The following is a 122,741-nucleotide window of genomic DNA, read 5'->3' on the forward strand; positions in this document are numbered from 1 at the left end:
AAAAAAAAAAAGGCAAGCTGACTGTACTAGCTATCTGAGAGCTAACCTGAATACATTTTCGAAATATCCAAGTGGATAGTCTAGAGTACTTTTGCAAATAAGCATGTGACTTATAATTGTATAAAAGTACTTCATGGACCCAAACTCTGTGTGTGTGTCTGTGAAAACACACATTTGTGCAAGAGAGACAGAGATAGGAGAAAGAGGCAAGGAAGCATTACCCTGTAATTACCCTGTAATTACACTGTTTATCCCTGACATTCTGCTTTGTGTTCTTAACTGGACAAGAGAAGAGTTATTGCTGTGAAGTGCGCATGAGTCTGGGTTCCAGGCTCATGAAGATGTGTGTATTCTGAGCAGACACCTTCACCTTGCTGGGCTGGGAAGCTCAGCGTGGATCACAGGTCCAGTGGCGTTTCCAGGCATGTGGCTTAATTTCTTTGTCTGCCCGGTCTCTCCTGTTTCTGTGGTGGTCCTTCTGCCCTTCTCAAGCACAGCTGTGGGCATGTCCTCTGAACCAGAAGATGTTTTGCAGTTTCCTGTATTTTAAAGCAGGCACTTTCAATGGGCATTGGCCTTGGAGAAGCAGCAGTCATTTGACTGAGGCAGCAAGGAGCAGCTACTGCCCAGCAAACTGTGGCAGACACAAAACCAAAGGCAGCCCCTGAGCTGATGTCCACACTTCATGAGAGAAATAAGTGAGGGAGGACCTCTCTGCTGGCACAGGGATGAGGACTGAGCTGACCCACATGGCGCAGCAGACTTCTTCTGTCTCACCTGCTGCTCCCCTCGGCAGTGGATTTCAGTATATCCACCTGATTTGCTCCCCCCTCTGTCATTAATGAATCCTCTCACCTCCTGCACCTCTGGCCTACACCCCAGTTCTTCTGTGCAAGAATAAATGCAAAATACAAAAAATGCACTTGCTTTATGATATATCTTCTAGATATAATAAATGGATTTCCTATAAAAATTCATAATCTTCTCTGGATCAGTCTGTGAATTTCAGTAGTCTTTGATTTTAAGTGAGTGCATATCTGTGTCCTCCAGAACAGAAACTGTCTCAAGTTTTCTTCACTCCACACCCAAGTACGAATCTCATAGAAGAGTAATGTTTGTGCACTGTTGATGTTCAGGGAGCTGTCCCCATGTTCATGTTCAACATCAGACTCCCACTGTGCTTCCGAGGGTCAAACTCTGATAACCGTGTGGATTACCTGCTCTTTTTTTTTTTTTTTTAAGATTTGTTTATTCAGACAGAACTGGGGTACAAGCCAGAAGTGCAGGGGCGGTGAGAGGCTTCACCAGAGACAGAGTCGGGAGCAGATCAGGCAGATTGACAAAGTACACTGCTAAGGGGAGCAGCGGGCAGGTCAGGAGAGGTCTGACGGACCATGTGGATCACCTCCAGGGTTGGGGATCAAACTCACACGGAAGTGGCTGCGGCCACCTTGCAGTGCTGCATCCTAACGCGCTGCACCACCAGGGAGGGCCGATTACCTACACTCTTACGTGACTGGGCGATATCTGTCTCTTCTGCCAACTGTTAGTCTAGTTACCCTCTCCACTTGATTTTCAGATCTATTCAAGATTAAGCACAAGTAAATGAACTTCTGTCCTGAAAGGTCCTTGAGGGACAGATTCATCTATCATTTTTGTACTCCACAGAGTTGTTTAACACAGAGCTTTTAGCAAAATAGATAGTCAGTGTGTGGGGAACTAAATTGTTAAGTCAGGAATACCTATAAAACTCTGATGGAGTCTCTTGACTGCTGAGCTTGCATTTCTTATGTATATTTCTCATAGAAAGTTAATGTACCAGGAAGACTTCATTAAGTTTTCATTATGCTTTAACTCTAAAAAGGTATTGACATGGTTTAGAAGTCATTGATCATTAGTCACAAGATGCTGCTAATCTCTCTACCTGAGTAAAATAAATGAAGCTATCTAGGTAAAAAATTGGCCATTACGTAGTCATTCCTTCAGGAGAATTCCTAGGCTGTTCTAAGAGCATGGTTCCAGGGTGACCCTATCAGGACTCCATTATCTTTCCAGGACAACCTGTGAGAAAAACGCAGAGATAGTCAGTGTCCAGATTTTTCAAATCAAGTAAAAAATACAGGAATTTTAGGGTGTGGGGGGAGGGGAAGTTGCAACAGAGAGGGTGAGCACAAAAATTGATGCATACAGTTATAAATCAATAATTCTGTCATTCTTCTTCAGAAAATGGTTTTGAAATAAGAAATACCAGAATTACAATAACAAGAGCAATTCACTGGGTTCAAAAGGACTTGAGGCCTGTCCATGCCAGGCTGTGACCCTCCTACATGACCGTGAACAAAATGGGCTGTGTCCCTTAGGTCACTTCTTGCTCTCATAAGCACAGTCCATGCTTCCTTGTCAGTTACATATTCTTAATGAACAGTTTAAAAATCTTCAGTAGCACTCAATTCTCTATAAAAATACAAAATCAACTGTGATTTTCAAGAGTTTTAAGATTTCAGTACCATGACCAAACCTTCCTCTCTTATGCCATCTTCTCCAATTTTCCCAAACACACACATGCCCAACTGACTTCCAGTTTGACTTTGTACTTTGCCCTTCCCACGCTGTCCACTGGGGACACTTTTTCACCTAGGGTTGCCTCCCAGTCATGAAGCTTTTTCTGAGTTCTTAACCATACTTCTTCAAAGTCCACACATTCCTGGTTTCTATGTCTTAGAGTGAAATTCTTTACTCTCTGATTTGTATTAAAGTTTAGAGATCTGTGGGCTTCTGTAGCAGAATGGATAGCATATTAGTCTTCTACCTGATTCTGGTGTGGACAGTTAAAGGTTGTTGATATGTGTGTGGGTCCTCCTTCATTTATAATACTCTTGGAAGAAGGATCCCTGTTTAGATACATCTTTCTTCCAGTGCAATGCCTTTCATTTGGATGTCAGCATGTGGCATCCAAGGGGCTCATAGCAACCAGGCGTGAAGCTGAAGGGATGGCTGGGAAGGCGAGGGGTCAAGGTGGGTCCATAGGCCTGGCAGGGCCTAGGGGTGTGGGGCCTGGTTCCCGCCCACCCAGCAACCACCAAGTTATAATAGGTGTTGGCAGCTGCTTCCGCTGCCTTGGCTTCAGCTGCTGGAGTGGACGGGACATCAAGGCCACTGGCTGGAGGCTCCATGGGCCCAGGATAGGGCGGTGGGGGGGGCTGCACATATCCCATTGCCCCATCCATCATGGGGGGGGGGTCCCGGTTTTATTTTTTACTTTTTGAAAGATTTGTTTTACTTATTTATACATACAAGAACTGGAGTGTAGGCCAGAAGTGCTGGGGCTGAGGGGTCACCAGAAATAAGGTGGGGAGCAAAACAATCAGGTCTCCCTGAAACCACTGGTCCAGACAGGAGAGGTCAGCTGCACCTTGAGTGTCGGCTCCCTTGCTGGGGATGGAACTCAGGCTACAGAGGCTGTTGATAGTTTGATATCACTGAAACTAAACCCCTTCCTTTGCCATAAAGGAACCCCTATATGATTTTTAAATAAACAGATGAGACCCCACATCACTTTGGGGGCTCAATATCCACAACAAATATATACAACTATTGAATTAAACATCCCATGGTGATCAACATTTCTATCTTGCCTGTCACTCCTTTGATAAATCAGATAGTAGAGCATGTGTGATATATTTAGATTTAGAAATTGTAGGTTATTCAGACACACTTGCATGAAAGAAATTATTTTGTTTCTCATTCCTTTCAAATTGATCATCAGAAAGCCCCTAGACTTACACACAGCCTGAGATAAGATGGAAGAGAGTGAGCTTTCCCTCTTGTAAAGATCTTGTGTCAGTAAGATATATATTAGCCATTTCTATCAGCAGGCTGTAATCTAGCCAAATATCTGGAGGATTCCGGGAGCTCAGCTAACCCAGAGAAGTCACCACGGCTCTGGGGCACATAGGATAAGGAGGGCTCTCATGGCTTCTCCAGCGAATCTGTTATGAAGACTGGATTTGCATCTCCAAAGACAGGAATAGAATTCAATCACTTCCAGGAGTGGTTATTTTGTCCACCACACTTCATAGCACCAGCCATGTTCTACTAGAATAGGCAAGCAGTCATATGCCAACATCATCTTGAATGATGAACACAGGAGTAAAACTCGCTGGATGGATGAGACAACTGGCTCTTTTTAGAAACCCAGAGAATGCCAAGACAATTAGCCCAGTTTTTGGCTTCCACTGCACTAGCTTTCAGAAAAAAATAGAGTGTGAATCTCCTATTTGGTCAGTTTTATGAAAAGACAAGAACTCAAGTGCAGTGAGGATGGTCACCTGGGCCTCTTTCCCATTTCCATTATAATACCATGCAAATTCACCCAACAGTGTCCAGAGAAGTGCCTCTGTCCACACAGGGTCAGGATTCTTAGAAAATGGTCAACACAATTAATATGCATTCTAAATTTATAGTTGTCATGATATCTTTCATGACTTTTCAAAATATACATTGTTACTTTTTCTCTTCTGACTTAAATGCATATTTTTCTGTCCAGTTTGCATAGAAATGTTATAAATAAAAACCGCCAAGTACTAACATATTTCCCCTTGAACCATTTATCTCATTTGTGGATTCACTCACTAAGAAAAATTGAAGTCAGTTTGTGACAATGGATATTTGACAATCGGGACCTGTTTAACGCCATTTGGCTTGAATTTTATTGAGTGAATGAATGTAAATGATGTCTCTTACTTCTTGGTCACTAAGGTTGTGAATGTGGATGAAAAACTGTCACCCATCAAACCCTCAAACTATGCTTATTTTAGAGGCATGACAATGACCTATAAACTAGGAAGGTCTACTTACATGGCTTATGGGGGGAGGGGAGCCTTCTTGGTCACTGAAGAAAGACAGATATGCTTAAATTATGCTTGTAGATCAATAAACAACAGATTTCATGTGTAGTTTACTGCTATCTAATAGCTCAAGTTATTTTCTTTTCTTTAAATGATTTTTTCCCTAAACCAAGAAGAAAGAAAATGTACGTTTCTGAAAATTTGACCGACTAGAGACAAGCCATGAAAATATATTAAGCTAGTAAAATTAGAAATTAAAAATTTGGGCCTCCCTGATGCCTAAGGATTAGTCTGTCTCAGTGCTTTCACTGCTCTGGCCTGAGTTCAATCCCCAGCCAGGGAGCTGACCCATGTGGTGCAGCAGACCTCTCCTGTCTCATTCCCATTCCTTTCAGTTGTGGATTTCAGTTGATCTTCCTGTTTTGCCCCCCACTTTGTCTCTGGTGAGTCTTCTTACCCACTGCACCTCTGGTCCATTGCCCAAATCTTCCACACAAAAAAAATTTAAAAATTAAAAAATAAAAACATAAGATACTGTTTGCTTTAAAAGAAATGGATAACATCTGTGTTGAGAAGATAGCAAATGGGCCCTCCCTGGTGGCACAATGGGTTAAAGAGCAGCACTACGAAGCAAACCACAGCCACTTCAGCAAGAGTTAGATCTCCCGCCAAGGGAGTGACCCGCATGGCACAGCAGACTGCTCCTGTCTGCTCTCAGCTCCCCTCAGCAATGTACTTCGCTGATCTGCCTGTTCTGCTCCCCATCCTGTCTCTGGTGAACCCTCTCACTGCCCCTGCACCTCTGGCCTATACCCTAGTTCTGTATGCATAATAAATAAATCCTTAAAAAAATAGCAAATATGCTAATTAGCTTACAGTTATGTTAATGGGGTAGCAGCATCTTTAGGCTCTTTACGTCCTGGTTGTCCTTCTGCCTTAACAGTGTCCTTCCTCCTCATTCTTCATCCCATCCTATGTTGCCTCTGCACAATTTTACCACTTACAGGTCTCTTCCCAGTCTCCAGTTCCTGTGGCCTTGGGATGAACAAGAAAAGGATGTGAGATATGTTTTCTTAAGACTGTTCCATTGACCTGCCAACTGTTAATTTATTGAATCTCACCCAGCCACACTTCAATATAGCTCAAGCTATAATACTGTTGTGTTTTCACAAAATAGACACATGACTGTTTTTAGGGTTCATTTAAAAATCACCTTGGTTTCAATGTCATTATCAGTTCTTTATCAATTGTTTCGTTGTCCAACACAACACGCTAATAAAATCCTTAATTATTAACTATCGGATAATACTAACCAAACTGCTTTAATTACAGCACATTTTGTGCCTTGTTTTATTACATTTCATGCCAGAATGAACCTGGTCAGGATCTTTAATAAGGCCATATTAAACCCAGGGTAGAGGTTAAAACTCATGAGGCTGCCTTGATTCTCTGCCTATTGTGTAGAGAATCTCATCAGAAAAGCCCCAAACTTCATTAAAGACCGCTAGATGGGGGCTCTCCTATATTGCCATTTACTTTAAGGGCTATCACTCAGGGGCAATTATTGGTGTGCTCCTCATGATCCCTGTTATATTAAGGCAATTTCTACACCTAGGTTAGGCATTAATACCACCATTATCTCCAACACAAATCCCCTGACGGTTAGAGAAGCAGGAGAAATTACAGACGGATTAATCTCTAGTGCCCGTCCAAAAAAGAAAAGCTTCCCCCAGAGGAGAAAGAAGGCTGTGTTGAACTCAGTTAAGCTGTGTTAGATGTAATGAAAAAGAGACCCCTGTGCCTGCCTCAGTCCGAGACATTAGATGATGCTTTTTCAACTTGTCAATATCCCCTCTGGGCTTTCCCTCTCTCCCTTCCTACTAAGCTTCTCTGAGTATTAACGGCATCTTTAAATAATTATGTTTGTGCTTAAAAAGAGAGAGGAGAAAACAACTAAGCGTCTCCATGTGGGGTGGCTGGACTAAGTCATCCGTTTCACACAAAAAGAAGAAAAAAAGAGCCCAGTGTTTTCACAAATCCTTTATATATCCAGTGTGTTTTTCCAGATGTGCAGCGGGTCACGCTTCATAAACCATGCAGAGAGAAGCAGATCATAGAACAAGGACAAAGGCTCCACTAGGCACAAAGGAGAAAGAAGACAGAGGCTGCAGTGACTTGGCAGGTCATTTCCAGCCGCCCTGCTCCTCCTGATAAGCGCACCCCTGACAGTGGCTGACGCTGCCTGGGACGCACCTCTGTGCCTGCCTAGGGGTGGCTGGGGCTTGGGAAAGGAATGATAAGGAACGCAATGAATAACTAACAAAGCTCATTTGATGAATGCAGTCATTTGCATTGCAGCTCAAAGAAGCACTCTCTTGACAGGAGAGGACCACACCTACCCACAAATATTATTTCAGTGACAAGTAAGGGTATCAGTAGACAGTGGAGGGTTTTCTGGGTGGGACGTTTTAACTCATTATATTATAATGGCATCAAAAACATCGACCAAGGATTTTTTTTTTTTTATGTTATTGGATTTAAAAAAAATGAAGGTTTTTTGGTTTTTCTTTTTTTGGTTTTGAGGGAAAATACTTGTCACAGTAGTACATTCTTTCAAAAAAAAAAAAAAAAAAGACGAGTTAAAATTAGTAGCCCAGGTATCCCTTGTAGAAGAAGGGGTAAAGATGATTCTAAGTTGAATTAAGCGCTGTCGAAGCGCTCTTACAGCCCACTGTTTTCCTTTCCCACTTGATAGGATAAAATGCAAGGATATTTTGAGTTGTCTGATGTTGAATGTGAGGGAATTTCTGGGTTCTAAAGTTTTTTGAGAGAAAGCGATTGGATAATTGGGTATATTTGTCACTCTGATGTGGCTTTAGCCACTTGTCCAGGACACCACAATGATTTGCAGGTTGAACTTACCCACTTTTATCCGGCCACAAAGCAGAAATATAAAACTGTGACCCAGAGTCAGCCAGGAGCTGCAGTTTTACTTCTCGTTTTGATCTACTGCCTGGTGACAACCAGGGGCTTCCAACTCATAATGCAGAGAGCCCCAGGGGACCCAGCACTTCTGACCAAGGAAAAGGTCATATCAAGCAAGAACTCATTCATTCCACAAATCATTCCTAATTCATCCTTTGTTCTCTCTTTTATGTTGTTAATAAATTAGTGGCTATTCTCACTGAAAGTTGTTTTTGCCCCTTTAAATTAGTCAACTAGGATAGAACTTTCTGAAATCTTTCATATTAAAACATTGACTCAATATGCATGTATCGAATGCTTACTAAAAGCCAGGCATTGCATAGCACTGACTGAAAAGTAGAAATGAAGTCCTGCTCTAGTGGAAAAGGAAAGAGCCTGAAAATATTTTCAATCTAAGATGAGGGATGCTGGAATCAGTGTGGTCAAAGTTGAAAGGCACATAGAAGAGAGAGATAATGTCAGAGAACCCCCACAATGGGGAAACCAAAATAAGTCGGAATATTTAGAAACTTCCACAGTTAACTACATTTGTCTAGAGTGGCTGTATTGTAGAAATAATAAGGAAAATATTCCACAAATTCATGTAGCCATTAGAAGAGAATTATTTTTCACTCCTAAAAATGAGGGGCTGTTTTCCAGTAAGACGAACCTCTAGAGTATTTCTTTTCTCTGCCTAGCAACCCCTGGAAAATTAAACTGATTATGAACTAAACATCAGTGGCATCCTTCTTGGCTGAACTTCAACTAAAAGGGATGCCACCAGAAAGACTAATACCAGTTTGCTTTCTAAAAATGGGCCTTGGGCCTCCCTGGTGGCCTAGGGGTTACCCCTACAGGCCTGTCACCCCTAAAGCTTGAGTTGGGTCCCTGGCCAGGGAACTGACCCACATGGTGTAGCAGGTAACTCCTACTCACTGCTCCCCTCAGTAGTAGATTTCAGTCAATCTGCCTGTTCTATGCCCCACTCTGTCTCTGGAGAATCCTCTCACTCCTCCACCGCTGCCTACACCCCAGGTCTTCTACACAAACACACACAATATATACATATATACAACATATTTTATTTATATATATATATATATAGAGAGAGAGAGAGAGAGAGAGAGAGACAGAGAGACAGAGAGAGAGAGAGACAGAGAGAGTGAGAGACAGAGAGAGTGAGAGAGAGAGAGAGAAATGAACAAATAAATAAAAATATACCTTGTTTGTTCACTCCCATTTAACCTCATTAAATATATATTCTTAAATAATATTTGCATTTTGCCAACTAAATTCTCTTCTTATATCTTTCTTTCTTTTGAGGCATAAGAATTATGATTAATACCTTTAAAACTTTCTTGAGCTTCCCACCCATACATGGAACGAACATACTCTTATTAGGCAGTAACTTGGCATAAATACGTACCGCACACACAAATGTCTTCCATAATCTTTTCCCCTGTCTACAGTGACTGATTAGAAAGAACCACAATTCATTCTCTCACAATCTAGTAAACCTCCATTTGCCTTGGTTTTGGTTTTATTGTTACTTGCTCTCCTCCCCATGTTCCTCTCCCTCCCTCCTCCCTCTCCCCCCTCCCTTCCCCCGTGGTCTCCTCCCCTACTGCATCCCCTCTTCCTCCTATTCCTCCTCCTCCTCCTGCTCCCCTTCTTCCTCCTCCTTTCTTCTTCTTACTCAAATCCTTGACCTGGTCATTCCATCTTCCGTGACTTTGTGCTGCTAGTTGCCCTGAATGTCACAGCAGTGGGGGACCAGGGAGAGAAGTCTTCTCTTCAGAACTGGGTGCAACATTTAGAGAACTAACTTTTCTTTCAAGGATTTTAGTCACATCATTTTGCCTGAATAAAGAGCAATGGTTTATGAAAAGACGTGCTAAGAATTTTTCAGAAATTGCAAAGGAATACAATAATTAGTGAAATAACTCGGTAGCCTAATATTGACTAAATGAATAAAATCAAAGAATACCCACTTACCTTGTGGCTGGTGGTTGATTCTGTGAGCATCTTACGCTGTAGATGCAGATTATTAACTAAATTGCAATTTGGCACTAAATGAAAATAAAAATGGAGTTAAGATAAACATTTTGATGTTGTTTCTTCTAAGTAATCAATGTTTTTTTAAATGTCTATTTTTTTCTTTTTCTGCATATTAGTCCAGTTATGTTTCCTGCTTCTATTATTGTGTCTGCAACATAGTGTGTGCAACAGACTGGGCATTTGTTAAAAAGTTTGCTGAGTTGGTCTGTAAAATAAGAGTGGATAGATTCAGAGTTAGTTATAGATTCTCCTTTCACAGAGTGCACTGTCTTATGACATTAAGAGTTTATGATATTCATTTACTCCACTACTTGAAGAACTACAAACTGAATTATGGGTCTCTCTCTTCTTGTAGAGACAAATTTATCAAACAATATCCAAATGGAATTTGGATATTGGCTACAATTGAAACTTTTACCTACAACCTTTTGCTATGTGACACAATTAAATAAATCATTCTCATTCTTAATAAATCATGGTAACAAGAAAAGTGAAAAATATTTTGATGTTTTGAGAACCCTCTATACCATGGCGGTTGGACTGGTCCATATTCCCACCAAAGTGTTCTAGGGATGCTTTTTCTCAAAATATTAAAAATAGATCTATTATATGATCTGGCAGTTCCATCCATAGGTTATCTACACAAAGAATACAAATCACTGATTTGCAGAGGTATATACACAGCTGTTTTTACTGCAGTGCCGTTTGCAATAGCCAAGGTGTGGGAACAGCCTAAGGGTCCAAAGAGAGAAGAGTGGATTAAGATGTAGGACAGCGACACAATGCCTATAGTGGAAGAAAACATGAAACTAACTTGTCACTTGCTACAACATCGATGGAACTGGAGGAAAGTATTCGAAGCAAAATTAGTCAGAAGGAGAAAGACAACACTGGGTGAGTTCATGCACGTAAAATATAAGAAAACAAAGCAGACAACAGACAAACAAAATTAAATCTCTACCCTTGGTTTATTATGATCTTATTAAATCTCTTGACCAGGCTCATTCTGGCATGAAATATGATAGAACAAGGCACATATTATGCTGTGATTACAAACCCTAGAAATCTGCGTGCAGAATTGAGGGTGAGAGAAAGTGGGAGGGGCCTAAAGTGGGGAGGGGCCTATGTACTGTGCTTTGAGGTGGTGACATACATCTAAAGGGGTGTGAACCCCTTTAATTAGATACGGTGTTATAAGCCAATATTACCATAAATTAAAAAATACAATATTTTGAAAATATTAATAAAGATTTTCTGCAAGAAGAGAATTGATTTGGGTTGGGGACTAGTCTTCACTGAAGGGAAACTTGTCTGCTTATGATTGAAGGACCCAAGTTCCTTGCCTCTTTTGTCCTTGCGGCTTCAGAACTCTTTACTTCCAGTCAGAAGAGGGAAATAACTGGGGAGGCAGGAGGAGGTGGAAAAACCCCCCTCACAACTTAGAAGTTTTGACCAGAAATGATACTTAGGTATTTACCTTCTGTTGGCAAGAATAAGCTGCATGACCACACCTGGACCCAGGGAGAGTCAGGAAATAGAGTCCTGGTTCAGCTGTACCCACCCCCCCAGCCACAACCCAATCTTAGGGCAACATGATTTGTGGTGAATAATATCCATTTCAGGCACAGGTAAGAAGCAACCTAGAGGTCAAGAAAATAAGATAAATTGCCCAAGTAGGTAAGAATAGACATGCAGATACAACCATCTAGCTCCATCACATGCAACTCATCTACATAGCATGACTGATTATGTTATTTGAATACTTTAGATATTGTTGTCAGTAATGTCAGTGGTTTGAAATGATCCCGTTCCCAGTAGAAAGGTGTAGTTGAGAGCTGTGGTGACAGAGGATTTTTTTAGTGACAAAGTGTACCCCATATGGCAACTTACACTGAATAATTCAAATGCTATTAAAATTACAAGCTGTCAAATAATAAGAGTAATTTTTAACCTTTTTAGCCAATGTTATTGCATGTGTTTGTGTGTGTGTGTGAGCGTAGAAGAACTGGGGTGTAGGCCAGAGCTACAGGGTGTGAGAGAACTCATCAGAGACAGTGTAGGGAGAAGAACAGGTAGATCAACTGAAATCCACTGCTGAGGGGAGCAGCGGGCAAAAAGGCAACAAGCAGAGGGCAAAAAGAGCCCGCTGCACCATGTGGGCAGCTCCCTGGCCTGGGCTGGAACTCAGGCCACAGTGGTGACAGCCTGAGACTTAACCCCTAGGCCACTAGGGAGGGCCTCAGTGTTATAGCATCACTGGTGTTGAAGGTTTTTATATATAGCATTGGTTGTGTATTTTATTGTCACATCTAGCAGGTAACAATAGATAGCAATATGAAACAGTCAAATTCTGGAGAAATGATTTTTGTTACCACATTTGAAAACAGTTGGGTGCTGGACTGAGTTTTTTTTTTAAGGATTTGTTCTTTACTTTGGCAGAGAAAAGGATTCTATTGGTTTGCCTTTTGCATTATTGCCTTGCAGATGTGTGTATTTAATATATATATGATGAATTAAATAGGTCTTTTGATGATGTTGATGATGATGACTGTGCTGATTTTTATAAAGAGACTCAGAGATAGCTGTATGCACTCATGAATGCAGGTGAAATTGTTTTAGCTCTTATGATGAGCTGGATTACTTTAACAGTCACTATTATGGTTAATATAAAGAGGTTACTATAAACATAAATAATTGAGAAAATTATGCTAAAATATACTTTACTTTAATAAAATATTCTGTTTATATAAAAAATGTACAGACATCAATTTGCTTTTACCGAAAAAATATTTTAATGTATTGGATCCCATTGAACAGAATTAATTTTATTTCTAGTAACACTCAATATAATTGATACATCACAAAATATGTCATCAATAAGTTAAAGTAATAAAAAGCACAAACACTTAATGCCTGATACTTGGTAATTCTTATTTAAAAAAAATCCAATTCTTATTTGAAGTATTCATATCACACAGTGGTATTTGTAGATTGATTGTGGCAAAAGATACATTTTAAAAGGTATGTTTATTGTGTAGATAGCTTTACCTACTCAAGAATATTAAACTAGTTCAGTGAAAAATAGATTTGAACTTCATAAACATCATCCTTCATTTTTGTACAATGTTTGCCTTCTCCTCTCAGGGTATTTCCTGTAAAATTCCCACCACCAGTTCACCCGTGTACCATCACCATAGACTCTTATTTTCTTCCCTATCTTGTTTTGATCCTTCTTCCTCCCCTGCAGAGTTGCTCTAATTTATAGTTGCCTATTAATTTTGTTTATTCTTATTGCTATATTTCTTAATTCTTTGCTTTTCCTATACTCCTTCTATCAGTGAAACCATCAGATATTTTTCCTTTCTCCTTTATTATTTCACTGAGCTCCATCCATGTTGTCGCAAATGACATGAGTTTATCTTTTTGATAGCTGAGTAGTATTCCATTATGTATATGTACCAATCTTTTTGATCCAATCATCTGTCACTAGGTATTTGGGTTGGTTCTACAACTTACCTATTGTAAATAGTGCTGTAAATAAACATAGGGGTTCAGGTGTCCTTTTGAATTGTTTTGTGTCCTTTGGGTAGATTCCTAGGGGTAGAATCGCTGGGTTATAAGGTATTTCCATTTTTGTAAACTTTTCATGTTGAACTTCTTGCAGTATATGTATATATTTTTTCTCAGCAATGATCACTTGAAACTCATGTAATGTTATAATGAAATGTTACTTCAATAAAAGAAGAAAACATAAAAGTAATCAACCTTCTTAAAATACTTTAAAGATAAATATACTGGGCTCATTTCCCTTGCCCATGATTACACATTACAAAAACATTAGCTAATGTTGACTTTTTAGTGAATACCAGCTGTTACTCTGGGAGATCTAGAGAACGTAACTCATTCACCTTCCTAACAGACAGTGATATTATTTCCACTTTGACAGTGAATGATCCATAATGTCTCATAGTTAAATACCTACAGTCATTTGGTATTACTAACACATTGCTGCTAGATATAGAGTAAAACTTGAACCCAGAAAGCTACACTCTACCCAGGAGCAACACTCTAGCTCCTCCCTACCAAGAACAAAAAAAAAAAAATGTTGATTTTAGTTTATTTTTTACTTAACAGTCTCTCAATGTATCTAAATAACATGTTACTACTAACAAACCACCTATTAACTGCAATACATATGTCCTTTTGATGACCTTCATAGGGCACAGCAGACCACTCCTGTCTTGCCCACTCCTCCCCTCAACAATGTTTCAGTCAGTCTGCCTGCTGTATTGAATCCTCGCATCCCTGGTCTACACCCTAGTTCTTCTACTCAAAAAATAAATTAGAAAAAAGAGAACAAAAGGATGAAATATGATTCTGAGAATATACACCTGACTAACTATAATTATGATTCAGCTATCTAAAACAAGAGCAAATTACAAGAAATAGTTTTAGGTAGATTGTTGAATCCAGACTGGAAAATTGCAAATGGAAATCCCCTCTCATCTAACTACTGGAGACAGGTACCTGTCTCATATTGTTTTGAATAGTGTGTTTCTATACTGTTTGTCCAACTTCATTGTGATTTCTAGGCTCTTGTCCCTTTGTACTCTCAATGCCTAGCATTTATTGATTCTCAATAAATATGATTTAATGAATAAGTTAGTAATGACAATTGTGGTCTTGACGCTCAAAAGAAAATAGTGGAGAGGGTCTCCCAGGTGGTACAGGTGTTAAGTCTCAGTACTATCAAGTGATAGCCAGCCACTGCTGCCTGAGTTCAATCCCCAGCTAGGGAGCTGACTCACAGGGCACAGCAGACCTTTCCTGTCTCACCTGCTGCTCCCCTCAGTAATGGATTTCAGTATACCTTCCTGTTCTGCTCTTCATTCTGTCTTATGTCCCTCACCTCTGGCATATACCCCAGTTCTTGTATATAGAAATAAGTTTAAATAAATCTTGGTTCAAAAAAAGAAAAAACAAAAAACTAGTGGAAAAATGAGAACCAAGTTCTTAGCTTTCTCTCTTTCTTCTGGAGTTATGGTCTGGGCTCCTTTTTTCCTAATAGGATCCAAAACTTGCAACCTATGATGTTGTAGTCTAAAATAAATCACCAGATGCATAACAAAATATTACTTTAGAATTATTTTAATGGTTTAGGAGTTAGAATCAATACATGTCTATTACTGATGTGTATTTAATTATATTTATCTAGAGTACTTGATTCCTAGGCTGTAAGTGTTACATACTACATGAATAAGTCTTTGAAGTTCTAAATCACCTTATAGAAAACTCTCATATGAACATTCATATATGGAAAATAACTTATTTATTCCATATAAATAGCATTGCATTTTGACCCCATAACCTCCTCAATCCAAACCATCATGAAAAACAGATTGATTGATGGGATAGATGGTTCAGATTTTATTTATTTCCTCTATAATAGCATGAAAAGTATGATTCCTCTCCTGCACTTTAATGTTTGAGGGATGTTAGAGCGATGGAATTCCTTTAGGGTGTGTTGAACAGAATACTTATAGAGCCCTTTCTGCTTATTCCTTTGGCTCTCTTCCTCCTGTTTTCTTTCAGCTTTAAGGAGTGTTGTCTGCACCATTCATTTGATACATGCTACTTGGTCTTTTAAACTATACTTTCACACAAAGAGATTTTGAACTCCTTAAGAATATATCTGGAGCTTCTTTGGGCTCCCTTAGCACCTGCACGCTTCCCCTCCCCCCCACCCCCAGCCTGCACACAAAGCACAAGTCTAAACACCATTCATGGCTAACAGCCTTTCAGGATCCCAAAGTGCCTTGAAATCAGTCTTTTAGTATCCTGCATAAGCTGATATGATTGTGAAAACACTGTACATGAAGAAACAAGATGTTGTAATGAAAATTACCTGTAGAAATGTGTTTTAAAAATGAAGTCAGTCTTTTCAGTAGTGTTCCAATACAATTTCTATACCCAATTTGTTTCTATTTATTAGGTCGACTTGAAACTTGTAATAGCTCATGTTCTTCGAAAATAGACTGAAGTCATTCATTTTCAGAGTATAGCAACCCAGGAGTAAGATCACAATTAGAAATTAAATTTTGGAAATGGCATCTTATTTTTTTTAAGATTTATTTATTGAGGCATACAGAACTGGGGTACAGGCCAGAGGTGCAGGTGTGGCAAGAGGATTCACAAGAGACAGAGTGGGGAACAGAACAGACTGACTGATGAAATACACTAATGAGGGGAGCAGGGGGCAGGTCAGGAGAGGTCTGCCGCGCCATGTGGGTCACCTCCAGGGCAGGGATCGAACTCATGCTGAAGTGGCTGTAGCTTCTTAGTGCTGTGCTTTAACCCACTGTGACACCAGGGAGGGCCCACATCTTATTTTATAAACTAAATTTAGATCAGACACAAATTGCACTGATAGGGTCCTCTCTGGTGGGCTAGGAGTTAAGACTTAGCACTGTCATTGCTGTGGCCTGAGTCCAATCCCCAGCAGAGGAGCTGACCCACATGGCACAGCAGACCTCTCTTGGCTCATCCACTGCTCCTCTCAGCAGTGGATTTCAGTGGACCGCCAGTTCAGCTCCCCATTCTGTCTCTGGTGAGTCCTTTCACAACCACCCCACACCCCTGGCCTACACCTAGTTCTTATATGCATAAATAAGTAAATTAATAAATATTTGAAAAATAAAAATAATAAAACATTTGAAGTTTAACTGCCATCCATTATAAAACCGAATAAGTGTACCACTCCACTGTGACACAGATGGCCTTTCTACAGAACTATAGCTTACCCCATTTGGTCTCCTTGTTTGTTTGTTTTCACCAGGCAGATAACCTATGCCGTCTCCCTCCAGTCCCCTCCACTCCCAAGAACACACTGCATCCCTGTTCTGCCCTGTGAACTTCCTTTGCTTTACTTCTAAAAAGCTCTCCGTACCCAGGTGTCTCACTCTTGCAGCGAGGTGGCACAGAGTTGACAGCTTTGATAGTAAAGAGAAGTTGACAAGTCTGAGCACCTAATTCCTCAAACTACCTATTAATGGTTGTGGTGCCCATGCCTGCCTGGCAGCCTCCATCTCCAATTAAGCAGCTGTGGAAACTGGAGAGCAGGGCTCTTAATTGGAAAGCTGAAGAAGCAAGGCAGGTTGCAATTTCTGCCGAGGCAAATATCGTCAAGCCAAGCTTCCTCCCCTCATCCTCATACTTGCGTTTCTATTCAGTTAGTCTGCAGTTCTCTTGCTTCTTCCCCACACTGCCAATTGTTTGGAAAACATCTGAATATACAAAAGTAATTTTGCATGAGGAACTTTTCGCTCTGTAAATAACCTCCTACTGAACCAGGATCTGTGATGAAATTAGTCCTAATTGCGCCTTACTCTCGCCCTTCCCCCACAGCTCCCACCAAGATGTACAGTGTAGGACACATGCAAGAGATCTGTTTGTAGCTATCTTTTACATAGAACTGATTGTTTAATTGCAGATTAAAGATTAATGCAAGTGTAATGATTCCATGAGGACACTTCAGACAAAAGCATCCTGCATCAGGCTGCCTGCTTCCATTTTTCAATTTGACCATAAATTTGGCTGGGAATTAAATAGTAAGTAGCTGTGATTGCAACTCTGGTCTCTGAAGGCACTCACGGGAATGAAAATAAATGAACAGGCTCTCACACAAAGCATGTTTCATTATGGCCATTAGTGGGCAGATTCTCAGCAGTATTGAAGGTGAAATTGTCTAGAAGAGATGTTGGCACATATATGTTAAGAATCGCTCAAAAGTATGGAGAAAAGCATGGAAGTGGTCTTGGCTGGGGAATATGGGGGCAAACTTTTGGAATTCTAATTCCTTTTGATTTTCACTGTTGTGTAAAAGGCATCAGGTGTCAGCAATGAGTTATTTGTACTACAGAACCATATAAATGTAAACTTACTTAGTGTAGGTTTAGAATTGGTGCCATATAGAATATGAATACAAATATAAGCAATTGCTGAGAAATATAGTGGCTCTGTATAACAAAGTCAAATAAAATATTAGAGATAAATGTGACATCATGAAAATCCCACAGGGGTCTTTGCCATCTATGTGGAAATGATTTTGATTTGAAACACTTGTCTTGGAATTTCTCTTATGTTGTTCAAGTAAGAGATGATATTTTCTTAAATCTTTGGCTTCATGTCATGTTACCCATCCATTGTGAATATGAGTTGAAATTTATTTCCTCATTTTATTATTTTATCAGTAAGCAATTAACCTACATGACTATAAATAAAAGGGCAAGTCTGAGTGCACTGGTTTTATTTCTTGATCACAGGTTTTGTACCCAAATAACATATTTCACCCCCTTTAATGGTGATTGTTTACCATTAAGTTGATTAACTTAAACATCTTTTCACACACAGGTTATTTGAATTATACTGTTATTTGAGAAACTCATTTTTTAGACCAAGACTGTTTTGATTATAGCAAATTCCTAACTTTTAAAAGTTTTACCTATGGGTGATTTACATGAAGTAGCACACAAACTGAAGTCTGCAATCCCAAACTTTCTCTCGTATGATGCAGTTTTGTAAAAGTCCTCCTGCATGAAGGAACAAACACCACTGTAATAATAATGACCTCAAAAAATGAGTGGTCCAATCCAAGATCTAATATGTTGTGCAAGCTTAGTGAGTTTGGTCACTAAACAAGAAACACACACACACTCTCCTTAGTGTTCACAATAGCCACAGAACTCACATAGGCAAAACTGAAGGAGTTACTCTAAAGCTTGATCAACTTTTTGTTAAATCCATATTGGCACAGAAACATAGACCCAATGCCAATTCTTAACCAGTTTTCAAGATGTTACAAGTCAAAATTCCAAAGGAAAGTAATAGTTTTTACTATCTAATGGGTTAAGAAGATAACTAAAAACAAATCTACCACTCTTCCCAAAATTAAAACAAGCACTGCAGGAGTGCTTTTTTGTTTGTTTTTGTTTTTGTTATGAAATTCATTCAAATATTCGATGTTGCAACTGAAATAAAGATTTCACAATAAGAAATAGTGACAAGCAGGGCCTCCCTGGTGGTCTAGGGGTTAAGTCTCAGAGCTATCACTACTGAGTTCCATCCCTGGCCAGGGGTCTGGCCCAACTGACCTCTGGTGTCTCACCCACTGCTTCTCTCAGCAATGAATTTCAGTCTACATTTTTATGCTCCCTACTCTATCTCTGGTAAATCCTCTCATCTCCTGCACCTCTGGCCTATACACTAGTTCTTCTCTGTGAAAAAGTAATTAGAAGAAAAAAGAAGAAATAGTGACTGTTACCAATGGTGTATTGAGATACAGTTGGGAACATTGACAGATAAAAAGAATGTGCTCATAGTTGACTTAGTTGTTTATATATGGTCTTGACTGATACACACAGAAGAAAAGATCACCTCTTCCCGGTATTGAATAATATTGACTGCTACAGAACTAAAGTAAATTATACAGGACCATTTATTTTCAGTCTTCCATAATCTAGTAGATCAGTGAATATAGTGATGTGGCTATTATGAAACTAAGTTTCCATCCATTTTTCTTGATTCTATTATTCTAAATTATTTGATGGCTGAGAAAGTGATTGAGTAACTTCTCATGTACATGGGATTACTTTATAAAAGAGGTTAACCAGCTGCTGATCACTGTCACTAGAATGAACAAGAGAATATATTTTAAATTCAAGTAACGTGTTTATCAGTTGTAGAGAAATCATGATTATTGACATTGTCCAAACACATGGATTCCTGCTATGCACAGAGAAAAATCATATCTTTCTGGAAAGGTGGTTAGTTGCAAGAGAGGTTGGACAAGAGAAATGCCAAAACACCTATGTATATAGATCTATTTATAGCAAGAAATATATAAACATACCCCTTTGATGAAATTCAATGAGTTCACAACAAAGTAAAAGAGAACTCAGAAAGTATAAGAACTGCGAAAATTAATCAATCTATGCACATGTTTTTGAACCTTTAAAACATTTGATCCATGTCTTTTATCCTTTGAATAATTTTTCTGCTCAACCTGGTCCATAACTTTGTAAAACTAGATCAAATGACATATTTTAATTTCCATGACCAAGATAGTTCCTCTCTTGTAACCATGTCATCCATTTCATGCTTTAAATGTGTATGTTTCATGCTCATGATACATTGATACAGAATTTTTCTTCCCTAACTTAATTACTATGATTAGATTTTGGATGTCAGTAAGTCCTGCTTGCAATTACAGCCACCTGTTAAGAAAGCAGCTGGCCTCTGATGCTCGGCAATGTTGGTGTCCTTCTGGTGAGAGGCTACTCTGACAGTTGCATTTTAGTTTTGATCCTGTTCAAAACGTCTACAACTGGCATTATTCCACTGCTAAGTCATTAGATGACTGGGATCTTTTAGACATCAAGTTAAGTTGGAATTGAGATTTGGAATTCTTGGCTATAGCTTACTCATGCCCCTTTCTTTATGTCTATTTTTTTTTATATACTCCAATATGGATTTTTCCCTTTGTATTTTTTTAAAGATTTATTTATTTGTGCATACAGAACTGGAGTACAGGTCAGAGATGCAGGGGCTGTGAGAGGGTTCACCAGAGACAGAGTGGGGAGTGGAACAGGCAGATCAATGAAGTACACTGCTGAGGGGAGCAGCAAACGGGCCAGGAGAGGTCTTCCGCGCCATGTGGGTCACCTCAGGGGCCGGCGGGGATTGAACTCACATGGAAGTGGCTTTAGCTTCTTAGTGCTATGCTTTAACCCACTGCACCACCAGGGAGGGCTACCTTTGTATTCTTTAAAAAAAAAAAATTAAATCAATTTTTCCTGATATTGTTGTAGTCCTGTGGTTCTCCAAAGTCCCTTATGTCCCTCCCCTGTTTTTTCTGTTTTTCCTCCCTTCTACCCCTTCTTTTGCTGTAGGCCTTAACACAATACGTAGACATAGTAAGAAGAGGAAACATATGTCTACCAGCTTTATTAAGAGTATAGATTTTCAGTGATACAGAAGAGCTACCAAGATACTGGTCTTTTTGAAACTAATTTCAGATTAAGAGTTAGAGCATAACATACTCAAAAGATATAAAGTTGTTAGTAATAGGTTTTATTTCATATTCCAGCTATTCTGTGGGATGGTTTCTGCCTTATTTATGTCTCTGTGCAATGTAGTAATAAACAAAAATAAGAAGGAAATAAACAACAATATCACTATGTAGTTTTTTCCCTTGGCGGCTCATATACCAAATCAAAACTTTTATATAAATATTTTTCACTTTCTCAATGCCTCTCCTAAAAATTACTTTTTGAAGGTAGTGAACATAGTGATAATCAAATAGAGAGCAAGACAAAGGAGAATAAATTGACAGAGATTCTCAACTCAAATAAGAGCTCTAGAAGGTAATGCTAAAGTTCTATGAAATAAGGAACAGATAACATTTCAACAGGGATAGAATGGAGAAGCCAAGCAAATTTTTGTCTTGCTATCCTGAAACACCTCATGTTGTCATGCATTAAATTATGAAATCCTAAATTATATATACATAATTCTTTTCTAATAAGCTATACTTTAAAATCATCTTCATTTTGCCCCCTTCTGTATAAGTGGCGGTGAGCTATCAGTGGAGACATACATAGTAGTGAAAAATGCCCCCAAGCACATATACCCTAAAATTATGTATTCCACAGCTTGGAATTTATCTATCCCACATTTCCTCCCTAGCTGTTGCTCTCCTGTAAAATCATGATGTGTCAGTTGTTAGCAAAGTTGCCCTGAAGGACAAGATCACCTTTTAATCCCATTCCCTTTCCTCTTCCACATTGCCTGCCCATATTTAGAGACTCAACTCAGCATCTAGTTTCTGTGACCCGTAGATTCTCTTCCTTCTAACCCCAGCCTATAAAGTACTTCTAAATTACTCTATCTCAAGCACGAAACAACTTATGTAGCTTTGCCTGAAACCATATTGCCTGTATAATCAAATCCAAATCATTACGCTGGCATTTAAAACCTCACTATCTGCTATTTCTGTTTCTGTTCTTCTGCATGAAAAATTAAGTTGGGCAAATTGGTCTTGTCACATCAAAAGTCTTCCTTCCTGTGTGCCATTGATCCAGCCACCCTCTCCTTGGCTTTTCCTTTATTTTCCATTTGAAAGGATGTTTTTTAAATCCTCCTTCAAAACAAGCTTGAAGTCAAGGATTTCATAAAAAGAAACATCAGAAATCCTGTGAGTTCTCTAAAATCCTAGAGCACTGATTACTTGTGCTACTAATTTAGTATGTAGAACATACTACATTATATTACTGTTTATCTTTCTTTATGTTTCTTCCTTATATCTCCAATTAAATTGAGAGTCTTTCCAGTACAGAAACCATATTTTACACCCATTTACTTTCCTATATTGCATGGCCTTAAGTATATTATCACTACAAGTTGTTCGTAGATGATAAAGATCAATTCTCCAGGTTAAGAAGAATGAGTTGATTATAAAAGTGCCGTAGATCTACAGAGAAGACTTCAGTGTTATTTGATTTTATGGCTTTCAACTGCAAGTAACAAAATACTCCATCAAAATACTAAATTGAGGAATTCAGCACCATTTTGCTCACATCAAAACTTTCGAGAAATAATTGTTTCCTGACCGGATCGCTGACTTAATGACATCTAAGTATCCGGTTAACTTACCTGTCTTTATCTTAGTCTTGTCTTTATTGTCACAAATGGCTACCATTAGCACCAGTATCAAATCTCCCAACCGCCTATTCTAAGGTAGGAAGACAGAAAAAACGTTTTTTTCTTTGCCATCTCTCTCTTTTTTTAAGGTGAATAATACAAAAAATACCTGAGCGAGTTTCTCCAGAAGTAATTTAGAGTTTAGACCATTGTGGGATTAAATGCCAGTCTCTTAACCACGAATGAACCTAGAAAAGGAATGTCTGAAATATTTAGCCTCTATCAAGGGGCTGAGGGATGATGTGGTGGGAAGGGGGGGTGACTGCAGAATGGTCAAGCAATCTGACCTGTCAGCAGGTGAGACTGAGTCAATTGTAATCACCAAGCCTCTGGAGCGTCAAATCCTGCTGAGTGCTTTCACGTGTGTACAGATACTTATTTCTCATAGCAATCTGGTAGATTGTTATTATTTTCTGTTTGGTCAGATTAGAGAGTTAGCAAGGTTTTTAAATGCTTTATCTATTTACTTTCTGATATCGCTGTAACTTTTGGACAATATCTGAATCCTCCCCTTACATGTCATCTCTCTAGTTTCCCCACAGTACCCAAGACCCATCTCCACAGTCCCTGTGCTCTTCCCTCCCTGCATACCAGCCTCCCTCCCTGACCTCTGCTGGTTACCTCACATCTAGCCTCAGCTCACAGCTTGAAACTTCATCTCCTTTTCCTTTTCCTGACCCTTCGCTTGGGTTCTCTATATTCTGCGAAGAAGTGAAGCCTGCCTGATTCTTGCATTTTTTTCTCCTGAATTGTTTCCCTTATCAAAATTAAGCAAGCTAAAGGGATGAGACTTAAGTCCCTGTTCGAAGAGCAAGGCTTAGGAATTTCTAGTCCTCAGCTGAATATCAGAGCAGAAATTTTGATGAGCTCTATAGAAGAAAAACCCAACCAAAATTAGAGTGGGAAATATTGTTTGTATATCGTAAGAGGTGAGAGAGGAATGACACGACTTAATCTTAGAGTGGGGCTGGCCACAGGGGTGTGGGATGTATTGATGTCCACCAGCTTAGCTGAAGATCAGTTTTGTTTTGTTTTTAAGTTACATACTTTATTTTTTAAATTTATGACTAAATTTACTTTCTCACATCATTGTTGAATATCATCTCTTTTAAGGGTTTTAAGAATGTTCCAAAATTATACTATTATTTCTATTTGTATAAACAGAAAAATGTTTAATTTTATGAGGAAATTCATTCTGACATTTGAAGTTACTTATATAATACACTTAAAAACAGTCATGAAATGGAATTTTGGGTAGATATATGTTCTGAAGAATTTAAAGAATAGCTTACATGTTGATCTAACTTTTAAATATTCTAAACTTATCAATTAAAAATAATTAATTTGAAAATGTAATATTTTGAAGATTCCAAATATAAAAGTATTCTAAGTTTGATATTTTGCCTTTGTAGGTAAAAGGACATATGAACCAAAGTTTCTGATTTTTCTCGATTTTTGAATCTTCTTCTTAAGGTTTCCCAAAAAGTAGCAATTTATTTTCATTCTTACTGAGCTTATACAAGACTTCAAAGAGAAGACCCTTAAGAAAAGTGAAAAATAATGCATGTTTCTTTTGAAATTTCTTTGGATTCTTAAAGTGCTTTAGGACTTCTAGAAAGCAGCATCTCATGCATGTTTTTTGAGGCATTACAGAGGAGACAGCAAGTGACTAGGAACCTCCCAGCCCCCATCTAGAGAGCTTCAGAGCTGTGTGAAGATTTGATGTATGACATGCTATTCTTTTGTAAAAAGTATCAAGAATATTAAAATGATTCTATTATCTCTGCTTAGCCTCAAGCTTTCTTTAATGATCCTCCAGATTTCCAAGAACTCAGACTAAATCCACTATGTAAGTTCAAATGATACAACACTGTGACAGTTATGGCTCTTGTAGGGGTCTCTGAATTATAGCATCTAACTCTTTGTCTTCTTTCTCCCTATCAAAGTTTCTTGGGCAGCTTATTAAAGCCTATATAACCTTTTCTTTGATGTGCCCTCACCAAAAAAAAAAAAAAAAATCACAAGAGTCAGGTGAAAGTTCTTTGAGGCTTCAGTCAGAGTCCAGTAGGAAATACACTGCAGTGATGTGAAGGGAGCCTGCTTCATCAGTCACTTGAACTTATATTCTTTTCATCTATTTTTAAATATTGCAGAACAATTTTATTTTATTTATTATTTCTTTTATTTTTGTCTATAACTGAGGTGCAGAGACAGAATGCAGAGAAGAATGGGTGAATTGACTGAAATCCACTGCTAAGGCTGGCAGCCAGTGAGTCAGGAGAGGTCTGCTGCTATGTGGGCCAGGGATTGAACTCAGGCTGTCATGGTGACAATGCTGAGACTCAAGGCCACCAGGAGGTCCTCGTCTAAATTTTTGTGGCAATTTTTTAAATTTCATTAAATTTCATTTTGCAGCCTACTCTGAACAACAACAACAACAAAAAAATGTAGGGGTACATATAAAAAACTTAAGAGTTTATATGTAAGCTTACTCTTCCTATTAGAGCCATCAAAAAACGTTCAGTGATTTATTTTTAAAAGAAAGACCGTAATGATCTGAATCGAGGGAGTCATTCCTCCCAACTGTGTTTGCTTGTCTCACCATAATGTTAAATAGAAGCGAAATATTTGAAAAGACTCACATGATCAATCCTAAGTAGAAAATCCATGTGAGTCTTTTAGCTTGAACCTGCTTAAGATCAAATTACAGGATTGAAGAGATCATTATGTGCTGTTTTCTTCCTACTCCAACCAGCCAACTTGATATTATCAACTGCCATGCCTATTTTCATTTTAGTTCAGTAATTAGGATCTTCGTTTCAAATTATGACTCTTCTTGACCTGGTTATGTGAGTTGAGACAAGACCCTTAAAACCACTGAATCTTCTTCTCATCCTCTGAAATCACTGATTACCTGCTGACTATATGCAAGTATAGTGTTTAACTCTGGTGATTAGAAAATCTACTAAGTGTGTTCATTTTTTTGTTGTTAAAGATTTATTAATTTATGCATACAGAACTAGGGTACAGGGCAGAGGTACAGGGTCAATGAGAAGATTCCCCAGAGGACAGGCAGATGTACTGAAATACACTGCTGATGGAAGTAGCTGGCAAGACAGGAGAGATCAGCTACTGGAAGTTGGCCACCCCTGGCCCAGAATCAAACCCGTGATGGTGGAGTGGCTGCAGCCAGCTTTGTAGGGCTGTGCTTTAACCTGTTGTGCCACCAGGAGAGTCCAAGTATGCTCTCTTAGGGTGGTTATTTTCTGTATTTTCATTTCACTGGGTATGACCTGATCAAGGATTCCAAAGACAAAGTGGATCTCTGTTACCCAGGTTGACTACAAACTGCAACGTTGTACTCCTCACTTTTTAAGTTTCTTCTTTAAATGATTTTTTTTTTAACTATAAAGTTTTGGGTCCAAATGCTCCTTAGGTGTGCATTGGCATATTGGCATTTTTCTCTGAAATCATCACAGGATGACAAATATCAGAGAAAAACACAATGGGCCAGTTGTGTGTTTGCGTGACTTTGTGCGCGTGCTTTCAAAATGTAATGCCCCCTGGTAACCCAAGAATGCTCCCCCTGGTCACCAAGAATGCCTCCAATCTGAATACTCAATCATCCTTTCAGTGCCTCAAAAATTACACTTTTGGGGTCTCTCTGGTGGCACAGGGGTTAAGTCTGGATCCAGGTTTCTTAATATCTTATTGCTGACACTAATTGACTGGATAATAAATCTACAATCAAGTTTGGTGAATGTTAGCATTCATTAACATGGAGAAGAGAGAGAAGACAAAGATATGTGCTGCTTATTTAAATTCTGTTTCAAGAGAATATGCACGTTTCCTTTGTTTTGTTTTTCTTAATTGAAGCTAGGGTGGGAATGGTAAAGGAAAAGAAAGGAATTTCAGGCACCTTAGCAAAGTGGGTATTGACAGGAAGAGACCAACCTCTTGGCAAGCAGCACTTGTATCATCTGCAGTGCCAGAAGCCAGATCAGACTGTCTCCACCACTTATCCTGAGATGACTAGATCCTAGAGCTTTTCTGTTCCGGTGTGTTAATTCCGGGACAGAAATGACACATCAGGAAATTCCCAGCATGTCAAGACTCACTGAGGTGTTACTATTCTTACCATCACCTGTTTTCTAAGTTCTATTTGTAGTTTGTTTTAAAATAGAATTAGAGGCAAGGCCATTTAACAATTCCAATATTTGCCTTTGCTAAAACTCATTTTAAAAAACACAATTTAACCAGAGAGATATGAAAGGCTACTATTGAATTTTTAAACAGTTCTAATACTCAATGGCATAAACTAAGATAAAATGCCACCTAAAAGAAGAAAACACTTCAAAGTACCAATAACTTTTTCTTTTAAGATTTTAAAAAAATGTATTTATGCATCCAAGAACTAGGGTGTAGGCTAGAGATATGGGGGTAGGGGGTTAAAGGATTCACCAGAGACAGAGTGGGGAGCTGACAAGGTGGATCTACTGAAATCCACTGCTGAGGGGAGCAGCGGACGAGACAGGAGAGGTCTGCTGCGCCATGTGGGTCAGCTCCCTGGCCGGGGAACGAACTCAGGCCATAGTTGTGATAAGACTGAGGCTTACCCCCCTAGGCCACCAGGGAGGCCACCAATATTTTTTATTACTATGTGAAAAAACCACACCCAGTAGTTTCAATTTAGGTAAGGCAGCACAATAGACTATTGTGGATTTATGCCAGCCTAGATAGTCACTTTGTAGATACTTACAGAAAGTTTTTCTGACTTCCAAAGCCCCTTCTCGTCATTGAAAAAATATATTTAAAAAATCCCCTATTCTGACAAATCCACTATTTGCAATATTTTTATATGTGGTGGGGATAAAAAATAGGAAACAATATAATTTGGTGGATAAAAATCCTTGATTTGGTGACAACTACAGGGGGCCCCAAACCCCATTACATCTCTTTATTATATAACATAAATAGGAAAGTGTAAGTTGAGTCTTTTTTCTTACATTAAAAATAAGCACAATGATAATGTCCAATCTAATAGGCTTACTGAAAAACTGAGTTAATCGAAAGTATATCCTGTGCATGCCACTTGTCACAAGAGAAAAGCTTGATGGATGAAACTTTATTATGTGTAAGGATAATGGACAAGCAATTACAAGAGAATGGCATAGCTGGGAGAATATGGATGACGAAAATGAGGGAATGAGGAGACTGACCAAAGGGAGAAAGCAGAGAATGAAAAGGATGAAAGTCATCAATGCAAGAAGAAAGGGCAAGTTTTCTTGAAAATACAACCAAGTATAGAAGCCCAGTTCATACCGGGGTGAGTGTGTCCAGTTACTGTGAGCCCATTCTCTCCCTTGTTCATTCTCCTCCAGCTCCTTTTCTTCCCTGCTGCCCTCAGTGTACAGTATGCTGCTACCTCTGAGCCTTTGCAATGGCTGTTTCTCTCCTTAGGCTCCATTGATAGACACTTGAGCATTCCTTTTATCTTAAGTAAATCTCCACTCAAGTGTCAAGTACCTTCTTAGTGAGCAGAAGCAGGTTGACCACAGAAATACTGCAACTCCCACCATTACTCTAATGCTCCCCATGCTGCTCTACTTTTTCCATAGTATTTAACAAGTAATTATCTTTATGTAGCACTGACCATATATTGTATTTATTTTTATTGCTATGTAGAAGACTGGGGTGTAAGTCAGAGAAGCAGGAGGTGAGAGGACTCATCAGAGACAGGGTGGGGAACAGAACAGGTGGGTTGACTGGAATCTACTGCTGAGGGGAGCTGGAGGCGAAACAGAAGAGGTCTGCTGCATCCTTTGTGGGTCAACTTCCCGGCTGGGGATTGAACCCAGTTCATGGCAGTGATAGTCCCTAGATTCAACCCTTAGGTCACCAGGGAGGCGCCAGATGAAGTATTTAGTATACATATTGTCTATTTGCCTCACTACAATGTAAGTTCCATGGAGTTAGAGATTTTGTCCACCTTGTTCACTGTATTACCTTAGTCTCTAAAACTACCCGGCACATGACTGGCGCTCAATGAGTTCATATTTTTTCAAAACATAAATGAAAATCGAAGGAAAAGGAATATACTCTCAATTCAGCAAAATCATGTTCTAAATTTTCATTTCAACTAGTACCCCTAGTACTTTGACAGGAGGATGACATTACACACTAGAAAGGTCCCAACATCTAATTATATTTTATGTTATAAATGTTAGCTTTGATTTTAATAGCATCATTTGCTTTTTATTCTACTGTAACTAACTCAAAATAGGCCTGGAACTTGAAATACTTTCAGCAGGGAACCTCAACTGCATGTATTAAAATGTTTAATTTTGTGAACTCTAAAAATGTGCTGCCTTCTAAATATTAGCTAATTATGCAAAATATCTATTTACATGTTTGGTTATAGACCAGAAATCTTCTTTAATTCATAAGGCTTATCTCTTGACATCAAGTGGAAATATCCGAAGCCCTGATATCTAGCAATTAAAATTACAGTGGAGGCAACTGATGGAGGCAAAGCACAGATTTTGACACACTTGATAACCCTCTTCTGTATCATACTGAATCACTCTAATGAGATAGGATGGGAAATGTCCGGCAGCTAAGAGGTGAGTGTGTTCTCAAATTGGAGTTCCAAAGTTGAGAAAGCAATTCCTTGTTGGGTAAACATAGTAATTGGCTTTTATAGCCTTTTAGAAAATACATATGTATGCAGTGTTTTTAAATCTAGAAAGAAATGCATTATATATGAATGAATGAATAAGAAATGAGTCTGCTATGTTTCTTTCCATCAGCATCCAAAGTAACAGAATGTAGTAGTGTCAAGAGCCAAAGAGTTAAGTAAGATTTCCAGAACAAATGTTGCAAAGTATCATTGTTAATCTGGTGGTGTTTCACAGCCTTTTAGGCTGCAAAAGGGTGTTCTGTCATTTCTCCAACACATCCAGCATTTTAAATCCTGTCCCAAGTAAGCAATGCAGTAAAGTGTTCAAATAATCAGAAAGGAACAGGGTATTTCTAGAAAGAACATAAGAAATCTTAAACCATTTTTAAATTGATATTTATAATGTCTAGGCTGTTGTTTATGAGGATACACATTACAACCACATGTGGGACCTCACTCCTTGAAGAACTTGTTTAGAGGAAACTATACATTGAAGAAAAAGAGAAAACAAGATCTAAGAAAAAATGATTGAAACATATTTGCTGGGACAGCTAAGTAGTTGGTTACTGGGAATCTGGATGTGTCTTCTCAGCCCTTGTTCCCTGGATTCCACCAAGAAAGCATGATTTTACTACTGGAATGACAGTTGAAGAAATCTGACATACAGTAACAGATGGGCAAGTGACCACTTTCTCTCAAAAAGCCCATAAGGAAATCCCAATGATCACCCTTAACTTTTCCCACTGGCAAAAAATACAAACACAAGGAAAGTTGTCAGAACAGTAGTGTTTACTCTTTCATTCAGACATATTCGGGGCCATTTTTTTTCCTTGTAAAAAAGGCTGTGTATGATTTTAAAATGAAAAAAAAAATCCATGAAACAGGTTAATTTCTCCTCTTCCATTTCTGTCATGTGCTATTTTGAAGCCTCTAATAATAAACTCAAGATTCTCTGAGACATCCTTTCTCAACTGCAATTGACTAAATTGTCATTGGAATGATGTCACAAACAGTGTTTTTCAACTGGATGTGATTTCACTACAAGGGGCATTTGATAGTGACAAGAAGCACTTTTGATTGTCACAACCAGTGGTATTATATGTGTGGGGGAGGAGGGTGGGTGTGGGCAGGGAGTGCTACTTACTTCTTGCCCACAGAGGCCAGAAATGTTTAAATATTCTCATTGCACAAGACAGTCCCTGGCAACAGGGGATTATCAAGTCTAAATACCAATGTTGGGGCCTCCTTTGTGGCCTAAGGGTTGAATTAAGCACTGATTTGAGTTCCATCCCTGGCCAGAGAGGTGACCCACACGGCGCAGCAGACCTCTCTTGTCTCGCCCGCTACTTCCTTTAGCAGTGGATTTCAGTAGATCCATCTGTTCTGTCCCTGACTCTGTTTAAACCACCATACCTCTGGCCTACACTCCAGTTCTTCTACACAGAAAAAGAAAATAAATAAATGCCACCCATGGCCCTTTAGAGGAAACCCAGCCCACAGGATATTGTTTATTCAGCAGTCCAGTCAATGAGGAAATCATTGTCACCAGCTGCTCCTGTCTGTGCAACATGTATTAGAGTAATTGTGGAGGTAATGGAGCAGTAGATGTGAGTGGAGTGTACTTCTGTGTTTGGGGTTTCAGCAACTTGTATACTGTGTTTAAGCAGTGAAAGGAAGTCAGTTTACCATTCTCTAAACAATGTTTATAGTTTCTTTACTTTTGAGAGACTCTTAAACTTCCTACATTTTGAATACTTTCACTGATGTTTTCAATTTGTTCTCTTTGTCAAAAAACTCTTACTTCGTGAAGCTGCTTCATTTGATAAACTCAGAAAGTTTGTAAAAATTTCCTGTAACACTGATTACCCATAATATTTCACAAGGTCCAAGTTCAGCCAATAGTTCTGTGCTCTGGTTTCTAGTTAACTCAGATATACTTATAAGAACTTGAAAGATTCTTTTTTCTTGTCCTCCCTGTCTTTTTTTATAAGTAGGTTTGCTGAGAACATAATATTCATGAACATGCTATAGCTTGCACAGTGATTGATAAACAAATCTGCACAGTAGGCTCAGAGCAAAGGAGAGATGTCTCTTGATGGTATAACAAGGACACTGAGAGACAGTTGAGATTTTCAATCCCAGCTTTATCACTGGTCTGACCTTGATAAAAATCAATTAAACCAATATTGACTCTTATTTAAGATGTGGCTAAGACACGTGTGAGCAGTGAAATCAATGTTGGTGCGGCAATTAATTTATAAATGGCTAAATAGATTGCAAAAGCCAACCCCTTAACTCACCTAATCTGTGGCAACCTCACAGGTGTGTGTAAGTTGTTTGTAACTGAAGATATATTCTATCAATTTAAGTGACTTTCCAAGTCTAAACTGATAATGAACTGTCTCAAGTGGTGATTCCAGCCCAGTGCCTACCAGCCCAAAGCTCTACTTTGTATAGCAATTTTACCTCTTCCGATTCATTCTGTCCCCAAATCTCACAAGCAAGTAAGCAGGTTAAGGGTAAAAAAAAAAAAAAAAACTCTGTGATTATCCCTCACATTGGCTGGAAAACTCTTCTGAACACCATGTCAGTGCACAGTATTGTGCAATTTCCATATCTTTATCTAACATATTGCCAACTTGTTCCAAGGTATAGGAAAAGATGCCCAATTCAAATAGCTGATCCTGAAGTCACACAGCTGTTCAGGGGGATGAGCTGGAATTGCACACAGGACTACACAATCCTTCTCCCCTCTTTGTCCTGCCTTGGTGCACTATGATGTTTTCACACACTGTTAAGCAAACTAGACCTTCAACATAGTATTTTTTATTTCTATGTCCAACCTTCTTTTGTGTTGCTAAGGACACCGTGAGCTACACTGAGCTTGAGGAGCTAAGTGTGCTTCGGGTGCTCACTCTCACTCTTGGATGCTTCCTTTCTCTTTCCTCCCTTCCTCTCCTCATTCTTCCCTCCTCATGACAAGACTTAAACATAGTAACTTTTGAGAAATACACCTATAATGAAGCAATTCAATAGGATCCCTTGTTTTCACTTGTATATGGAGTATAGAGAAACCTAATAAAAGGTCAATAACAGCAAACTTGCAGGCTGACCATAAATCTGAGGCAGCCAAATTGGGGGGGGGGGAAGAGATAGGGGAGAGGGTCCCAACAGGGGTGGTTGGGAAGAGCACAAGGGACTGTGGTGATGGGTCATGGGTGCTGTGCTGGTGGGAGAATAGTAGGGATGACACCAGAAAGGAGATATCAAATAATGTTCCAAAATGAACAATGCTGTAAAAAAGGATTTTTTAAATAATTTTAAAATAATAACTGAATAAATAAAATAATAAAAAATAAATACGTTACCCTTCAGAGCCCAAGAAGTACCAAGTTAAACTTACATCTCATGGGTCCAGCTGAGTCCCTACACTCCCCCATCTTCGGAATCGTTCTGGATCCAACCGCCTCTGCTTTGAATTTCTCTACAAGTCTCCCATACATTTCAAGAAATTCCCACCATGCAGTTATTGATCACATCTCGTGTTTCAAAATCCATCTTCTCAGCTCAAAAGTGCACACCTCCCAGGTTGGAATTTCTAGATAATCTGCTGAGGATCCCCACAAGACAGAGAGAGCAGAGTAGGCTTTAGGACCATAGCACAGACTGTTGTAGAGTGGACCAGGTTTTGAGTTTTTTTAACAGTGAGTAGTGGATATTTGTGGGTAATTGCTAGCTCACAAAGGCACACACTACAGAGCACATGCCCATTTTAATGATACAAAATCCTCACAAAAAAAGTTATCTAGGTTATTAATTCAGTCATAGGTGAAAATTAGGATAAATAAAGTAATCCTGAACACTGCCTCTCCTAGTTCAGGCCAACCTTCCCCTCTGTCTTCATAGAGACAGGAGAGCTGCATTAGTTACCACTCTAACTAATTCTAAAAAGAAAAGATTTAGCTTTTTCTTTAATCTGAGGGCAAAAGGCATTACTTTTCCTTTTGTTATTATTTTTTTTCTTACATTATTGTTCATTTTTGTTCAGTATTTGATTTCCCCTCTCAGGCGTAGTCCTCATAAATTTCCCACCACCACAGCACCTGTGAACCATCACCATAGTGTCTTGTGCTCTTCCCTCCCCGGTTTTGATCCACAGAAAAAGTTTTTCTTGTGAAATTTTAAACCATTGGTTTCCATACTTCTGGTTCCACTGTGATTATTTTATTAAGTTTATTAATCAGATGATATCATTGGTAGTCAATTGAAAACCTGTACATTTTTGGCTCTCTGTTACATTCTTTTTCTGGATCCTAGACCATTTTTGTGTGCCCAGCATAAGTTGGATAAAAATATTTTCACTTGATATAATTTTAATAACCTAATTCATGTCTGTTTCTTTCATACATATTCATATGAAGACCAAATAACCCCCAGAAAAAAAAATGAAACTTGTGTTGTGAATTGATTAGTGTTCCAAGCAAATGTATCATATGCATGCAAAAATGTGTTCATCAAGATCTTAAAAAGTGTTTTTTAAAATAAAGATGCATTTATTCAACATTCTTAACCCCTATATGCCACTATAAAAATCTTAAAATATAAAATAGTCATGGAAAACAGTTAATTTTCACATATTGAAATGGTTTGAAAGGGTAGAAAAAGCCTATTATTAAAAATTCATATATCATCTCTTTTATATGTGAAACTTTTGGATTTGCATTTGACTTACAAGAAGAAAGAAATTTTAGATCATGCAAAGCAGTTGTCTCCCATTAGAGTTTCAAAAACAAAATTAATGAAAAAGTCATAGGAACAAAATACACTGTGGTTGGCATGGATTCTTGAAGAACAGAAAGGGGGGTGTATGTATGTGGGGTGTGTGTGTGTGTGTGTGTGTGGCATTCAGTGACAGCTGTCACAAGGAAGAGGATGTTTATCTTGGCATGACTGAGCATTTTACCAGGTTGTAGTGGGTAGAAATCTGAGCCCCACTTGCCATTTAGAAGGAAGTGAAGGGGAGGGCCAGCCTTGCCTTCATTCTAGTAAGATGGAACGACCTAAATTTCTCAAAAGCATCAACCTCTGTGGTTGGGGAAAAAAATCAAACTTGATTTAGCATTCTATGGGTCATGCCTTCTGTATTATTCTTTGCACCTTTGAAACATCCAGGTCACTCTGGGATAGCCATTTGAAAGCTGCCACGGCAAGATGACATTTAAAGCAAATGAAAGAGATATAGACAACATCCTCTCTAAATAAACAAAACCAACCTTGGCTCCAAAGCTGGTGTGGAAATGATTATTTTCTGTCCTACTCTTCTGTGCAAATGACATTCCAGAAATTATAAATTCTTTTTCACAGAACTATAATATTTATTACCAGAGGAAAATAGATTATTAATTACAGCCAAAGGCTGCTTTGATTAAATATACAATTAATTAGCTATGCTAAGCTCATCCATCCCAGAGCTCCTAATATTTTCAGCCCGATGATTCTTCTAGTACTTTTAATTAAAATTGTTTTAAAAAGCTACAAGTTAGCTGCATGTGCACTTAAACTGAAGTTATCTCTTCAGTGTTTCACTGGTTTCCGTATGCCATGTAATTAATCTTTAGTGATTAAATGTACATAAAATCATTGGAGATGCAAGGTAATTTGTGCAGACATGGAACAATGGCAAACTTTTACCAGAACTTAGCAGTTTTATCCACTGAAAAATTTTGTTTTATCCACTGAAAAATTTTTTTTTAAAGTGCTAATTATCAGAAGGAACTAAACTTACAAAATCTGCCTCTCTCCCCAAGCAAAGCAACTCTTCCAAACAAAGCAAAATAAAATCAGGAGTATCAGTATAATCTATGCTCAAAGTCCTATTGATAGTTAGAACATAATTAGAATTTGTAGAAAAGTCCTGACTTTTCTCATTCAGTAAGTAGCTGTGTGATTTTGAATTAACCACCTAATCTGTGAAAGGTGTAATTTCTCTATTTAAAGAATGAATGTGATAATTTTCTGAGCCTTTCATAGCAGATAGTACTCAGTAGAGGATGTTACAAAATATTGCCCAACTAATTTTATTATTGGTATCACCTTTAGTATCCTTTTCAAGGTACTTAGAAACAACTGTGTCGATGAAATGACTGAGGCCAATTTCAACAATTTTTTTATAAGATTTATTTACTTATGCATACAGAACTGGGGTACAGGCCAGAGGAGCAGGGACAGCGAGAGGCTTCACCAGAGACAGAGTTGGGAATAGAACAGGCAGATTGACAAAGTCCACTGCTGAGGGGAGCAGTGGGCTGGTCAAGAGAGGTCTGCCGCGCCTTGTGGTTCACCACCAGGGCCAGGGATGGAAATTGCACTGATGCAGTGCTGTGTCCTAACCCCTTGTGCCACCAGGGAGGGCCGATTCCAGCAATTTTATATAGAATGACCACTTGCTATTTTAAATGTGTTTATGTTATCCTCCTCTTTAGGAAGCAATCTATTGTTTTGTTGTTGCTAATAGAGAATGACTTGTTCATTTTCAACTCCACGAATTCGAGGAAATTGAAGCATGGTGTTAGTAGGTGTTAAGCAAGTGTAGATGCTTCTCCTTGTGTGTATGGGAGCTTGTGGATTTCCTTGGGGGGGGTGGCCCTTTTAGTACCTTTGTGTCATCAACTGAGCTCAACAAGACTCAGAATGAATTCAAATGGCAGAATTGATTGTTGAAAATGATTTAAACCTCCTGCTCCTACTAGGATGATGGCTGCTTGTTCAGATTTTGCCCTATCCTTTCAAACCAGTATAAAATACTTTTCATCTATCATGCATTAGTTTAAAGCTGCTGGTCTTGAAAGAAACAGTTGTAAATCATGCAAGTTCTACTTCTCTGTGTGAATCTCCATGTTCTAAAGCTCCTGTATATCCACTTGGGTAAAAATTCTAAGTTTAAACCCCATACAAAACTTTTAATGACTTAGGTGGAAGAGCTTTGAAAGTATAAACAGGGCCTCTTGGAGGCCTCAGAGTTAAGTCTCAGCGTTGTCACCACCACGACCTGAGTTCGATCCCAGCTAGGGAGCTGACCCACATATGTGCAACCTACCTCTCTTGTTTTGCCCACTGCTCCCCTCAGCAGTGGATTTCAGTAGTTCTGCTCTCCACTCTGTTTCTAGTGAATCTTCTCACCCTCATAACTCTGATCTATACCACAGTTCCTATACAAATAAATAAATAAATAAATACAAAAGTATAAACATGTTTGTATAAATGTGTAATTGTGTGTGGTTTGCTGTGTGGGTAGAGCGTATACGGGGGAGAACAAGGGAGAGGATTTACAGTGAGACAAATATCCACTTGGCTAGGTGGATACTATCTAGAAAAACAAAGTTTCTGTACATTGGAAGTAGTTTCTATTTGTAAGATAGCCATTGAAAATTTAAGTCTTCAGGGTTGGGCATCGTCCATTTAAAACACGTTTATGCCTTTATATTAAAAACTCAACTCATACGGCTTGCATGTCTATGCAGTGTGGATTTTATTCAGTAAATTGGAATAGAAACGGAGACAGGGCTGTTATGGAAAATCCATCCATCTGCCATTTCCACATGAGTCTGGGGAATGAGCACACCAGAGCACCATTTTACGACATTTCATCCTTCTCCAGTATAACACCCACGCCCTGTCTTCTTGTTTTGATATTTTAAATAGACTGTATTTATGAGAAGATTTTGAGTTCAAAGCAAAATTGAACAGAAAGCACAGTAATGGCCATATAGCTTCTGCTTCCCCACATTGACAATTTCCTCCACTAGCAATACCCTGCAACAGCGTAGCTAAGAGTGAAGGAGCCACAATGACATGGCATTTAATTATCCCCCCGAAGTCTACAGTTTCTGGTAGGATTCACTCTCGCTTTTCACCTTGTGGGCTTTGACAATGGTGTCATGACATGTGTCCATCACTCTTTAGCATACAGGCGTATGCTAAACTCTTCGCCCTAAAAATCCTCTCTACCAGGCATTCACCCCTCTCCCTGCCACCCCAGTTGGTCTTTTGATCATCTCCACCATTTTATATTGTCCAGAGTGTTAGATAATTAATCATGCAATGTGGCTTTCTTTTTGTGTTCTCAGTTATTCTGGGAGGTCCAGATTAGATGATGTGTTCCATTTTACTAAATGTCACTGTTGTCATTGTTTTGAATCAATGTTGGTTTACAACATTGTATATGATTTGGAATTCTAGATTCATGTTAAGTATGTATTAGGAGTGTTAGTCATGTATAGTTATTTGTTACCACACTATGTCTACCACCAAAACACCAATAATGCTCCACTATATTCCACTGGGGATATATATATCCTCCCCTCTTTGTATCTCACCCTCACCCCCACTGTCTGGCAACCTCAATTCTGTAATCTAATTTTTCAGGAATGTTTTAGTTTAGTTGTATTTGTTCCCTCGTTTGTTTTTTTTTTTAATTTATTTTATTTATTTGTGCATTTTATTTAAATGTGAAGGCCAGAGGTATGGGGATTGAGAGGATTCCCCAGAGACAGAGTTGGGAGAACAGGTAGATCTACTGAAATCTACTGCTGAGGGGAGCAGTAGGTGAGACAGAAGAGGTCTGCTGTGCCATGTGGGTGAACACCCTGGCTGGCAATCAAACTCAGGCCATGATAGTGCTAAGACTTAACCCCTAGGCCACCAGGGAGGCCCCTGTTCCCTTATTCTGTGTCTGTATCTTCCACATGTGAGTGAAATCGTAAATACCCAAATACAGATGGACATAATAAAAAAAAGAAAGAAAGAAATTGTTTGTATCTGTATACAAACACAATGGAATGCTACTCAAGTATGTAAAAAGATGAAACCTTACCATTTGAAACAATGTAGATGAAACTGAAAGGTGTCATATTAAACAAAATAAATGAGGAGAAAGACATTTAACTCCATCCATCTTGATCCAGTCTCTGGATTTTTTTTCACCAGGTAACCCTCAGTGGTTCCTTTACTTTCATTAAGTTATTTCTCACCATCACCACAACCCTCAGAATATTTCCCCAAAGCAGAATGAGACCTTGCCATGTTTCTAATGAAAGGCATTTTAAACAAAAATCTTATCATGGCCCACTGAAGGGAGATCCAGATTGGATGATGCGTACCATTTTACTAGATGTCACTGTTCTCGTTGTTTTGTTTTACTTTGAATCAATGATTGTTTACAACATTGTGTATGATTTGTCAAATCCTCCTTTCCAGCTTCTTCGCTCAAAACTTCCCAAAGCCCTCTATACTCAGCTGCACAAGATCTCAGACTGGTTCTCAGAAGACTGCTCCCTCTCAGTGCTTTTATTTTAACTTAAGATTGCATATGATTTTAGAGACTAAATTCCCTAGTAGAGAGTGAGAACCATAGCCTCTCATTCTCAGTCTATCCACCTGTGCTCCTCCACTTTCATAGCTTTCCACAAGACCATTTTTACCTTACATGACTGTTCTTGGGAGTGATTGAGATAATTAACCGAGGCCAGCTGCTGAGCTCAGCTCCTAGCACTCTGAATGTTCACAGAGTACTGACACTATTGTCATGGCACCTGCCAGGACTGGAAGAACAAGCATTAACCTATGTTGTCTGGGAATCACCTATGAATCACCTAGTTTCTGTCATGCAGGTGTTAGGAAACAAGAGGAAGGGAAGGAAGCATCATGGATCATGGCCTTCCCACTCTGTCTGCTGTCTTGGTTGTGTTTATTTCATACTACCCACAATTCAGTGCGTAGCTGAAACCTCTCGCCTCCTTTTCCAGATGAAAAAACCAAGGCTAAGAGAGTTTACATAACTGCACCAAGTCACGCAGCCAACACCTAAGAATGTGGTATAGAATGAAGGCCACATCCGTGTACTTTCTTTTGAGGACATTGAATGTTGAGTGGGACTTACGAGAGGAGATGTTGCTGTGTTTGCTTCCTCCCCAATCATTACACAGTATAGTTAAGTCAAAGGAACAAAAACTTAACTACAAAATGGAACGGGGCAGTAAAGGAAATGCAGTGTGTTTCAACACAGATAGCTTTAGTGTCAAAATCAATCATACTCATTTCTAACATGGTTCATGAGAGGGAGATAAAAAAATTATGCAACACATTTTTATCTATTTATCATTTTTGTGACAAGCATTTTTTAAAGATTTACTTATGTACGCAGGAACTGGGATACAGGCCAGAAGTGCAGGGAGTGGGAGGATTCACGAGAGACAGCGTGAGGAGCAGAACAGGCAGACTGGCCGACATCCACCGCTGAGGGGAGCAGTGTCATGTGGGTCAGCTCCCTGGCTGAGGATGGAACTCGTGTTGTAGTGGCTGTGGATAGCTTCATAGTGTTGTGCTCAAACCCTTGAGCCACCCCGTGCCAAGCATATTTTTGGGCCCAAACTCTACAGCTCCAAAAGACAGCCCATTTCTTGTCATTTAATTATTACTATTAATAATATTATTTTTACAAAAAGCATTACAAGTGAAACATTAGATTGTTCTAATAAAGAGGGTACAGGGAATATCTGATGAAAATGTCCTTTGCACTTATGATTTTATGATGACATATGCCTTTACAAATAATTCACAATCTCGTAAGACACCCATAACTAGGTGGGATGCATTCATATCATCCATTTGACAGTTAGTTATTCTTTTAAAAGATTTATTTATTTATGCATACAAGAATTGGGGTACAGGCCAGAGGTGTTGGGGGGTGAGAGGGTTCACCAAAGAAAGTGAACAGAACAGGTAGATCTACTGAAACACACTACTGAGGGGAACAGAGTGCGAGACAGGAGACGTCTGTGACACCACGTGGGTCACCTCCCTGGCTGGGGATCAAACTCATGCTGCAGTGGCTGTAATTGCTTCATAGTGCTGCACTTAACCCATTGCGTCACCAGGGAGAGCCCAACAGTTATTTTTTTATTTTTTTAAATATTTATTTATTTATGCATAAAGAACTGTGGTACAGGCCAGAGGTGCAGGGATGGTGAGAGGACTCACCACAGACAGAGTGGGGAGAATAGGCTGACTGACAGTACACTGCTGAGGGGAGCAGCGGGCGGGTCAGGAGAGGTCTGCCACGCCATGTGGATCACCTCCGGGGCAGGTGGGGATCGAACTCATGCTGAAGTGGCTTTAGCTTCTTAATGTTGTGCTTTAACCTGCTGTGCCACCAGGGGGGCCACCAACAGTTATTTTTAACAATTCTTTGGCACCATGCTAGTGTGATTGAGACCCAAGGTTATGTTTTCAATATTCATATCTGTTCTCATAACAAAGATGAGACCAAGAGATCTTGTCCATGGGCTAGTAGTGCATTTCCTCTTGTACAGTGGATACAAAGATTAATAGCTCTGTCCAAATCCTCAGTACAACTGATGCTATTGATATTAGTTCTTTAAAAGACTATCTAGTTGTTTAATTATGACCAATGAAGCAATTTGAGATCATTTTAATAGCTTTTGCCTTTATATCTTTAGACCCTTAGGCCTGTTGTAGAAAATTTTATGTCCCCATCAGAATTTCTCATTAAGTTAAAAATACTTGGATCTGATAAGTCAAACCTCAATGGATAGGTTTATTAATAATCAGCAGCATCAGTTTGGTATTATCTTAGGAAGTAAAAGGTCAGCGAGTAGTTGTTATCCTACCATTTCATCAGTAGACTCAAAGATTTCAAGCCATTACTCACTTCTTATAGAGTTCACTTGAAATATAAAAAGTCTTTTTATAATAATGAAAGAACTCCCACAATTAGCCAGAAGGCAGCCATCTATCTTTTTAAATAGCTCAGCTTGGAGGAGAACAGGATTTCAGGTGATATTCAGTAGATGAATTGTTGTGACAATGACAAAGTTGGTGATACCAATCTGTATTTTGTGCTTCAGGGCTCTGTGTGTGTGTGCCTGTGTGTGTGCGTGCACACACACACAGCATGAGCGCGTATGTGAGAGAGAGAGAGAGGATCACATATACACATACACATCAAGAAAAGAAATCCAGCAGAGTAGGAATTTGTTTCTCTAAAGATATGCAAATATAAAAACAACTCATAGAAAGCTCTGTATCTTCCATGCCTTATGCTTACTGTTAACTCTAAATGCTTGCAAATGAATCTGGTTTGAGCTTATAGCAAATATGTGATATTCTGAAACATTTTATTCTGGCATGTCAGACTTATCAAAAAATTGCAAGAATAGTACAAAGAATTCCCAAATATCCTTTATGGGGGATCCCCCAATTTAACATTAGCATGTTACATTTGTTTTAAATTCATCCTTCATTCTTATTCTCTCTCTTATCAAAAAGGTTCACATCATCAGTGATGATGTGAATTATTTTCTATTACATCTTCCTCAGAGGATAGACTGACAAAGACACAATGCCACTTACAGCTATTCCTGCCAAAAATATAAGCTGAATCTAATCTAGAGATTAGACCAAGGCAAGCTGAGTGCTATTGTACAAAATATCTGTATAATCAAATATATGAATACTTTACATGTGACCTACGAGTTCAATAAATTTATATTTTAGTTTCCCCATTAAAATGGGTGAATTTTACTAAATCCAAATAACAGCAAATTGACTTTTGATACAGCTAAGGTGGATAATAACACTAATTTGCAAAGAAGACACATTTCAGCTTTTACTGTGTTTTTGCTGTTGTTTAAATCAGGGGTGTTTCATATCTAGATGTATTAGTCAGAATAGATATCTCCAAGAAAAGAAACAGCCAATGGGTGTAGGAGAAAGTTAAATAGTGAAACAACTTACTTAGGTGTGAGCAGATTTTAGTGAAAAAACATTGGGAGTGACACTAGACCTGAAGGCGGAAGGTGAGTGAGGGGTGCAGATGGAGTTGGATAAAGACACAACCTCAGAGCTATCACTACTAAGGCCTAAGTTGGGTCCCCCACCAGGGAGGTGACCCACATGGTGCAGTAGACGGCCCTTGTCTCACCTGCTCCTCCCCTTAGCAGTGGATGTCAGTTTACCTCCCCTTAGCAGTTGTTCTGCTCCCTACTCTGTCTCTGGTGAATCCTTTCATCTTCCCTCCACACACTTCTGGCCTGTACCCCAATTCTTATATGCATAAACAAATAAATAAATCTTTAAAAAAATTAAAAATCCTCATCATTGATGTGTCTGTGACAAGGACCTAGAAGCCACATATCCCAGGGTGGTGACCTTGGTGTCTCAATCAATTAAGTATAGGTAATCGTAGACTTTCCAAATACCACTTTCAGTTTCTATAAGTCTTCAATTCATCATTCCTGCATATATAAGCATTTTAATATATTTAGTTGGTTCTGTTGTAAATTATTTCATCCACAAACAACCCCCAGGAAATCACTACAATGGTCAGCAATGGTCAGCAATTGTCTTCATTGAGGAAATGGCCCAATCGAGGACAACAACAGGTAATATCCAAGGTTGAAGCTGGTACATGCAGAGGTGGACCAGCCATGGAGGAAGCCTACCTGCTGATCCTCCTTCTTAGGACGAACACTGTCAATAGGGAAACCCTCTTCCAAAAATCTAGTAACAGCATGGCCAGAAGCAAAATAGTGGACTACGCTTTCCTGGTGATCAAGTAGAGGATTTGATCAGCAGTCACATAGGGACTTTAGTCAAAATAGGAATTTTAGTAAAAATTAATTCCACAGATATTTGTCGGGGAGCTATAGCTTATAAACTGTCTTACCTAGCCAGAATTGCATTGAGAACCCTATGTAAAATCAAGTGATTACAGTTTGTTACACAGTATTTTATCACTGAAATTTGCTTAAAAGAGAACAGTTTGTCACATACAAAAAAGATAAATATGTAAAGTGATGAAAGAGTTAACTGATGAGAAGCCTTTCACAATGCAAATATCACCACCATGTACAATGAACTTCTTACAATTTTTGTCAATGATACTTCAATAAAACTGAAAGTTAATTTATCATTATGATAATACTATTTAAGAAAATGGTATTAAGTGCTTTATACTTATTCTCAGTTTGAAATTGGATTATATCAATTGTACGTATTCCTTGGTATTCTCTATTTCTTATTGAATATTCTTATATGTGTTCTCCCGTGGAAGGCACTAGATGTTTAAAAGGCCCTATTTTTCTTTCTTTCTTTCTTTTTTTTTTGACTACATAGTGTATGTTTATCTATCTATCTATCTACCTGTTTATTTATTTAGATAAAGTTAAGAACAACAGAGCATAGCTGTGATGTTAGCTATCAGAGCAGGGAGTTGCTCCCCTTTTGGAGTAAGATTAGAACAGAGACTTCTGGGATGATAGTCATATCTGGGTGATAATTTCATGGGTATTTGAATTACATTTTTCAAATATTCAGACAGAATCATACAAATACATACACATGTTTAAACTGCAGAAAAACTTCTACATATGTTTCCATGATCAAATATGGCATACAAATAGCATTCTTATTTAATAAAAAACAATCAAATATTACAGTTTGCCTTAATTTGCATTGTGAGATTGAACATCATTAACAATATTTATTGGCCATCTATGTTTTCCCTTCCTGGATGTGCCTCTTCATATACTTCAGATCCTTCTTCCATTAATGCTTGGCCCTGTCTTTTTCTCATAGATTAGAAGAATTCTTTATTATTATTATTATTGTTGTTGTTGTTGTTGTTGTTGTTGTTAAATGTCCCTATTTTTCATGAGGCATAGAGATTTGGAAACCTTCCTTGCTCTCAAGCAGCTGATTCTAGAAATGGCAACTCACCAAGGTCACTTGGTTATTCATGCCCTTGTTTGCACTTCAAAGGAAGGGGGAAAAGGCTGTTTGTTTTCTGATACTCAAGAAAATTTCACATGTGGCTGGATTTGGAGGAATAACCAAAGCAGAACAGTTCATCTGCAAGCTGAGACCCCCAGACACCCCGGGAAGGTTGTTGACTAGTGGCCCAGATTTTGCTGTTCTTCCAAAAGGGTAGATTGTTCACTCAACAGAAGCTTCATCAAATATTGCCTTGGTATGGTTTACATATGAAAAGTTATATTCTTTACTTAACATTCACAAGTTGTTTATGGATTGATTAGCCCATCTGCCACAACAAATGTATTCACACTTTACTTACAGTGACTGTTTAAACCTATTTTTCTCCTATCTACCTATCCCTATCAATACAATAAAACTATACTTAGAAGCCAGACACCTTTTTATATGTATAAAATTGTCTATGTTTATTAGTAGCCATCGCTTGAATACATCTAGTTTTTAAGATTTGTTGAGATGGAACTGAATTGAAAAGTTCTGTAACCAAGTTAGAAATAAGGAGAAGGTGGCAGGAAGAGGTTGCCATAGTCACCAGTGATCTGTTTATTTCTTCATTCACCTGAATGTCTTAGAACCGGTTCAAGTTTGACCTGATGAAGACTCCTCTTTACTTTTGTTTCCAATACCAATTTTTTTTTAAAGATTTATTTATTTGTGCATACAGAACTGGGGTACAGGCCAGAGGCTCAGGGGCTGCAAGAGGCTTCACCAGAGACAGAGTGGGGAGCCGAACAGGCAGATCTACGAAGTACACTGCTGAGGGGAGCAGCGGGAGGGTCAGGAGAGGTCTGCCACACCATGTGGTCACCTCCGGGGCAGGTGGGAATCGAACTCATGTGGAAGTGTCTTTAGCTTCTTAGTGCTGCGCTTTAACCTGTTGTGCCACCAGGGAGGGCCTCCAATACCAATTTTAGTTTTCGAGGAGGACACCCCCATGTCTCTACATATCCTGGAGCGTCCATCACTGAGCATCCCTTCCCTTTGTTATGCTGTCGCCAACTCTGATAATCTCTTTATGCAACATGTGCAAAGGTTTAGAAGTGGACAGACAAGTGTGGAAGGAATAAAGTGAAATCAAAATCAAGGTCAAAGCTACCATTGTCAGCCTCCCCACGGATCTCTCACATCCATCTTTCAAGTGTCTTTTTCCCTGTCCCCCAATGTAAGTTCTCAAATCCGAGGCCTAGAATCAAGTGCTGCTTCTTCACATGTCTCTCTCTCTCCATTTGCCTCCTCCTTGCTCTCCTTCCTTTCCCCCTTTCTCCAGCTTCTCCTCTCAGTTCAGCCCTGCCCTCCCCTTCCCTGGGGATTTTCCTGGGGATTACCCTGTTAACAATTCCGCAGCCAGTGCTATCAAATATCAAGCACATGCAGCTGTTAGCATCTCATCACTCAGTAGCAGTAGAACCAACTCAGGTTTGGTTGCGTTTATCTAAATGCCAAGTATTGCAGTAATGGAAGGGACTTTCTCTTATACATCTTGTGGTTCTGACCACACTTTCACCTCTCATGTCCTCCCTTTAACAACCACATTAGAAAAATTCACTTCCCCTTTACCATGCTTATGTCATATTGCCAATCTTCTTGAAACCCTTCTGCCTGAATGCTCCCAACTCAAGCCCCTTAATGCATGGAGCTTCAAGTAACCTTTGAATCAAATAATCTTTCATTTCTTTTCATCGGTTTTATTTCCAATCATTCTCATTCATTGTTTTTCTCCTGAAAACTAACTTTCCTTTATATACTCTTCCAGCAACAAAGCTTTTCTCCTTTTCAATGTCTATATTAAATAGCCATCTTTAATGGAGGGTGGGGGTACAACTCCATTTATTTCATAAAATAAATAAAAATTATATGCTGTTCATACCCACACAAATTTAAGATTTAGGTGGGGGGGGGGAGGGAAAAGGTGAATGGTTTCAGAGAAGTAAGGAAAGGAGGAAGGGATAGAAATAGAGAATGGGAATGAAATAGAATAATAACAATGTGACACCACAAAATACCAAATATCTTGTTGATTTACATTGTAGCCATTTGGAAATAAAAATGAAGTTTTGCTAATTGCTTTGCAAATTTACTACAAAATTTTCCAATAGGATTAAAACTTTATTCTTCTGGCTTTATACTTGTCCTTAGTTGTAACTGATGATAACTGAGCAAAGCAACTGCCAGAAAATCCCAATTAAGCTATTCTTTTTTATGTTATGAAAGGCATAATTTATAAAATGGTGACCTTTTGGTAGGCTAACAGTATGTTGATGAACTTCAAGTGAAGTGAAAAAAAGAGTGTTTTGTATCATCAGCGCTTACATTTTCGAAGGAATCACACGAGGCAGTAGATTTTAAAGGTCATAGACTTCTTTACTTTAAAAGATATTAAATGGCTTATGAAAATAGAAGTCAACTGCATGATAACTGAAAGAAAAGAGCATTTCCCATAGGGAAGTAAAAGATTTAAAATTACATTGATTGTCCTTTTTAAAGATTGTATTTGATTGTCATTAAAGCAAAACATAAAATTTGCATCTAAATGCCAAGATTATAAATGAATGAAAGTACACATCTTAGATCAATAACTATTGATCTTGCCATATGAACACTAGTACTACCTGCATATGCTGAGACTTATAATAAGAACTAATCATTGATAACCTAAAATACACTTCAATAATCTTTATATTTTGGCAGACATTTTTTTTAAAGATTTATTTATTTTATTCATACAGAATTGGGGGATAGGCCAGAGATGTGGAGGGTGATAGGATTCACCAGAGACAGAGCAGGGAACAGAACAGGCAGATCCACGAAGCACAATAAAGAGGGGAGAAAAGCGCGGGTCAGGAGAGGTCTGCCGCGCCACGTGGTCACCTTAGGGGCAGGCGGGGATCAAACTCATGCCAAAGAGGCTTTAGCTTCTTAGTGCTGTGCTTTAACCCGCTGCGCCACCAGGGAGGGCCTTGGCAGACATTTTTATACTGTTCTGGAGTTTGCAGAAATAATCATACATTGTTTATGGAACAAAAAATAAATAATCATTATCAATAATTTACTCAATTTTTAAAAATTATTCTTGTTTTGAAGATCACTGAAACAAATAAGAAATGAAGGGACACCAAGACAGCCTTAAAACCTTGGGGGGTGGAGAAATAGAATAATGGCACTCATCTGTCTAATATGTATTAACATATCATCTATGAATTAGTGGGATTTAATGTGTGGCTGGAAGAAACCTTGATTGCAAATTACTTTTCCATTTACCCTCAGATTTTGCTTGGAGCCTCTTCAGTGAGGACATTCTTCTTTCATTCTGCTGCCATTAGGGGTGACAGTAGATAGAATGCTTATAGCAACAAGTAACATATTGACATAGTATAGTAAATTTCAAATAGTGGTACCCCAAGTCACCTGTATCCTAGATTGTGCCAATGAAAATTCAGCAACCATTTTTTTTAAGTTTAGTCTTCAGAGAAAAGAATCTGAATACGTGTACAGATTAATGAATGTGTGGGAACCAGTAGGTACCCACTCAAGTCTCCAACTGAACTTTCTAACTAGTGATTCAAGAACTGCACTGAGACATATTTTGCTGATGAGGAAACTAAATTGCTCATTTTTTGAAGGCACATTGACTCTTTCAGGGCCCATTGAGTAAATTAGCTCCTCCAGGCCATTAAGCTTGTCTCTACATGACATGGAGATTCCTACCTGGTATTGTATCATTTACCCCAAATCACCCTGCACTTCCTCTGAGCACACACATATTCTTTGTCTACTCAGGGGGAGAGAATGTGCTCATTTGAATGTCAGCAATTGTTTTATGGCTCTGACTCAGTGACTCCCTTTGCTTCTTTCCAGGCACCCAAAGATAGCTAAAGATTTACTGATGCAAAGTAGTTATCGGAGTCTCTCCCACAGGTTTCGTTTGAGAGAAAAGGCATAATTCCAGGGCTTTTGTACAGAATACTGTTTCCAAGTATCACTTTCTGTTTGCAAAAGCCAACATTATGAATTCATTGGGGGTGAGAGGTATAAGACCATTTATTACATAGTCTTTATTAAAACACAACTTCCACTGAGAAGCCGGACCATTTTAGAGGAGTAAATTGATGACAGTTTGAAAGTAATCTGTATTAGCAATAGATGGGGCAGAGATAAGTATGTGGGTGTTTTAGATGTCCAAAAGGTTCTTTTTCAAAAAGAATACCACCAACCCTTAGTAAGCAGGAATGTGAGAGCCCCACAATAGATCAACAGATTGTGAAGAAATATATAATTTACATTTCCACCTATATGAAGATTTTAGTGAACAATTTTCAAGTCTGTGTTATCTAAATTTTTTAATCTTTACTCATACTTCTCATGGTATACTTCATCAAGACACAGGAAATAATTGTTTTCCTTATCTTCCTCATGTTGGCGAGTTCAGTAAATGTCAATGTCTGATTAAATATTCCTTTACAAAATTCCTATCAGAGCTGATTCAAGGCTCCCCTCCTCACCTGCGATGCACCCAGAATGGCAGCTTCTCTGATCTTTTCCCTGAGAGCAGGTTTGTTCTTTATCTTCGCAGGTCAATGGGAAGGATCTCTCAAGGGCCACCCATGAGGAGGCAGTGGAAGCCTTTCGCAATGCCAAGGAGCCCATTGTGGTCCAGGTGCTAAGGCGAACACCTCTTAGCAAACCAGCCTACTTGACGCCCCCTGAGGTGCAGCTCATGAACGCCAGCACCCAGACAGACATCACCTTCGAGCACATCATGGCGCTGGCCAAGCTCAGACCTCCGACTCCCCCGGTGCCTGACATCTGTCCTTTTCTGCTCTCAGACAGGTATTTCTCTGTCATGTCTCTCCAAGCCTCCAAACCCTACCTGCTTTGTTCATCAGTTAACATAGTTGTTGAACAGATTCAGTCACACCAGCAAGTTACCAGTCCCAGAGACCAGCCAGGTTCACAATCCTGTTCTACAAGTATCTCCATTGTTCGTTCCCAGCAGCCCCTGCCATGGTCACCTCATGTTAGGAATCATATTTGTTAAGGTGCATTGAAAAATTCTGACTTTTGATTAGTTCATCTTCATATTTCTAGTCATCAAAAGACTCCTATTTCAGGGGCCTCCCTGGTGGTGCAATGGTTATACCTCACGCTATCAAGCTATCACCAGCCACTGTGGCCTGAGTTCCATCTCTGTCAGGGAGCTGACCCACATGGTACAGCAGACCTCTCCTGATATGCCTGCTATTCTCCTCAGCGAGTATTTAGTCAACCTGTTCCCCACTCTGTCTCTAGGGAATCTTCTCACCCCTGCAGCTCTGACCTACACTGTAGTTCTTACATGCATACATAAATAAAATAAATCTTTAAAAAAAAAAAAAGGCTCCTGCTTCTCATCAGCACCTGTCAGGAAAATAGTTTTTCTCACCAACACTACCAAGCTTTATTAAGACTGACACATAAATGGCATCAGGCACTAAATTATCCTCTGTAGGTCACCATTCTCTCTCTCCTGTAAGAAAAAGCTGAGAAATTAAAAGTGCAATTTTCCAAACTGAATTTACAGTATAATTCTCCAAAGAACACAATTGTCTAATACATTGAAATGTAAACAAAAGTTCCTGGCTGTCAGGGAGGAACTAAGGAGCCATGAAATACAGAACTGCTAAAGGAATATTTCTTCCAAGTTTTACCTAATTTAAAGGCAGTAAGAGATCTTTTATTCAAATAGCCCTACTTTTGCACTTTGCAAAGTATGTTGTACCCCATTTGTTTTGATCTGTGAGCTTTTTGGTTAATATCCAAGCATTACTGAGAGTGTGATTTATAAAAGCAATAGTCACTTTCCACTGCATTTCTGTGGTCTATTGTGAGCCCTTCTCTTTATAAAGCACAGCTCTGATCCTGCTTCGTCACTAATTAATGGCTCTCTTGTCCATTCTCAGTGGTGCACATGTGTACATTAGAATCGCCTGGAAATTTTGAAAAGCACTATCAATGTGGTGTGGAATCTACCTCAAGTATACTAAGAATTAAATAAAAAATTTAGATGCAATCCGGACATCAGAATTTTTTCAAAAACCTCCCAGTCAGGTTTAATACACATGTTTCAGAGATCACTTTTTTAAAGATTTATTTTTAATTATTTATATAGATAAGAACTGGGGTGCAGGTCAGAGGTGCGAGGGGACACATCCAGCTCCCAGCCCTGCCCAGGCTTCGCAGACTCGGCTAAGTTCAGGCATTGTGTAGAACGTCCATGGAGCCAACCCCACAGATAGTACAGAGAAGAGCTAGGCAGAATAGTTCACTGATTGCTTAAGGGCCCCAGGATGGGTCTGATGATCATCTCATCTGCAAACCCCAGTTTTTCTGTCATTTCCAAACTGCCAGGTCTCAAATCTCTCCCCTTCAACTTGGTAAGTATGGGGAGGCTTTTTCACTTAGAAACGAAAAGGACCTCATGACTTTTGCTCTTAAGCTGAGCTTCATATCTGTGCAGAGTATCTAGATCACAGCCAAGAGGGATGTGAAAGCACGTCCCTACACTATGTAAAGCATTTACCAAAAGCTAAAGTCTGTATAAGACATAGTGCCAGGGCTCTCCTCATTTCCTTTACTTCATCAGTCTCTGTCCCAGGGAATTTTCTAAGGATAGAAAACCCAGTGGTGTATAGGGATGTCCTGAAAGGGGTCCCTGTGGGTGCTTGTGATTATTTTTATTATTTTGCATCAAAGAATGGGGGGTAGTCCAGAGGTGTGGGGTGAGAGGATTCCCTAGAGACATAGTGTGGAGCAGAACAGATGCATTTAGTAAAATCCAGTCTGAGGGGAGTTACTGGCAAGAAAGGAGAGGTCTGCTGCACTCTATGTGGGTCACTTCCTGCCTGGGGAATCGAACTCAGGCCTCAGTGGTGATAGCGCTGAGACTCAACCGCTACGCTGCCTTGGAAGGCCCTGTGCATGCGCTCTTAAAAGGAGGGAAATGTGGGTAAGAAGAAGGATGGGGAAGGAGGTTTGAAGGATGGGGGAGGGGGAGTGAGTATATTTGGAAGATACTTTAAAAGACACTTCTAAAACTAGTTTAGAGCTGGGTAATAGGCAACTGGTAGCACTTTTTGCAAAGTACAAACTGCAATCTCAAACCCAGATCAGGGGCATGTTGCATTTGGTGCAGTGAAACGGTAGGGGCAGCTCTCAAGAACCTTGACCTGTGGAGGATTTTCTGTCAGTTTCTTCATGGGCTGGGGCCTTGATTACAGCCCTTTCTCTTAGTTACTTCTCAGAAAATCAAACTGATGAGCTTCTTTCTCAGAATGAAGTCAAGTGTTCCTCCTTCATTGTAGTCCTTTGAAAAGCTAGATTACCACAGTCTTGTGAAGCAGAGAATATTTAAGTAAAATTCTAAAAATCAGTTGTAATCTTAAAAACAACCCTGTTGATCCTTTCCTATCCTATTGCACATTCCCTATAGCGGCCATTCTCTTCCTCCAATGGAACATGAATTTTATGAGGACCATGAGTATCTTTCCAGTCTACCTGCTGATGCAGACAGAGCTGAGGACTTTGAATATGAGGTAAGATCATTTTCACACCACGTTTCTCCCTAAAGTGATGGTTGAGGGATTTTGCATAACAGAGAAAAAATAATTTATTACTGTGAGAATGATCTTGTCAGCGAATACCTTTTAAATGATATGTGTGTTAGTTATTTGGTCCTAGTACAATTTTCCCACTTTAGTTGCTCTTTTATAAATAATATCATGATAATTACATGTGTTTTTCTGTACATACAAGAATTTCCAAGTAAAGTTTTGTAATGAAATTATATTTAAAACCAAGGTTGAGCTTTCTGTTTTCATTCATTCATTGACTAGTATTTTCATTTTAATATATTTTCACTAATTCACCTTTATTACACCACAAGTGTATATACTAGAGAATTGTTTCACTGACATCTGAGAGAGATAGCCTAGTGTCTTTTGTTGCCACGTTATATTTTGTGGTATATGTGGTTTATTTCAGAGTATCTGCACTGTAACATACAACATTTTCAAGGACTTTCCATTAATTATTTAAAGCCTTTCTCAAAAGTTAGAGAGGATTTGCCCAAATATTGCCTCTGCTTGTGCAGCCTATAAATCTTTGAAAGGTTTCTGACTACTCTGACATTTGGAAATAAAATCGATTGAGAAGGTAAAGAAGCTTTGGTAAACAGGCACAGAGCCTGTGATTTTCTGCCCTTTTAATGCTTTAGATGATGTCATACAAGTTCAGCAAAATGTTCTTTTCCATTTTACAACCAGGAAATCCTGAAATCTCTTCCCTCAGTAGGATCTGAAATCAAATAAGGCCAATTCAGTGAGGCTCGCTTAAAGCAAACAGACATTTATTTGAAATCTTCTCCCCCACAAAAGTCATTGCTGGAGATTACAGAAATCATTATTTCTTTTCAGGCAGAATCGGAAGGATGTGACACCTTGTATCTGTGTAGGTGGTTTTATATTGTTCGCGTTAATTTTTTATCCCCTCCTCCCCATTAAGTTGATTGAAAAGTTGTAGTTTATAAATCCTCTCAAGTCCTAATATGTGCTGAAATATCCAATAAGTATTGCCTGTTCATGCACAATAAATTACAAAATTGAGTCACTTAGCCAAATACTTCAAGATTAAACTAGGTTTTCCTTTCAGTTAATGAATACTGTGGGCTTGGGGAATGGAATTATCTAGATCACTTCAAGTTATATTTTCAGTTTGTGTCTTAAAGATATATTAAAATAAATCCGTGTACTGAGGAAGGAGAGGAGAGAGAAACTGATTTCAGCTGAGCAGGTGAACAGTGAAAAGCCTTTGAATTAATTAGGTTATCACTGGCTATCACAGTACAGGTTTCCTTGCATATAGGGATCACTGCAATAAGCTACTCCTCCCCAAGAGTAATAACCATCCCTAATAGATGCCAGTGGCGCCAGCGGTAAATGCCCAGGCAGGTCGCCATAGCCTGTGATCTCAACTAATCATAGATTCAGAGTCATTAATTTGCTGTCAGCTGTGATTCTCTTGCCAAAGGCACCTTTTGAGTGACTGAAATAAAGAAGATTTTTGTGAAATTTAAATAAGGAAGATGTTACTGAAACAACCTTCCATCAGGAGAAAGGATTCATTTCACAACATCATGCATGCATGGTTGAAGGTGTGGAGAAAGCATGGGGATACCCCAAGGATAACAGACCAAGAGAACACGGGGATACCCCAAGGATAACAGACCAAGAGAACACTGATTCCACCAATATCTCTGTTGCTAGTTATATGGTGGGTTGTACACACCCTTCCTCCTGGTGATAAAAGATTATTAAATAAGAACCATTTGATGATATCCATAGATGCTGAGAAAGTATTTGACAAAGTTCAACAATCGTTTATGTATGAAAGCCCTCGAAATTCTTGGGGTAGAAGGAACATACCTTAGCATAACAAAAGCCATAGATGATAAACCCACAGCCAATATTATTCTCCATGATGGAAAGCTGAAAACCTTTTTTTAGAGATCAGGAACAAGAAAAGGATGACCTTAATCATCACTGTTTTTCACTATAATACTGGAAGGCTTAGCCTGAGCCATAAGACAAGAGAAAGACATCTAAGGAATCTATGTAAGGGTTTGGGAAGTAAAATTATACTCTTTGCAGATAATATGATAATACACATAAAGAACCCTAAAAACTCCACAGAAAAACTAATTAAAATAATAAACTGATTTAATAAATTAACAAGATATAAAGCAACACACAAAAATCAGTAGCCTCCCTATATGCAAACAATCAATCTGAAGAAGAAATGAAGAAAACCATCCCATTTACAATTCCAAAAATATCAAATTCCTGGAAATAAACCTAACAAAGGAGATGAATGACCTAAACCAAGAAAATTATGAAACACTATTAAAATAGAAGACACAAAGAAATGGAAAGCCCTCCCCTGCTTATGGATTGGAAAAAAAGAACATTACTAAAATGTCAAGGCTACCAAAAGCAATTTACGGATGCAAAGAATCCTGAGATTAAACCATAACCTAGTTGGTAATCTCTTATGGCCAGTGCTCAAAACTGACCGTGGACACTAAGTAGAAGAAGATTTAAACGTGCTAGCCTGTTTTAAGAACCAATGTACTTAGGAACAGAGAGGCCACGGGTTTCCATAACCACTTGGCCGAGGGGACCCCAGCCACTTGGAGCCCTGGCATAACCGAGAGCTCTGGGGTACACTAGAGGAGCAGCTCAGGTACAACCAATTTTGTGAATACTACAAAACATAAAGGCCTATCGGTCCAAGAAAGGATTTCATCTCAGAGGTTATCACCTCTCAATCAAAACACAAATGGCACCTCCTGTTTGAGTGGCCTAGAGGTTGACTCTCAGCACTGTCACCACTATGGCCTGAGTTTGGCCCCAGCCAGGGAGCTGACCTACGTGGTGCAGCAGACCTCTCCTGTTTCCCCCGCTGCTCCCCTCAGCAGTGGATTTCAGTAGATCTGCCTGTGCTGCTCCCCACTCTGTCTCTGGGGAATCCTCTCACCCCCAGACCGCTGGCCTGTATCCTAGTTTATATATGCATAAGGTAATAAAATAAATCTAAAAAAAAAAAATCTTCAAAACAACAAACATCATTCAACAACCAGGAAACTAGAAAGAAATCCCTTTTTCATCTGCTTTCATTCATTTACACTATAATTATTTAATGAACATTTAAAATATATCGTTCTTGGCCCTCTCTGGTGGCGCAGCGGGTTAAAGCTCAGCACTGGGAGGCTAGGGCCACTTCCGTATGAGTTCGATTCCCGCCTGCCCTAAAGGTGACCACATGGTGTGGCAGACCTCTCCTGAACTGCCCGCTGCTCCCCAATAATATATTGGGCTGTCGGGATATTCATGTCATATTTTTTCGATGTTTCAAGGCAAAAAGGCATCAGGACTTTTCCAATTACCCAATAGTTTGAACTATAATCATTTCTCTTCTGACTTTTAAAAACGAAAATATCACCATCTAGTGTAAAACACACTTCTGACATCCATCAGGACTAGTATCATAAATCCCAGCTTTACAAAACAGAACCGCATTTCTGAACTTGATAAAATGCAAACTCTGCAACTATTTAGACACCATTTGAAAAGACTCCTTACTACAGATTCAGTGAACCAAAGCTGCTCTGTCTATCTGATGAATACATATTTAGAGATTTTCGTTGCGTGGATTATTGACCCAGTCGACCAAAACAAATCTGACTATCTGGCATGTACATATTTAGGGGCTTGAAACCTGCATTAAAGATTATTGCATTGATAGGGGGTAATAACGCCCTTGGGGGACACCAGAGACAGCAAAATCTTCTTTGGAAATATTGTCTGTGTGTCAATGTTATGGTGACTGGCATGTGAGGAACCTCTGAAATTGTCACGACACCCATAGTTCACTGTGGTCTATCATCACTTCCGAAAGAAAATTGATTGGGTTTTAAATTTCCCCTTGATGTTTTCCAAAAGGCTCCAAGGTCCAGCCTGCAGGAAGAGTCCCACATGCATTCATCCTCTAATTAAAAGCAGTATTAGTTTTCACTTTAATTTGTCGAGAAAAAAATTTCTAAACATCGAGATTTTCACAAGGCTGTCATCAGCACTGTACACACTGAAATGCCACTGAGGATTAAGCATCTCCTCTTCTTTATTTTCAACTTCATTCATTTTTTTTCTAGAGCTAGCTAAAGGTTGAAATAAATCATAAATAGCCCTTAGCAAGTGAGAGGCAGATCTCAAATTCAACCTCGACCAGAAATAATTTAAAGGGAAAGGCTTTGAGAAATATAGAGCTTTTTTGTCAATTCCTAATAAAGAGGTTTTCTCCTGCGTGAGTACAGGGAATTGGTTGATTTTTCTTTTTCTCTGTGTAGAAGAACTGGGGGTACAGGTCAGAGGTGCAGGGGATGATAGACTTCACCAGAGACAGAGTGGGGAGCAGAATAGGAGGATCTACTGAAATCCACTGCTGAGGGGAGCAGCAGGTGAAATAGGAGAGGTCTGTTGCACCCTATGTGGGTCAGCTCCCTGGCCAGGGATCAAACTCAGGTTGTAAGAATGATAGGTCTGAGATTTAACCTTGAGACCTTAGAGGAGGCAACAAGATTTTGCATTTTCTGCAGCATTTGACACTAACTCTCAAAGTTGGTGTTCACCGGTGCTCAGTGGGCTAGTGAGAGCAATCTCGGTAATGTGGAGCATCATGTCCACCAACAAGGCAAATATCTAAATGACATTTCTGAGCCTGTAGATTTTCATCAGTGAGAACTGTTATTCAGGAACAGCAGACCTCTCCTGTCTTGCCCACTCTTCCCCTCAGCAGTGTACATTGTTGATCTGTTTGTTCTGCTCCCTGCTTTATCTCTGGTGAGTGGGGAGCCTCCATCACCCCAGCGCCTCTAGCCTGTACCCCAGTTCTGTATGCGTAAATAAAAAAATCTTTAAAAACAAAACAAAAAAAAGAAGTGTTATTCAAAATAATTTGGGGGGATTCCCTAGTGGACTAGGTTTTAAGTCTCAGCTCTGTCACCACTAAGGCCAGAGTTTGACCCCCCACAAGCGAGCTGACGTACATGGTGCAGCAGACCTCTGCTGTCTCACCTGCTGCTCCCCTCAGCAATGTATTTCAGTGGATCCACCTGTTCTGTTCCTCACTCTGTCTCTGATGAGTCTTCTCACACCCTGTCCCTCTGGCCTCCACCCCAGTTTTTCTACAAAAAAAAAAAAAGATAATAATAATAAATTTAAAAAAATAAGTAAGGAAAATCTTAAAAAAAAAATCAGTTTATTGCCTTCCCCCCAACATGAGACAAGAACACACCAACAGTGTGAATTAAGTACACATAGAATTTAATTTTATTTATAGTTGTCCAAATGAAAAGGAATCTAGCAGTTTGCTTGAAATATTAAAGACTGAAAAGAAAGAAAGTCAAGTGTGTCATGTGTAGGGCTCAAGTCCCTGAAAATCCAACTTGAGCCAGTGTTTAGCAATAGGAACAAGCATTTAGCATATTGCTAGCTGCCAATCTTGGCAATTCTTACGTAAAGATAAGTAATTATAGCTAAAGAGATGGTATTCACAAGTTCCCAAAGATATTCCAAGCATATAGGGCAAGTGTATGGAGAGCCAGCCCCAAGAAATGCATTTTGCAAAATGACACTTCCACAGCAAGACCCAAGGGTTTACTTATCTTTTCTTAAGGATTGCCAAGATCTTGTGAAATAAGCTCTGAGAGAAAACTGCCTACCGAGTTAGTGTGGCGCTCCGGGGCTCCTCTGTAGGCTCTATCTTCCTGGCTGGCATCACACTGTACCACCCTTGCGAGGTGGGTGCTCTGATGAACAAATAATGCCTGCATGAATTTAATTCTAAGGAACACGATCCTTTGCAACTTTCTGTGCAAGGGAATAAGGAACCTGGAGTTACAGCAGATATTCCCTTTTCTAACAGACATTTGTGTTGTTCTTTTTTTCTATGTGCTTTTTATACTCACTTCTCCCTGTTTCACTCTCAGGTACTCGATCCCTGACAACAAGTTTTCTACTGACTTCTAAGGTTGATTTCATTTTTTGATTGATGAATATCATATAGAAGTGACAGCATATGTGTTTGTGTTTTTCTGTTTGACTTTTTTCACTTAGCATGACGTTGTCAGGTTCTACCCATGTTGTTGCGTGTGTCCGAATTTTCTCCTGGCTAAATAATATTTCCTTGTTGATTACACCACATCTTCTTTATCCATTCATTCACTGACAGACATTCAGGAATTGCCATATCTTGGTTATTGTGAATAAAGATATCAGTAGAGATTTGCAATGAACTAGAATCTTAGTGGCCTTCATGAAAATTCATCATTTCTAATCATTTTTTTATATGATTAGAATTTCATGATTGACCCCATTTCTACTCTTTCTCACCATCTTATAACTATTAGGGGGCAGGATGAGGGGCTCCCATGGCCCCCAAACCTACATACTCTAAGTGATTTCTGCCATTTTCCACATAAAGTATGCTCAGTACATAAGACCTTCAATAGAAAAGGACTTTAATGCAATTAGCGTGTAATAGAGAGAAGAGAAAGAATATAATTAAAATAGTTTGCAGTTAACCACCCCAAGTCACCCAACCTATCATGGTAAAGACCCAGCCAACAGGTTTGACCCAAAGCCAGGAAGCTGAGACTCAGAATTTGCTGCCAGTTTAAGATACCTTCTGATGGGGAGCCAAATAAAGGGGCAGGAGAGCCAGGAAAGTCTGGAAGGAAAGGAGCAAAAACAAAATAAAGGCTGCCATGGACAGTCTCCCCACTTCTCTTTCAAGTGTCTCCTGCCAAGCTCCTGGTACAAGTTCAAGGCCAAGAAGCTCTTGGACACTGCTATGTGTCTCCTCCAGGTTTTCTCTTCATCTCTTTCTCCTAACCCCCAAGTTCTCTCCCAGTCTTTTCTTCTACTCTTCCTCCTTACCCAGCTTCACTCTCCCTTGGGTGGGGCAGGGAAGCTGGAGTGTTCTCAGTTCCAGAACTTCTTCACCAAAGGACTACACAGCAATTGATAAAATGCAAAAGATAAGATACCCACAGTCCCTGCAGTCAGCAGGTTCTGACTCTGGCCATCTCTGGGAAATGCATATAGCAAGTTAAAAACCAGTGATGGAATGAATGTGTTTGTGTCTGAAATGAAGCTTATACAGAGACTATTTGTAATCCATATAGGCAGTGTATAGTAAGGAGAAGAGAAAACCATGTGTACAGTGTGATAATGTAGAATCTTCAGAATTTTTTAATTCACTGGTTCCTTTATATTTCAGCAGTTCCTTTTCTTCCACTTGTTAGTCACATTTTTGGAATTATTAATGAAATAACTAAAACAATTTTATACCACTTACCACTGTGGCAATAAAATCACCCATTTAAAAAATCACTGTAATAAGTTTCATTCTTCAGGGAAATTTATTGAATTGAAAAGTGATCTAGATGAAGTGTGAAAATATTTTTATTACTTGAATATTTAGGATAGGATGGTATTCTCTCTCTATTCAGAGTTGGTTCACTGAAGTGCCTATTAATGACACCACCATTTTTTCAATTATATCAGATTAAAATCTTAATCATTTAGGCCAAACCATCCAGGAGTCATATTCTGGGCTTACATTTCCAGACGTCCTACAACATATCCTTCATATCTTCATAGCCCTTGTCCAGAACACTGCTCCATCTCTAGGCTATTTCCTGGCCTCAGAGGGCAGTCCTAAGCCCGCTGTTCATTTTGCTCACCACTATCCATCTCCTAAGCATGTTTCTATAACACACACAAAAATCCTCCTTAAACAGAGACTAGAAAAGTCACAAAGTTGGAAGTAGTTAGCAATGTTATTGTAATTCTTTTATATTTCTTACCGAAAGAAATGAGATCAGTATTGCTGCTAATATTAATTGCATAAAACAAATATGAAGCAAATCTATATTTTGCCTCACTGATTATGACAACAGTAAATCTTATTTCCTAAGAAAACAGTGAAAAGCAAATTTAACTTTCCTACTTAGTTATTAAACAATGTAACCATGGGTACATTTATTTAACTAAGAATCTAGCTATAAATGGAAGAGTTTTTACACTCCATGTGTGAATTATATTAAAATGCTGACATTTAAGTTTTGTTTAAAGATACTCTCCATACACATTCAGATGATTGTCTTGCTTTACTGAAAGGTGTTTGTGATCATGGTATCTCCCCTGCCAGGTAAGTATCTGAAAGGTGTTTGTGAAAGGTTGTGTTTAAGGTGAATATTTGTATATCAAATCATCACTTCTACTCTGCTTTCAAAGAATGGTTTTATTGGCACAACTGAAATGAGAGCCCTTGTTTCCTATAAAATCAAATTACACTAATGTTTTCCTGAATTCCTTTCAGAGGAAGTATAGTTGAGAGTAAGAGTCCAAATGTGGGACTCTGGTCTCCTTTCTAGCTCTATCTCTTGAAAGAGCCACTTTCTCTGGAACCATAGTGTCTTCACATGTGAGCTCCAGGGGGGGACTCCAATGTTGATTATGGAAAGATTTATCATGATCTAGTTCTTCTATGTAACATCCTTAATCAGTGAAACAAAGGCATAATCAAATCTTAAAAGATTTTATTTTTATATTTACATTTTAACATTTTAGACAAAATCTTATGTTTTGTTTTTTTTTAAAGATTTATTCACCTGTGCATACAGAACTGGGGCACAGGCCAGAGGCTCAGGGGTGGTGAGAGGCTTCACCAGAGACAGAGTGGGGAGCAGAACAGGCAGATCTACGAAGTACACTGCTGAGGGGAGCAGCGGGCCGGCCAGGAGAGGTCTGCCACGCCATGTGGTCACCTCCAGGGCAGGCGGGGATCGAACCCATGCGGAAGTGGCTTCAGATTCTCAGTGCTGTGCTTTAACCCGCTGCGCCACCAGGGAGGGCCAAAATCTTATGTATTTTTATGAAAAAATCTTACCCATTCATCTTACCCACACTCTGGTTTGTGCCTAGTACCATAATATGCCAAACTCAGGTAAGAACAAAGTCATTTTTTCCTCATGTTTTCTTTTAGAATTTTCACAGTTTAGTCTTACGTTTAATCTTAACTTGCTTCTAGCTAAATTTTGAAGACTGTGTAAGGATCTAATTTCATTCACCTGCACATGATTAGCCAGTTCTACTGTCACTAATAGAAGAGATCATCCTTACTCATTTGCCAAATAATAACTGACCTTTTTTGCATGGGCTTATTTCTGTTCTCTCAATTCTGTTTTATTGATCTGTTTATTTGTATACAAGTGCCATACTATTTTGACTATTAAGGCTTTGTAGTATACTTTGGAAGCAGGAAGTTTATTCTTTATTCTCAAGATGGTTTGGTCATTTAGGATCTTTTGTGGTTTCATGCTAATTTTAGGACATTTTTTCTGTTTCTGTAAAAATTACATTAGAAATTGTAATAGGAAGGCTTCACAGGCTTTGGATAGAAGGCTTTGAGTCATATAAACATTTTTATAGCATTACTTCTTATAATTCATGAATATAGACACCTTTGCACCTATTTGTGTATTTTTCCATGTATTTCACCTGGTTATTCACCTCCATGGTAAAATATATGCCAGGGTATTTATTCATTTTGATGCTGTTTTATTTAGGCTTATATTATTTTATTTTTCCAATACAGTATTGTTAGTGTATAGAAACAACAGACTTCTGTATTTTGAGTTTATATCCTACAACTTTATTGAAAGTGCTTACTAGTGCTGATAATTTTTGGTGGAGTTTTTAGGATTGTTTATATGTAAGATCATGTCATTTGCAAACAAACAATTTTACAATTTTATTCCCTTTCAATTTGAATATATTTATTTTTTTCTTTTTGCCTAATTGCTCTAAGCATGACTCTGCTACTATGTAAAATATAAATGGTGAGAGTGGTATCGTTCTCAGTGTTAGAGGAAAAGCTTTCAAACTTTCACCACTAAATATGCTAGCTGGGGGCTTGTATAGGTTGTATGTGTAGCATGCATGATACATCCCTGTTATATTCTATTTAGTGGAAGCTTTTATAATATCAGGATGTTGAATTTTGTCAAAATTGTTTTTCATATATTAATATAATCATATAGCTTGTATCTTTTATTCTTTTAAGGCGGTATATCACTTTGGCTTACATATATTGAATTATTCATGCATCCCAGGTGTAGATCTTTCTTGATCATGGCATATAATCTTTTTAATTTGCTACTCAATTCAGTTTGCTTGTATTTTATTAAGATTTTGTTGTATCTTTCTTTATCAAGGTTGTTAGTGTATAGTTTTCTTTTCTACTAGTGTCCTTAGCTGACTTTGGAATCAGGTAATTCCAGCCTATAAAAATGAATTTAGGAGCACTCTCTTCTATTTCTTTTGGAAAAATTTGAGAAGATTGGTATTAGTTCTTCAATGTTTGCTAGAACTTCGCCAGTGAAGTTAGGACTTTTCTTCAATGGGGGGGGGGGTAATATGATTGCTGATTCAATCACCTTACTAATAACCAGAACATTGATTCTCCCTGTCTATATGATTCATTCTTGTGGTCTAGGTTGCCATGTGTCCTCTGTCTTTTCTGCTTTTGAGGGTTTTTTTTTTCCTTTCAGTTCTTTTAGTTTTATCATTTTTAGTCAGTCTGACTAAAGACTTGACAATTTTATATTTCAAAAACTCAGACCTTAGTTTTTATCTTTTCTACTGTCTTTCTTGTCACTTATTTCATTTCTTCTGCTCTGGTCTTTGTTATTTCCTTCCTTTACTCACTTTGGTTAGATTGTTCTATTTTGTGTGTTTTCTCCAAGACCAGCAATGCCAAGCAACCTTTCTGTGTGTTTTCACTAACTTTCTTTAAAACCTTGCTCTCGCCTCCATTGGGATCATGGCAGAGAATTGAACACAGTGTCAGTAAGAAACATGCTAATGCATACCTGGAGAACTAGGGTCCCAGAGGTCCAGCTGGCACCTACAAGAGGGGTCCCCTATCAGATGGTAGCAGACTTTCTGATAAATTGACAAGCTCCACAGTCCCGTTGGTGCTTTGCTCCTGCTCTTGCAGTCACTGCCCTCCCCTAACCATGTGATATGTTCTCAGGACTCTGGATGGGCTAGAAAAAAGTGGGTCCCTTTGGCAGTGTCCCACACAGCTGGGAATGCCAGGTGCTCACTCACATACTCTCACTTTACATTAGGCAAAAAAATCATGTTCAAGAAGTCCTTTCCTGGCATGAAACTGAGCTACTCTGAGAGAAGTGTAGGAATGTGAAATCATTCCTCTTACCTGCTCAATGTGTCTGATTCTGGATTATTTCATTTTCCAACAGTCTAGTGCAATTTCTCTGCTGGATTCCTGGATTTCACATAGACTCTTTTGTCAATGAATGATTTTCTACATTGGTGGCTCTAGGGGGAAAGATGGAAGAAAAGTCTTACTCTTTCATGATAGTGATGTTACTGATTTATCTGTATTTTAGAATTATCTCCATAAGAAAGATTTTCCAGAAGCAAAATTCTCATAGTATTTTACCAAGGCATGTGAATAGTTTTCAGTATTTCAGATAAATGTGTTGCCAATATGCTTTCTGAGAAAGTTTTATCAACTTATATTCTCATAAGCAATGCATGGGAGAAATCTTACTAGCTCAATGGTCCTATTTCCTCTATAATCAACTTCCATTTAATGTAAAATGTTAAAGTACTTCACATATCCAGTTTATGAAAAAATGTAGAGCCACCAACTTAAACAATTTATATGATAATTAATATTTAATATGTACTTCCTCCCACATCAGTTCTATATTCAAATAGATGTATAAGCACAAAGTTGGAAAATTAAAGTCAATTTTAAGAGATCGAAATTTTCCAGTGCATATGCACTTTACATGAGATCAGGGATTATCACCTAAATTAAGCAAACTCTGCTTTCCCAAAGCTGTTCTCTCAGAGCAAAGATAGCAGGCCTTTTTAAGAATCTCACTATTCATACAATTATGTTACTCTATCTCTTGTATTCACTGTGTTACCACAGACTCTTAAGCCAGTGCTTTTGATATTATCTCTAATCTTTAAAATTGAGTTTCAAAGGAAAGTGGCAAAGACCAGAAAAATGAGAGCAGTCCAGTTCCTTCCTGCCCCTCATCTCCAACATACCCTCAACCATTTCTGCATGTCTTGGTGCATAACTTTATGGGCTGCTTCTCACCCTCATGGTTCATAAGCTGGAGCCTCCTCTCTAGTCTTCCTGCAGTTAGATTCTACTACTATCTTCTTTCTAAGAATGAGTAGAGAAATCTTTATAAAACTCAAAGTTGCCACATTACTCTTCTGATGAAAATGTTTCAAGGATTCTCCATTGCTCTAGGTAGCAGAACTGAAGCATTTTCATAAAGGAATAATATGGAATGTGAGATTGGGTCCACCGAGCCTGGTGTCAAAGCTAAAGCACAATTTTACGTGGTGCTTACATTATTTTAAATGATTTTAAATGCGAAATTTGCATTTTACCTCTTAGTAGATGTGCTTGCATTATTTTAAATGATTTTAAATGCGAAATTTGCATTTTACCTCTTAGTAGATGTATTATGGTTTAATATAAAAGAAAATTTGAAATATTTCAGCAATAACTCAACTGTTAACACTTTAACTCCACAAGTTGGTACTCGAAGGTGTATTATGGTTAAACTTTGGTTTGTGGGTCCCCTAACATTCTGATGAATATTCCAGTTTGAGAAACTCAAGTCTGTACAATGAATATGTAGAGAACCCTGCCAGGCAAAGCTCTTCCATGTCCAGTTCTATGTGTACCTCCTGTTAATCCAAGGTGCTCAGGATGCTTTGCTTCTACCACACAAACTTAACAATTGTCCAAGCAAGTCTTTTGTCTTCATTCCTGTCTTGTTTTGTCTTCTTCTCCCTGGAATGTCCCTTCTCTTCTGCCCCATCATCCCCACCCCCATCTCTAGAGTGCACCTCTCATTCTGGCAATAGTTATAAATAATGAGACAAAGATGTTTCTTAAACTGTTAAATACTTAACAAGCATCAGGTGCTGTTAGTCAATTAAATAAGATCTGGGTCTTAGTTTCTGGCTGCACAACCTTCTCAACTTGCCTTACTATTTCCTTTTCTCATCTGGGGTGTTCCCATTAGTCTCTGGGCTTCTGCATTGTGGAGGACCTTGTCTTACAAGATTTTATCTTCCAAGTACCAAACACAGGAGTGAAGGATGACTGAATATTAAATGTACATGCAGCCAAGTAAATCTAAGATTTGTGGTTTTAAGGGGGTTTAGAGCTAAAGCATTTTAATACACTGCTCAATTTTCAAGCAGTTGCTTAAGTTAAATATTAGGGGAAAAGAATCATATTTTAGTTGAAATTTGAAGTTATTGTTTGCTATTCTAGTAAACATACCTAAAAACATAACACACACACTCACAAAGTCTTTGACTCTGCCTCTTTATTGCTTAGTAGGGAGTTTAGAATGTGGTAACAAAGCAAATAAGTCTTTTCGCTCATTTAAAGCCACGATAACCATGTCAACAGTAATACTGATGTTTACAGATGAAGCAGGTGATTATGGTTACAGATGAAGTTCTACAGAATAATCTATATCTGTGTTAATGGGATAGAGTATAAAGACAAAAGTCACAAAGTTGGTAATCACTTTGAACTGAGATGACACATACCTACCTGCTGGCTATTAAATGACCTGATTTAATCACCTAGGATAGAACATTTAAGACAATGTGTGTTTGTATTTGGTATTGATGCAAGTTATTATAAAAGCCACATTTTGTAACCCAAACATAAATGTGTGTTGGAGTTCTACAATAGAAATACTCACCAGCAAAAGATAAAATTTCACAAGTTTAACAAATGCTCCTTTGCCTGTGCTTCCATTTCAATGTTCTTGTCCCTCTTAGAGATATTCCTTTTTCATATTTCTACTTTTTTTTTTAATAACAAAATGTTGGAACTTAAATCTGAAACTTTTTCCTTTGTTCTCTGAAATATATTAAAAACATTTGCCCTTTCACACCCTTGAGAAGATCAGGTTTTTAAATCACAAAATCTGCTCTGTAGGAAGTGAAGAATTCTTTGGGAAGCAGTAACAAAAGGTGGATTTGCTGTAGAAAGCTTGTGTATGTGTGTGTTTTTTAAAGGAGGGTTATATACTTTATAAAAAGAACTGTAAGAGCTCTCCTTTCAAATATAAAAGGATTATATGTTATCAAGGCATAATAAGAGATATTAGAGGGAGAACTTTAAAGTGAAAATAGATAAAAACACATTTGGATAAAGAATAATAATTAAGTGGTATTTGGACAGAAGGAAATTAATGCTAAGAGGGCTTTGACATAGTGGAATTGGACCTGTAAGCACATCTGATTTACTTGACAGAAGGAACTGAAAACCATGAAGGTGACAGATTCATTTGACATAGCTAGTAAATATCAGATGCTGGATAAAAATTGCTTCTTTCTCTTCAAATTGTTGTGTGATTATAAAAACAATTGGTAATATTGATTAAAAACATTATTGATATTTTGTTATTCAAATTCTCCTTAGTCATGTAATTGGTGTATGCAATCTTCTCCAGTTATTGTCAAGAGTGTATAATATTTCACCTTCCTTTAATAAACAAAGTAAAACTAAAACGTCCTGCAAAGTGTGATTACTTGTGATTTATGAGTGAGATCTAACATTCCTACATAACCAGTGGGAGGATAGTGTACTTCCAAGGGGATGTTTATGAGTATCTAGAGGATTCTCCAACAGCTGTGGAACCTTTTTATAGCCAGGAAGTTCGTAATCCTTAAAGAATTTTTCCTTCCTTTGACTTATATACAGATACCCACCAAATCAATTAGCAAATCCTCTTAAACAAAGGTTTTAAATGTGCTCTAAGATCATGAGGGTCAATTAATTGGGAGATTCAAAAGAAAACTGTGTTTCCCTGAGTGAAGGCATCACCAAGTGTTTCTCTTCCTGTCTGATTTGCATGAAAATTAATGCAGTCCTCCTCCAAATTGAAAGTGAAGTGACATCAGACTTTCATTTCTCTCCTTTAGATAACCCAGATCACCATGAGATTTCACACTTTATACTTTGTTCTCTGTTAACATGAACATCTAAATTTTTCAAATGATATATTTTGGGACTTAGCACCTTAAATATTTTTAGTAGTGCAATCTCATGAAATAAAACCTAATGTAGGATGGGTAACAAGTTCAGGGGCCTGTAGTAATTCATATAGATGGCAACCCATGAATATTCAATTAGTTTCACTATCTGATTCTCAGAGGAAGAAATGCATTAACGTTATCCCCATTTCAATTCCAGACTGGCCATTCGATATACAGGTTCTATTCTTTATGGGTTTCAGAAGCAGAGTAAGCCATATTTTCTTCTGCAGGCTTCCCTCGGGTGTAGGGTGATTGTTTTTAGGATCATATCCTGTCGCTTTCCTTAATAGCCTTGAATACAAGCATTACTATAAAGTAACCAAATAGCAAATAGCGTGGACTTGTGTAACAGGTTCAAGGTGATCAGTATCGGATTCATACCAGATCAATCAATTAAAATTGACTGTAGAAGATGTGACATTCAATTATTTTACTTTACAAATATGTAAAATAATCCTCACTAAATCTTAATGTATTGTGCATGGTAAATAACAATGCAATGATTTGCTCCTAAGTTCCTGAAATTACTCCCAACAATTAAAAGCTACTATAACATCCTGAAAGAGGAATAATGACATTTAGGTATAGTGGAATCAGCTTGAAGTGGGTGAAGTCAAACTCCACTGCTTAGGACCCAAATGGCCTTTCTGACCTTTAGGATTCTCATCCATAGAGAGAAGATAATATTTAAAAAAAAAAATCTTAGTATTAAATAAGATGCTATAGTGGGTTGTGGAAAAAGTCATGATGCATTTTTGCATAGAAAACAAAAAATATATGCCATGACTTTTCTGACAAACCAATATAAGAACACATATTACTATGAGTATACATGCGTTAAGTCTCCAATTCATCACCATGAGTGACTATTTGAGGAGAAAGGGGGGGGGGAATGAATGATAGGGTTGTAATTGCAATCAATTAAAATTAATTGAGAGATGCCCACAAGAACACCCTGAGGGTTACAGTAGCCCAAATATATACTCATACCTCAATTAAAAAACAATCCCAGGTCCTCCCTGATGGCACAGCGGGTTAAAGCACAGCACAAAGAAGCTAAAGCCACTTCTGCATGAGTTCGATCCCCACCCTGGAGGTGACCCACATGGTGCAACAGACACCTCTCCTGACCCTGCAGCTGCCCCCCTCATCAGTGTACTTCCTTGATCTGCCTGTTCTGCTCCCCACTGTATCTCTGGTGAATTTTCTGCACCTCTGGCCTGCACCCCAGTTCTGTATGCATAAATAAGTAAATCTTTTAAAAAAAGCAATCCCCAGATGAAACCTGTTTGTAACTCTGACTGCCATCTTCTCTAGTCTTCTTTTTCTTGAACATCTTCAAAGACTAATTTGTTTCTCTGCCATTTTTCTAAAGCCTATTCATTTCTCAAGCCCTTGACATGATTAGAGGAGCACAAAAATCACCTGAGTGGTCAACACCACTTCTATGGTCTGTGTCCTTTTCCTTTCAGCAGTGTTTCATCCTGTTGACCTCTGGCATCTTCCTGAAATACTCTTCATCCTTTTGTTCCATAATAAGTGGAAGGAAAATGAGTAAGTCAGGCTGTTTTCACCTTCTGCACAGCAGACAGCCCATCCCTTGATAGGTCGTTTTTCACTATTCAGACAGCTAGAATACAACAGTTGGGCCTTGTATTTGCAACCACACAATGGCTGTGTAGCAATGGGCACTTACAGTGTACAGGGGCTAGGTTGTGGTGTCGTGTTCTGCCCCTCTCAGTGTGGCACTCTCCCCTGCCCTGTCTCCTGCCTTTGTATCTGGTCCCCTGTGCAGCCTACAGAACCCACCGAAGGCTCCAAATTCTCTTTTCATCTGCAGAACTGACAATGAACCCGCTAGGCCCAGGATGGTCACACAACAATATCATACTACCTTGTCTTCTAATCTGATGACCACTCTAGGTGGACCTCACTCAGATTCCTGTCTTTCAATTTACTACAACTTTAGATTTGGGACTATTAGGAAGAACAAATGACCTGTGTGTCATGGTGTCTTGAGCAAGTGGCAAGAACTGGGTAGAGGACTCGTGAGTGTACCAGCTGCTCAGATCCCCGTGTGCTGGAGGCTCTGACATCAGAGTCTCTCCGCTTTAGAGTCACCCCTGGGGCTTCTCTCTCACTTGAGCTTCAGGCTTTAATGCAATCTGTTCTGCTCTTTATCTTTCATAGATTTCTGTTTTCAAGCTACCAGGGGTTTCATTTTTTATTTGATTTTATTTGATTTCTATTATTTTCTTTAAAGATTTATGTATTTCTGCATATAACGTGGGTACAGGTCAGAGGTGATATGGTGGAGAGGATTCACCAGAGACAGAGTGGGGAGCAGAACAGGTGGATTGAATGAAATACACTGCTGAGAGGAGTAGTGGGAGGGTCAGGAGAGGTCTGCCAGGACTGTGGGTCACCTCCCTGGCTGGGGGTCAAACTCAGCGGCAGTGGCTTCGGATAGTTTCATAGCGCTGTGCTTTAACCTGTTGCACCACCGGCGGGGAGGAGGAGGGGGAGGGCTTCATTTTTTATTCTTAAACTATGATTATAGGACCTCCCTGGTGGCACAGGGGTTAAGTCTTATCACTATCACCACTGAGGCCTGGGTTCGATGCCAGGCCAGGGAGCTGATCCACATGGCACAGCAGACCTTTCCTGTCTCGCCCACTGCTCCCCTCAGCCGTGTTCTGTCTCGCCCATGGCTCCCCTCAGCCGTGTTTTTCAGTGGATCTGCCTATTTTGTTCTTTTACACACAAGAAAATTTTTTTTAAAGTATGAGTTTAATTTTTTAAATTATATATTCTTCTTATATGTCCTGGGTTTAGGAGCAGGAGGGGAATAATGGGCTGTGCTAGCATTGGTGTATGTTAGTTCCTCCCACTTGAATTTTGATATTTTGGTTTCTCTGTTCCATCTCTAAGTCTGTGTGTGGTTGTGTGTGTATAAATATAATTGAGGTAACATCGGTTTACACTGTGTTTGTACTTAGAGCTATAAGATCTCCCCTTCAGGTGTTGTTACTACCCCACACCCACCACCAACACACCCACAGTCCACCATGCTCCCTCATCTCTTGCTCTCTCCCTTTCCAATCCCCACCCTCTTGCCACAGTTCTCTGTCAGATTTCCAGGGTTTCTAATTGGTAAATTGGTACATGTCTTTTTTTTTTTTTTAAGATTTATTTATTTATTCATACAGAACTGGGGTACAGGCCAGAGGCTCAGGGGCGGTGAGAGGCTTCACCAGAGACAGAGTGGGGAGCAGAACAGGCAGATTGACGAAGTACACTGCTGAGAGGAGCAGCGGGCGGGCCAGGAGAGGTCTGGCTCGCCATGTGGTCTCCTCTGGGGCAGGCGGCAGGCGGGAATCGAACTCATGCGGAAGTGGCTTCAGATTCTCAGTGCTGTGCTTTAACCCGCTGCGCCACCAGGGAGGGCCATGTCTTTTTTTTTTTTTAAGATAGATTTATTTATGCATTCAGAACTGGGGTACAAGCCAGAGGTGAAGGGGCAGTGAGAGGCTTCCCCCAAGACAGTGGGAAGTAGAACAGGCAAATGGACGAAGTACACTGCTGAGGGGAGCAGCGGGCAGGTCAGGACAGGTCTGCTGTACCATGTGTGTCAGCTCCCTGGCCAGGGATTGAACTCATACTGCAGTGGTGTCTGAGAGCTTCATAGCGCGGTGCTTCAACCCATTGTGCCACCAGGGAGAGCTCCCAATCATTACATTTTTGTGTGATATAACGGGTGGTTAGGCCCAGAGGTTTGGGGAGCAAGAGGACTCACCAAAGACAGAGTGGGGAGCAGAAGAGGCAGATCCACGGAAATACACTGCTGAGGGGAGTAGTGGGTGTGACAGGAGAGGTCACTATGTAGGTCAGCTCCCTGGCCGGGGATCAAACTCATGCTGCAGAGGCTGGCAATAGCTTGCTAGCGCTGAAACATTAATCCCTGTGCCAATAGGGAGGCCAGACATGTTGTCTGTTTAGTATAGAGTCAGGACTAGAAGCAGTAAAACTCAAAGACAGTGATGTGTGAGAGACATGTATTTCAGAGCCAAAATGGAAGACTGATTAGTGTGGGTGAGTAGAAAGGCCTGGTAGAATATTAGATGGTTCTGTTAAACATAAATTATTGCAAATTTAATAAATCTACCAATAAATATACTAAAATACTTAAGTGTTTCATTGCTTTTTAAGTTTTGTATACACACATCAGAAATTTGTCTCAGTCTTTAATTTTACAACTTTATGCATGTTGTACTTAACAATTTTAAAATTACATCCTAATAACTGTTAGTAGGAATATAAATTGGTGCAGTTTCTGTGGAGCACAATGTAGAATTTTCTCAAAAAAATAAAAATAGGACCACCAGATATACTAGTACTCCCACTTCTGAGGATAAATGCAAAGGAAATGAAATCATTTTCTCCCATCTAAAGAGATTATCTGCTCATTGTAGCACTGTAGCTATGGAAACAACCTACATGTTTATCAAAGGTTATAAGTTATGCACCACCAGTGGAATATTGGTCAACCATAAAGAAGGGAAATCCCATCATTAGCAATGACGTGGATCCACTGGAGGACATGTGCTAGGTGAGATGAGATAGAGAAAGAGAACTACTGCCTGTGCTTCCTTCTCGATGTAAATCCCTTCTATGTAAAACCTAAAAATGGCAATAGAATGATGATGTAATAGGTTAGGGAGATGCAGGTTAAAGGGTGGAAACTCTCAGCCATGATGGAGAAGTTCTGCTCGACTGGTGATTATAGTTAGCAGCACTATCTTCCATACTTGAACTTTTATTTTAAAAAAGACTTATTTATTTCTGCATACAGAACTGGAGTACAGGCCAGAGGTGCAAGGACTGTGAGAGGATTCACCAGAGAGAGAGTGGGGTACAGAACAGGCAGATCGACGAAGTACACTGCTGAGGGGAGCAGCGGGCAGGTCTGGAGAGGTCTGCCGCGCCATGTGGATCACCTCTGGGGTGGGGATCGAACTCGTGCTGCAGTGGCTTTAGCTTCTCAGTGCACCACCAGGGAGGCCATTCTTGAATTTTTTTAAGAGAATAGATATAAATATCTTCACCACACACACAAACAAAAGACAATTTTGTGAGGATAGGAAGTGTTAGCTAGTCATTTATATACATATACTAAGTCATCACACCTTAAACTTACATATATTACTATTTTAAAGGTGTATTTATTTATGTATACAAGAACTGGGTGTAGGCCAAAGATGCAAGGGTTGGGGGGTGAGAGGACTCACCAGACAGGTTGGGGAACAGAATAGGTGGGTCTGCTGAAATTCACTGCTGAGAGGAGCAGTGAGACAGGAGAGGTCTGCTGTGCCATGTTGGTCAGCTCCCCAGCCAGGGATGAAATTCAGCGATGATAGCACTGAGACCCAACCCTTAGGCCACCAGGAAGGCCCTCTGTGCCAATAATAGCTCAATAAAGTGGAAAATAAGAAAATTCTACTCTACTGCCTCAATCCTTTTGCCAACAAATCATGGTAGTTCCATAGTATGTAATTAAACAAGTAGACTTTTCAAATTACATTTTGTCATATAAAATTTTGCTTTTAGACCCAAAGAGTTGGAAATTATTTTCACTGCTAATATGATATAAAAACATGTCTTTTCAAGCTATCTGATGGTCCTCATGACTCAGTTAAGTTCAGAAATAAATATTTTTGAGTGATATGATATTTCAGATTCTATGTTCAGCTAAATAAAGAACACACTGCTTTCCATTAAGGAACTCACAGTCTAGAGGTAGAAACAGGGAGGCATATATAAATTACAGCTCTGTAAGACATACACAAAAATAAATACTGAAATGGCACAAAGAAGCCAGTGACTCTTTGGGGTAATAGTCAGAAAGATGGCCTCTGAGAATTGTGGCCCCTGAGAATTTTGACTCTGATGGCAAGAGTAGGTGGGAGAATGTGAAGGTATTGATGATCACAGTAAGGTCAAGGAATTGCAAACAGTTCAGTCTAACCAGACAGTAAGTTGTAAGACAAAATCCTAGAGGTTAAGGCTGAACAAGAATGCAGGGGCCAGAAAGGTAAACAGAAAGGTAAATAATGAAAGCATTATTATTCTCATCACCATTGTTGTGATTATTATTATTATTATTATTATTATTATTATTATTATTATTATTATTGTTATTCATAGAAGATCAGGGTATAGGATAGAGGTATAGGAGGGATTTAGATTGGGGACCAGAACAGGCAGATTGACTGAAATCTACTGCTGAGGGGAGCAGTGGTTGAGACAGGGAGGTATATCGCATCCTGTGTGGGTCAGCTCCCTGGCTGGGGATCAAACTCAGGCCGCAGATGTGGTAGTGCTATGACTTAAACCCTAGGCCATCTGGGGGGCCCAAGGAAACATCTTTTATAGTACAATAAGAAATCCAAGCTTTCTTCAGCAGGCATAGGGAAGACAACTACCGGAAGTGGTATCCTGCAGTCACACTGAATTCCAGATAGTCCTATTTGCAGAGGAGAGTGAAGGATACATTTGGAGGAGTAACCCCCCACCCCCAGAGAGAGAAATTAGGAACTAATTTTAAGAGTCAGAATGTGACATGAAAAGGACTTGAGCTAAGATGCCAGCAAGGGCTTGGATACAAATGAATAGTTAAATTTCTTAAATAAGCAAAACTTATGTTAAGTGCCGTTAGCTTCCACCCTACAAGACAAGTGTTTATGAGCCCAATTTTTTTACGCTCCACTTCTTACCAAAGTCAATTTGGCAAACTTGACATTCATTGCCAGTTGGGCTCTTTGATAAATGTTCCAGGGAGTCAAGACAGTCACCTGTCAAAATTGCTAAGTGAGGGCACAGTGGGGCTGTAGTTCTATTTGTAAAGGCGCCACTGTCTGCTCCTGCAGCCTGCTTACCTCTAGTCTCATTCTGCCTTGCTCTGAGACATTTCTGTTTCCACCCAAATAGGCCCAAAACACATTGAGGTCATGCCTACCTACTGTAGTTAGTCCTTCTATAGTATTCTGCAAGCACAGCAGAAAGATAGAGACAACTTTCATTAGGCTGTTTTCACAACAGAAGAGTTTCAGTAGCTTTAAAAAGGAAAAGCATGAACTTTGCCAATTTGCTGTAGACATTTAACAAAATAGGTAGTAAATTCTGGGGAAAAGAAAAGCCCAAGGGATTACTGTGAAGCGCACTCCTAAAATCCTAAAATGCTCATTAGCTCATGCATGGAAGGTGTCAGAGAAATTGGAGCCTTTTTTTTTTTTTTAAAGGGCTTAGTTTGAAACAATTGAGAGGCTGGTGTTTTTCAATGAAATACACAGGAAGCCACTTAAATTTCACCTTCTGCTTTTGTGCAGGACAGAAAATCTCAGAGGACCACCCCAGAGTTCACGAGAGGCATACAGGGCACTTCTTTACAATCAACTTTTTTATTTCTTTCCTCTTTACAAATGAGATCGTGTGCAACTCTGCACATGAGCTCATTGCTTGCAAATCCAGGAACAAAAGAAGTGAAGTCTAAATAAAGCATAGCAGGACTTCAGTCCACACATGGTGTGGTCATTACCCAAAGTTCCGTTCACATTAGAAACTCAAAACCACTTCAAGTGAAGCTTTTCTTTAAATGAGATACCTGCAGCAGTTAAGAAAACCCTCATGACAGCAGACACACAGCTGCCAAGACATGACACTTCACTTCATTTACTCATGAAACCGTATTTTTGAAGGTTAATGCAATGATTTTTTTCCCCTAGAAAACAAATAAACGGCAATTCCTTTGATTCCAGCATCCAGCAATGAGTTGTAAGATTTTCTTTTTTACATAGAAGTTTTCAGCTCTTGTGATCATTCTGCCACTGTCCTAAGATTTTCTGCCCTTTCTGCTGCAAAGGTTCCCCTGACTAGACAGGCCTTTGAAATCAAACTCTTCATTGAGGTATTTTTTAAGTCTTTCCTATGATACATTTAGGTCTTTCTTATTTTATGTTCTCCTGCAGAGATTATTCCAAGACCTAATAGACTCTATCATTAGAAAACATTTTACAGTACTCAAATTGGCTTTTCTTATGTTAGATTTCACCAGTTTTTCCTCTCCATTGCTTTTCATCGGAGTCATTTGCACAATTTCTGCATTTTAGCTAGGAGCATGCAAAGAGAATGACTTCCCTAAATGCCAGATAGCAGGGCACTGCCAAATTGGAAGGAACAGAGTTTTTGAAAGCTGGTGTGTATTCAAGAGCAGGGTGTATGGTGTGTGTGTGTGTGTGTGTGTGTGTGTGTGTTTCTGGACTGTTGTGCATATTACCATATTACCATGGTGATATATTGTGGGTATTATGAAAGGGTTTCCCTTTTATAATAAAAACTCAGGGAAACATATACTTGCACAGATCCTTTCCAAAATACTTGTTCTAGATTAGCAACTGAGTTACATTTGGATACCCTTAACATACTAGGAGACAAAGAGAACGGCATGGCTTAATTGTTTTAAGAAATTGCCACTCCTTTCCAGGGGTTGCACCAGTTAGATTCCCAACAAGGCGCGAGAGTTCCCATTTCTCTACGTCCTCTTCCACATTTGTTTCTTTTCTTTTTGATGATAGGCATTAAAAATGACAAGATGTGACAATTTTTGTGATTTTAATTTGCTTCTCTTCTCTGGGTATTTATCTACCCTAAATCAAAAAGATCTGCAGTCCTCTGTACCAAACTACAAAACAGTGGATAAAAAAAGATGTGGCGGCCCTCCCTGGTGGCGCAGCGGGTTAAAGCACAGCACTGAGAATCTAAAGCCGCTTCCGCGTGAGTTCGATTCCCGCCTGCCCCAGAGGTGACCACATGGCGTGGCAGACCTCTCCTGACCCGCCCGCTGCTCCCCTCAGCAGTGTACTTCGTCAATCTGCTTGTTCTGTTCCCCACTCTGTCTCTGGTGAAGCCTCTCGCCGCCCCTGAGCCTCTGGCCTGTACCCCAGTTCTGTATGCACAAATAAAATATTTAAAAAAAAAAAAAAAGATGTGGCAACTATATGCAATGAAATACTACCTGGCTATAAAAAAGAAGATGAAATCTCACCATTTTCAACAACATGGATAAAACTGGAGGGGATTATGCAAAGTGAAATAAACCAGAAGGAGATACTGGATGATTTCATTCATAGGTGGAATATAAAGAAACAAAACAAAGCGACAGGCAAAACAAGTCCTAGAAAGCTGACTGAAGAATTGAGACTACAGATGGGGAGAGTGGGGAGCAAAGTGAAGCGTGGTCTCAGTAGCCTGTCAACAGGATTATCCTTGCCTTGAGTTATTCATATAGGTAGGAATCTATACCCGTAAGTCATCTGTAGGGTGATAAGCCAATGCCTCCCCAGTACAAAATAGAACAATTTTTTTAAATTATATCCCTAGTACCTAGCATCAGACACACTTAAAAGTTGTTTATAGAAGTTTGTTGTATTTTTACATTCCTTTATGAAATGCTTATTATTTTGCATCTTGCAAGGTCATTTTAGGAGTAGAAGCATGTGCAGTCCCTGCCTTTAGCAAATTAATTACTACTGTTCACTTTAAGCACACAGAAGCAGTCACCGAGTTTCCCTGCAAAATGCTCTATTTAGATGAAGCACAGATTTTGGACCTCGTTGCACAACGGTAGAGCTTCTGACTCCAGATAAAGCACAGATTTTGAAACTGTGTGTCAACTTAAAGAATTTAATTCTTACGTTATTGATTCTTTCAATTCATGAATGTGAACTTTCCTTTTTCTAGGTCTCCAAAGTCTCTCTATAGAATTGGAATGTTCTCTATAAAGTGCTTACATGTCTTCTTACCTTTATTCCTAAGTCCTGAATCTTTTTTTCTGCAGCATTACATAGATAACAGTGTGATCTTTAACCCCAATGCTTCCATTTTCCAATTGTGTCACACTTAATTTCTCTGTAGTTCAGTTTTCTCATCAGTAAAGTGAGGATATTTATGTACCAAACCTTCAGAATGGCCCTGAGGATTAAATCTCTCCTAAAGTACTGAAGACATTGCCTGGCATGAGTTTCATATTATGTGATTGCTATTATTATGTTAAGGGAACCTTTCATAAGGGCTAATTCATGCTTGAAAATTATATATGTATCATATATATTCTGCATTATTAGGAATAATATCTGTAGCTACACATGAAATCAAGATTATGAATCATATTGTGCAAATTTATTGTGCAAATTTCCTGTATCCTTAGTTATATTCTGATTTCTCTTTTGAAATAATTATAGTGATAGATTTCTTTAAATCTGTATCTAGTTATGTCATTTTTTTCCCTAATCATTTAAGATCATGATTTGAGGGCCATCCAAGCCCAGATGGTTATTTCTTCCTGGTCAATTTAACTTTTCTTTAAAGACATTAGGCAGTGATGCTCGTATTTCTTGTGATGTTGTTTGCCCTCAGTATATTTTACATGATAATAAGCTACCTCTGCTCCTCTTTGAATTTTATTGCATATCTTTGGCCAGTTTTATACTTGCAACTTTTCCAAATTGTTGTGCTTTGTATTATTTCTTCTAATTTCTTGTTGCAACTGTTCCTTGAACACTTTTGTTAAAGCTGGATTGTTTGAACCAGATGTGGTAGGATTTCCCATTCCCGTTTTATCATTTTTGTCATTTAACTATATTATTTATTCAGCTTACACTTATGATAATCATTTGTCAGTTAGGACTTACTGCCATTAATATACAGCTCTTAATTTTTTTTCTCTTGTTTCTTTTTCCCTTCTATGTTGGCACCACATGAATTGAATATCTACTTTTCTCATTCCTTTTTTTTCACCTGCTGGATTAGAAGCATTCTGTCCAACTGCTGTTGTTTCAGTTTAGAAATCTCAACTTATCAATTTTTATTTTTAAACATCTTTACCCTGCTGCTGACCAGGAATACAGGGACTCTTTAAGCTTTACTCACTTCCCTTTAAATTTTATGTTACCTCTGTAAACATTTTAATTCTTCTGGCTTCATTCTAACTCTCTGAGCCATCATCCACTCTGTGAGCTATTATATACAGTCCATATTTGCTTACATTTCCTTTGCTCTTCATTCATTTTGCATCTCAGACCTACGATGATTTTTTATCTTCTGAATTTTAAGAATAGCTTTTGTGAGTTTCCCTTAGTGATAATCTGCCTTTGACAAAACATTCTGGCTTTTTGACTGAAAGTGTATTTATTTTTTTCTTGCTCTAAAAAGATTTTCCCTAAGCATTAATTCTGGATTAGCAGATGTTTTGTTTTGGTGCAATAAGTTTCCATTGCACTGTATCTTTCCTGGCTGATACACCCTTGATCATGGGTGTAGTTTGGTAACATACTCGGTACATACTGCTACACCATACACAGTGCTGTAAACCCATATCCCCTCAATAATAATAATAATAATAATAATAATAATAATAATAATAATAATAAAGAACAATGATTCCTGATCCAGTGGATTAGTGATTTCCATCATTTCATTAATGATTCTGAAATAGATAAAGGCCTTATGCCTCAACTGATCTTCACTGTCACTATTTTCTAGTTGAATATTTCCCTTCATAGGTATATGCAATTTGCTGCTAAACACATACACTGATTTTGAATGGGAATCTCAATTATTATAATTTTTAATTCTTTTTTAACAGATTTATTTATGAATCAAGAACTGGGGTACAGACTAGAGGTGCAGAGGGTGAGAGGATTCACCAGAGACAGAGTGGGGAGCAGAACATGTGAATCTCCTGAAATCCACTGCTGAGGGGAGCAGCAAGAGACAGGAGAAGTCTGCTGTGCCATGTGGGTCACCTCCCTGGCCTGGGATAGAACTCAGGCTGCAGTGGCTGTGGACAGCTTCACAGAGGTGTGCTTTAACCACCAGGGAGACCCTATAATTTTTAATTATATATATTTTTTTCATATTGGTTATTTTTATACTCATATTTGCAATATTTACTCCTATTCCTTTCCTTATACTAAATGTCACTATACATTTGCAGTATCTTTGCAATTATGCTGTTTAATATTTTTCCCCTGCATTTCACTCATGGTGCATTGTTTCTTTATGTATGCTATGTTTCTTTATGTAATTCTAACTCAGTTTTAATTCTAATTTAATCTCTGGGACCCTTTGAGAATTGGGTTTCTCCAGCCAGATAGTGTGAATTCATTTCTGTCACCCCTGAGACTTCCCCTCTGGGGCTACTTTAAACCTAATTATCAGTGTGAACTTTTCCTGATAACACTGCCATGGCCATTTTGCTATTCATGTTCTCAGAGGAGAATTTTTTCCTCTTCACTCAAGGCCAAAATTCATTATAGGCAATCTTCTTTATGACCTCCTGGGGTTGGGGTGTAGCATTTCTTGTTTACTATTATGTTGAGTGTAACTCAGAGTTTCTAGCTTCCTTCCTGTGGTCTCTTATTACACTTTCCATTTTCAGTCAGCCCTGGGCTTTGTCTTCAGTCCCTCATACCCTATGAGGATTTTGAGTTTTTGTTCATTAAATCAATAAGTATTCTCTAGGTTAAAACCTATTACCTGATTCTCTCCCAATTCTCATCTTCACTAATTTTTTCTTCTTTGTATTTAGGATTGAATCTTAACCCTTCCACGGTGACACCACACCAGCCTGGGTTCATTCCCCACCCCCACCCCCCGCCCCCTTCCAGGGAGCTGACCCACATGGCTCAGCAGACCGCTCCTTTCTCATCCCCTGCTCCCCTCAGTGGATCCGCCTATTTTGCTCCCCACTGTGTGTCTGGTGAATCTTCTCACCCTTTACTCTTCCTCTGCCCCTGGCAACAACCCAGTTCTTTTATATAAAATTTTTAACAATTCTTAAAAAGAAATAAATTAATTAAAATGCCTTATTTCACTTAGTTCCATCAGTGATGTTACAAGTGGCAAAGATTCATCTTTTCACCACTGACTAATATTTCTTCGTGTATATGTACCACATCTTCTCATGCCACTGTCCTTCCACCTGGGGCCTAGGTTGTCTCTGTAACTTGCCCACTGTGAGTAGTGCTGCGGTGACTCTGCAGTGCACATATCCCTTTGAGTTAAACTTTTTGTATTCCCAGGCGGGACCTAGGAGTGGAATCACCATACGGCAGACGTAGTTTTAATATGCTGAGCAAGCTCACATTGTTTTCTAAGGCTGGACCCGGCTACCTTCCCACCCAGAGAGCACAAGAGCTCCCTTCTCTCCACACCCCACTGACATTTGTTGGTTCTTGTTTTTTTTTTTGTTTGTTTTGTTTTGTTTTGTTTTTTAATGCGGACCATTCTCATGGGAGTTAGGTGATATCACATGGTGGTTTTGCTTTGCATTTCCCTAAAATAGCACCATCACACACTGTGCTAGTTTATATTTGTGCTTGGTTTCTTTTCCTATGACTGAATCTAGCAAAGTGTATTTTCTTTTTGCCTTTTGGTCATTGTTTTTCAGTAAACAGTGTGGTCAGGGAGAAGGACAAGCATAGGGCTTTGAAGCCTTTTAAGCTGTACTAAGCACCCACTTAGATTTTTCAATTATTAACATTTATATTTAAAACAGTGCTCTTTCTGACTAAGTCAATGCATGCTTATGACAAATAAACCCATGAATAAAAGGCTATATGGGAAAAAGTCCACTACTGGGCTCTGTCTTGGATGGCTACAGCACAGTTTTAGCTATTTCACCACAGTGTATAATAACCATAACTTTCTTTGTAAAGAAATGATGTTTAGGCTAGGTGACACATTGCCACTGCATTCATGCGTTATTACATATTGGGTGGGTTCTACATTTTGCTGTGGCCCATGCTCCCAAAGTGTCCCAAGAATTCATTTGATAGCACAGATGCTATCAGGATTTTTTTTTTTATCTATTCATTTTAGACAGCTCTCAGTTATTTTTAAATGCCAGCAATACATGAAACAATTGCATCTTTATTATACTGGCAATAAAATTCTAATAACATGCAGTAAAACCAATTAGTGAGACTGCACATCTCCTGATCGGAGGCATGAGAAACAGAGGCTCTACATTTATCTATTTCAGATATTCCCATTGCATTCCAGACTGGGAGACGCCCATGTATCTGTTGACACAACAGAAATTTGTCAATCCTCCTCAGAACTTCTTTTTATTCAAAAAGCATTCAGGAACTTTTCTAGCATGTGTTATTAAGGAAGCATAAAAGGGAGATTAGCGAAGCAGAAGAGGAAAGGGAAATAAATAAACCTGTTGATAAGATGAAATTTATTCCCATCAGTTGGTTGCTACAGCCGGAAACACAGGCTTTGCTAAGGCTCTGGGCCATCACTGCCAGTTGGCTCTAAGTGATTTTATAGCGGGCTAGGGAGATTTCCCATGGTCCTCATAATAGGCAAAAGGTACACTTTCAAGCTCTCAAAACCCCATAAATGTCATAATAATAGTTCCCAAATTGTTTTTGTGTCATTTTGTTTTCTTATTTGGCTAAGTAGTACTTTCACATCATTAAATGTGCTCTCATTATTCCTATCGGTATATCTGTTCTTATCCAGGAAATTGAACCCTAAAAATTGGTTTGTTGCAAACTGTAGCACAAGGCAGCATAATGTTGAAGGTCAATTTTGTGTTTTACTCAAAATTTTTCACATTTTTCTGCAAAACTCAAGATAATTAATGATTTTCTTAAATCAAGAAGCAAGATATTCATTTCTAATGCACCCGTGCTTTAGGGGAGAAGACTAACTTTATAAAAGTATGTGTGCTCTTAAGTACTAATGGAGCCTCCACAGAATAAATGTGACAGTTTTTAGAGACAAGTTGTATATATACATATTTTCTAAATTTGATCATAACTCTTTCTGTACTCATAAGTCTTATAATTAATATCAGTGGAATATTATTTATCATTTATTTAAAGAAATTTATCATATTACTTGTCATTTATTTAAAGAAATGTAAAATGAGATCTGGTAACAGAGCTTTATGAGCTGGTAAAATATTTTTTAAAGATTTATTTATTTATAAATACAGAACTGGGGTACAGGCCAAAGGTGTGAGGGGTTAGAGGATTCACCAGAGACAGAGTGGGGAACAAAACAGGCAGATGTACTGATATACACTTCTGAGGAGAGCAGCGGGCAGGACAGGAGAGGTCTGCTGCACCCTGTGAGTCAGCTCCCCAGCTGGGGATAGAGTTCATGCTGCAGTGGCTGCAGACAGCTTCATAGAACTGTGCTTTAACCCATTGTGCCACCAGGGAGGGCCCAGAACCAGTAAATTTTTATAAGACTGTATATGCTCTTATACATGTTGAAGTTTTCATTCAGGATGATATAATTTCCCAGTTATTAATGCACAGGTATATAGTTATATGATTGTGTCACTATAGTGCAACGTTGTGCTACCTTAAAGGAAGTTGGGGAGTATTTTATGGCATTGGAAAGACAATTAAATGAAAGAAATGATCAGATTAATTTAGAATTATTTATTAATTTAGCATTCATTTAATAAAATCATTTTATGGTTATTTGCCCGTTTGCTTTAAGAACTGTTTCCCCCAAGCCCCTCAGGTTTTTGTATAGTAGACATGTCTCTCTATTTGGGTGTTAATGAGATTAGTCTGATCATTTTGGTCATTTGAAAATTAATTTCAATCATTGCATCATATATTCAGTTTGATTGGTGACTACATACAAAAATACAGGTCGTCAACATTAACCTGAATATATATCAGTGTCTCTTTAATACTGCCTATTTATAATAGCATAGAATTATAAAGGTCCTTACTATCCACATATAAGGGTGTATCTAAATAGCAAAATGCAGAACCCACCCAATAAGAAATAATGCATGAATGCAATGCCAATGTGTCAAGTAGACTAAACATTATTTCTTTACAAAGTACGTTATGGTTATTATACATTATGGCGAAACAGCTAAAACTGGGCTATAGCCATCTAAGACAGAGACTAATAGTGAACACTGTTCACCATCATGCACAATTGCATGACCACTCAGGCTCAGGGAACATTAATGGGGTTCATTTAGCCAACAGAGAAAAGGAGATTCTAAGGTTACAAGTGACCAGCTCTCTGACCACAATTGTGTTCAATGACCGAACGTCCTAGCAAAAGGCAGCTCATTCAAGATGGCACCATCCTGCCAAAAAGGCCTGGAGCTCATGGTACCAACAAGCCATGGCAGGACCCAACTCACTGCAGTAGAGGTGCTCACAGACAGGGCCCCTGAGATGACGCTGTCGCAGCCCCCATCACAGGGGCTGAGGTCAGGGTGGATAGCACCAGTCACTGGACCAGACAGCTATGGAGCAACACCAGGAGCTGGTGCTGGATGATCAGCAGCTGACACAGAGTTCTCCTGACCTGTGAGCAGGGTTGGGTGTCATTGGCCAGTATTGCCAGTGACAATAGAAACTAGAAACTGTTGTTACAGGTCTTTGTGAGTCATTGGCCCACACCCCCAGCAAGCAGCTCCTTGAGACACCAGGCGAGGGCCTTTGATGCGCCTCTCAGGCCATCTGCGGCCAGCCCAGCCTCTACGAAGCTCTGGCTTCTCTTCGTAGCTCTCTGGCCTCTCTTTTTGCTCCGAAGGTGGACTACTGGATGCTGCTTCTTTCTTTTCCCTTTGGAGGCCAGGAACAAGAGTCCTCAAGCACAGAGAGAGAAAATCTCAGCATTATCAAGTGAGGGAGCCCCAAGCTGGTGCCTGCCCCAACTTCTACCCCCCAGTGCCCCCACTGCCAAGTTTGATTGGACCATGAATAGCACCAACCAGCTTAGAGCTTGCACCTGATCTCCCCATTCTATGATCCTGGCACCACATCCTACTGCCTGAAGCTGGAGGAGCCACAGCCCTAGAGCTGGCCCCAAGGGTCCCCTGCTTCTTCCTGCAGCCCTGAACCAGGAGCACCCTGGAGTGGTATGTCAGGGGGACCACTGCCCCTCTACACCTTACTGCTGGCCTCTGCCTATAGCTTGAGCACCAATGGGACCATTTTACTGCCCAAAAGCAGCTTCTAGGACCAAGCACCAGAGCCTAAGAAAAGTCCCCAGCTGCATGGTGTTAATCTGGAGATCTCAAGCATCGTTGAAAAATTAATCTTGTGGGTCAACTTTCTTACTGATTGTCAGGTGCTAGAATATGTTATTCTTGGTTGGTCACCATAGTTTGGTTTTCTTATAGTAAAAATTAAATTTATTATTTTATTATATTTTGAACCAATATCTTAAACACTCAGTATAAATATATAATATGAAGACGTTTTCCTTCAACCCACTTTCGGGATTTATTATCGGTAATATTTTACAATGAGAAATCTTTGTCGTTTCTGTATCTCTTTCCCAATTAACCTGTTCTATTTATGAAGAAAACAGCAAATGTGCACATAATTTCTGCTTATCAACACATAGGCCCAACATGCAGCATGAGAAATGGACTAACAGACAAAATTAAATTAGGTTAATATCTCTATCAAGTTCAAAAAGTCATTTTTGTTAACATGCTCCAGATTCTTTCACCAGTTTTTAGCCCAAATTCAAGGTGAATCAACCCTCTCTACTATATTTGAAGCATTGTGCCTTCAGAGAAGCCTTTCTGTCCTAGCAAATATGCTACTTCCTAGCTTCTCTTCAGCCCTGGAGCCTTAACTCTGCCTTCTTTGCTGCTTCACCCCCATCTACACATCCTGCCTTTCGTGGGTTAGCACTGTGTCATCTTCCATGTCAAGTATTTAGAAGGGTTTGGAATATTCCAAAAGATTGGCTGACAACGATAGTTTCCCACTCCAGAAAGACTGCTATCAAGGCTACAGGCTGGTAGCATAAGAAACCTGACTAATTCACTTACCTTACACTATCCTGTCATTTTTTATGACAAGCTCTAAAACAGCTTCCCATATAGCAGATAGTATCGGTATCCTTTAGTGAAAATACAAAAAGATTATATAAAGTCATTATACATCGCCCAATGTTGATACTGATAACCTATTTCACTACGAACTTACTAAATTCCCTTGAAGGTGCTCCTGTGGGTCATTTAGCAAAGGTTTAGATTTGGCTCTTATTTGTACCACCCAGAATAGCTTCAAATTGTCTACATAGATTTATATTTAAGTTAAAGGCATTTTGCCTTTTTTGTGTGAATGGCTGCCTAGAGTGCCAGCAGGCACAGGGCAGGTTCACTATGAATTCTGGCAGGTGGATAAAGGAGCATCTCAGAGACCTCGGTGGATTTTACCAGTTTTAATGCTTTCAGGGAACCAGGTCCACAGGCACACCAGGCAGGGAGGCTGGCACAGTCCAGGCAGGGGAAGGTGGGAGGTAGGCAAGCAACTGAGTCTCCAGCCTCCCATGAATCTTTTCTCTTTCTCTGGGCTCCCTGGCATTCTCTCTGCTCTTCTGTAGTCATGTAGCTGTCCTCGAGTCCTGACCTCTAGGTTCAGGCATTCACACTTACACATGCCCTCACCCATGCTCAGGTGTCCACAACCAGGCATGCATGTCCTGTACCCACGCCCCCCCCCAACATGACTTCCGCATTAACACTATGCCTCCAGCAAGGTTGGAGGCATAAAAACCTGATGATTCACTTACCTTACACTAACTCGTCATTTTTTTTTTTTTTTACTTTAAAACACCATCCCAGACAGCAGATAGTATTCCTTTAGTTTATCTCCTTTAGTGAAGATACAGCAAGTGCAGAAGCATAACCGTGGATATAACCAAGGCTACAATCATTGAATCGGGAACTAAACAGGGCAGAGGGTTCACCCTGTTCTTTCTGACTATACTTTGCAGGTAGCACATCGCTAATATCAAAGACATGCTGTTAACACTTCCTTTTGAAAAAGCTATTTTCAGTAATTCAAAGTCAGCTTACAGATGCCAAGAAGTGGAGACCCAGTAAAGGTGGCCAGGTGAAAAGCTGCTTTATCAAAATGGTGTTTGAGTCTCTAGGGAACGGACAGCAATTATATAAAAACTTGGTTGCTATTTTATTCTTTTAACAATTGCTTTGGACATCAAGGATTGAAAGAACAATAAAAGAGAGAGAGAGAGAGAAACCTCAACCCCTCCTTTCCTAGAGTTTTGTATTCACCACCTTGATTCAGTTCAATAGCCAACATCAGCTTTCCTACCTTGCCTCTGCTTCCACCAGCTCAGCTATACATTGTACTTCCAGCAACTTCTCTCTTTCTGTGCAGTAATTTTCCATCCTTGGTGAGAATTACTTAAAGAATAATGTAAGAATCAATGAGATAATGAAAGAGCAATTGCATGAAAGCCAGGAGGTGGGGGTTGTTAGGTTGTTTGTTTGTATTAAATTTATTTATTGTTTTTCATCATTATGCATTTTTGGACATTATTTGCTTTCTCCCCTCACGTGTAGTCCCCTTAATTGTCCCACCATCACAACACCACCCATCACCCCAGTCTCTTGTGCTCTTCCCTCCCCTGTTGCTACCCCTCTTTCTCCCTTAACCTTTGGAATGCCTTCATCAATGGTCTGCCTACAAGTTTTGTCTTTTTCCTGAGTACGTTTGGTTTTAACTCTCATTTTGCCATAAATTAACAGGTGAACGTGGGAAAGTGTTTCCATTGGCAAAAGTTGATGGGAAAGTTAAATTGTGCCTAAAGTTTTCCTTCCAGATAATTCTCTAAAATAAACGATTACACTGCTTTTCTAAATATTTAGTCAGCATTAAAAATAAAATAGAGGGGCCCTCCCTGATGGTGCAGCAGGTTAAAGAACAGCAGGCTGACGCTATCCGAAGCCACTGCAGCATGAGTTCCATTTCCCACCAGGGACATGACCCACATGGCATGGCAGAACCGCCCGCTGCTCCCCCAGCAGTCTAGTTCAGTCAGTCTGCCTGTTCTGCTCTCCATTCTGTCTCTGGTGAGTCCTCTCATCCCTCACCCCATGTCTGGCCTGTATCCCAGTTACTGTATGCATAAATAAATAAATCATTAACAAATTAAATAAAATAGATAAGTGTTTCCCTCTGTCTACTTAAATAGCTAAAGAACAGAATCTCATCTTTCCTACGCAGGCCTAAGTTCATAGTCGTGTGTGGTTTATGTACGATGGGAGCCCCCCAGCTTTGCTTACTGATCTCCCGTTCCCTTTTTTCCCAGGACTGCAGTTAGTAAACATCTTAGAGTTTGGTCCTAACCCAGTTCTCTAGCATTTTCTCTTACTACTCCCTAGGCACCTTTTCCTATAGCTACACTGAACTCATCCTCCAGATAAGGGGTAACTTCCTCTGGAACTTTCCCTCTTGACTCAAGATACTTCATCGATTTCTTACCACACATCCCACTGCATATCATGAATTCTTTATGTGCTTAGGTTATAGTCTAGACAGTGACCTTTTTACATGATGATGGGATGAAAAGGTATATTGATTAAAAAAATAGAGCTAAAAAAGAAAAATCAGTGTAGAAGTTCTGATTCAAAGACTCACTAAGTGACCATAATTACTCAATGCTGGCTCTAAATATCCTCATTATAAAATAAAATCTATAACATTTAGAAAAATTAATTGGGATTCTGAACTATGAAACAGAAACCCCAAAACAATGTTTGTAGTCATGAAGAGTGTTGGCCTTCCAAACAGAAGATTCCAAAAGTTTGTTTCAGGTAAATGCGAATCAGGATTTAAATGATGTCACTAAATTTCAGTTTTTGTCTACCTTTGACTTTTATCTCCTCTTTGTTTAACCTATCCTCAGGATCAATAATTGTAGCAAGAAAGTTTTGAACTTCTCCTGATCTATATTTTCAAAAGTTCAAGTTCAACAGTAAAGACGGGTGTTCCATTCAACCGGTCATCAATTTTGATTTTGATGGACTTAAACTGGTGTAACACCCATCCTTGACATAAAGGAAACAAAATAAATTCATTGGGATAATATCTAGGTTACGTGCTTGCCCCAAAGCTGAAATTAGTTCTGAGCAAATATAAACTGGGAAGAAGAAGAAGAAGAAGGGGTAATTCTGCCTAAAAAATAGGGACATATTTCCAAAGAGAGAAAATTACTGAGCCATGAATAACCACATATTATATTAACCTGTCGTGTTTTTATAGAGCTAAATGAGCTATTGCTCATAAAACATTTAACTTAATAGTTGGCACATAAATGTTTCCAGAACTAAATGAGGATATTGGCACTTAGTAGGTATTCAGCAAATGGCAAGTATAAAAATCAAATGTGCTAGAAATTCCTAGAATGAGAAATTTATACTTAATTTTGCTTCATTTCTACAGTCGCTCCTTGATTAATTTTCCTGCTGGCAGAGATTATAAGAGAGTTAGTCACATCTACTGTTTGAACAGCTTTCTGAGTGTATTCTACTTAATCTAATACAATTATACTGAGGTACAAATATAGCAAAATCAATTGTAGTGTACACTCAATCTTACTATAGCAATTAACTCCTCTAACAAATGCACATGGGTTTCTCATAACTTCCCAGACTCTGCTGGCATTGAGAATGCAAAGAAGATGGCAAGATCCCATCTTCAAGAGCTGTATTTCTTTGTTTCATATCTAAACAAAGACGTGAAATATATATATTATGGGATATAATAATAAATATAACTGACAAGTAAGTACCTGTTTATAGAATAGTAAAATAGACCTAAAATGCACATAATGCAATGCACATTTGCTCATTAAAATATATATATAATATAAAAGCTAATTTACTAATAAGCATTTATGAAGTTTTGATAGAAAATTTTAGGAGCCTTTAAGAAAGTGGTAAAGAAGGCTATTGGGATTTTAAGTAAGTTTCAGTAAATTTTGCTTGATTTCCTTAAAGAATGCTATTGAAATTTTTATGGGATTTCATTGAATCTGTGTATAACTTGGAGTAAAATGGCCATCTAGCAATGTTAATTCTTCCAATTCATAAGCAGGGAATATCTTTCCATTTCTTTGTGCATTCTTTAGAAGGAGACTTTTAATGATGAACAAAATATAGTATAGATAGAGGTTGATCTTGAACACATAAAGCCTGTATAATATTATAAATCAATGTTATTTCAGTAATTTTTAAAGCAGCCTAATTAATACTTTCCTGAAAGTGGAAAATTATTTTATATTGAACTAGTAAAAAGTCTAAGCCAGCACTGCCCCCATAATTCCTGGATTATAATTTTTCCCATTTCTAATAGTTGAAAATTGATTTGAGTGCATACTTACTCTTCTTTGCTACTGGAAATTGGTGAAATTTTCGTCCTGAACATCAAACTACATCTTAGAGATTTAAGTGTAAGTGATTTATTAATTAATTTGAAATTCCATATGGGATACGTGACATTGATTCCTGATTTTTCACTTGTAATCACTGCCTGCTCAAATTTTTCATTAATTTTGTAACATATAATTAAAGTGTGGTTCCTTGTAAAAGATGCTGGTGTGGGACCCCAAAAGTGTCTGAGCCATCAGAGAATGAGAGCTTAAAATGGATACTTTAAAAAGAAAGTTAATCTGGAGGGAACTTTTATGTCCTTTCTGCAAATTACAAATTCTGCAAATTCATATTGAACTATTTTGATGGAAAACCCCAAGAACTAATATATAAGTCACAAAATCCAGCTGCAATTAGCAGTGGATATTTTGTGATGCCAGCCTAAGCTAAGAAATTATTATTTTAATGTTGGTTCAAAACTCAAGAGTCATATGTGAAAAGTACTGGATCTCTGGATTTTTATGAAGGTAAATATTAATCATTACACTGATACCTAAAGCAACTGCAGTTTTCCTCAAAAATACAATGAGGAAAATAGAAAAAAAAAATGTATGTGCTATAAACAGAAGTGTGTCCTTGGCATCCTCACTTGACTTTTTTCTTGGTTTTATTTATTTTATTTTAATATTTATTTGTGTGTGTGTGTGTGTAGAAGAGTTGGGGAGCAGGACAGAGATGTGGGGGATGAGAGGATTCCCCAGAGACAGAGTGGGGAGCAGAACAGGTGGATCTACTGAAATCCACAGCTGAGGGGAGAACAGGTGAGACAGGAGAGGTCTGCTGCACCATGTGGGTCAGCTCCCGGGCTGGGGATCAAACTCAGACCTTAAGGGTAATAGCGCTGAAATTTAACTGTTAAGCAGGAGGGAGGCCTTTAGTTCCTTTTTAAAGAAATGTTTTGTTGGGACAACTAAGCATGGTATTTCCTTAGCTACTAATCAACATTAAAGAACACAAGAAATTTGGGGCCCTCCCTGGTGGTGCAGCGGGTTAAAACACAGCACTGAGAAGCTAAAGCCACTTCAGCATGAGTTCCATCCCCACCCTGGAGGTGACCCACATGGTGCAGCAGACCTCTCCTGACCTACCTGCTGCTCCCCTCAGCAGTGTACTTCATCAGTCGGCCTTTCTTGCCCTCCACTCTGTCTCTGGTGAATCCTCTCACCACCCTTGTACCTCTGGCCTGTACCCCAGTTCTGTATGCATAAATAAATCTTTTTAAAAAAATAAGACATTGATATAAGCTAAATACAAAGCTTGTATAATAGTGCATGTGTGGTCTAGTAATAAAAACCAGGCAAGCAATGAAGCACATATGAAGATATGGATACAATAGTCCTCTTTCTCCCCATGACTATCAATACCTACTAATCACAACACTGTCTGGGCCTGGTTCTACAAACTTAAGTAGTACTGACATCTCTGAGTTACTGTGCTTAGAAGAAAGAATGACATGACAAGCTCTTTGGCAACAAGAGCTTGACAGCAATCTTGCTTATAAAGCCCTTTCAGGCACTTCAAGCCTCAGTCATTCCTCTAGCAAGAGAATTCTACCTAGGACTCTCTTTTCAGTTGCTATTGCTTCCTAGACTCAACTTTAAACATAGACATAAATTTCACAGCACTGTAGTGCAACTGACTCATATAGAAATCATATAAAAAATGCCCGTTCATGGCATCCTATGATTAAAAGGATGTTTCACAGCAAACTTGACAAGTACCTTTAATCTTCTACTCCACCCTCAATCTCCATATATCAATTTCTCACAAGATGAGATGCTGTGATTTGATTTTTTTAAAGGGACTTTATACATATTCACAAAACATAGCATCGTAAAGTACATTTAGACCAAAATTAATGTAGTTCCACCAAGTGTATGCAGGAGGTGATTCTTGCACTCCAGTCACAAATGACTTAGGGGTGGTTAGCACACCATCCATGTGGGCTTGGCTTTGATTTGTAGGTACCATGAATTGTCTCCATGGAAAAAATATACAGACATAGCATTTCACTTTTATGTTTTTCATCAAACAGCTTCCTGGTGACAGAAGGAAAGGTATGAAAGTTGTTAGGGAAAACATTCTCGATTACCAGGAGGTTGTTTCTTCAGAAGTCAGAGGCTTGTGTGTTCTGTGAAGGGAATACAAAATTAAGCCTGTGCCAATGAGTTCCTTTCCTTTCTGATAATCAGGTTTCACAAAGCCACCTTCGCCACATACAAAGAAAATTGTCTACAGGTAGCTGTTTGTATGGGTGTGGTTTTTCTTTTTTTGCCATAGAATTAAAGGAACTTTGATTCTAAAATATCTGCTTCTCTGCACCAATTTGGAATATGTAATGGTTGAGACAATTTTTTTTTAAGATTTATTTTTACTTATTTATGCATAGAAGAAATGGGGTGTAGGCCAAAGGAGTGAGGGGGTGAGAGGACTCACCAAGCAGAGTGGGGATCAGAACAGGTGATTCTGCAGAGATACACTGCTGAGGGGAGCAATGAGTGAGATAGGAGAGGTCTGCTGTGCCAAGCGGGCCAGCTCCCTGGCCAGGGATGAAATTCTTTGGAGTGGCTGGCAATAGCTTGATGGCATTGAGACTTTAACCCCTGTGCCCGCAGAGAGGCCCTGAGACATTCTTAACCCAGAAAGAAATGCAAGCCCACACTGAGGACTGGTGTCTCCTGCAGGGACTGGAATCCTAGCACCACAAGTTAGTGTCCTTTGAGTTAAAGCTTTGTATTTTCAGTTTTTTAGTATGATGTGAATCCTGGATAGGTCACCGTTTAAGTAATTATGAGAGATAATTTCTTTAAAATATTTAACAATTATATTGATATCTTAAAAGCTCTTTGTGAGGGCCTTCCTTGTGAATTAGGAGTTAAGTCTCAGTGCTATCACCACTGAGGCCTGAGCTGGATCCCTGGCCAGGGAGCTGACCCATATGGCACTGCAGACCTCGCTTGTCTCTCCCAACCTCTCCTGTCTCTCCCACTGCTCCCCTCAGCAGTGGATTTCAGTCGATCCACCTGTTCTGCTCCCCACCTGTCTCTGGTGAGTCCCCACCCATCTGATCTAAACTCCAGTTCTTCTATGCCAAAAAAAAAAAAAAAAAAAAAAAGTATTTGTGAGATAAGAGAGGTAAAAAGGCAAGTCAATTTAAAAAGGCAGAACTTAGGAAATCCAGGTAGCTAAAGGAAATATGAGGGCGTTGCTTCTACCAATAACTTTTGAGCAATTTTTCACAGTTTTGTTCAGGTCCAATAGAATGACAATATCGAGAAGTTATTTTGACTTCAGAACCTTAACCTCCTGTGATGATTAAATAGAGCTGATTTGTGGTGTTCAAATGTTAAGAGTAGAATAGCCTTTTCACTTTAATAGATCCATTCCATTTCATTGCAGTATATTTTTATATGCCTCCTCTACACACACACCAAAGCCATGGCACACCCTTGAGGATGTCGAGAAACACTCACAAAGGAAAATGTCCTGTACAAATGTCCTCCAGAGCATATAGTGTCTCCATGATCTTCAAAGGACATTGAAAGTCAATGAATTTCAGCTGCAACTACCGCGCCTCATTTGCCTTAATTTAAAGGTCCCAGTCTGGGTTGTTTATGGAGTGTTTAGGTTTCCTTATAGGCCTCCTAGGATTCCCAAGCTTCTTTCCTCCTTAACTGTGTACTTCATTGCTGTAATTGAAGCTCTTTTGTTGCTGTAATTCCTTCCCGGTGTTACAGTTTCAGTCAGTATTCTTTTCCTCCAGAGTCATTAATTATCGCCATGCTCGGTGTATACTTTCGCTTATTTTACCAACTCACGTATTCTACTCTATGTGAAAGTATTCTTCACCTTTTTTTTTAGCATATGCTATGCCCTTTTAACCATTTCAGTTAATTAAGAGTCTCTTCTCTGATCAGAAAATCAGCAATCTCCGTACGGTTTCAAGGATTTTTCTAAGTTGTGGTACCTGTCACAAGACAGAGGATGACAATTTTGTTTTATTTGCTATTATCTGTGATATTATTGGTCATTGGAACTTTCCATAGCTTACTTTTATATTCTCTAAGGGTTTTTAGCAAATCATTAAGATAAGTGGGTATTATTCATGACAAGATCTTCACTCAAATACAGAATTGAAAGGGAGGATATGTCCTCAAAGGTGACAGCGTATGCCAGAAAATAACCTCTTGTTTACAGCTAAGGAAGTTTTTCTTTATAGTCTGGAAACTATTTCTCAACTTAGTTAAATGGATACTTTATTAGTGTTCGTAACATTATATTACATTCACACACAAAATCAGCATTCACTTGAATAGAAAAGGCTACTTATTATTTTATATAATGTTACGAACACTAAGAAAATTTTGTGTGGGTTTTATTTTGTTTTGTTTTTAATAAAAAAAGCAACCAGCCTTGAGCCAGCACTGGAAAAGGAGCACCAAGTATGCCAGACAAATTTGCGGCTCCCACAGAGCCCCCGTTCTAGAAACTTGACCAAGATTTCACTTCCAATTTCAAAATACTTTGCTCTTCCTCATCTGAATATTTACCAAAGGACTTGATACTTGGCACCCAATAGGAACAAGTTCTTCATGTTGACAGCCCCAATTTGTGTGTTAGTGCTTGAAATTATGTGATTTATCCTAAAGTCATCTGCTTCTGAAAGTGGTAGGAGTCGATTTCATTATATCAAAATGAAATACACTGAAATTTATTATTATTTTACTGAACATAAATCAGGAAGTAGATTCAATGTATATTACCTAAAGACTGACATTTCAGGCCCCTCAGCTATGTGTTTCAGTAAATGTGTTTCCTCGTTCATTTACTGCTACATTTTGAATCATCACCTCTACCGGTATTTGATGCTGCAGTCTCTCCCTTCAGCCTGGATGAACCCATCTCTTTCCAAGGGTGACAGTATATGCAAAATAATAAAAGACCTTGGCCTGAGCTCCAGTACGTAGAATGTTATCATATTATATGGAACCTAAAAGGAATTGATGCAGTCCAGTATCGTGGCTTTTATTTTAATTTTATTTCACTTTATTAAAACACAAATAAAACCACATGTACTCAGTATTTTTATGAAATATTGGCTGCCTCTTTAAAGTTTTTCAAATATTTTATGAATTCTATTTAATGATCTGTACATGTTTCATGTACAATTTTTTGAGTGATTTTAAGGAATTTTAAGTTATGCCTTGAAGCAAGAAAATTGCCCATCTTCCACTTAGCAATGAAATGTTAAATTATGGGCTTGATTGTGCAGAAATGGACATTGAAAATAAATGTTGATGATATCGGTAACATATTGTGTCATACATTATTAAGGCATGTTAATTTCGAGTGTAATAATGTACGTCCCAGGCTAACCCGAAGAGTAGTTTGACTTCTCCATTCTGCTGTGGGATTTCTCCCCGAGAAAAATGTCATTCCTTGTGTGTTTTTCTCTCAGGAGGTCGAGTTATGTCGTGTTAGCAGTCAAGAAAAGCTGGGCCTGACAGTCTGTTACCGAACGGATGATGAAGAAGACACCGGCATTTACGTCAGCGAGGTAAGAAATACCAAGGAGGAGAATAAAGGCTGTGAAGCTGAGTGAAATGACTCACGAGAAGAAAATCCTTGGAAGGCTTAATGTGAGAAATTGGCCACCTTCCAATACTTGTCACATTTGATTAGGAAGGTAAATTATGTTACCAGAGTAATATGATTATTATCAGCTTGTTTAATGTGTAGGTTTTCACCATAGAGTCCCATGATGGAAAAGTGCATGGTAATGTCAAAATCTGAATAAATTCCTGTAAGTATGGGGGAAGCAGAGGAAAGTTTTTGCACAACAAACATTTGTCCTTCTATTTCATGGCTTAATCAGTCCCACTAACAATTTGTTCTGCTATTTGTTCCACTACCAATTCATTTAAATGTAATATTCACCATCTAAAATTTTCTCTGCTGATGGGGATTGATAATCAGACATATTAAACATGTGTGAAATGACGAATGAGTATGTCAAGATGTAGAAGTTAGGCAAAAAATATTAATTGCTGTTCCCTGATTCCTCTGTCATGATTTTGAAAACATAGAGATTGGATCAATTTACATTTCCCACCAACACTGTCCATGGGTTATTTGTATTCCACAACCTCACCAGCACTTACTGTTTCTGGTCTTTTCAATATAAACCATTCTCACAGGTGTGAAGTGGTATCTCAATGTGATGCTAATTTAGATTCCCCTGATGATAAATGATGTTGAACATTTTTGCATGTGCTTGTTGGCCGTTTATACACCTGCTTTGGAGAAGCATCTATTTAGGTATTTTGTTCATTTTTTTATTGGGCTTTTGGGTTTTTATTTTGTTGCTGTTATTATTGACTTTTGTGAGTTCTTGCAGATGTGCCGATATTTTCTCCAATTCAGTAATCGTTTTTTTTTTTCTAAATAATAATTTCTTTCACTGTACAGAGCTTTTCAATTTGATGTCTACTGCTAGGTATCTACTCAAAGAGTGCAAAAACAGTCATTGTGACATTATTTGCAATAATCAAGTTGGAGATAATGTCAGTGTCTAAGGACAGTAAATAATATGGTATATAACCACAGTGGAATATTATGGGATATTATGCAGCCATTAAAATAACCTGGATGAAACTGGTTATTTGAAATAACCTGGATGAAACTGGAAGGATTTATACTACGTGAACTAAATCAGAAGGAGAAAGACAAATGCCAGATAATTTAATTCATATGTGGAGTGTAGAGAAACAAACAAAGGATAAAACAAAACTATACTAAAGCAAATGTAGAAATCTGAATTGAGGCTATCAGTGCGGAAGGAATAGTGTGGGAAAGAAATGGAGGAGGTAATCCAGTGGACTTTGAAGGAGGACTTTACATACCTTGGTAGAAGGTGTGGTCTGGTAACATACATTTAAAGAAGAGTGAACATGTTCTATGAATCAATCATATTGCAAACCAGTGTTAGTTCAATTAAAAAAAATTAAGAAAAACATTATTCCATATATCTATTGGTCTTCTGAATCTCCCCTTTTTTGAATCGTCTCTTCAAATTTGCTTCTTATTGCCTGATAATATGTGATATTCAAATATTTTCTTCCATTTGATAGGGTTTTGTTTTGTTTTGTTTTAATGATAGTTTCTTTTGCTGGGCAGAAGCTTTTTACCTTGATGTCATCCTGTCTTGTTTTTGTTTCCCTTACTTGAATCTACAAAGAGATCATTGAAGCTAATATTATTAATTTTAATGCTTATTTTTTTCTTTGCATTCTATTGTGTCAGCCCTTAATATACTCTGAGTTAATTTTTGTATATGGTGTGAGAAAGTCAATTAATTTGATTCATTTACATGTGGCTGTTTAATTTCCACAACACCATTTGTTGAAGAGACTTTTCTGCCTCCATTGCATACTCTTGATGCCTTAATAATAAATATTCATTTCCATGCAAATTTATTTGTGGGCTTTCAATTTTATTCCATTGATCTATATATATATTTTAGTCTGGTGCCTGACTGTTTTAATTACTATAGTGCTGTAGTTCAGTTTGAAGTCTGAGAATATGGTGCCACTATTCTTTTGTGACTATTCTTTTAGACTATTACTTTGTCTATTTAGGGTATTTTGTAATTCCATATAAGTTTCAGTAATGTTTTCTCTATTTCTTTGAAACTTTGATAGGGATTACATTGAATCTATACATGACCTTGGGTAAATGGCCATTTTGTTCTTGATTTTAAAGGGAAAGCTTTCAGCTTTTCATCAGTTAGTATTATATCAACTGCATGTTTGGGAAATGTGAACTTAATTACATTGAGATATGTTCCTTCTATTTCTGATTATTCAGCATTTTTTATCATACATTGATGCTAATCTTGTGAAATGCTCTGAGTGTATCCATTGATATTATGGAATTGCAATCTTTTGTTGTTGTAATAGGTTACATTAGTTGATTTATGTATGTTTAACCACCATTGCACTCATGGGATAAATCCCACTTGTTCATGATTGTGTAATTCTTGTAATGTGTTGTTGAATTTGGTTTGCTAGAATTTTATTGAAGATTTTTGCATCAGTATTTATCAAGGATGTTGGTCTGTAGTTGCCTGAATCAAGCATCATAAAATGTATTAGGGAACATTCCCTCTTCTCATCTTTTAAAAAAAATGAGCATGATGAGCATAAGTTTTTGTTTGAAAAGTTATCTAGTGCTGGGCTTTTGTTTGAAGGTAGCCTTTATTATTATTAATCTTTTAATTGTAGTTAGTTTATTTACCTCTTCTGTTACTTCCTGATTTTGGTCTTGATAAACTATATTGCCCATTTCTTCAATGTTATTGAATTTATTAGGGTGGAGTTGTTCCCAGTAATCTCTTATGATAATTTGTATTTCTGTGTTACTTGTGGTGTTTTCTCATCTTTCATTTCTAATTCAGTTTATTAATGCTTTACCTCTTCTTTGTTAACCTAGTTAAAGTTTCATAAATTTTGTTTATCTTTTTAAAGAATGAATTCTTAGTTTCACTGATATTTTATATAATCTTTTTGATTTCTAATTCATCTATTTTCATTCTTATTTTTATTGTTTCCTTTCTTCTATTAACTTTAGGATTTGTTTGCTCCTCTTTTTTCAAGTTGATTTAGATTTAAGGTTAGTTTGATAATGGTTCTAAATACAAAATTTATATCATGGACAGCTTCTAAATGGGATGCAATTGATTAGTCATCCAGTGAGTCTTTCCAGTAAGTTTCTATTCACTATAGAAATGTCAGCTTTGGAAATTTTCTTTTCCTTGATAGTAAGGAAGTCATAAAAACTGATCATATGTATTTGGAAAGAATCTTTTCTTTATAGCTCCTATTATTACAGTGTCTTTTGTTCTTGGTTGATTAAAATTTATTTACTAGGTGGTATAACCTAGTAACAAGGTAATCGCTAACATCTAGGCAGAATAGATCAACTTCATGCTATACTTGAAATATTTTCCTTGGAAAATGTATGCAATAAGTGCAAATAAAAAGTTTGAAGCCATCGTAAGAAACTTGATAATTGGAATTACCTCCAGTGAACTATAAGTCAACATCAAGATTGGCATGTTGTAACATTTATACACTCTTGGTAGGGCCTTTAATATGTACTTATTCTGAAATCATTTATAGCTAATATAACTCACCTACAGGTAATTACTGCCTACTAATAATCTATATCAATAGGATTTTTTTTATTTTCTTTTTTGAGCAAAATGGATTATACCCCTCTGTAAAACAATGTTCTCAAGATACAGAAATCTCCTTAATAATTATAGGACTTAGAGTACAGTTATCAGCTTTTCTCAGACATCTAGGGTAAGAACTAAAAGTCACTCTAGTAAAAAGTACATTTCCTGGGTCCAGAAAATCCTAGTATTAGCATTACCAAATATGGTACTAGCTAAAGACCATATTTGATAGCTGGAATACAAAAATGAATAAAGGGATAGAAGAAGAAGAGATGAAAATTAAATAAATAAATAAATAAATGAAAGGGGGGGAAGAAAGAGAAAAATGATCTTCAGGTTCTGCCAAAGTTCTCTTTATTTCTATTGTCACTGATTTTAAAATAGTTCATTTACATTTTCAGAATCAGATTTTTGACAAAAATATTTAACATCTAATCTGTAAAGAAATAGACTACTGATCTAGGTTTTTCAAACTGCATTTGTAAATTCTTGGGGGGGATTTTGCACACCCAATGGAAGACGTGTGTCCTCTTTGTCACAGGTTGATCCAAACAGCATTGCTGCACGAGACGGCCGAATTCGAGAAGGGGATCGTATTCTGCAAGTATGTGCTGTGGTATTTTCTTCTTTGTTTTTTGTTTGTTTATTTGCTTGTTTGTTTTGTACTGTGGCATTTTCTCTCCTTTTCCATTCTCTCGCCAACAGTTTTATTTTAGTCTTACTTTGTTTCATGTAAAATGTTAGAGGAAAAATATGCTTTTTCTTTTAGATAATAACATATATAAAACAAAAAGCTAACATTTAAACCTTGTTTCAAAATGATTTATGACATTTATTAAGAATTATTAGCTAATAACTAGTGATTAAAACTTAGCCTCTATATTCAAGTAACCTGACTTCAACTTTCAGCGCCACCTCTTAAGCACATTAGTACACCATTCACTGTAAGCCTGCCTCTTCCCTTTAGACAATGAGAATAATAAAACACTGTTGCAAAGGTCAGGTCTGGTTTTGTGTTTGATATGCTTAATGCAGAGTAAATAATAACATTAACTGCTGTTATCACTAACAGTAGTAGGAGTTATTGTTCTATTTCCCCCCAAAATCTAGGTAAACCTAGATCCTAATGTTCCATTACTATATGAGAGTCTAGAAATTTGGAAGTTTTAATTATTTGCAAAGGAGTTGCTGAGAATAGATGGAAAATGTGTGTTCTCCTCTTCATGTGGAGATATGAAGGCAGAGGCTACTTTTGGTTTAATGAGAGATGATAAGCGGATGCTGGGTCGGGGCTGGAAATGGAAGGAATCCAGGCCAATTCAGAAGTAACCCTGAAAAGCAAAGTTTCTGCCCTAAACCTCCCTTTAGCCACTCTGTGGCTTATGAGATGTTTCCCATTACAAAAAAAAAAATTTTTTTCTTTTTCCCTGGTGGCGCAGATCGGAAGAGCACACGTCTGAACTCCAGTCACTGCTCGACATCTCGTATGCCGTCTAAAAAAAAAAAAAAAAAAAAAAAACTGGCCCATCCTGGTGGCACTCTGGGCAGGGATGCAATACTGTGCAAGTTGGCCGCAGCCACTTCAGTATAAGTTTGATCCCTGGTCTGGGAGTTGATTTACATGGTGCTGCTGACCTCTCCTGTCTTGCCCACTGCTCCCCGCAGCAGTGTACTTTGGTGATCTGCCTATCCTGCTCCCTCTCTGATGACGCCTCTCACCGCCCCTGCACCTCTGGCCTGTATCCCAGTTCTGTGTGCAGAAATGAATAAATCTTAAAAAAAAAAAAATGCTTTAAAAAAATAATAAAAGGCCATGGAAGAGATGCACAGCACCCACTCTGAGGTCTCGATTAACCCAGAACAAGAACAGGGGGCCTTCAGCATTGCCTTTAGTGCTGGTCGGAACAGCAAATCAGGGAAGAAGACATGGAAGGCAAATGAAGTTTCAAACTGGGGAAACAAGGTCTCCATGGAGGCACAGGAGGTTAAAGCACAGCACTGTGAAGCTATCTGCAGCCACTGCCACACAAGTTTGCTCCCCAGTCAGAGAGGTGACCTACACGGTACAGCAGACCTCTCCTGTTTTATTTGCTGCTCCCCTCAGCAGAGGGTTTCAGTCAATCTGCCTATTCTGTTCCCCACTCTGTCTCCAGTGAATCCTCTCACTCCCCTCCCTCCACCGGCACCTCTGGGCTATACCAGTTCTTATAATCTTTTTTTTTTTTTAAATTGGGAAAACATCCTGCAAAATTTTACCTCCCTGTGACATGTACTGTTCCATCATTCTGATTAAGTATGAACCCCTGAAGGAACTGACTTTGAATTGAACATGAATGATTTCAATATTGTGCCTAGAACCATTAAGACACAATGTGGCATCCTAGGGGAAGTTGTGGCCATGACACCTAGGGTGCTGGCCTGAGGGCAACCCTGCCAGCCTTCTTTCTTTCTTCCGAGTGAACCTCAGTAAATCACAAGTATTCTTTCCTTTCTCCAGGGAGATGCCACTGAATTCCTTTTTCATCAGGGGCCCTCTGATAAAGCTTCAATTAGGAAAGACTACAAAGTATGATTAGTGGTCATTCACGTCACTCACTCTCCCACATTTTTCAGGAAGCTTCAAGAGGGTGTGATTTCAAGTTGAGTGAACTCCCTGGATGATGGCCTGAAGTTAAACAAAATGCAATGTGTCTGTTAGTGGCTATGTCAGGGAAAGGACAGTGAATTTGAAAGACTTAGTCTTGTCTCCTACCTTGTTTTCAAAGACTTTCTCAATCGCACATAAATGAATGAAACAAAAGCACTCAGTAGGAAGTGATAGGTCAGATGAATAAAGACCGCAGTAGACACTTCCTGATACAGCTTCATTGAGTAAATAGTATCATTTTAGTGCATCATGCAGATAACGAATGCTTCAAAATATTTTATTCTTTGCTGAAAAATGATTTGAAGTCTATTTACCTTTTAAATATCTCCAATTAAGTACACTAAAAAGAATGGAACCAGGGATACCCCTGGATGTTCAGAGTCATCTAATTCCAGCAATCATTACCCAATGCAGAGAAAAATACTTGCTGGCTTAAAAGTCTAGAAAATACAGTGTCACCGTGTTAAATTACCCTCATTTGCTACATTTTTGATGTTGCTGGGTCATGTTTCAGGTGTCAATTCTCACCACTGACTTGCCATGCCCTACAGCCTCGCTATTTCTCTTCCTAGTTGCTATAAATCACTTTCCCATAGACACACAACACAGTTACTCAAATCACTTCTACAAGCTCTATGGCTACTGTTGGATAGAAATAATGTACATATGTCCCATATTGGCCTACAATGTGCTTTGATGCTTTCTTGCTCTTGGTTACAGTGTGGGCAGATAAAGTTTCAGATAAACTATTTACTGGACTATCCAGCATTCATTAATGGAGTTGGTGCATTGAAGAAACAGCAAGAGACTTGATGAAGTACTGTTGGCTCCTTGAGTACTTTATATTCAGTGACAAATATGTCACACTTAATGAATAAATACATGTCACATTAAAAAGCCAAGAATTCAATTCACTCTGCCCACACAGGAAATGAAGAGTCTTAAGGGTGATGATGAAATTATATGAAATAAAACTATGACAAAATTGGATCCATAGACAAATAGTTCCCACATGGTTGATGGGGAGATTACCGGATACCCTCAATGAACAATTAATGACTCAAAGAGTCATCTCTCTTCCCCAAAGAGATGAAAATGAAATGGAAGAAAGAAAAGATTTACTTCTTATCTTCCAAGTGTCTTGGCTGGTTTTTATTTAAATGAATCTCTTTCAGCAACTGTGACTTTAATTTTATTTTCATGATGACCTACCTGAGTGGAGAATTTCTGGGGTTCTGTCCTCAATTGTGTGCCTAAAATTTCTCAAGTGTAGTGGGCTACTGCTTTGTGAGAGGACCTCACCTCACGAACACATAGACACACATACACGTGCGTGCATACACATATACACACATGCACACCCAGAGACACTCAATATATATAAGTGTACGAACATACAAGGTACGAATAACACTGAAGGGAAACCATGAGCTAATACATTCTAGTTCTGGTGCATTCTCTTCTCTGCAAGTGCTTTGACAGTCTCTCTCTTACACCATTACCACAAACTTGTTTATCCGATGTGTCCCCAGGAATTAATATGAGGAAAACTGCAGGATTGAATAAAGATATGATGTTTCTGAGCCAGGGAAGGAGGATTAAAATCCAAGTTCAGGATCAACTTTCCAAAAGAATACTGTGTTTTTATTTCCTCCTTGGGATAGTAAGTCCATAATATTCCATGTGAGCAGCCTAATCTTATGTTGGAAAAAAAATCACTAAGTAAGAGTCACTCTTGCCCCTAAGGGGGAACTCCATGAGAAAACCCTCAAAATCTCAACACTGGAACAATATGACCTCTAGAGCACTTTCTCTGTTTCCTGTGCTAGATCTAGACTGCTGCCAGTAGTTTTTCACTCTCTTCCTTTTTCCCCTCTGGTTGCTCGTTTACCCCTATTTCTGTTTCTTCATTTCTGTCTCTATACTTCCTTCACATTCTTGCCCTACTAAAATGTGAACAAAAATAACTCATTTCTCTTTTCCTTTAGTTCATGAGCTTTCAGATAAAATTTCTTAGTTGGATGCCCAGAACTTTATTCATTTATGCATACAAGAACTAGGGTACAGGCCAGGGTGTGAGAGGATTCCCCAGAGACCGAGTGGGGAGCAAAACAGATAGAGCTACTGAAATCCAACACTGAGGAGGGCAGCAGTGAGACAGGAGAGGTCTGCTGTGCCATGTGGTTGGCTCCCTGGCTGGGCATCAAACTCAAGTCATAGTGGCTGGTTACTACAAGCCGCTTGATAGCTTGGTAGTGCTGAGACTTTAACCCCAGCGCTACCAGAGAGGCCCACAAATGTGTTTCTTTCCATGAGGTCCTGAATGTAAAAGTGTTTCTCCAACATCTGATGTGTACCCCCAAATGCCAGGGCTGGAATCCATAGCACTATTTATAATGGGGCCACAGAGGACAGAGGTGGACACCATCTGGGAAGGGGCTGGACATCAGATAACCATGTTGTCTGTCCATGGCTGCCTACGTGTTCAAAATACATATGAGATGGTATCTTCTATTACTTTTAACTTTTTATTGTACTTTTTAGGGTAATGTTGGTTTACACTAAAGCAAGTCACTGAGCATGAAAATATAAAAAATGATGATAACAAAGTCATTCTTATCATGTATATTAGTTCACTCCAACCTTGGACATTTGCTTTATATTGGCACTTAGTTAAACCCATTACAGACATAATTCATTTAATCTTTATTTTATAACAACCCTCTGCATTTTTATGTATGAAATATAATGTTACATTAAAGTAACATAAGTATGTAGATGACAGAAGAGAAATTTAGATGAAGAATTTACAGTTAATATATAGTATACTCCAGTGGAGACAAGAAGAAAAGTTGTGAGAATTGTTAAACTGAAAAGGTCATAAGCTATGAGATTTAAACTGAATTACTTTGGATCAAATGATCAAATAGACATATTGCAATATACTACTAAGAATTACTTTTAAATAGACATAAGCTGGGCCCTCCCTGGTGATGCAGCCGGTTAAAACACAACATTGAGAAATGGAACCCACTTTAGCATGAGTATAATCCACAGCTCTGGAGGTGACCCACATGGCACAGCAGACCTCTCCTGACCCATCCACTGCTCCCCTCAGTAGTGTACTTTGTCAGTCGGCCTGTTCTGCTCCCCACTCTGTCTCTGGTGAAGCCTGTCACCAGCCCGACACCTCTGGCCTGTACCCCAGCTCTATATGCATAAATAAATAAAATCTTAAAAAAAATAGACATAAGCCCTCAAAATCTCAGAGGAACTACATTTCAAGTCATCATTTTCAAACTATCCTTAATTGGGGGTGTGGGTGGTGTCATGGAAACCACCTCTGCCAATTTATCTTTATTTGAGCAAAAAAGATATTAGATTGTGCATGGAAATAGCTTTTTAGGTAGACACATATGTATAGAAATTAATAATATAATGATTTCTAGTAATTTATTCTCATTCTGAATCATAACCTCTTTATGTTAATTTGATAAATTTATTTGTGAACTGCAAAAAGACAGGGAAATGGATTTGAAATGTTTAAAATCCCAGTTTCCTGTCTACATAAGCAAGAAAAACTAAGGTAATGTTCATCTTCTTTTTGTATGTAATACAGTTAATGGGAGTTTAGAAATACAGAGAACTTATTGTGGACCAAAGTTGAGATTCCTGTGTTTAAGGTAATAATACTACCTTCCATTTTCAGCCTGAATCCTAGAGACCTACAGAGGAAAATCCTAGGTGTCCATTTCATGTTTTTAAGCAGAAATCTCAGTAAAATACGTTAGATTAATTATTAGGAAAAAAAGATCTATGCATCCATATTTTCTGTTAAATTTATTGAAATACTTAATACTTATTTTAGAGTTACTTGCCCTCTTTAATTAAAATGTCTGTATATTTTTATTATATTTTATAGATCAATAGACTCGTCTCTATAAATTTGGGCAATCAATCAATAAAAAATGAAATATCTGAAAAAGAGGTTGTGCTAGCTAGTGATTAAGCACATTTGAACATGGAAATGCAATTTAAAAGGCAACCTTTAGTGACTATATTTGCTTTAACTTAAAAATGATTTATTTATTTGTTTATTGGTTTGCTTATTTTGCATAGAACAGTAGGGATATAGGCCAGAGGTGTGGGGGTGAAAGGATTCACCAGCGACAGAGTAGGGAGCAGAACAATCAGATCCACTGAAATTCACTGCTGAGGAGAGCAGTGAGCAAGGCAGAAGAGGTCTGTTGCTTTATGTGGGTCAGCTCCCTGGCCGCGGATCCAACTCAAGCCATAGTGTGAATAGCACTGAGACTTAACCCCTGTGTCACCAGGGTGACCTGGCCGGATAAATTTCAAATGTCATTGGCATGTTTTCTTTTTAATAAAAAGTTTATGCAAGTTTGACTTCTTTCACTCACCATTCTTATATAAAAAAAATCTTATTCTTAATTTGTTCTTAATTTTAGGTATTCTTAAAGCATGAACATTAAGCTATTCCATTAGTTTTATTGTTTTAGGACATGGATAAATATTAGAAAAGAACTGAAATATTGATGAGAACGTGACTGATGATGCTCTCTTCCTTCTTTTCATTAAACACTAAAAGACACCCTGAGAGTGATTTGGAACAACTGAGTCCGACCCACACAGGGATATGAGATGATTAAATGAAAATGCAATCAGCAGTGGCCTGGGAGCTCTGCCTGGTGAGAGATAACTGAGGCTCTCTAATTGGCTCCCAGCAAGTACGCAGGATAACGGATTTCAGTTGTGGGATTGCCGGTCTGCTTGCCCCAGCACTATTATCTCAGAGTGACACTTCCATTACTCTGAGCGGAGAAAGATGAACGTCACCTGTCAGGGACTGGTTAATTGTATTGCTAGATGTATGTTGCCAGGGTGCAGGTTGGACATTTATGAACATAACTGCTTCCTCTGATGTCCGCCATCCTTCAGAGATCGATATGGCTCTTACAGTAAGCGAGTAATTGAGTGAAGGCACTTACCACGAGGGCCTGAAGATGAGCCCATTGTGTGAGCTTCATTGTCCATACATTTACCATAAATGAGCTGATATTTGCCATTTATTGTGTGCAGCATTGTGGAAATGGAAACTAATGTGCCACTTTCATTTGTTTTCTAGATAAATGGGGAAGATGTCCAGAATCGAGAAGAAGCAGTGGCGTTGCTGTCTAGTGATGAGTGCAAGAGGATCGTGCTGCTGGTTGCAAGGCCAGAGATCCAGGTCAGAACAGGGCTCAAAGGCTGGAGATGCAATTTTATATTCAGTCCCTGCCATGCCAGATCAAATCGGTACTGTGGATATTTGTAAAACCAAGCGTCCAAGGTTATCATGCGTAATCTTGCCTAACTTAAAACTACCTTATCTTGCACCACAGAATGGCTGCTAAACATCTCCTTTTTTCAAAAAGCACACAAAATTGAAACTAATGATTCTCTCCTTCCACTTGCTGTTTTTTTAAATGAGTTCATAAATAAAAATGGCTAATTGTAAATGATTTTTAATTCTGTATGGCTTCTGTCTTTACGTTTCCATCTAAAAATACTTAATTGTCACATTAAGGTATCTTGAAAAAAATCTCTAATGAGACAAATATTAGCATATCCATCTTTTGACTTAAACCTTTTCATAATAACTTTGTCAAATAAAGCATGACGTGGCATGTTGAGCTTCCAGATATAATAAATGAACATTTTCCAAGTTTAGAGTGACAAAAACATCCCCCTGGCCAAAAATTACAAGCAGATAGCTTCTAAGGGGATTTTTTTTTTTTAATATCTTTACAGAGGGAGATGTCAAGAAATTAAAGGAGAGGTAATTGTAGAAGAAAAATACTATTGGTATTTCCTTTTATGTCCTTGTTGATACCCCCACCACAATGCAGAAAGGACACGATACCATCACCCTTCTATCCATCTGTCCACAGTTTGAGTGAAGTTGCTTATATCACCATTTGTCTCCCAGATTATTGATCTGATATTTTTCAGACTCAGTAACAACATACTATCTATAAATTACATTGAGTAAGTGTATTTCGGTGTCAGACTGAATCCTGACTTGAATATAGTGGTTATAAAAGATCACCCTTTCTGTGTATATTTCTTTTATGCCCTTGACCATTCTAAATGGTTCCCATAAAGCCTGCCATAGCCCCGGGCAGAGGAAAGCTACACACCTGAGGTCTTAAAAGCAGGTTAGGGAGCTCATATAATGAGCTGATGTGAATTTTTTAAATATGCATAAAATTTCATCAATTACCTACTAATTTTGCGAACCAGTGTATCTCACTGATCCCAGTTTTTGAAAAAGAACAGAAAAAGCGCTCAATGTGTTAGTGAAATTCAGAACTTGATAGTCCTTCCTTGTAGAAAAGATACCTTGATAGTAGACTATAGTTCCCCTGTCTTTTTCATGTAACTGTCGGACAACCCCATCAATTTAGAATTACAGCATTTTCTTAAACTATGTCACAGAGTAGCTATAATGAACTGTGAAAGAATAGAAATTAATGGTCTAAGACCAGATCTTATTAATCTTTGATGGACTACATATGCTTGATGGAATCAGTGACATTTTTGCATCTGACTACATTTTACTGACCCCAAAGAATCAATGTTAGAGGATGAATTTTCAAGCAAGACTTCCTTCCACAGTTGATAAAAGATGGTTGTCTGACTGAGATACTGTCCTGTCTGTCAAAATCAGAATCCGCTCTGGCCCCTTGCTCCTGCAGAAAGCCTTTGTGACACTGCAAGGAAGCTAATTGCCTTGAAAAAGTCAGATGACTAGGGGGGAAAAAAAAGGAAAGAAAATGCATTTTAACTTGCTGCTTTAAAATGTAATTTAAACAGAAACTGCTGCATAGTGAAAGAAAAAGAGAGCAAAAATCGCCTTTATATCACCCATATTTTTCCATCAACTTCAACATCTCACTATTGCATTTTTTTGCATGTGTATTTTACTCTGGAAGAATGTGGATAATTTTTGTGTGCTTTTTCCAGCCTTTCTCATGTTTTAATGTTTCAAAGATTCTGCACATTCTTGGAAATGATCTATAGTTGCTGGGGGCTACATTGTGCATCCGTGCAAGGTTTTAAAATAACTCATTTCTTCCATTCCCTGTCAGCTTTTTTTTTCTTTTCTGCCCATTTTCTCCCTCAAACCATTAAAGAGATTGCTATTCTTGCCTATTCCCCTTGGGACATTGGGCAGTGAGTGTTTGCAAAAGAACTTGTAGCCACTACTCATAAGACATGCAGGTTGTTTCTTTCTCAAAAATGGGTGTTCGTGTGTGTGCACACATGCACACACGTGCGCACACACACGAGTGTCCCTGCCACCCAGCCAGAGGCCTGCTAACAAGGAGAAGCCTCCTTTCTCTGCAGGCAGGCACTGGGGGTGGGTTGGGTTGGGGGGTTGGGGGGGAGTGGAAGAAGCAAGTAAGGAGAATCTCTTCACATTCCCTGCGCTGTTTATCTCCAGGCTCAAGGAGAGTCTAATCAAAATAGACATAAACTGACTATAAATGGCAACTCTAGAATGGATGGGGTTGTTTAGTAAGAAAAGAATTACTGGGAATCATTAATTAATGTCTGCCTTTTATGCTCCAGAACTTCCCCAACCATTTATTTAAATTTCAAAACACTCTGTTCCATCACTCATGGTATCTATGTTAGCAAACATTTTGTTGTGATGTGATTAGAGAAAAGTTCCTTGGTGTGCTTTCAAAAAGTATAAGTTTAGTGTTTGGGATTTGCTAATGCATAAAACTTAAAAAGATTAAAAAATGTAAAACTCGGACAGTTAAAATTGGGCCGGATTTAAATTTCACTCAGTTATTTTCATAGTTCATCTGCATATCAAAGTCAGAGAACTTGCTGAAGTTATTCAGGTGACATTTAAATGAATAAGGATGAATAACTGCCCCAGGTTTGGGTTCCAGTCAGTTTTAAAGAAATGCAAATTCTGGAGCGCTAGAATAATAGCTCTCTAGAGCTTGAACAATAAATATCAAGAAACCTGTGTTGCCTCCATATTAATGAGTATGCTATGTACTTGTTAATGCCCCTTCTTTGCAGATTAATGTTCTTTTAGGTATGCTTTGGTTTTCTGTTCTAGAAGTTCAGAAAGTTTGAAAGCTTATTTTGCCCATTTGTTCAATGGTGACAATACCTCAAACTGCTGTTAATGTGGGCTCACTAGTAAATTTCAGTTTCTTGGTAACACAGATTAATGCTGAAGCTTGATGATAATGGAGTTAACTTAATCAAATACTAAATTTAAGTAATCTAGTACCAAAACCCCACTTTGAGGCAAGTTACATTAATCATAGTAGCAAGGTAACACCCATTTTCCATCACCCCATGTGGAGAAACTGAAGGGATTTTTTGTTCAGTGTAAACTGTGTAAGTCTCCTGCAAGAATGTTTGTGCCCATGATGCAGAACCCTGCATGCCCCACCACCTTCCCTTGCAACATTTAAGATACTTCACCTAGGAATTGGACCTAAAATAGGAACCAGAATTCACATGGTATAACAGAGCTTTTTTGAGAATAACTTAGAATTTCCCTTTATTCAGATAAAATACTTGTTGGCTGTGTTTGTGCCAAGCCGCCATCTTGTTAACTTGGAAACCATTCTCTGGGGTGGTGGGGGTTGGGGGGAGAATGCTGGATGAGCATAGAGGGGGGTTAGGGGTGGGGGCACTTTCTGTGTAGTCACACTGGGGGACATTGTTAAGGAAAAAAGCTCAATTGTCTTCTGGTCCTATTAGTACCACTGCAGTTTTTAATAGTGGGACTGTTGGAGGTAATGAGTGCGACAGCTGTGGATTATGCAGTATGCTTTTCATACGTTCTGAAAGACGATAATGTTCTATGCTGTGAGATCTATTCTGCTATGAGAGAAAATCTGTAGCCCTGTTTCAGGAAAGGATAAAAGGCATAAGAGTCTTATTTTTTTTTATCACCTTTTCTTGCTTCTCAGATGTGAACTATCAGAGGCTGGTATTCTGAAGAGAATCATTATGATAAAAGGAACTAGTCAGGCATCACCATTTAAGTTTACCCTATTTTAGCATGAGTTCTCACTAACCTAATAGAATGTACTAATGTATTATTTTGCAGCTGGATGAAGGCTGGCTGGAAGATGAAAGGAATGAGTTCTTAGAGGAGTTAAACTTGGAGATGTTGGAAGAACAGCATAATGAAGCAACACAGCACACGGCCAAGGAGGTGGAGCAGGTAGGAACAACAATTTGAACTACATTTTTGAAATGTTGCCAGTTCTTTTTATTATGTCTAATCATGAATAGAGTTAAAAAAAATCAAAGAGTTCGATCACACATCTCTGTCATGACAAGTTTTGAGAATAAATGATCTTTCAAATGAAGCAAAAGGAATAAATTTTAAAAGTTTCTATTCCAAGTATTTCTGCTTTGAGAGCTTGAGATGATTGTCAGTAGGGCACTGTAGTATTCAAATGCTGACCTCCATATGTCACCCACATTCAGAAACTTAATAGTACAAATGTGTTGTTTCTTTCTATGCTGGTAGAGACAAACTATTGCTCATGGCAGATTCTTCCACTAAAGAAATTTTAAACTTGTAATTTTTACTCTTTGTATTTGAATATTTAGATAACTATAGAGTGTACATGGCAAGATAGAATCCATCAGTATGATTTGTGCCTCAGGTATCCTGAGGATCAGATGCATTACACACACACACAATGTACTCCTACGATGTACAATCCTGAGAAGACCAAGGAAAGCGAACAGACTCCCTGCCTTTAATTAATCCAGTGTGTCTGGTAGACTGAACCTTAGGGATTTTACATTCTTGTGGTTATTGTCTTTTTGGTTAAAAGCAAGATCAGTGGGACCTCCTTAGTGGCGTGGTGGGTTAAAGCACAGCACTGAGAAGCTGAAGACACTTCAGCATGAGTTCGATCCCTGCCTCCAGGGTGACCCACATGATGTAGCAAAACTTTCCTGACCCCCCCCCCCGCTCCTACCCGCCCCCACTCCCCTCAGCAGTGTACTTCCTTGATGTGCCTGTTCTGCTTTTCTGCTCCCCACTGGTCTCTGGTGAATCCTCTCACCGTCCCTGCATCTCTGGCCTGTACCCCAGCTCTGTATACATAAATAAATAAACCTTTCTTTAAAAAAAGCAAGATCAATGAAACTTAGATTTTTTCATGTGGTTGCTTCACAGCCATCACCTACCTTATACCACGTTATTGGCGTTTAAGCTGTCAGCTGATTTGCTTCATTATCAGCCTATTTTCATCATTAATTCTTAACACATCCCAAATGATATTTTTTAATCTTGACAAACTGAGGAACAGGAAACATAAACATTCTATCACTTTACCAAACTGAATGATGGAACAATATTGACATGCTAAATCTGACAGCAGAGACTAGGAGCGCACGCATTTCCACCACCACAGGTGACTTCTGCAGAGCCTTGAGCACTCTAAAGGATGCTCATGGGCCACTGCTCAACAGTAGCTTGTGCTCAAAAGTGCAGCTGCTGCTGGGGTGATTGCTCTTCAATACAGGTGGACAGATAGGAATTTTTATGTATGACTTTGATACTAGCCACAAATAAAGATATTCTTCGGTGGCAGATGCTGGTTACACGCAAGAAAGTCCTTGCTCCAGGCTTTTTCTCTCTTAGATACAAAATCCGACCTGTTACAGAATTGACAGGAGGATGTTGGAATAAAGAAAGAAGAGGGAAATCCTATCCAGGTGAAGTGATAGGATGTCAGGTGCTGCTGCTCATCTTGTGTCACACAAATGCTCAGTCTTCTGAGGAAATGTTGGATGTCCCTGCGGTTAGATTCTCATTCTGTAGAAATTTTTCTTCACCATGAGACTGAAAAATGATGAGAAGTACAGAAACCTTTAAAAGTCCTTTGCCCTTCTAAACAACAGTACTACATTAGGAAATGTCCTGGTAGAAACATTGCCTGTCACAGCAATAATTCCATAGGGAAATGATAAATGATAGAGCAGCATTCTATCCACCAGGATTTCCAGGTCTGAGAATGAAAAAATATTTATCTTCACGTATACTCATAAACCAAAATAAATAAATTGAATTTTAAAATGCATATTCATACTTAAAAATGAAGTACAGATCCATGTGGATATTTTGTTTTGCATACTGCCAGCCTTGGTGCCATGCCCTGTGTGGCATCACTCAGAGCCTAGCCATGGCTTTCATTTATATTGCATGTGAAATAAGAAAAAATAATACTAGCCCTCTTATATTTTTTCCAGCTCATTACTGGATATGAGAAAAATATTAATGCAAATATTATTATACAAACCCAAATGCCCACTATGAATCACACTCCCTGGGGGTTTTCTGGCAAAGTGTTGAGAAGTCACCACAATTGATACTACTATCAGCTTATAGCTAGGGACAGAGGCAGTAAGAGTATTGCATTGTTGGGTATAGTTATTTATGGCATTTTGTATCAGTGAGGTTTCAAATCAATCTCAACATGTTTCAACAATCAGAGAAATGCTTTAGGGAAAGATGGAGAATCCTAGCATAACATACACAATCCTGTTTTTTCATCTTCCATTGTGTTAACATTTCGTTCCATCGTTGCTTCTATGGAAAATAATAATTTATCTAATGATAGCTTCTCTAGCCTGATTCAGAACACTCTTTATCACCTATTCAGCCCTTCTTTAACAATAACAGGCTTAATAATGTTTAATTATATAGTTGCACCTGCTAAAGGAAAAATATATTTTTAATTCTATCACCTACTAGTAGAAACAATATATACACATAAAAAATAGTGAGTAAACTTAGACATAGGGGAATACACTCTGAAAACTGCCTCATTAAGTACTTTATGATGAGTGATGGAAGAAATGGTAATTTTATCCACAGAGAAAGAACTCCTTCGGGCAGTGACAGAAACTGTCCTTCATGAAAGTAAAAACTTCCCAGGGAATGAAACTTACATATGGGCATGGGAGTGTATTAGATGATCCTATAGCAGGAAGGATCTGGCTTCAGTAGTAGCCTATCCTAGATTTTGTGGTATTTGGCTTACCATGAGTGTTCTATTACTAGATCAGTGCGATTTCCTCTGAACTTGAGAAAAATTCATAAAATGTTAATGAAAACAATGCATCTTCTGAACTCCAGGACTCCGTATTGCTGAAGACAATTTAGACATCTGTCTTCCTCATGCTTTTGTTTACTATCACCGCAGAAACTAATAAAGTCACCTCATTTACACACCTGCACTCCGGTTTCCCACAGAAAACAAAAGACAAGAATCCCTTATTTAAATGTGTCCTGTTTTATTTCTCCCCAAGTGGTTATCGCAGTCACATTCAGGCTGTTTTTATTTTCTTTATTTCTTTTTGCATTAAAAGCTGCTATGAGCCAAGTGCCTTTATTTCTAAAATTGTTATGGATCCTAAGTGAGAGCTGCTTTCTAGGGACTGTGCTTTTGCCAAGAGGCATTGTTTTTCCAGCAAATTTTCAACAAGTAGTGTTTCTCAAAATAATCAATTTTCTTTGTTCTTTCACCTCTTGTTTTTCTTAGCCAAAAAAACAGGAAGAAGAAGAAGGCACCACAGACACAGCTACATCTTCATCCAATAACCATGAGAAGGATAGCGGCGTAGGCCGCACAGATGAAAGCTTAAGAAACGATGAGAGCTCAGAGCAAGAGAATGTGGCTGAGGACCCCAAAAGAACATTTTTGAAGAGCAAGCGAGAACTGGGGCAGAGCCAAGACACTCTGGGAAGCATTGAACTTCAGTGCAATGAGAGCTTCGTGTCTGGTGAATGCCTGGACTCCGATTGCATTGGCCACCCAGATGAGGAGTGTGAAAGGTTCCGGCAGCTCTTGGAGCTCAAGTGCAAGATTGGAAATCATGGCGAGTATGACCTGTATTACTCCAGCAGCACAATCGAATGCAATCAGGGGGAACAGGAGGGAGTAGAGCATGAGCTGCAGTTGCTTAATGAAGAGCTAAGAAATATTGAACTTGAGTGTCAGAATATCATGCAGGCTCATAGGCTCCAGAAAGGGACGGAACAGTACGGAGACTTCTGGGCACTGCATGAGGAAGGGTTCCGAAATTACAACACCAGCATGGACATGCAAAGGGGGAAACTCGACGACATCATGGAACACCCAGAGAAGTCAGACAAGGACAGCTCTAGTGCTTACAACACAGCTGAAAGCTGCAGAAGCACTCCACTCACTTTGGACCGGTCCCCTGACAGTTCCCTCCCAAGAATGATCAACCTCACCAACAAGAAAAATCTGAGAAGTACAGCTGCAGCCGAACAGTCCTCTTCTGGACAGAGCAGCAAAGAGTCTGCCTCCACCAAAGCCAAAACTACCGAACAAGCTTGCATCATGGCCTGCAAGGAGAAGATGCTGGAAAGCAAGCTTTCTGATCAGGAGAAGGCAGGCAGCGAGCACACCCCCTACCTCTCTCCCTATCACAGCTCGTCCTACAGATTCGCCAACATCCCGGCACATGCTCGCCACTATCAGAGCTACATGCAACTCATTCAACAGAAATCGGCGGTCGAGTACGCGCAGAGCCAGCTCAGCTTGGTGAGCATGTGCAAGGAGTCCCCTAAGTGCTCGGAGCCCAAGATGGAGTGGAAGGTGAAGGTCAGGAGCGATGGTACCCGTTACATCACCAAGAGGCCCGTGCGGGACCGCATTCTGAAGGAGCGTGCCTTAAAGATCAAGGAGGAGCGGAGCGGCATGACCACGGATGACGACACCATGAGTGAAATGAAGATGGGGCGCTACTGGAGCAAGGAAGAGAGGAAGCAACATCTGGTGCGGGCCAAAGAGCAGCGGCGGCGCCGTGAGTTCATGATGCGGAGCCGGCTGGAGTGTCTAAAGGAAAGTCCCCAGAGTGGCAGTGAGGGCAAGAAGGAGATCAACATCATCGAACTGAGTCACAAGAAGATGATGAAGAAGAGGAACAAGAAAATCTTGGACAACTGGATGACAATCCAAGAACTGATGACGCATGGAGCTAAATCTCCCGACGGCTCGCGGGTTCATAACGCCTTCCTGTCAGTCACCACTGTATGACCGGATGCAACTGATTTTCAGAGGATGCTACCAGTTTGGGTAGAGTATGATTGCCTCGTTAAATGTGGCATTTTTATATATATTTTGTGACTCTTTATAGTTTAAATTTTTTGTAAGCAAAAATACCTGGTAATTTTTCATTTGTTATTCATATACTGGTACCTTCTTTTTGGCTGAGATCTTCCTTTAACTTGTGATATATTCGTACTACTCATTTATATACATATATATATATATAAAAGAAGAAGAAGAAAAGAAAAAAAAATCCTTGAAGGAAAATACCAAGGAGTCGATCAATTTCCTATTTTAATGTATCTATTGTAAGTTAAGATCTGGATTTATTTCTCTAGTTTACTTATTTTCTACTTTAATAACAACTCAATGCCAAAATCTTTCTATGCTTGCTTCTTGGTGGAATATGTAGTAAATCAAACCTGTTAATTAATCACGTGCTACATCTTGTTTTATACATAATGCCACTTCTTTTGACATCCTGTTGTACATTAAACACAGAAATGGCCATTGTCTTTGTCTCAGTAAAGTGTAAGTGGACAATCTTCTGTGATATGTGGTGACACATTGGTCATATAGCTAGATAATTGTGGTAATTGTGACAATAAAAGAGAAATAAATTATTGATTATCTTTAAGAAATGTTATTAAGGAGTGTTTTATTTTCATTGTCCACTGTGTTACCAGATATAAATTAGTTACATATGTATACTATTTAGAAGACTCCTAATTGTGGATTATAAAATGTGTACATTTTCTATCACTTTTTTCCAATAAAATTGTCTTGAAATACTTCCCAGAGATTATTGTGTCACATATTCTTATAGAGATTAAATTAGATTATGTCTGTAGAGCAAATAGATGCTACATAAAAGTTCAGGAAACATGTATTTATTGACTTTTTGTCACACATGTAAAATAAGACCAAAAAAAAAATTAAGAGAAAGACATGAAAAAACAAGGTCAGTTAAGTGTTAAGAATATTTATACTGATATAGAGGGCAAATACATATTTTTATCATATACTGTTATAAGTAATATATACACATTAAAAATAGTGAGTCATATAACTATATATATATATATATATAGTTTACATAAGACAGATTGGAATGAAGTAATAAACTACCATAATGAAATGCCATGAATGGCGTTTCTTAAGTAAGTGGATTTAGGTCCTCCTTGGTGATGCAGGAGTTAAGTCCCAGTGCAGCCAATCTATCCCTAGCCACTGCAGCCTGACTTCCATCCCCACCCAGGGAGCTGACTCACATGGCACAGCAGACCTCTCCTGTCCCACCCACCATTCGCCTAAGCAGTGGATTTCCGTAGATCCACCTGTTCTGTTCCCATTTCTGTCTCTGGTGAAGCCTCTCATCACCCCTCCCCCCACCAATCACCACCACCACCTCCAGCCTACACTCCAGTTCTTGTATGTATAAATACATAAAATAAATCTTTGAAAAAACAGGACTTAATTTTCACAACTCTGGAGTCTGGAAAGTCCAAGGCCAAGATATTAACAGATACTACTGCCTGGTTAATAGGACCTTGTTAGAGTACCCTCACAGAGTGGAAAGAAAGAAAGTAAGCTTTTCTGGTGTCTATTCTTATAAATGGCATTGATCCCCTAAAAAAGGCCCCAACTTCATGACTTCATCAATCATCACTCAAAGATCCCACTCCACTATTTTCACATCATGCATTAGAACTTAAACATTGGAATCTGTGGGGGAGACACAGTTCAATTCACAGCACTATGTATATTTATTTAGATGATCATTTGAGAATAAATTTGAGGTAACTGTGTTTTTATTATTTTCCAGCCTCCTCAAGTATTAATACTTTATCAGGTTAGTTAAAGCTAAGATTATCACCTTTTCGTTACATAAATTTTAAGCTGTATGACAGGCCAGTTATGATGTCAGCAAATAGAAAATTTAGATCAACCAAATTAGATCAAATTCTTATTTAACCCTAGACATACCTTTAAAATAATGGAGATAGATTATTTGACTATTTCCTGAAGCTACCCTCCTGTGTCATGTATTGGTTCCTTATTAAATCTTTTTTTAAAGATATATTTATTTATGCATACAGAACTGGGATACAGGCCAGAGGTGCAGGGGCGGTGAGAGGATTCACCAGAGAGTGGAGCGCAGGAGACAGACCCACTGAAATCCACTGCTGAGGGGAGCAGTGGGCAAGACAGAGGAGGTCGGCTGCACCCTGTGGGTCAGACCCCTGGCCGGGGATCGAGCTCGCACCGAGGAGGCTTCGGCTAGCTTCATAGTGCTGTGCTTTAACTGGTTGTGCCACCAAGGGAGAGCCCTCCTTATTAACTCATAAATTAGACTCTTTTATTCAAGACCCTCCATTAATTTACCACTTGCTTTATTGACCCATTTTTTTTCTTTAGATCTTCTCTGAATTATTCCTGACTTCTTAACAGTCTGTTCATTTCTGCTGAAGTTATTCTATTCTCTCAGATTTCCGTGCCAAGTCCTCCATCTCCCTTAAAGCACAAATCCTATACATCCCTGCTTTTTACATTCAAGATGTAAACTGGTGTAGGATTTTCTCTTTGGTAACTCTTTTGATGATTTCTCAGCATTTTGGCATAGTCAGTGATGCACATGCAGTGTGCTTTACCTTGGAAATTTCATTCTTCGACTATATGAATCATATACATGGAATTTCCTTCTTGCCGTGTAGATTTTAAGTTCACTGAGATTTGCTCTTGCTCCCCTTTTTCTTTGTAAGTGGCTGGTCGAATGTTACCAGAATAATAATGAATGCCGGGTGAGTTAAATTATTTTATTCATGCATCCTTCTCCTCCACACATTGATCCTTTTCGTTCCTTAATCTTCTACCCTCGAGTTCTTATTTTGGAATCTTATTTACATGTAATAAAAAGCTGGATTCAAAAATTTTAACCCAATGATAGTAAAAGCAACTTAAAGCTACTAAAAATGTTATCATTTCTAACATCAATTGCTTTTATTCCAATCAGTAAAACTACGCTGGATGAGCATAGAGTTGACTTTGAAGCAAATTATTTTAAATAAGAATGCTGATCAATTTTTAAAAGCCTATGTTACTGTTTATTCTTTTGACACACCTTGGTTTTAAATACTCATTGAATGTGAGTTTTATCTACAGTAAATGTGATTTGGAATCAACCTGTGTATTTCTCCAGAATAAACATGTACCAATCACAGAAGATAGAAGTTTCATAAGTTACCAGCAGAGTCATTTTTTTTTTTTTTAAATTAAAGCCAAGTACACTTGCTAATTGTTTTAAAATGTTTAAGGTTATAGTGCTATTGCCGTTACAGGCTGAGTTCAATTCCCAGCCAGGGCGCTGACCCACATGGCCCAGCAGACTTCTCCTCTCCTGCCCACTGCTCCCCTCAGCTGTGGATTTCACTCTGTCTCTCGGGAGTCCTCTCACCCTCTTCACCTCTGGCCTACACCCCAATTCTATGCAAAAAAAAAATTAAAGTGAAATAAACATGTGAGGTTAGTGTTTTTTCATGTTTATATACTTGTACAAATTGAGACATGCCACTTTCAAAAATCAGTAAGAATCTGAATAGTACTGTGTTTTATCTTTTATATAACATAACTTCATGCTTAGCATGTTTTTTTAGTGAGTAATAAATCTGTTGTGCAACCAAGCAATGTGGGCTACATGTGGGATATTTTGTGTCAATTCAGAAGAAAAAATATCTGAATATAAAGAAGATAATTTTAATTTGAGTTTACTTTTGAAATCCATATTGATTATTACCTTTCACATGCAAGATGTGATAAAAATATGTGTAAGGTTCCATGAGTTTAGGAAGACCTCAGAGGTTAAAACACAAGGGCTATTTCCTGGGTGTTTCTTCACAGCAGACTCTCATCATCCTGCCAATGAGCTTCCCCTCTCTGCTTCAAATTCTGCTTGAAGATGGTGTCCCTGTTCACCTTCCTTATGCTCAGTTCCAGAGTCTTCTGGGTCTTCTTTTCATCTGGTCGGGCTCAAAACAATGTTAATTTTTCTTCAAAATGTATCAGATGATCTTGCACCTTTTGGCTGGACTGGACTGTCACTGGTGATGCTTAACAACTTTGATGGTCCATACCTGTTCTCCCTGCACGCCCTTCCGAATCTAGTGTCATCAGTGACATTTCCAGCACTGTTTGGGACATCTTCACAGTCTTTTCCTGAGCAAGAGATAAAATCTCAGTGCTGGATATATTACATAAAGACATCCCACATTTAACTTTGACCTTATTTTCTGTCTGACTTCATACTTCTCTCCAGGTGGGATTTCTAATACCTCAAGGAATTTGTATCTTGCAAAACTTGCAGGCAACATATAGATGTGAGACATACAGCAGGGGCGCAGAAAAGAGGGGTGCCAGAACAGGGAGGGAAGAGCACAAGAGACTGTGATGATGGTAGTAGGAGAATTAGGGGACTACACCAATTAGAGGAGAAATCAACTACTGTCTCAAAATGAACAACGTAAGAAAATAAAAAATGTCTTGAATAGATGAACTCATGCTCTTTGAAACAAGGATCCTTTCAATTTTAATTGAAATTTAATTAAATTGGATTTGTATTCATTTTTATGTATGCAAACATCATTACTCATATTTCTTTTGTAATCATTATTCAATTGCTACAATTAATATAACATATTAATTATAACATTAATTAACATATTAATGTAACATAATATTTTTTATTAATTTTCAATAAGTAAAACTAAACTCTTCAACAGATTCACCAACAATCCAAATCTAAGAAAAGCAGTAAAAAACTTTCCCAGTAAATTATTCCCCACTTCTCTAATGTTTTGTTCTCATCAATTTGATAGGATCTTCCAATATGTATATTTGGGAAGATGGCAAAATACTTAAAATTTAGATTAAACAAATCATTTCTCCTGTATGCTAGGTTTTCAGAATTTCAGTAAATACTGACTCCAGAAGACACTGGGAGGGCTGCCCTGACAGGGAGCTAACCCACATGGCTCAGTGTGATACAGGGCAGAGGGGTCCCTAAGTAGGCCTTGCAAGACCTCTCTGCCCAAATACTTTACTGGTTAATGTCTGGGTTCTTTACCCACGCACAATGGCAAGACTGCTCAGGCTTGACGTATAACTGTTACAGGGCACCCCAATGTGAACTGGGTTGCCTGTCTGTGGGTCCTCACTTGTGCACTTAAGATTCACTTGTACTGCTGACACACACAAAAAGGTCAATAAGGGGTTTATTTATAAGGGGGAAGGAAAAGGAACAACCCAGGGAAAGAGAGAGAGAGAGAGAGACAAGTTAATTAGAGCATCCTACCAGTTCCCCTGACTTGGAACCCCAATAGCACCTTGAAAGCTGGTCAAGAGTCAAGTGATCAGCCACCAGCTACGAGACCAAGGGAGAGAGCCTCAGCTCAACATGTTTCCTTTATATCTATCCCAAAAGTGTTAACATGGCTGCTTAGCTCCACCCTTGGGTCCCCGCAGTCCTCTCGTTGTTGTTGTGGAGGTGTAGTTTCAGTGACTGGAGTAGGGGTGGAGTACACAAAACCTGTATTTGCAGAGTTTATTCAGGACATCCTTTCCCCCTAACATAACAGAGGAATTTGTTTAACAAACCAAGGAAAACAAAAGTTGCTGAGGCCATTATAAGATGGTGTCTTCCGGCCTCTGCCAACCGGGGACATATAGCATCCAGACTCCAGGCCAAGTTAAAACTCACGAAGACAACAGAAGATGATAGGACATGCTCCCAGAGCTGCAGAACGCTCCAGCACAGCTCAGCACCAGACAAGGGACGCTAAGGACAGCAGCCACAATGACTGAAATAACCTCACAATCTGCTTTATTCACGCAGCTAAGCCGGGCTATAGCCATAGCAAAACCAGGAACCATTTCTGTGGCTTTGCACGTAGAAAAGCCTCTTCCGCTGACCTCTACCTCCAGCCGTCCCCAGAGTCTCTGGGCTCAAATCTACTGGCCCCTCCCAAATGCTTAAGTAATTCCAACCCGGAACCCTGAATCCCAAACAAACAACAACCTTCTTCTTTCTCTCTTTCCCTTTTTTGCCTTCTCTCCTATTTCCTCTCCATGGTAGCCCCTCCTAAATATCTAATACTTTCAAACATTATTCTGAGGCAGTTTGTCTACACAGCAACCCCCTCAGGGAGGGGCACCACCTGCAGCAGTTCTTGACTTCAGCCACCTGGTTACAAAGTGGCCGGCACCCACCAAGCCCAACTTCCGGAAGCCCTCAACGAGCTATCCCGTCGGGGGCCTCCCCTGCACTTCTGTGGGGTGGCTTGGCCTCTCCTCTCACTGGAGAGCTTCTTCATCTATGTGCCCAGAGCTTCCTCTCACATACACAGCTCTCTCTAAGGCATGTGCAGAGACCCCCTTATATACTTTTCTCATGGCTTCACCCCACTTTTAGCACCTTTCTGGATGCTCTATTTTTTTTTTTTTTTTTTTACCAGCAAACCCCTCCTGGGGGCATCACCTGTAACAATTTACAGTTTCAGCCACCAGTGTAAGGTCTCCTGTCTCGCCTGCTGCTCCTCTCTACAGTGGACTTCAGTGGATCTGATGTCATTTTTTGAGTCGGGGTTCTTGGGTTCATTCTGGGGAAGGTTTCACCAGAGCTCCCCTTTCAGCGGCACACGGCGAGATTCTTCACGAGACAGAGACTCCGTTATATTTAAAGAAGAAGTTTATTAGAAAGAGACGGGCAAGGAAAAGACACTTGCTTAGGTGCAAGTGGGCAGGAAGAGCTGCCCCAAAGGGACAGGCTTGCAGAGGGAGAGGCCTGCATGGTTGCAAGCAGACGGCCTAAGGAGAGAGAGACAGCAGCCTCCGCCGGGGGAGGTCAATGCAGAGAAGTCCCCGGCATGGTGGCGGGCAGGCAGGAGGCTGCTGCCTTGCAGAGGGTGAGAGTGAGTGGGAAGAAGCACCTGTAATACTCACAGGTAGGCAGTGGAACAGCTGCCCCGTGCTGGGGGAGAGACTGCCCTGATATAGGCAGTTTCTCCTGGGGAGGGGCTCACTCCTTGTCAGCCTGGGTAGAACTTGAGAGGACGGGAGATTTCCTGATGAGCTTCGTCTCCACGTCCTTATCTTTTACCTTTTGGGTCTGAGCTTCAGGTACAGCCCCCAACAGTCTGTTATCTGCTGGGACCTCTTGAAGACATCCAGGCATCCCCGGGCATCCTGTTGGGTGTTGGGCTTTGGTACCTGAGGACCTTGCTTGATGTTATGGCTGTGTCAATTGCTGCACCAGTCCCTTCTATCTGTCCCCTTTGTGCGACTCAGTCTTGTGATGCCTCCCCTGCATTCCTTCCTCCATCAGATCCACCTGTTTGGTTCACACCCTGTCTCTGGTGACTCTTCTCACCTCACCCACACCTCTGTCCTTATCCCAGTTCTACCAAAAAAA

The 122,741-nt window shown here is 38.9% G+C and overlaps 1 protein-coding gene across 1 annotated transcript; it reads left to right on the forward strand.

Annotated features, from left to right (window-relative positions):
• Positions 1-48,724: 48,724 nt before the first annotated feature.
• On the forward strand, positions 48,725-115,920 carry PDZRN4 (PDZ domain containing ring finger 4). The gene is made up of 7 exons (XM_012734148.1): positions 48,725-48,981; positions 51,620-51,722; positions 94,706-94,804; positions 99,027-99,089; positions 106,279-106,380; positions 110,284-110,400; positions 113,744-115,920. The coding sequence occupies exons 1-7, from the start codon at positions 48,869-48,871 to the stop codon at positions 115,265-115,267; spliced, it is 2,121 nt and encodes a 706-aa protein (XP_012589602.1). The 5' UTR covers positions 48,725-48,868; the 3' UTR covers positions 115,268-115,920.
• Positions 115,921-122,741: the final 6,821 nt, after the last annotated feature.

Source organism: Condylura cristata, unplaced genomic scaffold (assembly GCF_000260355.1).
Source record: "Condylura cristata isolate star-nosed mole 26May11 unplaced genomic scaffold, ConCri1.0 scaffold00047, whole genome shotgun sequence".
In the NCBI taxonomy this organism is placed as follows: Eukaryota; Metazoa; Chordata; class Mammalia; order Eulipotyphla; family Talpidae; genus Condylura; species Condylura cristata.

Bases quoted from the DNA above. Each gene is read 5' to 3' on its own strand.
- PDZRN4 (XM_012734148.1), top strand. From the start codon at position 48,869: ATGAACGCCAGCACCCAGACAGACATCACCTTCGAGCACATCATGGCG. The intron at 48,982-51,619 runs GTATTTCTCTGT...CATTCCCTATAG, and splicing joins CCTTTTCTGCTCTCAGACAG to CGGCCATTCTCTTCCTCCAA. The intron at 94,805-99,026 runs GTAAGAAATACC...TCTTTGTCACAG, and splicing joins CCGGCATTTACGTCAGCGAG to GTTGATCCAAACAGCATTGC.